General features: G+C 45.0%; 3 protein-coding genes and 1 long non-coding RNA gene across 4 annotated transcripts; 3 read left to right on the top strand and 1 right to left on the bottom strand.

Moving 5' to 3' along the window:
* The first annotated feature begins 33047 nt into the window (after window positions 1-33047).
* LOC136050562 (uncharacterized) lies at window positions 33048-36862 on the top strand. Its single transcript, XR_010622404.1, has 3 exons — window positions 33048-33347; window positions 33566-33623; window positions 36839-36862. It is a non-coding gene; the product is annotated as an uncharacterized LOC136050562 (long non-coding RNA).
* Window positions 36863-39746: 2884 nt separating this feature from the next.
* On the top strand, window positions 39747-78658 carry KIZ (kizuna centrosomal protein). The gene is made up of 11 exons (XM_065739499.1): window positions 39747-39881; window positions 41592-41654; window positions 44075-44231; window positions 47862-47954; window positions 52098-52584; window positions 53971-54106; window positions 57316-57541; window positions 59928-60087; window positions 68449-68545; window positions 76075-76118; window positions 78426-78658. Exons 1-11 carry the CDS (start codon window positions 39784-39786, stop codon window positions 78527-78529), a joined length of 1665 nt encoding a protein of 554 aa, XP_065595571.1. The 5' UTR covers window positions 39747-39783; the 3' UTR covers window positions 78530-78658.
* Window positions 78659-84151: 5493 nt separating this feature from the next.
* Window positions 84152-125589, top strand: XRN2 (5'-3' exoribonuclease 2). The gene is made up of 30 exons (XM_065739494.1): window positions 84152-84296; window positions 87385-87512; window positions 87594-87705; window positions 88527-88638; window positions 89723-89781; window positions 89860-89949; window positions 90763-90835; window positions 90926-90976; window positions 91290-91447; window positions 91758-91832; window positions 91926-92059; window positions 92145-92202; window positions 92295-92402; window positions 93383-93427; window positions 93936-94067; window positions 95567-95682; window positions 97150-97285; window positions 100745-100852; window positions 100928-101017; window positions 101506-101578; window positions 104726-104809; window positions 105571-105668; window positions 105763-105842; window positions 107510-107566; window positions 109667-109735; window positions 109839-109973; window positions 111274-111401; window positions 117349-117409; window positions 121773-121914; window positions 125504-125589. The coding sequence occupies exons 1-30, from the start codon at window positions 84222-84224 to the stop codon at window positions 125564-125566; spliced, it is 2850 nt and encodes a 949-aa protein (XP_065595566.1). The 5' UTR covers window positions 84152-84221; the 3' UTR covers window positions 125567-125589.
* A 2409-nt stretch (window positions 125590-127998) lies between these two features.
* On the bottom strand, window positions 127999-129099 carry NKX2-4 (NK2 homeobox 4). The gene is made up of 2 exons (XM_065739379.1): window positions 128736-129099; window positions 127999-128645 (listed from the first exon to the last, which is right to left on the bottom strand). The coding sequence occupies exons 1-2, from the start codon at window positions 129097-129099 to the stop codon at window positions 127999-128001; spliced, it is 1011 nt and encodes a 336-aa protein (XP_065595451.1).
* Window positions 129100-142147: the final 13048 nt, after the last annotated feature.

The following is a 142147-nucleotide window of genomic DNA, read 5'->3' as shown; positions in this document are numbered from 1 at the left end:
CACATCTAATTCACTTACCTATTCATCCCCTCCGTATGTGATGTGTGTGTCTCCAGCACGTATATTTATACAAATTCCTATTTGCCAGCTTCATAAAATACCCGCCAGGAGTGGGGCTGGGTGCGGGTGACCCAGATGCACGAGAGGAAATGTTTCATATCTCAAGGAGTGCCGTATGGGCACCCCGGCAGCCCCTCCCTCCCGCCTATCAGATGTAGGGCTTAATGGGCTTAAGAATTAGAGCAGCTGCTTGGTGCAGAATTTATTGACCGACTGTGCATAACAAGTGGAATTAAAACCATAATTGGCTGAGCTGCTCCCTGTCAGTTTGAGAATTTTTACTTTTCTCGGGGCTTGATGTTTTCATCAAGGCTCCTGGACTTTTCCCTCCCTCCCACCTCGTTTGGCTGCTCTTGGGTCGAAGACGTGACGAAGCGGAAAGCCTGCCCATCTCCTGGGGATGGGGCTGCCCCTTCAGCGCCAAACTGGAGGCAAAGGACGAGGTGAGGAGGAGGAAGCAGTGCTCACAGCACCTGCCATGCAGCTGCTGGGCCAACGGAGGTGGCCAGGAACTGGCTGCTGCTCAGGGCACCCCCCACCCCGTGAAGGCATGCCCTCTCAGTGGCACTTCGCCTTTTGCAAATGTCCCTTGTGTAGACTGCAGTATGCTGTCTCTTCCAGAATAAACTTCCTTTAGCTTCCTCCCATTGGTGAGGAAGAAATGAACAGGACTGAGGTAGAAAATGGACCCCTCCTGCAAGACTGAAGCAACCAGTTCTGCTCTGTGCTTCAAATCACAACGCTGCTAGAGCGCTGGAGATGCTTTTCCTTTTGATAAAGCTGACTGCCAAACACTTCCCTGGCGAAACCTCACCTGCGCCAACCTGCTTCCTTTTCCCATCTGGGAGCTAAAACTGAGTCTGAATTTCAGACTTCTACATCTAGAAGCCTTGATGTGGATTTCTTCTCAGGTAGTATGCAAATTATCTGCCTGTGCTTACCTGCCCAGCCCAGGGCATTCAACCTCTGTGACCTGCAGGGGACACAGACCTGTTGCACCCATAAATTCTTGCAGGCATGCACAGAAAACACAGCTCCTATGAGGCATTCAAAGCACTGGAGCCAGAGCTGCAACCAGTCAGCCCCTGAGCCCAGAGGACAGCAGGGGGACACACAGTCACATCCCCTGTCTGGGAAGCACCAGCAGCTGCTGGGTCTCTGCTGAGCTGCCTCAAGCTCACAGATCAGGGAGGCTTCTCCTTCTGCATCTCCTTTTCCAGGAGTGGGCACTGAAATCACCTCGCTTAAGGGCATGTCTCATTACCACATTAAGTCAACAACCACTCAAGTAGCCAAGGACTTTGATCAAAGCTAGATTTTGAAAGGAGGACAAAGTGGCAAACTTGATTTCCACTTATTTCCGGAGCCTGCTGAGTTGAGTGCAGGGCTTTCCTCTCTGTTGTGGAGTGTCAGCCTGGCTGCTGCTCCTGCATCCGAGCCCAGGCTGCCTTGGGCACCTTTCTGTACCCGATGTGGGGACGTGGGGAACAGTGAATGAGAGGTAAGGTGACGAAGAGCCCAGGGCTCCTGGGAGGCAGCCACACCTGATGAGAGTGTGCAGGGGACATACCTGGAGCAAGCGTTGCGTTGCTGGGAATTCAGGTGAGATGAGTCAAAAAGCAAACCCCAATTGCTGACTGTTTGGTGTTCAAGTTTTTAATTCACTACTGCAGCGTAAGGACCAAGTCAGCGGCCATCTGGTTTTTCCTGGCTGCTTGTAACCCATCTGCTGTTAAACGTGAAGAACAACGAGTTAGAAGTAGCTACCAGTGTAGGTCTGAAAGCAGATGTGTTGCAAGTTGCCAAAACATCTCTACATTTCTTAAAGGGAAATCTTTATCAATATTTCTGTCCCTTGTGGAGGCAAGACTGAGGGTTTTCACTGCAGCAGAGCTTGTGGTCACCCCTACATCCTTAGTCCTCTGCACCTACCAACACTGCAGTAAAAATAAAAGCAATCTACACTATCCTGGGTATCTGTTTCGTGACGACCATCTCAGAGCAACGAAAATAAAGGGTTAGAGAGTCTCTGCACTGTCCACAAAGAGAGTACTGCTGCTTTCATTAATTGCAAGTGCCTCCAACAATCCTCAGTGGTACCCGCAGCACGATGGGAAGCAGCAGGAGTCATCACAGCTTTGGTTCAGGTTTCCTCTTGCAGACTCATCTGTGGACATCTTTACCAAGGACTGGATGAAACCTATCTGATTCTGCATGCTTCCCAGAGAGAAAAAACAAGGGATGGACTAGGGCTGAGGTACACACCTCCTTAGCATTAAAAAACACTTCTGTTAATGTACAACTAACCCCTGGGAAATACGAAAGCAGAAGCTGAAACTTGTTTTTGCTCTGTCTGAAAGGCTATTGAAACCCCAAGTTTGACATGGGAAGTCATGGTGAAGGAGGAGCGGAGCATGGGAATTTGCATTCAAGAGGGAGGAAAATGAGGGATTTGGGCAGAGAATAACAGATAGGTGCTGTGAATTCTCATTAAAATAGGTTATAAAAGATACACTACGCGGCTGTGGTGACAGACCAACAAAGGTTTTTTTCCCTGCCATTGTTTATACTGCCACAGGATCCTCACAATAGAAGATAGTTTAGCCTTGTACTCCGTGGTTCATTATCTATTATTCTATTTATTAATGCATTCTTGGGTCTTAGTGATGTGATAAACCATCCGTGCTTTTCTTTTATGGTTTAATAGGATTCCTCCAACCCCCCCCCCCCCCCCCTCGCTGTTTACATAACCTCGCAATTCACCGTTATCTATTATTTATTTCCTACTTCACATGCACTCGAGGGGTGCTCAGCCCGCGTGGCCCGGCCGCGCCTTGCAGCGAATTAACACTCGTGATAATGACCATTTCCAACAAATCCCATCTGGAGCGATTTCGGATGGAGCAAGGGATGCGTGTGCTGGGGGCCGTGGGTTTGGGGGTGGTTGGCGATCCCGTCTGTGGTGTCATGGAGGATTGTGCCAGTGGCCCACCAGGCGAAGCTGGAGCACAAATAGCACCAACTTCCCAGTGTTAAGGCTGCAGGTCGGGGCTGGCCAGGGGCTGCAGGAGGCCGGGAGCCTCGGAGCCCCATGCCTGTCCCTATTAGCGGTGCCGGGGAGCAGGCCGAGGGACCTCATTTATGATTTCCTTCGTAATCCCTTCAAAATGAGTCGGTACCGGGATGTGATAAGTGGATTATGTGTTAGGCCCAAGTAAATCCAGACACAATTAGTGCTTTAATAAACCGGTTGTATGCATTACTAACAACTAAGTCATGGGGGAATTGGTGTATTTACAAACCCTAATTAGTAGTTTGTTACTGTGATTCCAAATTTAAACAAATCTGTAGCGTCACTGACCATCTGGGTGAGAAATCTCTGTTTTGAATTTAATTAGGAAATAGTTGTGACAGAAAATTGGTCCTTATTAGTTAGCTAACGATCAGCATTCCCCTAATTGATATGAAGAACTGTCTGTCAGCTCTGTGAGATGTTTAGACAAGAGCAGAGACGATCAAAAAAACATATCCCCTGACTTCAGGCTCGACAAGCCATCGACTTGGCACCCCTCTGCCATTTTAACAAGGGAAGTGCCCCAAATGTGGGAGGCTGGGAGCCTGTCCTGGTGTGCACGGGAGGGCTGCGGGTGCTCAAGGGCTGCAACGCAATCGAACGGGAATCATTTTCTGCAAACACAAGTGAGCTTCTCAACCTAACAATCCGAACGCAGATAGTTCCTTGAAAACACAGGCTGTGGTCCTTAATTAATTTTCGCTTCCTCCCTTTCTAGTTCTCCCCAGGACTCCAGGCATTAGGATTCCTGGTAAGCTTTGCAGATTAAAGGGAACACGCGCTAGAAATAATAAACAACCTGATCGCTGCTGTTGTAGCGTTACTTGATACTGAGAAACTCTTTATATATTGTAACGGACAATGAAGTTTCTGTAGGGGCCTTAAATCACTTAATGTTGAAAGGAATTCCCAGACGGCTTTATCAGTCACTGTGTAAAATTGTTAGAGATCTCCACCAGCTAATAAATTTGATTTGGGGTTTGTTTTGCTGGCATTTGCACAAACCCTCTGAGAACTATAGTTACTGTATTCTTATACAGTATTTGAATTCAGAATTGCAGTGCCCGTTCTGCTCTCCTCTGGGAGTGGAAATAAACTTTGCAATAGAATATGAATGCCGGTTGTTTTTCTTTTTAAGTCGGTGTGTTATTATTTGAGGAGATATAGTGTTTGACAAAACCATTTATTTTGTTTCAAATATTTTATTGACCCATAAAACTAGTTTACATCGCTGCCACATGTGGGGATTTGTGCCTGTTAATGTGGAGCAAAGGGAAGGGTGCCCTGGTCCCACTGCCCCATGGTGAGGTTGGCAGCTCCAGGCTACGAGGCCTTCACTCCCTGTCCTGAGCTGGGGATGCAGGGTTTATCATGAGTGCTGACTTCTCGTGGATACTTCCATTCTGAAGGGAGAAAGCCGGGGTTTTTATGTAGGAAACTCTCTCTCCCTCAGCCGATCTCATCAGCTGTGCTGTGAGCATCCCTGTGCACTGCTGTGCCGCAATCCCAAGTTGCCAGGGCTGCAGCCCCTGCCAGAATGGAAAGTTTCCTTTTTTATCATTTTTTTTCCTCCTCCCATCAGAGGGAACTGGGCTCACGTTCAAGAAGCCTTGCTTCAAGCCCGGTTTTGTTTTGCTCTTTGGCTTGGGCTCCCTCTCCTGCCCTGGCAAGGACTTAATCTCCCCAATTCAGTCTCTCATCTGCTAAATGGGGCCAACAGTGCCTCTTTTCTTCTTGCCTGCACCCACAGCAAGCCTGTGGATGCAGAGCCCTTGAGGGCTGCTGCTGTTCCTGGCCCTGGCCATGCCAGCTGTGAGCTACGAAGGGGCTGCTTTCTCTGGGCCAGCATCCCTGGTGCTGAGAGTGGCAACTGGCGTTGCTCTTGTATGCTTGCTAACCAGGCAGCACATCCTGTGCTGCTGCAGCTGAGACCCAGCAAAGTGATGGGCTCCTTCCCCCAAATTTGCCAGATTTTAGGTTTGGGCTTCTCCAATGCTGCTTTGACAAGGTGGCACACGGTGATGGCACTTCTCCATTCCCCAGATTCCAGTCCCTGCATCCCTTCATGTTTCCTGGTCAAGGTGCCACAGCTGGAACTGAGTTTCTGGGTGTTTTTTGGATATTTATTTTGTGTTGGATATTTGTCTGCAGAAAAATACCTGGGGTGCACCACTGTGAACAAACCAGGGTAGGCCACCTGGGCTTTTTCATTTCTAACCTTTTTTCCTTTTCTTTAGGATCATTCACCTGAATGTGAGGTTTGCAGCAGGCCCTGCCCCTTGCTGCAGCATCTCCCTGCCCGTTGTTGCATCGTGATTCTCAGCCGGGAGATGGATGCAGGCGCAGCTTTCCCGCGGCTCGTCATTAGTCCTGGCGCTGGAAAGGCTGAGCCGTTCCTCCCCTGTAAATTATGTGCCATTCCTCAAAAAAGTGGATGAAATAAATGGGGCTAGAGCATGTCTTTTTTGCTCTTAGCTTTCACGTATTGATTCGGACATATTTTCATGCCTGGAGTAATCAATTCTTCGGTAGATGGGCAGAATTAAATAATTTCAGGCAAGCCCTTCACACGGCTTGTCATTAATTTGCCTCGCGGCCGCAGCAGCCAATGCCAGGCACGAGGCACACAGCACCCCAGCTCTGCCCTGGGGATTTCCTGAAGGGACGGACACACTGCGTTTGCTTATCTGTGCAGAGTCACTTATTACCACTAATTGGGAGGGACAGTTCAAACGAGCATGGAGAAGCAGCCGTGGCGTGAGCGTGACATGGGTGCAAAGAAGGGGCCGCGGCATTGGACCCCGCGTACGCCCTGTGCGGAGTGGCCAGGGATGGGGCAGACAGACAGACGGACAGACAGGAGGGCTGGGCTGCTGGAAAGGCAGCAGCTGATGGAAGGGGTGGGCTGCTGGCCGGCTGCGTGGCGCTCCGGGATGTGATCCGCATTAATGCCCTGTGCTCGCCTGTTCTCTGAGGGCTGCTCGGGCTTCTGCGCAGGCAGAAATCACCCATGGGCTCTGAAAGAATTCCCCCCCCACCACAGACACAAGCGTGCCCAGTATTTCCCAGTTATCTTTACTTCCATGTGGTCTTCACCAAGCTTGTCCTCATTTACACATCGTTGCTTTCCCTAATAAAAGCCCTTTTGGATTATTCCAGGGAAAACCAAACATTTCCTGCAGCTGTGTGCAACAAATAGAATCGTGGCATCATGGAATAAACGAGTCATGGAATCACAGAATCACACAACAGCTTCCATCAGAAGGGATCTTAAGGCCCATCGAGCCCCAAAGCCCTCTTGCAGGCTGGGCTGCCAAGTATACAGGTGTATTTTCTGTTGCAGAAGCACCACATTGCACTTCTGTTTAGTTATTTGTTTCCCTTTTAGTTTCACTTGGGGGATATAGTCAAGGATAGGTGTTTTAGGAATGAGGGCAACGTGGGCTTTGTTTCTTGGCATGGGGCCGTGCTGCTGATGAGCTTTGGGATGAGGTTCTGGTATTCCAGCTCCAGTTTGACCTTTTAAAAATGTATATACAGGAAGATTTTCAAAGAGGACATCAAAAGGTCTGCTTTTCTTTAAATGAGTAATTGCTCAGCCTTTTGGGAAAGAAACCTACATGTCTCCTGTTTGTAATGCAGGAAGACAGAGATTATGTGCATCTGCAGCCTGATTTTAGACGTGCTCTACGGACGTATTGTACCCACACTGACACTGCAGAGGATAAACCTAAGGAAAGGATTCCAGTCTAAGAAGTTAGCAGCCCCTGCTGAAGTCACAGCACAAAACTCTGCATGTGTGGCTTGCATTTTAAGCCCTGCTCGAGAGGCATGGGAGCCAAAGCCGCCGGTCAAAGAACGCTGCAGTCAGGGCACCCAACAACAATTTTTTTTCTTTCGCCTGTGTGGTGAAGATGAATCGAGTTTGTTTTGCCATCTCCTCTGTTTCAGATTTCCTGTGTGATAGCAGAATGAGTTTGTTGTTCATTGATACCTTAATGTATAGGTTGTTGGGATTTTTTTCAAGGCGGAAGACAATGTCCCCTTGACGTCTGCATGAATGAGCTCATTTATCCCCCCAGCGCCCGGAAACCGTTCCTCCTGCCCCGACAGCTGCAGGCTCTGTTTGCACAGGGCCAGGGCCAGCCCCACTCCTCCCTGCCCCGCAGAGCCCCACGCACAGCATTGCACTGAGCAGCGGCCGTCGGCACGCCAAGGAGGGCTGCGCACTGTTTGGGTGAAGCGGTGTCAACTGCCAGCCAAGGCTTGGATTCCTTCCCCAGAATGGTGCTTCCATCATTTAATTCAATTATTTCAATTCTTCTCCTAGCGCCAGGACCCACTGCCAACTGCTGTTCAGCAGCAATTTAATTAATATATGTACTCTTAGAGCCCTTGCCCTCGTTGTAATGTACATAGGTTGCTCCGCAAGTAGTGCCTCCTATTTATTTCCATGGAAACTTATTATGCAAAAAGCATAATAACGCTGTTCAATAGAGCAAACTCTCAACTACAAAACACTATTTTTCAACACGGTACCATCATCACAGGTTGTGGAGTCTCCTCTGGAGACTTTCAAGACCTGTCTGAATGCCTACCTGGACTAGGGAGCCGCTTTAGCAGGGAGGTTGGACTCGAAGATCTCCAGAGGTCCTTTCCAACCCCTACAATTCTGTGATTCTGTGATCATTAGCTGTGAATTTTCACCTGCGGTGAACAAGAGCCTGCTTTCAGTGCTTGTAAAAGCCAGCACCAGTGGAGGTGACCCAGCGTTTGACAGCACTGTTGCTAGGAAAATGTTGCCCACATGGTCTAACTTTCACTGTCCCAATATTCACTGTTTTCACTCTATAAACATTCAGTGAGCACTGATGGATGTCAAAGGGTGAACTTTTTTCCATATTGAGAAACTCGGTTCCACACCTTCGGTTTATACACGCTTTGGTGTCAGATACCACTCTGTTAGACTGCCCTCTGCTGCCATCTGTCACACAGCAACACAATGTAATGGAATATTGATGGTGCTGCCATCCCACCAACATCTGCCTTTGATGCTGTATCATAAAATAGGAGGCATTACTTCTGGAGTATGCATCATAGCATTGGCTTGTGCCCATGTGAAGGATATCTCGGTTATTTTCCCTATGTTAGAGGGAAATTGACCTCAGTGCTGCAGCCCACAGCCACGTCCAGGCCGGCGGAGCCATGGGGCTCTGTATCTCAGTGCTCACTGTACTCTCTGCTCATCCAAAACCCCAGAGCAGTTTCATAAAATAAGCTTTTTATTTTGCAAATGTTTGTGGTTGCATTTCTTTTGGGTTGTCCTTCGCAGATGTGTAAACCTGGCAGGTCGTGATGTAGAAATGGAAAAGGAAGAACCCTTACCTGAAAGGCGGCGAGGCCCTGGCACTGCTGCCCAGAGAGCTGTGGGTGCCCCATCCCTGGAGGTGCCCGAGGTCAGGTTGGATGGGGCCCTGGGCAGCCTGAGCTTGCTGGGGACAGCGTTGGGGTGTGACAGATGCACGAGCCATAACTCTGTGCTTTCTAGGGCACGTGATGCACTCTGGAGCGTGACGCGATGCTCACGGACACCTCCCTGCATCGAGGTGGGACACGGCCACCAACGTGCTCAGTGGCCAACCTATTGGCGCTCGCTGGCCGTGCTGATCAGAAATAATTCATGGCTTAATAGAACTCCTCCATTAAAAGCTTTTGGGAATAATATAGGAAATGAATGGCTTACACAACCGGTCCTGAGCAGCAGGGGAGGGGCGTGGGGCTGGCTAACCCTCAGGCCTCCCCCGCGTCGTGCAGAAACACACCTAAAACCAAGGCTGGAAATTGGGTTTGATTTTTATTTAAAATTCAAATGTCTGATGTTCTTAAATTGAACAAATGATATTTAAAAAATATATATATCAGGCTCCAACATCTGCAGATTATGATTTGCATTTTGAAATTGGCTGCTTGAATTGAACAAGGATGAATACTGTCACTCTTCTTTTATTCGCTCAGTTTATTTAATGAAATGCTAGAGGTCAACCCTTTGTCCTTAAATTAGTTACTATAAAAATCTTTTTGTACTTTTCTGCTTGTTATGATGTCTTCTGAGCAGAAGAAAAGGTTGCCATTAATTATGTCTTTGTTGAATATGGATATCTATTCAGAGTTAGTTAAACAGTTTCAAACAAAATTAGCATTGAGCAACTCTAAGGCCAGCTTTAGGTTGGTTATCAAGAATTTTTTGCTAAGAGAATGCTCTTCTGCAAGTGTGCATTATCTAATATATTCAGCTTTCAGTTGCTAATTTTTTTTCCAGATGAAGATGGGCTTAATTGAGGTTGTGCTTTTAAGTTTGTAGAGCTCTTCAGCATCTCATACAAAAGCATCTAGAGGCTTTTCATTTGTCTTGAGTATGTTTTAGATGTACAAATATTATTTACTTTAAACTCTAAATCAAAAGGCGCGCCGTAACTATTTTAAATAAAACATTATTCTCCGCTGAAATGTATATAAATTCAAAGCGGGACTTTTTTTTTTTTTTTCTTCTTTTTTTTTTTTTTCATTATCGCTTCATAATTGATTTGAAAGAGCCACTATTAACAAATTTTAGGATAACACCGAACCGGCGGTTCAGTGAGCGCTCCGGAGCGGGCGTTTAGCGACGTAATTTACTCGTCAAGAGATAGAGGACGTGCGTGTGTTAACGTCGCGGTACGGCCCCGCTCTCACGCCTGGCTGCAAACGCCGAGCAGGGCTTAAAATGAAGCCGTGCTGGATGGGAGGATGCTCCAGAGCCGGCGGTGAAGCTGAGCTTGGGGATGCTTGCCCCAGCCCGTGGCCCATCGCCCGTTGCATCGGGGTGGCACCAGGCAGCACCCTCCCCCCCCACCGCCCTCGGAGAAGGGAGATAATTAGGAGAAGGAATTAGGAAATATAAACGCCGAGGATTAGTCCCGGAAATGCAAATGAATGGCGTGCTTGCTCCCAACGTGCTTTTCTCAAGCTTGTGCTTCAGAAAAGATTTTCCTCTCCTTTTTACCCCTTTTTCTTCTCTGTGCAGTGGTGCTGCATTTCCCGCAGCAGCAAATATTCCCGGAGACGAAACTGTAACCTTGTAAAGCTTTTAGGTATAATACATATATATATATTTTTTTTTTTCATTTTAAATACCAGCTCATAATGACATTGTGAAGTAGGGATCCCGAGTCAGCCTTATTATCATGGTGTCTCCTTGAGCTGAACCTCTGAGAAATGTGAAGGGGAGACCTTTAGGAGCGAACAAATCCTTTAGCTGCCTATAATTATTTATTAAAATAGGCTACTGGGATAAAGGATGTGGAGGGGGAGGGAGGAGCGGGATTCCTTTCTGTGTACATCCCCCATACAGGCAGGGTATGCACGCACAGCCAGCCACCAAGTAGAGTGGCTGCAGCCTCCCAGACGGGAATTTTATACATATCAAATGATGAGTGTGCAGAAAGAATAGAGAAAATGAGAGCAGGTGCTCAACCCGTGCCATTTGTTTTATTATTTTATTTCATATTATTTTATTTCATATTATTTTATTTCATAGCGCTTCGATTTGCTTCACTTTGTTTCGCCTTACCTCATTTGATTTTATTTTATCCTACTTTTTTCTTTTATTTTCTTCTGCGTTTTGTTTGACTCGATTTCACTCTGCTTCATTTGGTTTTATTTTGTTTTACTCTTTCATTTCCCTCTATTTTTGTATCGAAAAACAGCATGATGCTGCGCCCCAAGCACTCGGAGAGCACCCAGAGGGCTCAGTGTGGCTGCTGGACACTCCCATACAAAGACACTGGGAGCAGCGTGATGACTGACCTGTACACATGACTCCATGGGAAAAAGTAAAACAAAACAGAGAGGAGCAGTGTTTTCCCTATTGTGCAAACATCCCGCTCGATTTTCTGGTGTGAGCTGGAAAAAAAATAAAAATAGATTAAAAAAAAAAAAGAATAAAAAGAAAACCATCCTTTTTTTGTTTAGAGAATTGCATTATCCCTGCAGGTTTGTGTAATGAACCCCACGGAGGAGCCCAAGCTGCACGTGCGGGCACGGTGTGGTCGAGTGGAATGGCAGCAAGGCGACGTAACCCGCTCTCCACATCTTGAGCAACGTTATAAACTTAGCAGGCTATTAGAAAATCTTTGGGGTCAACTTTCCACTTGTGCCTTTCGCTCTCGAACAAGTACTTTTATGGTTCCCTCTAATATATAGGATTTATCTTCAGTTCTGTGAAGAGCTTTTAAATTTAATCCAGCGTTGAAGTAGTAATTTGTTGCTCCTGCTTTATAACAGGCTTTTCTTTTAACTTCCTCGGGATGCGGGCTCTTTGTGCGGGCTAATCTTTAACACACAATGTGAATCTGCGCCGGGGATCTCCGTTACGGACCTCAGATGTCCTTAAAATATGAGGAACGAAAGTTGCTAAGTATGTTCCGGTCGGAATGGTAAAATGAGAATTGTCTGCAAGTGACACTCCAGGGACAATGAGCCGAGCTGGCCGCCGTGCTGCTCCGGAGGAGTATTCTTCACTCCTCGTTAGCTCGGGGAACCGCACGCTGCGATTATTTGTGTTTCACGGGCACCGCGCTAAGGACTCGCGCAGGATTGGAGCCTTGTGAGGGTGCTGAGCTGTGGCTGCCTGCAGTGTAGGGAACCTGAAGCTTCCTTTGGTCTGAATGCGTTTTTTTCCTGCACGAAAGCATCGGGGGAAAAAAAAAAATGACGAGAGTGGGAAGGAACCTCTTCACCTGCTGCTTGTTTTCAACCCATTTGTCCAACATTTCTTAAGCCAAAGCGTCGCCGTTCTGCCTCTGGTTTTTGTTGAAAGTAGCACTCCGGGTCCTGAGCGACTGGTGAATGTTTTACTCCAGGTAGGCAGCACACAGTGGGGACATGTTGAGAGATAGTCTGAGCGTCTGAAACAGTGCACGGCGAAGAGGAAAGAGTCTGTCATAAATAAAGATACTGAAGCCACAGTATTAAACACAGGAAAAGCTCTGCCTCTCTTTATTAGGAGCATTTGTAAACCGAGCTGTTATTACCCAGACTTTCAGACTGTGGCAGCTCGGGCAAGAAATACGGGTGCATTTGCGTGTACGACACCCCTAGTTTACATTGTTATATCCAGGGGGAAAAATCAAGATGTTCCATGCACTGCGTGTGTTAGTTCCCAAGGCACGCTGCGGGCAGCACCTTGCCTCTGCCACACTGCAGTTACACCCCAGACCCACCAGCTCCATGCACCCACATGTTCTGGTGCGCTACGGGCGGGCAGTGCTCCGCTCTGCTCTCCTGCAGCCACCGCCACGCCGGAGTTAATTAATTACAGCCCCAACCGTACGCTTCCAAAAGAGCAAACCACAGCCTGGAAATATTTTTTAAGCCATAAAGTGGGGAACTTTCAGGTAGAGAGGCATCTACAGAGGTTTTATAGGAGTGATTTAGTGAATGTTGGAGCGTGTTTCGTGCGGCATTGTTTAGACTCAAGAAGGCATAAAATCTGTAACATCTATTTATCATGTAGCGATTTTAATGTAAACATTTGTCTATTTAGATGAAGTGTTTTCATTATTAAGCTAATTTCAACATGTTTCAGATAGACTGATGAGTTGGAAGCAGAGCACTTGCTGATGAGACACGAAATTCTGTCTCAGCTCAGCCTGCTGTCAGATACATCTTCATTAGTTTTTGTCATTCACCGATGGCAAATGCTCTATAAATGAGATGACGATCAGGTCCGCCTTGATAACTTGCCTTATCTCATTAGTTTTCACATCAAAGTTAATCAGCAATGTGAATTGTAATTGCTGGAAGAGACAATGCAATAGATCACTGGGCCTTTTTTTTCTGTATGGCATCTTGAAACATCAGCAGGCTGGTGTGAGTAGATAGGCTCAGAAAGAAAATGATGTGGAAAGCATAATAAGCAAGCTGCTCAGAATTAATGAGCTTACCCAATAAGAAAAGAATAACCAATCAATGTGAGTTGGGCAAATATAATTTAGGAATAATTGCTTGATTGGTTGTCTATAGTAGACTGATTTGACCACACACAAGGATTAAGAATTAAGATGTCAAGGCAAAAAATAATTTGGCTACTGAGGGCATGTAATTTTTGGTTTCCTTTCCTTTATGACTGAGCGAGATCGCCGTTTGATATGTTATTCCCCGAGAATGAAAACATTAGATAGACACGGGCTTCTTTTTGTTTCTTTCCCTTCACATTTCTTTTATAATACGAGCCCTTTCAAACCTCAGCGGGGATATTTCGGTACAGGACGTTCAAAACGAACGGAGTTTAAAAGAAAAAAGGAACCGGAATGTCTCCATTTGTAAGCGTCGCGTTGAAAGGGCTGCGAGCCGGAGGTGCCGTGCACAACACGTTTGCTTCTTGCAAAACGATGTGCTTGGGTGTTTGCAAAACACAGCAATTATTTGGTCCGAATCCGAAAAGCAATTCTTGCCGTAGGCATGCTTTTAATATAATTTTCCCTACAGCCATTCACCAATTAGCAAAGAACCCTTATATTCTTCTATCTAAACTATTGGGAAGGTTCAGCCAGAAGGTAAATTTGCTTTGATCTACATTACACCTAATTGAGTCGCCACCAATGTCTCTATCCCAACATCAAGAAATGTGAAAATGTTAGATTATTTCACTGGGGATTAAACCTAATTTTCGCGTGTTCTGCATTAACCTATTAGGCCGACTCATCTGCATTGCTAATATGGCTCAGGCAGCTGTCACCGCTAAAGAAAAACATGATCATGCAATCCTTGAATGAATGATTCCAGCTCTGATTAGTGGTAGTGAAGTTAGCTGAGCCCCAGCGATAAGGCAGGAAAATTCCCAGGTTGCCAATAGCTTTGAAAATTATCAGACTGTGGGCAGGAGCGCACCCCTGGCCACCAGCCCCTGGCCAGGCACCGGTGACATTATTTAGGGCTGCGTTTCGGTGCCTGCAGAAACGCGCCCACGCCTTCCGAGGGGCCAGCAGCTCGGGGATTAAAACCCTCGTGGCCAACCACCTGAAAACAGCCCCAAATTGGAAGGGAGACGTCTTCCCCCTCCCCTATTTTGCCATGGTTTAACAAGCATTCGGGGTGTCCGCGTGCCCCGAATCCCGGCCACGGCTCCGCTCTTTGTTCACCGCCTCGCTCGCTCCTTTCTGCTCGTCACATTTAAATAGTTAAAGGAGGGGAGAAGAAGAAACAACAATGACGCAGCCCCTTGAGATGTGAAAAATTTTGGAATGAGTTCGCCTGCTAGCAATAGAGTGAGGAGCCAATTTAATCCGATTAGTGCTTGCCGACAATAGATGCTCCTCACCCATTGTGGACAGAGGCTCTCGCTTTATTTGTTTCTATTAGCCAGGACTCCAAGATAGCGGAAAAGTGGAATTTTGCCCCTGTCACATCGCTCAGACAATCGACAGGAAAAAAAATTGAGGAAAATAGCCTAATGTGTCAATATTTATCTTCTGGCCCTAATTGTCTGCGGAGAGGACTTGTTGAGTGCGCAAAGTTTGCCGCGCCGGTTTATCTCCTCGCTCTTCATTCCCGCATTGTATGGATATAGTGGCAGCTACTCACAATGCAGTGATGTTTGAGGAGGGCAGGAGCTGCAGAGGCATAATAGAGGCATTTTAATGGGAAAAGGCTTGCATTTGTAGACCGAGCTGCAATACTTGATAGTAAAATGTAAAAAGGCTTTAAACTGATATATGCATTTATATAAATTTACCATTCATTTGCAAAGGCGTTTGCACAATCCGTGCTGAATTTGATAGCGAGTCGCTCTTTTTCAAACATGAGTGCATTCTCCTCTCTTTCAGCACCAAGCCCACTGTGGTGTCGATGGGATGTGGGTTGCATTGCTATGGAATAATCCATCAGGAAGAGGCGACGGTGCCCTGAGCAGACCCGTGCCACCCATCACAGTGCTTAACTGTGGGATGACGGTGGGCTTGAATGCTGCAAAAGTGTCGGACAGGGATCTCGCCCTTGTGTTCTAATCCCCTTAATGAAATCAACTCTTTGCTGGCTCCACATCTTGGTGCCGTGCCCCACTGGGGTGAGATATCCCTCAGCATTACCCCCAAGATTCTGCACGTGGGTACTCATCCCAGAATGGGTCATTTCCTGCTCTGTTACACTGATCTCAGGCATAGATCGAAGCGACCTAGGAGATGGCTGCTGGACCAGAGCAAGTGTCCGCATGCAGAATGTTCTGGAACGGGTCTTTCACTTTAAATTCACGCCCAGTCTTATTCCGGAATATTTTTCCCGTGTAGAGGAGCACTTAGCTGGGGTCTCCGCTTGCTGCCGCGCTGGTGATAAGATGGATTGGCTGATCTAATAGGTCTTTTCAATCTCTGATTTTGAAAGCTAAGATTGGGAAATTAATTTCAGAAAGGTCAAAACAGAGCAAGGCTATCCTGCCGCTGTGTGATGGATCCTATTTTTTTTAAATCTGTCTATTGAAGGAAAGGTTAGTTATTCAGCATCCTGAAAAAGAAAAAAGAAAAGGAAAAGAAAAAAAGAAAGAAAGGAATAAACCAAGCAGAGGGAATACAAGAAGTGTATAGATCTGCTGACCCACTCGCAATCTCCAGTTAATGAACTGGAGCGCTGAGAGCCCGCCGCATCGTGAGGTGCTGACCCCACCGCGCCGAAGGCCGAGTGCTGACACCATCTCCCCTTCTTGGCTGCCCGTGGGATGTAGAGTGGTGCTTCACATCCTTGCTTTTTGGGGAGTGGTGCTCCGAAACGCTGAGCCAACCCCAGCTTTAACCAGCAGGATTGAGATTTAGGCTGGCCAGAGCTGGCTGGTGGCTCTGTGCTGCTCTCACTCGAGGCTGGGAGAGGTTTGGGAAGTCATGTTGTATGCCAGTGGGAAGCTGGTCGTGTTTTTCTTGTTGAAATACATGCTCAACAAAACAAAGGGGGGGGGGGGGGGGGGAAGCAAACCAGGTGTTTCCCTTCTTTTTATCTCTCTCTTGCCATGTACAAGCCAAAGAGTGAAAGTAAAAATGCATTGCCCCAGGTTTTTGGAGACAGGAACTCTGGGAGTAATCATTTCTTAATTAAAAAGAGACTTGGGGATGAGGTGGGGATGGAGGATGCTTTTCTTTCTTGTTTCCACTCTTCTCCTAACATACAGAAATAAGGAAGCTCATGTGCGACAGCAGCAGGTATTAATAATAAAAGCCAATATGGAGTCATAGAATCATTAAGGTAGGAAAGGACCACTAGGATCAACCCACCCCCACCGTGCCCACTGACCATGTCCCTCAGTGCCACATCCCCACGGCTCTAGATCACGTCCAGGACAGTGACTCCCCCATCTGCCTGGGCAGCTGTGCCAGTCTTTGTGAGAAGTTTTTGCTGAGATCCAATCCAGTGTGGCCATCCCCCTTATCTTGATGCCATTCTCCTGCCCCAGAACCCTGCTTCTCTAGCAGCAGTGGGGCTTTAGGGCAGCTCACCAGCACTGCTTAATGCTTAACAGCAGGGACTGGCGGTGGAAGGAAGGTCTGCAAACCATACAGCAGCTTTCCCAGCACAGCTCCAGCTGCAGGAAATGATTGAGGGCCTCTGATTGCTGCTTGGCTCCCCAAGTAGGATCCCAGCCTGAACACCTCAGCACAGGAGTGTTAGTTAATACAATCAGCCTCTCGGGTTTGTTTAATTCAGTCTGAAATGCAGATGGGTCAATCTCACTTTTGAGTTCACTCTTTACAGACAAGTATCAAAAGCACATATATATATTTGGGGTTGTATCCATATGGTAGCAGGTTTAATATCCATTAGTAGGGCTCCCCGTGTCTTGATCTTGCATTTTCCTGTTGCTTGCTGCAATCTGTTATGCAAAAAACAATTAAGCAATACAGGGGAAAATAAACAAATACCTCCAGTTGAGGATTATGTTAACAAGTTCAGTAATAAACGACAATTATTAGTCAATATAAGCAGATGAGTTAATTCGTGTAACACACTAGGCAACGCTGGAGATAAAGTATAACTTGGGAAATTGGTTGCATATTTCATCCTGAACAGGAGATGTGGAGAAAAATGTCAGAACCAGCAAACACATCTGGCTCATTAACGTGGTATCTTTTTCCAGTAAAGAATCTCAAGCAGGTTTGAATGGACACCAGAGCATCCCCATAAATCAGCTTGAGCTCCGCGGGGCAGTTCTGTGACAGTTAACCTGTCCTTTACAGCACTCCTCTCCACTCATCCCAAATGCAATGGGGGCAATCTACCTGTAAGGGCATTCCCACAGCCCCAGGTGCCTCCTGCTTCCCGCAGCGTGAGACATCCCTGTGGCTTCCAGAGTGGGAGCGTGAGGCTGGGAGGAGAATGGTGGTGTGTGAATGTAGGGCTGTGCTTGGGGGCACGAGGGCTGGGAACGGAGCAAGGGTGTGCCTGGTGCAAAAGTAGGTTGAAACACAGAATTGATCTGGAAAACAGCATTGTTTTGAAGAGTTCTGATCCTTCTCCAGGAGGAGCAACCAGCCTGGTGTCCATTCTTTAGGTTGGCACATAGTGCCAGGCGGACACTGCTTTGCACCACAAATGCTATAAAAGGAACTCATCTCCATGCCATGGCTCAGACCAGCATCTCCCCAAATGAGGCCGGGGTGAGTGCTGGAACAGAGTCATAGAATCGCAGGAAGGTTTGATTGGAAGGGACCCGTAACTGCCCTGCACTGAACAGGGGCACCCACAGCTCCGTCAGTGCTCAGAGCCCCGTCCAGCCTGACCTCGGCTGTCTGAGAGGCACCGCCGCCTCTCTGAACAACCTGTGCCTCACTGCCCTTAGTGTTCAAAAACCTCAAACTCTGATCTGACAAAGAGTAAGCACTGCAGGTTGCAAGCAGGATGCTATTTCCCGTGTGAATCAGAGCTGTTGACTCTGCCAGCATGGGAAATTGAAGAGATAAGCAAGCAGAGTTCTCATGTGCTGAGATTTGTTCCTATAACTTCTTGGGGTGGTTTGCTCACTTCCTGTCTTTCCTCCCAGATTACTGCTGACCTTTACTTGTGAATGTATTTCACACCTCAGCTTAGACTCACAGAGGCATTTCAGGCTACATAGCTTCTCCATTCTTCATGTATTTATTTTTCTATGAGTTATCTGAGTCTTCTGTGTACAAAACCACCACTGGAAAGTGGCACATGTATAACAATACTGGCACGTAGGAAACCTGTACGGTGAAGGGAGCTCCTCTGCACTGCCAGAAAGGGAGAAGAGGAGGAGCAGGGCTGGTAGCATCCCTGGCTGCAGGGCTGCAGTACGTGGTGTGGGGCTGCAGCCCCGGGTGGATCCTGGAGGCGCCGGGGGAATAGCGCTAAACCCAATTTAAATAGGGAGCTGGGGGGAGAGCGGAACATTTATTAACATCTAATCCTGTTAAGATTTTCTACACCATATGTCTGAGCAACAGAACATGTGAAATGTGTACTAATTACTCCTGCTTGTGTCATGTGTGTATATTTTATATGCAGTCCCTGACCTTTTTGTTAATAACTTCACATTATATTCATTGACCTGAAACAAATTGAATTCAGTGGCACTCACTCAAGAATTGAATTACATAGTCTTCTTAATTGGTCTCTTATTTAAATGTGGAAAAGTAACAGTTTACCACCTGTAATTTTTTTTTTCTCTTTTCCTTAAGAAATTCCTCTGGAGCGTGCGCCTGCCCCACGGGGTCGTGTCGGTAGGGAATCACTGGGGAAAATGCAAACCTCGTGCATGGCATAGGGTGGGAATGAAGAAGGGGAAGCTGCATCCCCCTGCCTGCAGCACAGCTGCCTTCGGGGCCCGCATCACCTCCTGCATCCCATTGCAGACCTGCATCTCAACACAGTCCCACATCCCATCACCTCCTGCATCCCATTGCATTCCTGCATCCCATCACCTCCCACACCCATTTGCAGTCCCGCATCCCATTGCAGACCCCATGTGTGCAGCCCAGGGAAGTAGGGGCCATGGGAGATCTCCACTCGGCTTCATCTTCTGACACCGAGTTAATTGCCAAAGCTGCAAAGAAGAGACTTACTCCCGACTTACTATATTTAACTTAAAAATGCAAATGTTATTAGTGTCCTGATCATTGATAAGAGTGCCTTTGTGCCATGCTTTAACCTCCATTAGGGAGGATTATGAGAACGTCGCCACATTGGCATTTTATAAGTGTCACTATGACAGCACTTGCCGCACAAATGCCTGGCTGTCACACTGAGGTTTATCACCAGGTTTTTTCCTCCGAATGCAGACTAATAAGCCCAGAAATTACAATTGCCTCCCTGCCGAATCTGTGATAGGCGGAAATAATGATATCAGTGCCCTGCTAATCTCCTTGCCTCCGCGCTTGGCACCATCCTATTGAGTCACCTGTCATACGCCGCTTTGATGAGGCGAATTCAATCTCTCAGCTATAATGACAATGGAGCCATTTTAATGTTTGGAAATGATTATGTGAAGGTTTCTCTTTGCTCTGTCTTGGCAAGCAAACCGGGTCAGCGTTCAGCCCATGTCTCCCGCTGTCGCTAACAACTTGGAAGGAGTCGGGCTGTATTAAGTGAATATGCCAGGTTATTAGAAGCGAGACTTCCTAGGGGGGAGCCTCACTTTATTTCCTTTTCCACAGCTCAACCTGAGCCTGGGGGGGATCTCCGTGATGCCACCACATCTCCAACCCCAGTGGCTGGTGGTGGCTGGTGCCCATGTGAGACAATGCGTTGTGTGACAAGGGGAGCCTGGAGGAAGGGTGATGGAGTCTAAATACCTTAAAATAAATGACAATTTTATTTTTTTTTAAGCCAATTGGACCCTCCTGTCTGCTCACGTGTTGGGATGATGTATGGGAAAGTTTCCTGCTCTGCTGATATCACACATGTGGTTCCTAGCCATGTGTTTATTCAAGCTCATTTTCGGTAGTGAAACTGAATTTCTTTCCTTCTCCATTGGGTTTCCATCTAGGTTCAGTGCTCTCTGAAACCAGGCTCCCCCTAGACATGCAACGTGTGTATGAGCTGAAATGCTTTTCTTTCTTGGGATGTAAAAGGAGGAGCTGTAAGAAGAAAGGGGATGGACTCTTCAGCAGGGACTGTGTGACAGGGCAAGGGGAAATGATTTCAAACTAGAAGAGGGGAGATTTAGACAGGATATAAGGAAATGTTTTACACTAAGGGCAGCGAGGCACTGGCACAGGTTGCCCAGAGAGGCAGTGGTGCCCCATCCCTGCACTCAGCCAAGGTCAGGCTGGATGGGACTCTGAGCACTGATGGAGCTGTGGGTGTCCCTGCTCAGTGCAGGGGGTTGGACCAGATCACCTTGTGAGGTCTCTTCCAACTCAAACCATTCTATGATTCTATGTTGCAGAAAAACACATTTTTTGCTGGGATAAGGAGGCAGGAGGAGAAAGTGCTCCCGGGCTCCTCGATGCCCTCATCCCAGACAGTCCCAAAGCTCAGAGCCCCCCAGGTCATCCCCCCAAGGGACGGCACCGGGAGCCCCGCGGTGGCACCGCCGTGGGCCATCAATGCTTCTTAATGCGACATTAATTTTCTGGAATCTTGACCAACTCTTTGATAAGGGAGGAATAAAGAAGCAGAATTTCAGATGTCAAGCTTTTATTAATGAAAGTGTTCAAGGCCATCGCTGGATGGATATTACAGGCTGCTTTCACCACGCTCTTCAGTTTATGAAAAGCAATTGTTTAGCTGTATAGAGAGTATAGAGCAGAATCAAATTGACCTGCGTGATACAGAAAGTAGCACTGAGCCCATTTAACTAAGGGTCCTTTGAAAGAAATCTTTTTTATTATAGATGAGTGCTGAAATTATTTCAAGGAAGTGATTATCTGTCTAATAATTTTAAATGCATGAGCGGCTCCAACCTATAAAACGTGGGCAGAGCGCGGCGGTGTGCTTGGAGACGCGCGGCCGGGGCATCCCCACCGCCCAAATTCTGGGGATGCCCTCAGCAAAGCCACCACCTGCACAGTGGGGGTGATGCAGGGGGCAGTGCCGGGGCTCAGGGATGCCCCGCTGCTCACTGGGCAGCCCAGGATACAGGGACACGAGCCCACGCATGGGGACACGAGGCCCAGCGTGTCCCCTCATTAAGGCTGGCGGCCTAATTAGGGTGGCACCCCGCCGCAGCCGCCCCGTGGGGCCGCATCAAAGCCCGCATGGGGCACGCGTGGGGGCGGCGCGCGGGCAGCGCAATTACCCGAGTTAAGAAAACATCCCTGTAATTAGCCAGGCAACTCTAAGCACAAGGAATGGAAATTAGTCACAGTGCCATAAATTAGGCGGTGCATACATTACGTGCTGCCAGCACCCTGGGGGCCGCCTGCTCGCAAGGCTTTGGTGTGCAGCCCAATGCCTCTCCATCAGGCGCGCATCCCCAGGTGACTACGTGCCAGCAAAAGGAGTTTTTAGCTGCATTACAGATTTCCTTCACTAATTCTGCTGTGGGCAGAACTGGGATCTCTCAACTCTTTTTCTCACTTTTTCTGTTTTATTTTATTCCCTCCCCCCCCCCCCCAACAGTTCAGAGAGCAAAGCTGCTTCCCTCCCCCCTCCAGCTAATAATTAATTTTCAGCTTTTCAGTGTGCTTCAAGACCCTGCATTGTTTGCTTTAATTAGGAGCAGTAGTTAAGGAACTATTTTGAAATCCCTCCCCAGTTTTGAACTATTTCTTTACTGGGGGAAGGAACGGGGGGCACGGGGAGGGGGGGCAAGCAGGAAATTGAACCGTAGCAGCACATAACATTTGCATCAAAATAATACAGCCGGCAACAGAAAATCACAATCACATCACTCAGAAGGAAGGAACAGAATACAAATTAAAGGAATAATGTAAATTTTTTGCCATTAAGCTTCAATGACCATTTGAAATGGTGCAAGGCACAAAGGTTTTGATGAGCATCATCCAGTTTGATTATTCATACTTGTGCTTCTGCTTGAATTAAAATAGGAGTGCTAGAGCCTGTTAAAGCAAAATATTTGAATTGGTAGTGAACTCTCACCTTTACTTGCATCCATTTACTTTTCAAATGAATACCAGATAAGTTAGTGCATTTTATAATCGGCCTGTTTTCCAGCGAGTGCTGTCATTACATACCAATTTCTTTTAGAAGTGCTTCCTAAGAAACATTAAATACTCACAAACAAGGCTCCGGCCGTCGGCCCGCACAGAGCCAGGCCTTCACGCCCTCCCGCCCGCCGCGCACTGCCCGCCTCGTTAAGCCCAGCTCGTTACTGGCCCAGCACACAGCTGGAGAGCATTGCTTCCCATGTAAAAAGTGATGTATATGTATTTTTAAATTATGATGATGATTTATTTTATCCAATAGCATCACCTTCTCCAAAGACAGGTTTTCTCCTTCAAGGGAAAAATAAAGCTAAATCACCACATTCCGGTGTTGAGGTTTCAACACTCTCCCATGGGCTGGGGGTTGTGCCCAAAGATGAACCCAACCAGGGAGGGAAAAACCTTCTGGGCAGCCCCTGGGCTGGTGCCATCCAGCTTGTCAGGGGACACGTGCACCCTTCCAGGAGGACTGTTGGCATCTGTCGCTGGTGCTGACTGGTTCCTGCAGAAGCCACGAGTCCGACTTGCAGTCCTTCGGCTCGCTAAGGTCCTGCTACACTGCAGCAATATGTTCGGAAAATCCCCGTTATGAAAATGAGGGGGAAAAATCAATGCAGCTACACAGGCAAAACGAACAAAACTCTGTTCCGGCAATTTGAAGGCAATCCATCACAAGCTAACGAAGCCCAGGTGATTTAAATGATAAAGGACGCAGGATCAATGCGTGTCATTGTTTCTGCTGTTTTTTTCCAAGGTGATCTGGGTGAATGCCATGCTCTGGGAGTTAAGTTTGAGCCACTTTAAGAAATTCTTTTCTCCTGTATGGACAGGGAGTGGATGGCTGTGGACAGGGCGTAGATGTCCATGGATGGGGGTGGATGGCCATGGACAGGAGTGGATGGCCATAGACAGGAGTGGATGGCCACCGACTAGGAGTAGATGGCTATGGATGGAGCTGGATGGCCATGGATGGGAGTAGATGGCCATGGATGGGAGTAGATGGCCATGGACAGGGGTGGATGGCCATGGATGGGGATGGATGGCCATGAACAGGGTTGGAAGGCCATGATGCCCAATCAACCCACAGCCCTGCAGCCCCCATGCTGCACTGTGCTGCCCCTGGAGCTGGGAGTGCAACCCCCATCCCTGATGCTAGAGGGGCACTGGAATGATTGAAACCCCAGGGACCAGTTGAGAAGAGGATGTCTCACTGGCCTGCAGGGCCAGAGAGTGCCCCCAGGAGGGTTCCACTTTCTTCATCCCCTTATACTGATTTTTTCCCCCCGACCCCGGGTTTCCAGCTGCTTCTTCCCTTCCCAGTGCTTGAAAGCCCTGCTCTCTTTGCGGGGTCCCCCAGGTTGCCCGCTGCGTGCGTGTGGGCAATCACAGATTTACGGCGGTGCTGAGGCGCGGAGGGAGAACGGCGAGCACATTTCTGCCACAAACTGCTGCTTTCAGGGATCATTCCACTCGACTGGCCGCGAAGAAAACAGCTCTGATAGAAACTATTTTATAATAGTTGGGAACTTTATAACAATGCAGTACTAGCCGAGCTGATTTATTCTAATATGCCGTCGCAGGGAATTGTTATTCACCAAAGCAGAAAATGGAGCTGGCTTTTCAGAAGTGTTTAAAATCAAGCAGCTCTGAAGTCACTCGCCGATTACTTCAGTAATCTTTTGGCGGCCAGGCAATCACATTTCATTACGGGCGGCTCTACTCTGCAAAGCAAATATTGCCTACTGCTGAAACTGCACTGGCGTCACACGGCTTGTGCCCTTCCAGCGCTTGGTGCTTGCAGCAGGGTTGCAGGTGTGGGCACAGAGTACCTCCTGACATTCCCATAAATGCCAGGTGGAGCCACCGAGTGGTGTCTGTTGGAAGCAAGAAAGCAAACCCCCTGCTGCTGCCAGTTCTGACCTGCGTGCATGCAGCTAGAAGGGCTCTGTGGACTGCAGAGGAGCACTGGGAGCTCTGGAAGTGATGGGATCTTTGGGAGCGTTGGGAGCAATGGGAACACTGGGAGATTTGGGAGCAGTGGGAGAGGGAGAAGAAATGGGCACAAGAGGATCAGTGAGTGCACAGGGAGTGCTTGTAACAGCGGAAGCAGCAGGAGCACTGGGAGTAATGGGAGAAATCTGACAGGTAGGGATCTGCTCTGCTCTGACAGCGATGGGTTGATGATGAACTATATGAACTTAGTGGCCTTTCCCACCCGTAATGCTTCTATGACTGCAGGACAGTAGCTGGCCCCAGCCCCACTATGGGTATCTCCCATCACCACTCTGTGCCAGTGAGGAGAATTCTGCCATTACTGGGACCCCAGCTCACCCACACACTGGGAAGATGATACCACACTGGTTTTGATGCTCCGCTTTCCTGAGTACTTTGCCTGGCTGAAGTTGGTTCATGCAATAAACGGACATGTTGCAAAATATGACTCCTCTGAACTTCCTAACCTTACACGGAGGGGACAAATGCTGAGAGCAGTGGGTAAAATTCAATTAACTGAGATGACAGAAAATAATCTACTAAGCGCATACATCAGGCAATTGGGAGCTTTCATACCTTTCAAAAAGGAAATAACCTATTTCTTTCCTTGTTATCTAATGTCACAGGAGTTTATTCCTCCAGAAGCAGTTACAAATCTACCTAATGGGGCCTAAATGCTGTTGCCAGGCAATTAGAGGGTTTTATTGTGTCCCTAATTCTTTCATTTCCGTAGCTGGGGTTTGTCACCACCCAACGCTCTCAAGCTGCCCCTCATCAGCAAGCCCGTGTGGCTGCGTGCCCACATACGTGCATCCGTACGAGGACGTACATGCAATCTCCTTATCAGCTGCACAACCTTCATACATGGAGGGGTGCACTTAATTTCTTATCTTTTTTAATCAGGGAACTTTCCGTGGTGGGAATGTTTTGCTTCGCGCCCTTGGGTTGCGGCAGCCCGCTGATAAAAGCGCGTGGCGGACGGCGCTGTGCTGTTCATTTTCCTTTTGGTGCGCTCGCTGCAATGACTTATTTGGTGCCTGATCTATTCGTTATCCCATTTTCGTAAGCTGATTTTAAATAGGTTACTGCGCAAACTCCTTTTACAGCTTTTGATTATGAATGAGAGCAGGGACGCATGCGAGAGTATTATTTATATAAAATATATAAGCGGGAGGAATCTCCATAAATCACAAAATGCTATTATCCCAGGGGTTCGTGACAGCCATAGCTTTTTATATGGAAAAGCAGAATACATTAAGCAGCAGAGCTGTTCGGAAGGGACATCTCGAAAACCGTACGATTGCTCCATTTGTTCTATTTGTTTCGGTGCGCAGCGTTTAATATCCAAAGTCCGTTTTGTGCACATAAATCTTGAAATTAAGATTTAAGTACAAATTTATTGAAGGGAGCTACTGTAAGGGAGTTATGTTTTATGGCCCGAGGAATGCAGTCATAAACAACGTGAGCCTCGGAGGGGCAGGATTTAACCCAAGAAGGGGGGAAAACTGCAGAAAGCCATTTGAAATGCGATGACAACAGAGCTTCATGCATGGGAGAGTCCCACAGGGATGTCACCATGTCATAGGGAGGTCATTGTGCCAAAGTGATGTCACTATGTCATAGAGGTGTCACCATGCCTCAAAGATGTCACCATGCTGCCGGGATGCCACCACGTCGTGGGGATATCACCATACCGCAGGAGCATCACCGTGTCACAAGGATGTTACCATTGTGCCTCACTAGATCCATGACAGCAAAACCCAGCTTTGGCAGCCCTAACCAATAGCTGGCCCTAGCGGTTTGCCACATGGTTTAATTAAGTAAATTTACCTTTTGAAGACAAACTCATTGCAAGCCATTTAGATCCTGGTGTATGGCAACGTTTTTGAGGTTAGTAGTGCTTTTAACCACTGTCTAAAGTGCATACAGTGTTAATTAGCATATTTAGGATTAAGTAGATTTACCGTGCAGTAATCATTCTCTAATTCACTAAGAACTATCTCTGGTGGATAGTGGACATTAATGACAGTTGCAAGAGCTTAGATATTACATAATCACTAATTACATTCTGCACAATTAGCGGAGGCTCCTCTGTGTGAATCACTAATGGCTGGTGGGTGCCATCCACCCGTTGTGGCCGTAAAGGGACGCGGTACCACTGACTGCACAACGGGAAGATCTTCCTTTCGGGTTCACTGCCACCAAGGTTTGGGGGGAAATCTTTGGCCAGTTGAACCGTGGCGTTTGGGTCGGGTCTGGGTGGGAGGTGGGACTCAGCTCCGCGCATCTGTTGTGTGATTGAAATAAGGTGATGTGATTGAGCAGTCGCAGTTAAGTCATCGGAATTGCTTTGGACAAATGCTCAAGTGGAAAGCAGCATCGGGCCCCAGCACCTTGAGGAATTCGGTGTTTCAAAATAAGATTGCATGTGGTTTTAAAAGGCGTTGTCAGAGCAAAAGCAATTTAACCAAGGCAATGTATCCTGCGACCGCTCTTCTGCCTGCCAAGTGCTCTTCTCCGTGAGCGCATTGTGGGGACAGCAGATTACATCTTCTGAATATTTTTGTCTGTTGCTCGGTTCATTTTCATAATAACAACCCGCATCCTTCTCTATCCTTTCATGCTGAAGGGTTGCAAACTACTACATGAGCAGACCTGCTCCTGAAGAGCTGCCACCTCTGAGGGGAAAGCCAGAATTTTGGGGCACGGCGGGACAACAGCAGAGATGCGGGGAGACTGAGGGGATGGCAGCCCCAGGGCTGGGCATCGTGGGGTGCAGCTGTGCTGAGGTAACACCTAGTTCATGTTGGGTGTTAGGAGCAATTTCTTCTCCCAGAGAGGGGAGATGCAGTGGCACAGCTGCACAGGGAGCGCTGGGGTCACTATCTTTGGAGGTGTTGCAGAGCTGTGGGGATGTGGCACTGAGGGACGTGGGCAGTGGGTGGGCTGGGGATGGACTTGGTGATCTTAGTTGTCTTTTCCATCTTCATGATTCTGCGATTCCATGATTCAATTCAACGATTCTAATCAACGCATATCTCTGCTCACGTGCCCTCACAGCTAAGTGCTGATGAAAGCTGTGATCCCACGGGGATGGGACACTCCTGAGGCTCAGCTCTTCCAGGCAGCGACATGCAGGGGGACTCTCAAACAGATCGCAGCACTTCCAACGGCATTTCCCATGGCGGGGCTGGTGGGGCATTGCATCAGGGTGGAAAACGTTGCCTGGGAACCCTGCATTCTGCGCACTGGGATCAGGATGCTCATGCCCTGCACTAACCCCCCAGCCCACGGCAGGGGTCAGGCTCAGGCTGGGATCCCTGGAAGCCTCTCCCTCCATGGGGCCGGCGTTTTTCCCCATCTTGGCCCTGCGAGACAGGGCTGCGGGTGAACTTGGGTCTGGGCGCTGGGCAGGATTTGCATAAGTGCTGCCAGGGAAAGCAGGTGCTATTCCTTACATTAGCGGCAGAACATTTAAATCTTAATGACTGGCATTGTTGTCTAAAAGACGGTGTTTTTCCCGCTGAGAAACTGCATTAGATTGAAGAAACGGAGCTCATTTCCATTCACTCAGCAGTCTCTCTAGAAATGACATGCAGTGCTTGAAACTGTTTATTTCCAAATTCAGGCCTCCTCCGCATCAGTCATCAGCTTCAATTACCAGTTTTCCGGAGCCGAGCCATCAGGCAGTCTGACACGAGGGTCCAACCTAATTCCCACCTTCTCCAAAGTCAAGAGCATAATGTGCAGATGAAAAGGTGGAAAATAGCCTGGACTTCATTAGCATGCAGCGCCCGGCTGTTCATTTGCTTGCCGCGAATGGAAGTTCTGACACTCGGCGCCTTCTGCAATATGAGAAAAGTCCTCTTCAGAGTATGTGATGTCCTTACCCGCCAGGAAAGGTCATCAAAAAGGCAGGCTCTGACCTCGCTCCCTGCTCTTCATGACTAGTTTATTGATTCCAGGAACACCTCATTACATGCCGGATCAACATATTATTGCCATGTTCAGCGACTGAATTGTTTACAAGTGTCTTTATAACCAGCAAAAGCCTTCCGGATGATGCATGACTACACTCATTTGGATGTGACCTGCCAATTATGTGTTATCCGATATGTTGCTGTGTGGCTTGATCCCTGACCAGGCCCGCGGCCCTGCATCAGCGCAGTCCCATTTACTACTTCTTCCTAACCGCTCTTTGGGAAAGTGTCCATTAGCCTGTCAGTGTGTAAATTTGTTTTCTTTTTCTTTTTCCTTTTTTTTTTTTTTTTACCTCTGCGACGGGAAATCTGAGCATTATTGCTCTGTCATTTGCTATGCATGAGGTTCATCATCGGTTGGGGGAAGAGGTTTGTATTTTTTTTTATGGCACTGTCTGATAACCTGCACGATTTGCAGTCAGCGTGCACGGTGGGAGCGGGGCCGGTTCCCGAGCCCTGCCGTATTTTATTCGGCACGAGCAGCGCCCGGCCACTGATTTATTCACAGGAGGGAAGGCAGAAGCAGAGCCCCCTCCCCAGCCTCCCTCTTCCCTGGCTCCAAAGGTTCAATAACTTACAAATGTATTTTCCTCTTCTACATATTTTTCTGCAGATTGCGTGACTGTTTGCTGACTGTATGACACTGCGTTATTTATCCTCAACCCGCAGTGGGGTGACTGTGTGCAGTGCACAGACGTGAGAATTCCAGCAATAAATCACGGCGCACGACTACTATTTTAATCTCTCATTACAGACACTTCTATGGCTCAATAAAAAGGAAAAAAAGAGCGGAATAGCAACTCGATCGGAAAGTCCGTAAAGACGGATCGCTCCAAAAAGTGCCTTAAATGACTCCATTTGCTCTTCCCTGTCTTTAGTGGTGATTATCCTCCGTGTCTGGGAGTGCAGTGTGGAATGGGTGAGTTGGGAGAGAGGCAGCTTGCCTGTGGGATGTGGTCCTACAGTCCATAGCATCGCACTCATGGGATGCCCATGGGTTGTGGTCCTACAGCATCACGCTCATGGGATGTGACCCCACAGTGTTGTGCCCAAGCATCATGCCCATGGGATGTGGCCCCACAGCCTCGGGCCCGTGTGTTTCATGCTCCTGCAGTGCCCTGTGGCCTGGCTGGAACATGGCCTGACGTATGCACATGTAGCACTGTCTGCTCAAGGCTCTGCAAACATTAATTAAGTTGCCTAACACCCCCTGGCAAGTGCTAGCATTAAAATGCTCTTGCTGTGGCTAAGCTCAGAGCCCAAAGGAGCTTATGGTCTCCAAGGGAGAGCCAATGGCAGAAAGGACACAGGTCCTCAGCGCTCTGGCTCATTGCATCCTCCTGCTTTTAAAAAGCACTGTGCTGGGCACAGGGTCCATTAAAACTCATCGTGCTGCCACAAAGGCCAAGCCAAGAGACCCATGGGGAGCACCCAGCTGCTCCTGTTCAAGGCATGGTGGTGGTGACATGGGGACTGGGAGCAGCTGTCCGTGGCAGGAATGGAGTTTGCAGCCCTGGCCGCCAACAGTGCAGGGCTCTGCTCCTCTCTGAGCTCCCAGCTCTTGGCTCTGGTCCTTGGTGCTGGGGGAGCCTGGTCAAGCCCCATACTTAGACAGGGATGAAAGCAGTTATTTGGCAAATACGGGAAGAGGGTTGCAATGTTCCCTGGGTGCACCTCACCCCACACGACTTGCACCTAGAGCGTGGAACAGGCTTCCTGCACCCCAGGCTCTGCACCAAGGGATGTCTGTGAGCGTGTATGGATCAGTGCCACGTGCTCATTGACATGTGAGGACACTGAGCACGGCACTTGAGGGACATGGTTTGAGGGACCTGGTCAGTGAGCATGGTGGGGATGGCTTGATGGTTGGACTCGATGATCTTAGTGATCATTTCCAACCTCAGCGATTCTCTAACTCATGACTTCTTCCCACAGCAACTCAAAACTTAGCGTGGTTTTCAATGGCTTCAAGCACTTTTGCTGCAGGTGATACAGGAAATAGAAAAAGGAACGGCTCCGTGCATTCAATTTAGAGCTGCGAATGCAAGAGATGGAGCAGCAGTTTGAAACACAGCGCAGCTGCCCGGCTGGGCAGCCAATTTCTGTAAGAGACCAACTGTGGAGTGGGGCTGGATCCTGCAGGCTCTCTGTGCTGGCAATGAAGCAGCACGTTGCCACACACCGGAACAAATTGGCCCTTCCGTTCATCTTCATTATCCACACGGTTCCACTGGATCTGAGCTCGCTACAAGTGGATTCCCAATATCTATGTAAATCTCTCCCTTCCTTCCACGTATCCACTTGTGTTTATTAACATGTGCCAGGAGCAATGCTGAAAACACAAGCCATGCAGATGAGGAAATTAGCGGGGACCATCCGTGTCTGCACGCGGTTATTGTCCCGATGACGCAGCTGGGAGTGGAGTGCCAGGGTATTACCCCTGTAGTTATCAGTGTTGGTCGTGCATTAAATGTGTGCATTTAGAAATAAATCTGACAAGCCTGGTGCCGTGGGCCGACATCGGAGCTGGGCTGCTGCATCCATACAGGATGGAGGAAGAAAGGAGCTGCCTTGGCTCTCTAAGATAGAATTTCCACTGGAAATCAGTGGGGAAAATTGGACTGAACCGCAACGGGTGTTAAGAGGTACCCTTGGTTGCTCTCTCCTGGAAAAGCAAGCAGCTTCTATTTGTGTACGCTCTGAGTTACTGATAAAACTCAGTGCAGACTGAATGGGGATGAGAACCCCGAGGTGGCAGCAGGTCTCATCCCGTGGCAGCCCCACACAGGAGCATCGCCCCTGCAAAGCCCTGCCGCAGCCAGCCCTGCTCCTCTGCACAGCAAAAATCACCTGAAATGACGGGTTGGGGGGGGGGGGGAGAGGTTGGGGGAGGGCGGCCATGCTTTTATTAATTACTGGTAATGACTTATTTTACCTACTGTTACTGGTGGCTTTTTGGTGAAAGTAGCTGATCATGTGTAAAAGATAAGGAGGAGAAGCATCCTCCCAGGCAGCTAAATCACGGGAGCAAGGCTCCGGAGCTCCGTGCACACGTAGCAGACCTTGCCAAGTGTTTCAGAACTGAATAGTCATTGGGTTGGCAGATAATTCAGAAACTATTTGTATGAGCTGTTTATCAAATTATTAACTGCACAGATGTTGTTTGGTTGAAGAGCAGCTGAACCTTCTCTCTGCCAGCCGTGGAGACAAAGGTCTGCAGGAATAATTGGAGATGTGCATGGAATATTAAATTAATTTACTGCTCTTAATTCTTATGCAAATCCTGACCTCTGATAGAGCCTATCAATTACCCTGCATACAGGGAAAAGAAAGGAGAACAGTTTCTTTCTTTTCCCCCCTCTCCCTGCTTTCTCTCTCTTTTTTTTTTTTTTTTTTTTCTGTTTTATTTCTCTTCCTTTTTGAAAAGGAACTTGGGAAAGGAAATATTTGGGGAAGAAAAAAAAAAAACCCACAAAACAACTCCCCCCAAAAAAGCCATCAGTGGGAGAAGCCAAGCGCTGGGATGATTTAATTGAATCCCCTAGTTGTAGCAACGTCCTCGGGGAGCACAGAGCAGTTTCTGAAATAGAGGTGGGGGGAGCTGGGAGCAGACGCCGGCCCGAAATAGCTGCACACGTTGGCAATGGAAGGGGCTGGGACCGAGAGAGGCCTTCGGTTCGGTGGGAGACGCCGGGCAGGGTGGATTTGGGTGCCCGGGTTGGGCATCGCACCCCACGGGGGAGCCGCGTTGGAGCCGCCGTAATTAACGGCGAGGGAGAAAAGTCGATCCGTCGGTGAGTGCATTGTGAGATCCCAGGTAGAATGAAGGACGATTTAATTGGTCCTCGTTAACAAGAGCTATTTTTCTAAGATGGAGAAAAGGCCTCGTCTTCGGCACTTTTTTTCTTAATTGGGGTTGTGTACGCGCCGTTTAGTCAATGCTTAAAAAAGACTCCGCTCCTTATTCTTTCATCATATTTTCTAATACGGATAAATAAATAGGGCGAATAATGCGAACGGTCTCCCCCTCCCCAGCCCCCCCCACCCCCGACCTCTGAAAGACCTCAGCAGCGAAATGATGTTTCGAGCTCCTTTCGTCACATCCAATATGCGCTGCCTTTCAGTTCTCCGCAGCCCAAACAAAAGCCATACAACAATATCAATTAATCATGCAGCAGGCAAACAAGGAGATTTATTCCACTACAAATAGCCTCACAGAGAGACGCTGAATGGGCTTGATTAGCATGAGAAAAGAGGAGCAAAACTCCACAGTTCAACAGCTAAAGAGCAATTTGATGGGGCTGGGATCGGGAAATTACTTGATTAGCGGCTGCCGGAGGAGAAGGCGCTCGGGACGCGAGTCCCGGGGAACGGGAAGGGGGCTGCGGGGGGGGGGGGCAGGGCTGGCTGCCTTCGCCGTGGGCAGGGGAAGCCCGGCTTTCCTGCGGCCGCTTCGCCCCGAGGGGAGTCCAGCCGGGGTCTCCCGAAGCTTCCGTTTGATAAGAAGGATAATAAACTGGCTCTAAGGAAGGAAAAAATCCTAAGAGTAATACAGAAATCTCAACGGCTAGGCCCGTGCTGGCTCGCCTTCCCGGGTAGTTTCGTTTATCTCACATCTGATGAATGAGCGGTAACTGGGCGAGGGAGAGCGCCGGCTTAAAAAAAAAAAAAAATATATATATATATATATTAAAATATATATATATATATATATATATATATTTATGTGGGGGAAAGAAAAAAGAAAAAAAATAGGAGAAAATAAAAAGTAAAAAGTGTCATTAGAAAAGGAAGGAAGGAAGAACGGGCACAAAGCAATCGGGTTTAGCAATCCGAGCAGGAATTCCCTGGCCCGACGCTCTGCTCCCCGGTTTACTTAGGAAAGGGGTGGGGGGGGATAAAACAAAAAAAAAAAAAGAAAAAAAAAAAGGAGAAGAAGCCAGAGCCAAAGGAGTCGCTCTGCAATTTATTCCAATGGATGGCTTTTAAGAAGCTGGCAATTTGAGACGGCTGGGTGTTATTTAGTGCAATATGAAATCAAATGATCCTATTTCTCAAATAACAGTGTCCGTGAGGAGAAGAGAACGCTCTGAAAAGGTAATTGGCTCCTGATGATATCGCCATTACAGCCCGGTCCCGGCCTAACCGGGGGCTGCAGACACGGGAGACGGGGGGGGGGGAGGGGGGTGCTGGGGGTGATGCCCGGGGGGTCCCCAGCGTGAAAACCGCGAGGTTCTCACCCCCGCCAGGGTGGGATGCGGAGAGAGATTTGGGCAACATCCTAACTTTATTTTTTTGGCTACTGTTCGCCGAAGGAAACCTGCGGCTTCCCCAGGCAGCCGGACACGGCCCCGGCGCTGCTGCGGTGCCCAGGTAAGCAGCGGGAGGGGGGGGCGGGGGGTACTCGAGGAGAGCGGCCCCGGGGCTCCGTTCCCCCCATCCCAACCGTGTCCCCGCGGCAGGGCTGGTGGGAGACTTGGTGCGGGAACAACCGAGGAGCAGCAGCACGCTGCCTCGGGGAAACGGATTGAAAGGACATCGAGAGCATCCCTTTCGCCGGCTGCGTTCGCTGCCGCGCTGCCCGAAAGCTAAAAAGGAGCCCGAATGATATCACTGCGGGTGAAATGCCGGAGAAAAGAAATTTAAAAAAAAAAAAAAAAAAAGAGAGGGTGAGGGGGAGTAGAAGAGAAGGGGAAAAAATAAAAGGGGAAAAAAAAAAAAGCGGTGAGCACGGTTCCCGAGGAAGAGGAGGAGAGAAGCGAGCGGGACCTACCTGAGCCGCTGCCCCGGGCGCTGCCGAGCCCGCTCTGCCCGCGCCGAACCGCCGCAGCGCTGCAGCCCCCGCCCGCGGCTCTGGGGGGGTTTCTTTAGTTGGGCTTTTATTTTTTTCCCTCTTTTCGGTAATCACCATTACAACAGGCGGGATTAAAATACTCGCGGCTCTGTTACCCCGAGAGCCTTTAGGAGCGGAGGTGCGGGAGGCGGTTTGGCCGTCGCTCCCGAGAATTACCCTCGCGTCGATTTGCGGGTGGAGGATTTTTCTTTCTTTCTTTTTTTTGCTTTTGTTTGTTGTTGTTTTTTTTCCTTCCTTAGGTCGCTTGTTCGGGGCTGAGAAGGAGTTGTTCGGTTGTTTCTCTTCCCCTTATTTATTCGCTTTCCTTTTCTCTCTTCCTCTCTCTCTCTTTTTTAATATATGCTTAAAAAAAAAAAAAAAGCCCTTGCCCGGCTCAGCACGCTTTCCTCTTGCCCCCTGCTGCAGAAAGCAGCTGTGGGGTGCCGGTGGGGGTCCTGCGGTGCCGGGGAGACTGCCCGGGGCACTGCGAGATTCCCAGCTCCCTATCTCTCCTATGAATGGTCGCGCAATTGCTATTAAACCGTCGGGGTGTTGCCCTGAAGAGGTTATGAAGTTGCCTTGAACTTTCGTTTTGTTTTGTTTGATTCCATACTTCTTTTTGTTTAAAAAGAAATAAACTAACCCACAGTCCCTCTAGGAAAGCGTGTAGGTTCGTGAAACATTCGCTTTCCCTTTTAAGTCAGTTTCGGATATAACAATCGGGGATGCAGCGCTTAGGATGTGAGAAAAGGGGCTCGGGGTAAGGCAGCCGGCGGCTGTTGCACGTGAGTTTTGGGTTTATTTTTCTGCAAAAACAAACAAACGAAGAAGCCAAAAGAGGGAGCAGGGCTTATGTACTGAGGGAGAACAAAGGCTTGCTCGATGCAAAGTTTGCTGGACCGCTGCTGTTGGACATGAGTGTCCCTGTCAGCCACGGGTGCTGTGTGCATCGACCCCCAGGCAAAGCATGTTAGACTTTAAGCTTGTAAGTCAGCACAGCAAGGCAGACCCTTCCCATTCTCACATCCCACCTTGCTGACCCCATCTACTACTTAAAAGTAGAGCGCTCTGAAATTAGTACCAGCCCTGAACACAGCGTTGGAATATTTTCCGTCTGTTCTCAAGGGTTTTTTTGAGCTCCTCTGCTTCAGGTTCCTGCTGAGATTCTCTTACTGTTGCATGCCAAAACACGGAAGGCAGAGGGCAGGGCCCAGTGATGCTGAGCTCTGAGCAGACACAGTTTAATTAATTTGACAGTCTTGTGCTCGTTCTGCTGTTTGAATGAGTGAACGCTTTATATGTATGGATCATTTCATTCATCACGGGGATAATATTCTATACAGGAAGGAGGGGAAAGATAATAAATCACAGTGAAAAATACTGAGCCTTCTCAAAACTACATTTCAAAGGAAGAAATTAGAGAGATGGCATAGAGCTGTCACCCTAAGTGACACTCTAGGAATTCTTAGGGTCCACATGCTCAATTCCACACCTTGTTCAGAAGGGAAAACAGAACGGGGAGAGACAGTGACCACACCATCACTGGAATGCAGTTTGGATCTGAACGTCACCCTGGCACGAGGGAGCGTCCTTATTTTCCAAGCATGCAGCCGCTGCTCTTTGCTGATGCGCTCACTTTTTGTCTTCAAGTCGCCGATGACTCCCAACCGCTCATGCTGAAATACAAACGTCTTTTAAAAGGGTTTAAGTATTTTGGTTTACGGAGGTGAGGGGTCCCTGAGAGAGAGGCTGTGTTTGTAAACCCAGTGCAGAGAGCAGCACCTCGCTGCCCGGGGCAGTGGTGAGGAGCAGCGGCAGAACTTCACCTCCCTGGACCCAAACACCACCAAACTGCGAGCCTCGTCCAAGTGCCTCCCTTTGTTTCAAGCCCTTGTAGCTTGGAGCACTTGTTGAACCTGACGACAAGTGCATCAAAGTGGCTGGCAATTATGAAATAAACAAATATCATTTGAGGCATTTTGGAGCCGAATCCAGTAATACATAGATTAGCTTATTGATGTTGTTATCATGCCGAATATTATTCATACTTCTGATATTTCTGCTGTGCGGTAGCATTCCATACTCAGCACACATCGCATTATCTCACTATGCAAAAGGCTTCATTAATCACACCAGACAATGGGCCAGGCATTCTCCCTTTGAGCCTGGAGTTTTGGATCTTCAGTCTTTTTACCTTACCTAAATGCCTCATCCCTGCCAACAGAGAAAGCAGCTCTTCAGAACAGATCACTCTAAAACGTGGTGCTAAAAGGGAAACGTTATCGTGTTTGGTTGAAAGAATTTCTCACTTGTTTTATATCCTCCTCTCCATTTTTGAGGATTTGTGGAGAAAAAGTGGGACGGAGAGCGGGCAGGAGGGGAATGTGCTCGTAGTGCTGCTGTTTTCCAGAGAGAGGATCTGGGCGACAATACAGTACCAACTCATCTTGGTGCCAAGGAGCGGGCTCCGAAAGAGAGGTAGGCTGCTCCTGCTGATAGGAACACACTCCAGTGCAGTCTCCTTTCCTCCTGTAATGACCCAAAGGAGCATAAGATCTGCACAGAAAGACATCAGTTGGAGCAACAGAGGTCAAAGTAGTGGTTGCACAGGGCACTCCATGGTGTAAAGCAGGCAGATGATTTAAGGTAAGGCAGGACTCGAGCCCTTTGATGGCTTGTTTCTGAGAGGTCTGGCTCAAATTCAGCCTCGCATCTCACATCTCAGAAAACCTAAATTCAGTTCTTATTTCTCCAGGGACGGGGGAGCTCAGCACTGTCAATCTACTCGTCCCTCTTCAGACAACAGCAGCCACTTCAGTGGAGAATAGAAGCTGCTGGTTAATTCCTCACGTCTCCATCTCAAACAGCAGTGACTGTGAATCACTGGGAAAGCAGAGACCCCAAATCTCCCCGATACCCTCTCCAGACTCATGGCTTTGGAGCAGCCAGAGAAGAGTTGGGCGCACGGGATCCCTTCTGGTTCACTGACAACAACACGACTAGAGACTTTTCAATGACTTCAGCAGGCCCTGGATAAGGCCCTTACATTCTTAATACACATTATATGGCTCTAAACACTGTATTCTTGTTCTTAAGTTTAGTATTTAATCAGCTGTTATCGGTGGCTCCCGTGTTAACAAGTTCTTGCTGGAGGAACTCATTTCACCTGTCCAGCTGGCAGCAAACACTGTGCTCTTCAGTAAGACAATGTCTTTTCTATTTATGCCTCAGACGTGGGGAATAATAGGTTTCAAGGAACCGCAACGTTTAATATAAGCGTTTTATTACATTTAAATTTATTAAAATTTAAACATTAAATTCAACATGTTAATTACTGCTTCCGCGCACTGACACTGGCAGTCAGAAATGGATCCACACAACTGCTCTGCTGAGATATGTTTGCTGGTGTTATTTGCTCTTTGATTACTAATGTATTATTAGTGCTCTTCATTTGGGACTTGATTCATTAACAAAAAAGACGTATATGGGCATTATGCAAATTCTTGTATGCCTTTTACATCGCTACCGGGGCCTGTATTATAAATCTAATTGAAAAAAAAAAGGAAAAAGAAAAGGAAATATATTCAGTTCTGTCCCAGCTTGTAGGCAAGCTTTAGCCAAACGTACAGTTGCTTCAGAAATCAAGTCAGAGCACAGAGGAAAAAATCTCTTCTCAGAACATTGCTGGCTTTCCACAAATCCCGTTGCAGTGAAATCAAACAAAACCTCTGGGCTGCAGTGTTTTGACAGAACTGACAAAATGGTGGTGAAGGACTGAGATCCCACAGCCAGAGGATCGCTGCAGGGAGGTGCACCCTGCACCTTTCAGGGTGCTGCTAAATCTCCAGGGATGCTAAAAGCACACATGGCTTCCTTCCTAAATTAAAAATGATGGAAAAAGCCGTGAGATTAGTGCACATCAATCCCTTCATTTGAATTGAGAGATACCTTCATTTGGCAGCTATTGGGGAAAAAAAACATCATTTCATTCAAAGTGCATTTAATAAGACAGAACGAGACAGATTTCTTTGACAGTTTTACAGCTCTTATCAGATTACATTAAAATTAAATTAAAACAATCTAAAAGAAGTGTTAAGTACTAAAAGGAGAGCACAAACAAAACACTTCTCTTTGTAGGCTTTCAGGGACCGGGTACTGACGTTAGTTATCAGGGACGTGAGTAATAAGATTATTCTTCAGTCAATTATGAGCCCATAAGTGTCAGCACGGAGGATCACATCACGGACCTGGCTTGTAATGCCTCAGGGGACGTAAGCACACTCTGCACCCGCAGAGTAAAGGGACAAGGGGCATAAAATAGGACACACATTGGAGCCACAGCTCCTTGGGACCCCAGCCTCTCACGTTTGCTTGGTGTTGGGTCACAATTAAAATATCACTGGGGCTGGCACGGTCTGTGAGACAAACCGTGCGGTCCTACAGGTCCCACCTCATGGGCTGGGCCTCTGATTCCTTTCAGCTGAGACCTGGAAATCTTGGTTGGGGAATAACATTTTCCAGTGCGTAATTATAATATACGTTCATAGCTTCTGATGGCAATAGAAGGGTTTGAAAGTTTTGATATTATTTTAGCGAGCACAAATATTTTCAAAAGCAGTTTAGTCTTCCAGAACCAAGCCTGGTATGTCACAGGTACAGGCTTGACAAAGCCAAATTCTTTGCCTGTTTTGAAAAATAACAAAATTGTAGTATATGAAAGTGTTTTCTTGTTCAAATGCCATGTAGCATTTGACAGTTTTCTGCACTGACAATCAGCGATGCATTCAAAATATGTGTCAGGCTGACAGGGTGTTTCATTGCTGACATTTGTAAATAACAAGTTTTCAGTGTCTCACCTCAGTGTCAAAGGGGAGATTATTTATTTTGACGTAGATATTAGCAATACGAGCTCTTACTAGGAACAATTTAACTATGAAGCAACCATGAAAACCTTATTATTTCCAAGCAGTCAAGGAGCTGCTCCAGTTGGAGTGGAGAGGCCCCACACTGAGAAGCTGTGGCTGTGACAGGGTTGCTTCCACCCACACCTTGGGGATAAAAATATCCAGCTTTGGAAATTGAGGCAGGGCCAGGCCTACATTTTGTCTGTCATCTCTTGGGAAGATGTGAAATAGTGCTGTGGTGAGGTCTCAATAACATGTATTTACTTTCAACAGAAGAGTAAGAAAGAACAGTACGTCTTTTATTACGAGTGCATTTCATGTGAATTCAGTAGTAGAAGGCTCCCAACTCTGCAAATCATTTGCGTATGTGTTTTCTTGAGTAGACAAGCTCTCACACTAGCTCAAGCCTTCCGTAACTTATTGAACCGTTTATGGTGGATAGGCAAAGGTTAAGCCAGACATAGCATTTATGGCTATTCAGGTGACAGAACCGATTTGGGGGCCGTTGTTAACCACTGCTGCATCACTCCAGCGGGGTGTTCCGTTTGGTGGCCTGAGTTTGAGGCTGGGGGTGAACGCCCACGTAAAGGGTCACCAACTCCGCAACACCTCAGTGCCCCCAGCCCCCCCCGGGAGCGAAGCTCTCGGCGAGAAGGAAAGACCCCTCACGCCCAAGCCCGGCACGTCCCGCCGCTCTCCCCCCCCCCACACAGCGCGGCCTTCCGGGGCGGGGCGGGCGGGCGGCGCGGGGCAGGGCGGGAACCGTCGCGTTGGCCACGGCCGTAAACAGCGCGGCATGAGCCAGGCGGGCCGTGCCGCGGCCAGGCCGTGCCCCGCGCTCTCCCCGTCCCGCAGCCGGTGGCTCGGCGGCCTCCTGCGGTGCCTCCGCGACAGGTGAGCGGCGCGAGGGCGGGGCGAGGCCGCGAGCTGCCGGCCTTGGGTCTGGGTGCCGGGGGAGTGCTGGTGCTTCTCGCGTTGGTTGGTGGGCTCGGTTTGTCGTGTTACTTCTGCGGAGGGGTCCGAGGGCTTCACTGCTTTCTGTGTACTTACCCCAGCGGGGTGTCAGCACTGTAGCACTGTTACTCCCGCATTATGGATGCGGAGCTGAAGCACAAAGAGGCTGAGGCCTGGTGTCTCGAAAAACATTGGGGAATCTCAGTGCTGCTGGTTTAAATGGGAGGTGAGGGATCAGGTGATGCTCCGGATCGATGCCTGGTGAAATGCCAGAGATTAGGCAGAGCTTGTGGCTGATCTGGGAATTTAATTCTTTCAAATCCTAAGCTAACCCTCTTTTTCTCTAGACTGAAGAATCAGGGTTTGGAAACGAGCTGCTTGCATCCTTAAAAAGTTCACAAGTGTGGTATTTTTCCCATTGGACAAGAAACTGTCTAACTGACCATCTGCTTTATCCTTCTCTGAATAAAAGTCCTGGTCTGAGAGGTTTATTCTTCAGGTTAAAAAGTGACATGGTAATGGAGAGGCCACAGATAGCTTCACTCCTGCTGCTGACACCAAGAAACTACGTTGCCAGAATCATGGGCAAGCAGTAATGGCTTCCACTTCGTTGCCTGAACAGAGGAATGCATACCACGAGCCATTTCAGGCATTTATAATGCTGATACTTTAATGCTGAGGGGCTCTTATGTGGCAGTTTTTATATTTCTTTATCTTCCTTCTAGAGAAGATCTGAATTATATACTCAGGTGCTACCTGTGTATCTGCAGGACAGACTGGTGAGTGGGTTGCTGGCGAACCACGCTGGGAGAAGGGAAGAGATCTTTCATGAACTAGCAAGTGTGATGTGCTGCCTGTGGTATTGGAGAACGAGAAATAGGAGAGATGCCAATGGCATCTGCTGACTTTTACATCCATCAGGATATCGCAGTCTTCTTCATCGAGTCATGAAAATTACTTCTAGAAGTGTAAAAACAAGATCTTGAAATCTGCTTTTGCTTAGCTGTCCATCATGTAAAAGGAAATTGAAAGGATGAGATCCCAGATGAAGCGTGGCTTTTAAATTGCATACATGACATGAAAACGTAATCTTGCTTCAGACAGTGGCAGGATTAGATGGGTAAAATGGATGCCTTGATCTCACAGGCTATGGAGGAGGAAGGCTTTCCTTGCTTTCCTCTGTACAGGGCAGCTGAGAGGAGGTGTATGTGTGTGGCTGTGACATGGACTTGTTTGTAGGGAAATAGGAAAGCATGTGTAGCCAAGTGGTGCTTACAATCTTGTCTGTCTGTCCTTATCACTCCACGTGTACAGCCTTCCTAGCTAATATGAATTTGTGATCATTTAAAAAAGGAAAAGGAAAAAAAACTTTGATTGTTGCAGGGTTTATAATGTGAGTATACTGGAAGCCCTTGACCTGTCCACTGTTTATTTTTTGCTCATGGGGCGGTTTCTTGTCTTCGGAAATGGTCTGCATTTATTAAGTATATATTATTAAGCAATATTACTGCTGTTATTCTTTTCTCCTTCTGAAAACAGAGTTTTGTTCCTTAAGCAGCCCAATTCTCCCCATGGGTCTGTGCTCATGTGTGTTTTGTGAATTTAAATTATGAAATAATCTTGTCTTATATATGGTATGTTTTCTCCTAGTGAAACCAGAAGGCTGGAATTGGAAAGAAAACTGATTGAATACAAAAATTCTGATGCATACCTGTAAGCCTGCTTAAAAACTTTTCATTAGTTGTTTTATTTTAGTTTCAAAGATTATCGTGGAATGTTCGTAGGGTGTCAGTTATGGGACTTTTGTAACTAATTTTATATTGCACTCAAAATATTCACACATTGAAGTTCCTGGTGAAATAACTTATGGCAACATAACTACTGTTAATGCTGAACTGTTACTACCTTAAGAGCAACTGATGTGCAGGTTGGTGTTGTGCAGCATTTGACAAGTCACTGTAGTGTGAAATATAGAAAGTGTTTCCTTTCTAGTATTTCATGCCGTACAGTTATCATGTCACAGGATGCCTGAAAGTGTTAGGAAGTACTGTTCTAGGTTCTAACTTTGCTCCCTGGGTTGTTTCTGCGTTACTTATTTGATGCAAGTTACATGCTCAGACTATAATTAAAATAATAAAAAAAAAAAGCTTAAAAAGCCATTTATTATGCTGGCTGTGCATCTCGGCTAGTTATTCAGAAGCTGAAATGCATTATTTGGATACAGTAGTATATAATGTGCTGGATTATAAGCATTGCTGGTGATGGCCTTGATGTGAAAGACTAAATCATTAAAATTGCAAACGTGCCCCAAATTACCCATTCCACTTAATTTAGTGTGTTTGTTTCTCTTAGTAATTGTGTTCATCTCAAAGCTTCTCCCTTTTTCCCCCTCTTATTTATACGTGAACCATGAAATTCCTGTCCCAAGCAGATTAGATAGGAGGGTGGCAGTTTCTAGAACCGATAGCTCTTCAGAGAGCATATAAACATCAAATGATCCTAGCTCTCTTATTTCCTGTGTAGTTCTGTGGGGGTTATGAGCTTGAGGAGTATTGGAACATAAACCTATTTTAAAATGAAAATACTGTGAAAGGGGCATGTATTTTCTTTCAAACTGTGTATGAGAACCGTTGAGTCACAGCCTGAACCACTGATGGATCACCTGAGGTAGCACTGAGTCAGCTGCAGGAGCACAGGTGAAGGCAATGCACCTGTGTGACCAGAAGGGGTGGAGTCTGGCTCCATCTCTCCCAGACCCCATTTAAGGGCTGACCACCACTGGGGAAGGATCTCTTGTTGGAGATCCCTCCTTTGTGGAGTTTTGAGTGAGCCTCAACCATCTGCAAAAGGTTAGCCTTTATTTACTGTTTGTTTACCACCCAGATAAGCCTTACAAAATATACTATCCACTCCATTGTTTTCTGTGGATGCTTTTTTTTTGGGTTATTTGCTCTACAAACAGTGACTGTGGTGTCTACGTGGTGGGAAGTCTCCAAAGATGTTGGAGAAATGCATCTGGTATTCTAGAGAGGAGCAGAATTTCATGCATTCTTGTTTATAGTGTTGTGGGGTCTCTTGTCTTTTGTTGTTTTATTTCCCCAAATGAGTTTTGTGAAGCTCATAGAATTGGCTTTTTGATTTTAGCTCGCATGAAAGATAGGTACATGTAGTCATGGCTGAATCCCTCAGGGACTGCTCTTCTGGAAGAGGGCCTTTAGAATAAAACATCAAAATAATAAGAAAAAATAAGTCTGAGCAGGTGGGGCTACATAATGTCCTTTATTTTCAGAATATTTTTTTTATTTTAATCCAATGGATTTTGAACTGGAGTTTTTCCTCAAAATATTAGTATTTTTAGGGACATCCGGATTGCAAGCTCACAACCAGTTGAAGCTGGTCTGTAGGAAGATTTCTCCTGAAGGAGATGATCCTGGCTGCTTCTGGTTCACATTTTCCCTTTGCTGATGCTGATACTCATGCAGCTGCCATGTGGTCAGACAAGAAAGTAGGTCTGGCTGAAAGTGAATCTGTTTGCATGGGTGTTTGAGAAATGATCCAGATGGATTGTCACCTGGATTGCTCTTGGCCTAATTTGCTATGTGGGTTCAGAGCAGGTAGTTTCAGCATGACAAAAGGAAGGAAGGCTTTGCATTGAGGTGCCCCTTTTGGTGCAGTGTGGATGTATGTTGGCTTAAGGTTGGCAGCCTTAATTAACAGTTTAACTTGCAGTATGCATTCCTCTAAAAACTACTGTCATTTTAGACCTATAAATTGCATTAATTTCACAGAATCTCAGAACCGTAGGGGTTAGAAGGGACCTTTAGAGATCATTGAGTCCAACCCCTCTGCCAGAGCATGTTCTCTAGACCAGGTAGGCATCCAGGTAGGAAGAGATTATCTTTCTCCATTCATAATTCCAAGGAAACATAAAAATTTAAATATATATTTATCCTTTTGAACAGCAAAAGTTGCATTTAAACCTTAGATCATACAGCTTGTTGTATAACGTAGCTTTGGGCAGTCAGGCAGCTCTATGCCGGAGTTAGTATGTGTGTGTCTGAAGAAGAGTCATAATAGATGCATTGGTTTTAATTTCCTACTCTTTAAGTACAGTTGTTTTTTTTCCCCTGTAGAATGAAACTAAAGTACGTGAAGCTCAAAAATTACTTGGAAGAAGTGGACGAACGACAAAAAAGAGCTCTTCTACGAAATAAAACGTTATTAAAGGAATTCAACCAGCTTGAAGCTCACATGAAAGCTCTCAGTTCAGAGCTGATTGAGAAGGTGGAAGTAACTTTCTAGAAGACTTACTACTATAGTACTCACTATTACTACAGGGGCTGCTAAACTGGTTTTGTGGGTCTATTTTGCACATCAAGATGTTGGTCAAACTTCATCCGTATTTGAGAGTGCTCTAAGTGGCAGTGTTTGGGAATTATCATTAATGTTATCTGGGTTAGGACAGGAAAAGGACTTGAATTAGGAAATTTTCCTAAAGACTTTGGTAGAAAAGCCTAAGTAAAATATAATTTTGTTACTTACAAGGTCCTGATACGTTTTCTTGACGTTGTTTCAGGGCATGTTTCTAATCTTGCTGGTGTGGTTGTGCTAAGTAGCCACAGCTAGTTTTGCTCCTGCTTATCACACCCTTTCCATCAGCAGAGGTGTCACTGACTAACTCCTGTTAAAACAAATAGCTGTGTTTGAACCGTTTGGGCTAAAGTAGATCTATAATGAGTGGCTATTCGTTCTATTTACTAAACAGTTAAGTGGCAATAGTTGAACAGTGGCAAGAAAAACAGCTTCAAGCAAACTGTTGCATTGTTCAGGTCTTTTAACAGTCTTGTATGCGAACAGATTTGGTTCACTTGCTTTTAGAGCTGAAAAATGTTGAACTTTTTTTCCTGGATCGGTGAAGTAAAATTTAAGGCATGCTCAATCACTTTGTGTAATTGAAACAGTACTATTTGGTGTCCCTTTACTAAGGGTTAATGTGGGGTGTTGCAGGGTAATAGAGTTGGAAGTTATCTTAGATTTTAAAAAGTGGAAATGGTTTGCTTTTGGTGGATGGAGTCAGATTTCAGAGAGCTGAAAGAAAAAACATTTTACTGGGAAAGAAGTATTATTCTGTCTGCTTGCTAAGAGAAGTAGCCTTCTTTAAAAGTATCTGGCAGGGCTGTTTATACAGGTGTTTTTGTTCTTTATTCCAGGAAGTTTAAAAAGAAAAAAAGAGGAGAGGAGACAAGTTAGGTGAGGTGTTTTAAGACCCTATGTGATGCTGATGCAGTATTGTGTGGTTGTCTTTGATTCAGTTGTGATTACTTTTTCTTCTCTGAAGTGCACTTTGTATTAAAACTGGAACAGCCTTATTCCTGTACTGTTACACTCCTTTTCCCGTTCAGAGATCCACACAGCTTCATCTGAGATAGTCAAAACATTGACTATGATCCTTCTAAAAGGGGATGTTTAAAATATTCATATTCAGGTTGCACCAGTACATATTCCTTTAAATATTCCTTGAAACTTCTCTTAATATTTTTGGAAGTGCTATTAGAGCTTAACCTGAAGGGTAGAGGTGTAGAAGTAGCAGCATGCTTGATTTTTATTACTGTCTGGTTTGGCTTTCACTCATGCCTTGCAGCCAAGGGAAGACAGTCTGTATGTGATTCTTAGGGAAGTTCACTTAATAGATAAATGTGCAACTTGAAATGTGAGTCTGTTCTTTCTAGAAATCTTTAATTCTTTATTGATATTGATGTTAATGGAGTGTTTACTCCTCTTTGAATCCTTATAAGCTTTCACACATCAGTGTAGTTTGATAAATCCTATGAAGAGACTTTGTACAGTAGTTAAAAATGCATGTTTTTAAGTTAGTTGTCTCTGATTTCAGGAAACCTTGTTTTTCCTTAAATGGGATGACAATTTGGCTCATGTTAGTCATAGTGCAATATATTAACCCTGCTCTCCACTGTTCATCTTAAAAGAAATAGCCCCAATCTCTTTCTTTTTCCTCTTCATATAGAAGATTTTTATGGTTGTCATATTTTTTAATGCTTCTTCTGGAATGCCTTTAGAGAAGGAGTGATGAGAACTATTTGTGTTAATTAACACTCCTTTAAAACACCGTTGGGTTTGGGTTTAGGTTTCAGTTCAGGAGGCTGCTTTTGTGTTGTCATTGACCTCAGTGTTCAGAAGAGGTTGTGACTGTGATACTGCCCTTCCTGCTGCTGGAAGTAAGGAAACTCTGTTGCTCTCTCCCATGGTGCTGATTAATTTCCACTCTCCCAGACCAGTTGGGTAGCCATGTGCCGTGGCTGTGTACCACATTCCTAACTTCCTTGCACAGCTACATCCCAGACGGTGTCTGCTAAATTTTCTTTTTAAGCCTGTTAGATATGGTGACATTCACAGAGCAACTTTTCCTAGCTTCAGCTTAGTAATGTCCCTGGTGTGGGTTTGTGAGTCTTCTGTACTGCTTTTTTGTAAGGCTGGGAATATCTTGATGCTAGATTTCTTTCCATTTTTTCTCTTTTTGAGCAGCCCTAATGCCTACTAGTTTGTCTTTCCCTCTGCAGTAGGTTGTTGTAATGCGTTGGTGCGAGTCTCACTTGTGCCACGGGCTGATCTCTGTGCAGTGTTTTCATTCACTACTTCCACGTTGATGTTTCTGTGCCATCTATTTTATTTTTCCTGGCTTAGACTTCTTTTTTTTCTGAGCTATTGAACAAAACACAGATTACATACCTTCTGTGCTGCAGTTATGAAAAGCCCCCTCGTTGTGGATTATTCAAGAATTATGAAGCCTGTAATCATTTAATCTATTGTGGAAGCACACTGATAGAGATTACATTCTTTTTTTTTGTTAGAGAATGCTCTTTAGGAGTGCTTTACCATAACTGTTAGCTTGTTATGTACTGTAGCTTGGGAAGAAACAGCTTGGTTTTGAGAGATTTGGTGGTGTTTGGTTTTCTTTCCCCCGTCTGTATGCTTGCAGTTTGTTTTGGGAGTCTGTGTAAAACCATGTAAGCTCTTGGGAAATCCCAGGGGTTATCTTTGAGTTTCTTTTGAGCATCTTTAGTTCTTTTGTGATTAATTTCTGCTCCTTAAAAGTTAATGCTTCTGATTTTTATGGACAGCCCCTATTACCTGGGAAGTAAGGCTTGCTGAGTGCACAGTTGGAATGAAGTGTGAGGCTGGCTTAGTTAATTGTTCTGAAGATTTATCTTCGTGCGTATTACCTGATACAGAATAGGTATTGAAGTGCTTTCATTCAGTACCAGTGTAACTTGTTATTGGTGTTTACAATTACTAACAAACAGGATTAATTATAGGTGCTGTGTGTGCCTGGCTTTTAAGCAGTAGTCTTACTATGAATGCATTACATTTGGTCAATTAAACAGTGTAGTGGAGGTGAGGACGTTTTATGCAGTTGTTTGTTAGTAACACTAGAGCAAGTTGTCTTTCATGCTGGGCTGCTCTCTGCAGCATCTGCTATATATTTCTCCTTAATACAGCTCCACAAGTTGCAAGATCATGTACATGACACAAATTCTGAATTTCATTTAATTCCAAAGCAGTGGAGTAGTCTCGATAGAGCAGGAATAATTTGATGTACTCAATCAGAAGTTGGTTTTGTAATGTTTGAGCCAACAAGTTATTACTTTCTTGTAGACTTATAGATGAATGAGTAATTGGATACGATCTTCAGGAGTTATTTTTTTATTTACAAGCTGTCTCATTTGTTCAGGGGAGTGAAAAAATTAGGAGAAAAAGGTGTCTCTAGCTTCTTAAACACAGACCAAGTGAAAAAGGATGCCAGGACTTGATGTTTAGAAATACACAAATTGCAAAGCAGTGTCTGCTCATTTGTGCTTTGTTCTTTGGCCTTCGATTTAATATAATGGATTTGTCCACATTTAGATACAGTATGGAAGAGGAATTAAAAGCAGGCGATCGTTTCAAGAGGATGACTTGTGGACACAAGGTGATAAGGAAGAAGGATACCATGAACAGGTAATGTGGGAGTGGTGGGAGGGATAAAAATGTGTGTTATTCCTGTGATATTCCATCCACTGAGTGACTGTGTTAAGAGGCAGATGCTGCTAAGCAGTCTTTACGTGGGGATTTTGTGTTGTCAGCTGTAGTGTGAAATATTGTTTAGAGCCTGAGTGAAGTAGAGAGCCTGGATAGAAAGTGCAATTGTTTCAATCAGAGAGCTAGAATTTAAAAAGAAGGGAGAACTCTGAGTGTTTCTAGTTGTCTTTGTGTCATTTTTCTGTAATCTCTGTGCTGAACAATGTGAAAAAGGTATTTCCAAGCAGGAAGTGTTAATAATGAGCAAAATTAAAAAAAAAAAATCCACCTATTGATTCTCGTGGTGTATTTGTAATTTTGTGTTCTGACCTTTTCTCAGAAGAAGCAAAAAGAGATTGCCTATCTAAGTAACAGACAAAAAGACTGACAAGGAATACTTAAATATATTCTGCTATATATCTGCAGTAATGCAGGCTTCTAATCCCTCCTCCTATCTCCATATAAATGATACAGTTCAAGACCATAGCTGTTTTCTTCACTAAAAGCAGTAAAGCTCTTTTAGATGAAATGTCTAAAAACATCTTGTAATAACTTGGAGCATGCTGGCAAGAGTAGTCACTTGTGACTATGTGTGAAACCCCCTCAGCTAGTCGATATTGTAATAAGCAAAAATGGTAGCATCACTCCATTATTCAGAAAAGCCAACAGCATGCTTGTCCCTTAGGCTACAGCATTCATTAAGAAAAGCTTACTGGGCTGAAAGCTGGAAACAGATGATAACGGGATATGATTTTCATATTTAATGCATTCCTTGGAAGAGTATGTGTGCTGCAGATTGATAGAAGAATCAACTGCTACTTTACTAAAAGACTTTCTAGTTTGCCCTATAGCTACCGATGGAATCATTCAGCCAAGAAATTAACTTTTTCTCCTTTTACCTGCTTTATATATCTGCTAAGCAGGCTGCCTGGCTGCCAGTAAATGTTATTATGCAGTTAAATGTTTGGTATTTAAGACTCTTATCAGAAAAGAAACAGAGGCCACACTATTTTGTTTTTATAGTAGGAGGAAGGTTTTTGGTTTTCTTTCTTCAGTGCATTAGCAGTCGTTAATCTGAGTTTATAGGAAGTTTTCCCCATAGATTAAAAAGTTAAAAACCTTGAATTTAGAGCATTCTTTAAACTGCAATATACAAAGCAATGAACTTGAGCAACCTTGACCTATAAAGGCAGGCCTCCAGCAGTTTGTGAATTAGGTTTTTAATTCAGACATGTGAAAAGGTGAGCTTGGGTTTGAATCCTGGATTCTGCAATTAAAAGTGGAGATGCAATTTCCAACCTATAGGAAAGTTGTCTTCACATCAGTGCTGGAACATCAAGGGATCACAGTGCGCCTCAGATTTTGTCAATATTTTGGACAATGCAGAAACGTGGTTTGTATCCACTGAATTCCAGCAATCTTCTATGTGAACTCTTCCTTCCCTCTCTGCTTCTTGCTTCTTATCTCCATTCTTAAGTGTGGAGGTAACTTCAACTAGATAGCTCAACTTGTGAACAGGTGGTGATGCTTGGAGTCTCTGTGCAGCATGTGTTGTGTGTTGGGGACTAAGATGGACAGAAATAGAACCACTTTTCTAGAGAAGGTCGGGGTCTCTGTGCCCCTAAAGCACCAGTGTGAATAGCTTGCACTTCTCTGAGCTGTTGCATATACATGCTTCTGGATTCTGAATTTTGGGGGGAATCTTTAAGCTCAGAAATGATATTCCCAAACAATGATCATCTAGAAAACCGTGGTTCTCCTCGAGAAGGACTTGAGCACTGGTATTTTGAAGCCCTGTGTAATGGCAGCCCTCTGTTAGATATTCTAGGAGAGGTGCTGTATTGGAGGGGTCCTTGGCTGAAAGGTCAGTATAATCTGAGGCTCTGAAATCCTTGTGTTTTGAAGTCCAATTTCAGATTAGTAATGTTTCTCAGTCTGGTACCTCTTGGGAATACAGTGTCTTCTGAATGTCCTGTGCCCAACATTCAAGAATACCTGAGTGCCTGGGCATCCCTATGCCAGGGGTACAACCAGATGAATCCTGACACAAAGCACTGCTCTCTAACTCAGCTTCACTTGGCTTGTTGAAGTAGTCATAGCCAGACAGAGGCACTACCTTCTTACGCTTACTAATGGGAGGGTTTTTTTAATCATCTTTATTCTCTTCAAAGTACTTTAATAATAATAAAAAAGACTGTTAGTGGAGGAACAAGTGGGGAGCCTGCGTGTTCCCTCCACTCCACAGCCAAAAAAGAGTACTGTAAGTGTTCTTTGTGAGAGATTTCATTTAGCTCCCAGCTGGAGTGACATGAAACTGATAGTTTTGTTTGCTGTTTTAGGTGGGTCATCTACATGTTCTTCTTTTGGTGGTAGAAGCTGTACCTAGGCCAACTTTATCTGTTATGCAGCTGCTCCAAGGACACAAAGGCAGTGAAGAGTTGTTTATTCTCCCCCTGTAAACAAGAAAGAGCCTGCTGGAGATGTACTTCTGCTAAAGCTCTGTAAAGCACTTGTACCTGATTGAATTGCATTTGTTTTGGAACACTAAACTCCAGAGCTGCTAAATCCACACAATACCTGCTAGATGTGTTTCAAAGCAGCAAGTCCAAGCCCCCAGAAGTAATTAGGAGGAATCCAAGAGCAGCAGTGATAGAATAAGCTGTGAACTTGATCTCAGTAGCAAACCTTTACTTCTTAAAATAACTTCATGGCTTTTTGTTCTGCTTCTTGTTAGGTGGAATTTGAGCTTTTTAATGAAACGGACGCACACTAGACAAGATGCCTTTGTTTCCTTTAAGCTGGGCTTGGCAGCTGACTTTGTGTGGCAGGAGGAGGTCAGCCAACAAGAGAGCGGAGAGGGGTGTGGAGGTGACTGTAAATTGCTCTGCCGTGATTTGGAGCTGAAAAGCAACCTGTGCTTAGTATGAACAATGGCACTGTGGTAGCTAATTTTGGCTTTGCATAAACTGGCAGTGACCTTCTGGTAGTGGTGGCAATTCCTTGCATTTTATTTTTCTGGTTGAGTAAGCTTTCAAAGAGTAAAAAAAGCAAGTAGAGTGTTTATAGTGTTGGAACGTTTTTTATGCAAGTTGAGCAGAGTTGTTGGGTGGAAGTGTTATTGGAAATGTTTCTGCTTGGTGCTCGGAGTTGTCTCGTGGAAAATATGATTCCATCTACTTGTTAGCTCAGTTGTTCCTGTTTGGTGTAGAACTGAAGACAATGAATCAAGTTGTTTGGTTGTGTGAGGTTTCTTTGTTTTTTGCCTGCGTCTTGTTATGTTACCATGCAGTGAGCAGAGCTGGATATATACACAAATGATGGCAAATGGAGATTTCAGACTCTCTGGGGACCTTCCTTATCCTGTCCCCTTTTCAAGAAGATTAATCTCTGCTGTGTTGCATGCCCAAGAATTTTTCTGGTCAGGGCAGGGTGCTCCACCATGCAGACTGGTCCCTCTGCTGGGCAAGACACAAGTGGAGAAGTCAAATTCTACAGCATACTGAGTGGTGAAACTTGGGTTGGTCAAGGAGGGTGGCTCCTGATGGCCATGGCTGCATTCAGTGACCAGTGGGCTCTGCAGGATGACAAAGGACTAGGAGCAGTGTCAGAGGTGGGATCTGGGATTCAGCTCTGCAGCTGGCCCAACAGAAGGGTGCACAGAATGAAGTGCCAACTTGCTGGCAGCTGACACTATTCCTGCAGTGTGGGAGATGAAGCTTATCATCAAACGGTAGTATTAGCCATATTGAAGGATTATTTTTGGCAGATGCTTTCAGTGAGTTGTGTTTGGTTTCGGGTGTGACAGGGTAACCTGTACCAGACTCGGCTCTGTCTTTGCTGATCTCTAGTGGGAACAGTTGGCAAATTGGGCTGTAGCATTTTGAGGAAAGAGCCTTCACTACTTCCATTTACTTCAAAGCAAATGGATAAAGGAGTGTTCTCTAGGAAGCAAAGTATAGAAAAAAACATAAGCTGTGTGCGGTGTTTCCCTTCAGAAACTAGCATACAATCCTCAAAAAGCTTCATGTGCAGTGTGCTGCTACCTGTTTGATTCTTTAACCATCTTGCATCTGTGTCTTCCAGGTGCCAGAGGCTGCAAGGCAGGCAGGAATTCATGCCAAGACAGCTGTGTCCAGAAGATTGCACCACCCAGTGCCATTGTTCACGGGCAACTGTGCGTCTACGTGCAGTAAGCAGCAGGAGCCCCCTCAGCCTGCTGCCTGCCCCAGCACACTGACAGCCTTGCAGGGTGATGAATCACGCGGGCATCCCACACGAGCTGGCAGTGACCTGCAGCATGCCAGCATTCCTGATGAACGAGATGTCCCTGCGGGGGAGAAGATGCCCATCAAGGACAGCAGCTTGCACAGCAGTCTTCTGAATTTTACAGAGCACAAAAATCCCACTGAACTCTGCTCAACATTACCTTGTGGAGGAAGTGTGCAGAGCAGGGCCACTGACTTAGCAAGTGACACATCAGTGGAGGAGGTGGTGGCCCCTGAGCACCTGGTAGCAAGTGCAAAAAAAGTCTGCAAGCAGCCTGTCCTCATGGCTCCAGTTCCTGAGCCTGGTATGTAGAACCTCTGCCCCATTGTGTGTTTGGGATGAGTGTGCTGCAGCACATGTGCACAGAAGCTGGGTTTTTTTTCCTATAACTCTTAAGCTTTGGTTGAAGCACAGTAGAACTCTCATTTTTCTTTTTCACTTCTAAAAATGGGATTTGCAAATACAGACCAAGAATCAGCACTTCCACATAGGAGACTGGATTAACTATTATTTGTTCTGACTTGTTCCTTGCTTTCCTGAGGGATGTGGTGCTTGTCCTCCAGCTGGGATGCACATGTGTGGGAATGGAAGGCTGCACTTAAATGCTGCTTCCTACCATCTCACCTTTTCTTTTGCTATCACAGCGAAATGTGTTCTCTCCTGCTCTGCTTTGAAGTAAGCTAACAGAATTGTTATTGAAATCCCAGTGACAAAGGTTTTTCTCTAAGTAACTGTTTCTTCCTTTGTTTGTTTTTTTGTTAAGACCTAGAAGAAATATCTTCCCCTTCCCTGCCAGTTGATGTAGCAATTTAGAGCTTTTAAGTTTTCCAAGCTATGTAGGAAATACTAAAATTAGGAAAAGCTGAATAGGAAATAAGTAGCGACCCTAATGTAAAGAGACTTCTATCCTACAATGATCATAGTTCTCTTTATAGTCAGTAGCTACTATCTCCATCAGTTGATCTTCTGTGGATTTATTTTTTTTTCTTAATTTGTAGTTGTTACTGTTTTCCATTTCTTTATTCGTTCACAGATAATTTCTTTCCTTGTGTTTTCTTTCATCTGACACACTTCCATGTCCCCACTGTCCAGCTTTGTGTGAGGGCAGAAGGTCCTGGTGTATGCTGCCATTTGTCACAGCCCTCAAGAACTGAGGCCTTAGGGAACCCATGCCTGAGCTGAGCAGACATGCTGGGGGCTCTACATTAGCTGTGAATACTGTTTCATTCAAACCTGTGCAGAATTTTATGGAAAACTTCCCTCTATCTTTGATGTCACTCCCCCCAAAACATGGAAAGCTTTCTGAAGCTCTGTCCTGAAAAAGCTTTTTCAGGCTTGTCTGTTATATTGCTTCTCTTGTGGCAGTTTGGGGAGGTTTGAGGTGATTTTGATGTAGTGATTTTTTCCTGGCAGAGTTCATTTTGGCTGGTCCTGATCTCTGGTTGCAAATCCAAGCTTGGGAGCATGGCTGGGGTCTGCCTGAACTCCCCCTTGCGAGGGAAGTGCAGAAGGACATGGAATGGTCAGGAGGGGGCATGGAAGACCTGATGCAATCCCAGAGCAGAGAGATGCTCGCTCCCACCTGTGAGATTGGGAAGTGCTTGAAGTAGCTCATCCTGGCTTAACTCCATACAACTTAGTGATTCTGCTAATGCTTTGGGAGTCATTTTGTTGTTACTTGTTTTTACAGGACCCTGGTGTAACCTGAACACCCAGCAGGCAGTGAGCCAGGACAGCAGCAGCACCCACACAGCAGAGAACTCTTTGCAGCTACCCAGCTGCTGTGCAGCAGAGGATGAGCCCTTGGGCAGCTTGGTGCCTGATGGGTATGTCCTCACATCTGTTCTCCCTATATTTGTGCTCATATTGTCTTAGGTACTGATTTTGGTGCCCATCCCTATTGTAATAGATGCCAGTTGAGCAGCTGCTGATGGCCACCAATATACACTTGTGCAACTTTATCATTTCACGTTTGCATCAGGCTGCTTGCTATGGAAACATCATCTAATTTACATCTAAATAGCTTATACAGGTTTTTTTTTTGCGTGACACCTGTTAGTCATAACATTTTGTGAGGAAGTTGCACTTGTCTTTGCTGGAGGAGAGTCATAGCTGAGCAGTGGTAATTTAACTTTTGTTCTCTCCCTGTATGTGCTAGTGATGCCTAGCTGTTGAAGAGCTGACAAAAATACTGTGCAGTGCTTCTGAAGCCAGCTAAATTATAAGAAAGGTTTTACTGTTCGCTTTATCTCTGGAGCATGACTAAAGCCAGAATGGGGGTATCTCCTCTCACATCATGCTAAGCCAAATACCTATGTTTCTCAAGGCCGTGAAAGTGTGATCTCCACTGCTGTATCTGCAGAAGAGATAGAAATTTAAATTTGTTTCAATGGGAAACTGAAATGCAGATAAAGTTTCAGAAATGGCAGGCAAGAAAGATGTGGAGCAGTGATACTTAGCCTCTCCATTGCTGAGTTGGTAACAAGTTCTTTTAAACTCAATCGTTCTGATACACTTTAAATTCAGTGCGTGTGCCCAAGCCTTGCAAAGTAATTCATGAGCTGGAAGTCTTGAGGAGAAGTTTCTGAGTAATTAGTGTGTGGGCTTTGTTTGTATATACTACTGTGGAGGCAGTTTTGATGTTGTAGCTCACTCAACAACAAGCCAAATCTGTCTTGTAAATCAGGGAGTCCCAGGTTTTTGGAGAAAGTAACTTACTTCAGAGACATCATGTAACAAGGTCTTTTTTGAGGTTTAAGAAAAAGAAGTTGGCTTTTTTTTTCCCCTGATAAGTGTTTGTATGTTGTATTTTACCACAGGGCAAGTCTTTTTTTAACCTGAGTTTCAGCCTGCCTTTAGCAGCTGGAGAAGCACTAATCCTGATAACACTGTCAGGTTGCTAACCAAGGAGAGGCAATGCTGCAGGGAAAGGTCACTCCGTGCAGGCTGTGAGGCTCACTGACAGCTCCTGGTGGGGTGATGCCACTTTGCTATTCACAGTTATTAAAAATGGTGGCTGAGCCAGAGCCCGTTTGTGCTGCAGGGCATCTCCACACCCTGTGCTGCATCCACAGAGCTTGATGGGATGCTGGTCCTGCGGGGCTGCTTGCCTTTTGCCTCACCCCTCTGGTGGGCTCTGTCCTTTTGGCATTCCTCAGGGTACCCTGCCCTTTATTCCAGGGCTTAAAAAAGGAGGGGGAAAGGGTCTCTGAGAATTAGCGTGCGGGAAGATGATGACTATTTTAAGGCTGGTGTTGAAGGGGTGGAAAAAGGCAGAGCTTATGCCTGTGCTGCTTCAGCTGCATTGAAGAGGACTTAGCACAGATGGATTGTGCATTACAAAATGTAACACATAATTCAAGCTGTCAGCTTAATCAGACTGTTTCCAGGAAGCAACCTGTAAAAGAGAAGGACCTCTTGTTTGCTGACCTCTGATCCGTAGCCTGCTGCAGATTGTCATACATTTTGTTTTTCTTTATGCTGGTGTCCCTTCCTTCCCCTTCCCTTTTTATTATTGTATCCCTCTCGAGTGGCACCCTGGAAGGACCACACAGGGGGAGGGAAACAATAGAAAATGAGCCGGCCGCTGAAATACAGGTTTTGTAAGACTTTGGGGGAAGAAAAAGCACTGTTTAACTGTGTATGCGATCTCCCTGGTATTGTTTAGCTGATCAAATGTCTAGGAAACTCCACTCAGTGCAGAGCAGCTCTCCTTTAATTGTTGGCTATTCCCAAACAAACTGAGAGAGTAAAACTTCTGCTATATCTTAATGTGATCACAGTACAGCACAAAGAGCTTTTAGTTGGTAAAGTGAGGCTGGCTGCATAGATGTTGGGTTCTGCATGAAAACCTGGGTGTGCAGCCGGGCTGCTGGAGGCCTGGGCTGGAAACTGCTGCACAAAGCAAGCAGATCTACCCTTGCGAAGGCTTAGTCTGCTTTGCTTTGCTATTGAAGTCTGCACTTTGGTCGTTGTGGAGGTGCACATTCAGGAAAAGCTCTCTGAGGTCCTGCTCTGTCCCAGTACGGAGCACTCCTGCTCCCAGGGCTGTGGTTTTCCCTGCTGGGAATGGACCTGCAGAGCTCAGTGTCAGGTTGGATCCAGCTCCACTGTGCTGATGTCTTGAGCAGCTGATGGGGGAAATGCTGCAGGGAATGCAGGCATAAAGAAACTGGCATCTTAGGAGAACGCAAGATGCCTTTCCCAGGATCGTTTTCTTGTGTGATCTGTATAATACACATATGTATTAAAAAAACAAAGGCAAAATCCTGATCCTTCTGTTACCACTTGCAAGCGATTAAAACCTCCTTGTGTTTTACAGCATTGTTTCACTAACCATTTTTCTGATGCATTCGTGGTTTTTCAGCATATTCTGTTTGACTTTGAAAGATTCAATTTCCCAACAGCTGGAGAGAAAAGGCTGGGGATACAAGAGTTGCCTGGCTTCTCAGCTGGGAATAGGGAGTATGTGTAGAAAAGACTTCAGTCTCAAAAAACCAAGAGGTCTGTGGGTTGCGTTGTTGTTTTTTTTTCCATTCATTTGTTTCTCTAAATCAGGATTTGTAGTGAAGTTGCTGCTTAGGTGCTGCCAACAAACGCTTGTTCCTAAATTTATCGCTTTTTGCAGCCCTGCTCTGCATATGCAGTAAATTCTGATTTCCAAGAGGGAGAGCATCCACTTAGTGGCTAATAATGCTTTGCCAGGGTACAGAGTAACCGCCAGAAAAACAATATATTTGAGGCAAAAGAACAAAAACATCGCCAGCCTCCCCTGTCGTTAGCAAAAGCAGGACCAGGTTACCCTGGCTGTCACTCCACAGCACAGTTCTCCTAATAGCACAAGTTGGGAAGGGCTTTGTACTTCTGCTTAAAATTAAATGTCAGACTCCTTAAGCCAGGGTTCCCATAAGGACCTAATGGCTGGAGGATTTTGAGGAAGAACTGTAGAAAGGCCAACAAGTGGACTTGACCTCCATACCTATTCTGGCTGTCTCTCTGGGCTTTAAATAAACTCCTCACCTGCTTTATTTTGCAGCTCCTGCAGCCAGGATGTCAGCCTGAAGGAAGACCTGGAGTCCTCTGAGGCAGCTGTCCTCTGTCAGCTCCCCAGGGCCAAGTCAGGCCAGCAGTGGGATGTGGCCACGCTGCAGGCCTCAGTGAACAGCCACACCACCTTCCTGGAGGAGCACCTGCTCACTGAGGAGCTGGCCTCTGTGTTACACAGCGCAGTGGATTTGAGTCCGGAGGCACCAGGAAGCCAGGTCAGTGGGTTTTGAAGCTTCTGTGATGATGTGCCTTGAGGCTTTCTAGTGTGTTTGGTAAGCCATAGGATTATTATGGTTGGAGAAGACCACTAAGATCATCCAGTCTGACCCCCAACTCACTCCCACCATGCACACTGACCACATCCCTCAGTGCCGCATCCCCATGACTCTGGAACACTGCAGGGACAATGTCCCCACCAGTTCCCTGGGCAGCCTGTGCCACTGCATCACTGCTCTTTTGGAGAGGAGATGTTTCCTAATATCCAGTGTGACCCTCCCCTGGCACAATGTGAGGCCATCCCTTCTCATCCTATGGCTGCTCCCTAGGAGCAGAGGCTGACCACACACAGCTTCCTTTCGGGTTGTCAAGAGTGGACATGCACGCATACACCTGTGCATCTGTGTATATCTATATGTATGTACATGAACAACACCAAGAGACTAAATTGCATATGCAGTTAAAGTGAAGCAGGCCCTGTGCCTCTTAACGCTACCCTGTACCTGGATACTCAGGGAAAGTGAGCAAGTAGCACTCAGTAATCAGTCTTTGAGATGGTTAGGAAGTGGCTATGGAGAGAACCTAGATCTTCTGTGTGCCTGTAGGCTTTGCCTCAAGGAGCAAGCAGCCCATGAAGGTCCTTGCAGCATCTTTTCCTTCCATTGGGCCTGTTACTGATTTAAGAAACAAACACGTTTTGCCACGGTGCAAATTTATCACAAGGCTTATATCATTATATCATCTATCTTTCTCTGTGGCTTAATAGCTTTTTATCATGAATGATAGTGGTTTTTTTTCCTTTTTAAAGAAGTAGAATTATGTTTGGTATGCTACATATGCAGAGCATTTTACGAAGAGCAGGATGTGTGTCCTTTTCAAACTCTAACTGGGCATTTATAAACTACAGTTTTTGTTAGGGGTTTTCTTCTTTATGCATACACGAAGGGAATGAGAGAGTTCATTTCCAACGAAAGTGAGGCACTGAAGAACCAAGTAATCTTGAGATGTGTTCCCTTTAGAGGGAAAGAAAAACAAGTGCATACGCATCTAAATGTGTGTATATAAAATATGAAATAACACCAGAGTAAAAATATTTGCCGAACTTTTCCCTCTGGTTTTTAGTGAGACATGAGGAAAGCAGTCCAATCTTTTTTGAATGTTTTTCTTTTAATAACATTTAGTATTTATTTTCCAGCAGCAGATATTTTTCTATAGGTATTTAAATTCTTATACAAAGACTTGTTCTGAGTCAAAGCTCAGAAACGCCAGCTTTATGGGTGAATATATGCAGTAATGATCTGTGCAAGTATACGTTCAACATTTACTTTTCTGTGCAAGAGAATCTATTCATGTAAATGTAACCCCAGGTTGCATTTTCCACGTTGGCACTCCTGATTTCCAAGCATAGAACAGCAGCAGTACAAGTTGAGACTCAAAAGTTGCCATGATGTGCTCCCAAATAAAGATGGGATTAATGAGGAGGGGACAGATACAGGAAGGAAAACCTTTCTTATGAACCCCACGTGGTTTTGGAGTTGATGCCTCCCCAGTTATTCAGATGAGTGTAGCTAGATGAAGTTAAAATAGTTGGGATTATCTCTGAGATGCTGGGCTATGCTGCTGAAGGCTGGCTCATTTATAAAACAGAAGGTAAGAGTAAAAAGCTTGTAGATTTTAAATAATTGAGTCCATGCGTTGTGGCACAGGAGAAAAGCAAAAGAATGGTCTATAAGTAATGAAGACAAAAGAAAAGTGCTCCCCCAACCTTATAACTTGGCCATGTTTGCACTCAGTTCAGCTCTCTGTAAAAGCATCTGCTTCCCACTTAATTTTTTGGGGACATCAGAAATAATGTTTAATTAACAGAAATCAGGCTAGAGCTGCTGCAGGGCTCTGCATGCAGACAGGAGAGACTGAACTTGAGAAATACGCAGTGATAACACAGGTTAAAATCTGAGTGGAGTCTATCAGTAGCTGGTGTCAGATTGGATTTTCTAGCTTCAGATTCATTGACCTCGGTGGTGTTTTTTGTTGCAACTGTTGCTGATGTATGCTAGCTTGCCTTATTGCTATATGTGAAATGAAAAAGGAAAACTTTTTCTTTCAGTCTCTTGTGCTTACAGTGGATACACGAGACACAGAACGCAGTTTCCAGAAACCCTAGTGATTAAAAGAATAATTTGAGGTTTGTGTTACTTGAAGGCAAAATGCAGCTCCTGCGCTGGCACTGATTTAACTCAGAGGTTATTCAGCATCTAGTAGAAATACCCTGCAAGCAGATTACTCTGTGAAGTATAGATTAGCCTAAATGTACGTTGGAAACCATTGCCTCTCGAGACTCGGGATAATAGGGCTGTGGTTATTTTTATTTTTGTAATGCTGCAGGCTCCACCGCTGCTGAGAGAGGTCCTTGCAGAAGAGTGTGGAGATAGGTCATCTACTCAGAGTAATGAATCATCTTACAGCTTGCCATCGATCCCAAATGACGGCAGGGAAATGGAGCAGGCAAAACGTGTTCCGTGGCTCAACGGCATGGGAAAGCAAGGTAACAAGTGCTAAAAGCTCTGTGTGCGTGCTCTGAGGTGCCACCGTGCTCTGCTGTGAGGTATAAGTGTGTTTTCCATCAAAATCTGCCAGGGACTGTGTCAGTGCTACTGGGAATTAATATTTGTAATGAGCTTCCAGTGATTTCCTTAAACATCTGTGTTTCTGTCATTCTTGTTACTTCTTAAAATGAGGGCTACCTGTGGGGACTAGTTTTCTCCATTGAGATAGAAAATCAGACCTTGTGGCAGTTATTAAAACAGGTTCTATATGCATAGCTATACTTTTAAAATGTCTGCTGTTTAGAAATGGTGTGATATCTTAGCTGTTTATTTTAATGAAGCTGGAGCGCAGCACAGATTTTCTACAGTGGAAGGGCTGATGCTAAGAGAGGTGTGCATTCTTAAAAGGTGGATGTTTGTGAAAATCCAGTTAATTTCTTCAGATAAGGAAGTAATATGTTAGTGCTGTGTAGTAACCGGCGACGGGAACTTGCTCAGGCTGCTCTCAGAGCATCCCTCACATCAAAGCCCAGAATAGACAGGCAATTAGGTTGCAACGCTCTTCACACAGCACATGTAAACAAACTGATTTAGGCCCCCTAAATCCATGCCACTTTTATCCACGGAGGAGCCCGAGACTTTGATTTAAACTAATTTTCAGCAGTTGGTATGATCTATGCCGTGGCTGTCGGGCTGCTGGACAAGATCGCAGAGTTACTGTTGGCTGTTTGTTTCTGAAATCCCATTGGGTCTTAAATTATTTAAGACATTTGGTTAGCTTTTTCTTTTCTCTGGGAGCTACAGAGACACAGCAGCTCCGTATTCGAGTAAAGTTCACAGTAGGCGCCTCTTTCAAGAACGGTAATGGATAGTTTAGATCAATAAATAAGAGATAACAAAAGTGAGAAATTAAAGGGAGTAGGGCTTAAAAGAAAACAAACCAGTCTGATCACTGCCACTTTGAAATGGGTTTCATTATGGTGTGTTCACACACAGAAGTCACAAGCTGGTGTGAAGATGAGAGCCAGGAAGAAAGCGTGGTAGGAAAGATTCCCATTACAGGTAAAAGTAATGGCTGCATATTAACCTCAGATGCGGTATTCAACTTTATTATATAATCAAAACACGGCATTTTAGGGGCTTAGGTCCTCTAATAGTGAGTAAATTCAGCTCCTACATCCTGAGCGCAAAGATTAAACGCGAGATCATAAAGTATGCACTCATCTTAACGGAAACCATGATGGAAAATAGCAGTGCCTATTTAATTCCTTGTAATCATGTTACACGTTTAAAGCGCGTGAATATCCCGTCATTTAGCCCTTCAGGCCCCAGTATCCGTGTTACAAAGGTCAGCCTCCGTGGGGAAGATCCAGTAATTATATGGCAAACTACAGATGTTTCTGATTTGCTTCTTTTCTTTTCTCTCGTAATTGAACGTGTATCGTTAGAATAAGCGCGGGGAAAAATCCCGCTAGACGGGAAGCTGTGCTTTTTGCCTCTGTCACAAAAGCTGCCTGATAAAAACCTCGTTGCTCCAAATTTGGTGCTGTCGAGCCGTGCTCAGATCTCCCCACAGCAAACGCGTTGGGCTCGCTCAGGATCCTGCCCCGCCGCCACCGTTGGGTGCTGAAGTATCGATACCGCGTTAGTATTCAGGGCAGAGCTTTCCGCAATGAGTCTCAATTTGCTTTTGCCTGATTTTGCGACGTCGTGGGCTGCTTCCTTATAAATGCTCATGTTTGGCTGACTGTTTATTTATGCAGGTGTGTACTCCGACAGAAAGGTGCGAGGGCATCTGTTTATACAGCGCTCGCTGCTGCTTTTCTGCTGTTTTATGACTTAAAAATAGCCTGTCTTTCGGAGGGCAATTCATTTCTCTATGGAGGTTTTCCTCTGCTGCTTTTTGAGCCTAATTTGCAGCTGAAATATAAAAACGTGCTTCTTGTATCCCTGAATTATACTGCTGCAATAATATTACTCCGTTAGCCGCATAAAACTTCGAATATTTCTTTTTTCTCTGAGGCTTTGAGAGTAGGATGCTTCAGTTTTTCTTGCTGCTGTCCTTCAGTTGCACATGGCAATGTAATTGTAACACGTGAGCTGTGCTGATTATTATTATTTTTAGGCCAATTAAAAGCACACTTAAATGATTTTTGAGTAAGCATGCTTTATTTCAGGAAAACCCATATAAAATGTGGCAGTTGTGATTTTTGTCTGTAATTTATGAGGATTGTGGTTTAAGGTCTGTCATCTGCAGACATCCCCAGCAAGAGCGATGCGCCGAATGGTGGCTTCCTCTAGCCTATGCCATCATAGATTTATTTTATTTCTTGTTTTTGAAGGGAGAACACAGGCTTGACATAGGATGTGTGTAGCTGCCCAGGGTTCTGGCTTGCCTCTCCGTGCCAGATTCAGGACATAGCATGACTGTTTTGAGCCATGAAGCCCAGCAGCTTTTCCCTCCAGGCAGTTCCTGCTGGGATCCTGGCTCTTGGGCTGAGCTGCAGTTTGTCCGAAGCTGCACTGTGATGGACATCCCTCTCCCATAGCTTCTCATTGAATAGATGCACAAGTACCAATATTTGCTAATTGTAAAAAATGCTGAGAAGCTCTCCCTAGTCTGAAGGCTGCAAATGGTAACTTAAGTTAAAAATCCTTTCTTCTCTAATATGCTTTATTTGCTGCTTCTTTGCCGGTGTGTTTGCAGTGGCCAGCGCTCCCGTTGTCTCTAGGAATGGGGCTTTTCATATCTCACTTGAAAGCAAAGTTGCTTCTTTCAGCTGCGATTCATCTTCAGCCCATGATCTTCTCCAGGCTTCTTATTCTTTCCTGGCTCCTTGCTCTCCCCGCCTGTCACTCACTGCCGTGTGCTCACCATTACAAGCCCTGGAGCACTGAAATTGTTCAGAACCTGAAACAGACGCTGTATTTCTGCTCCTTGCCTTTGGGGCTCAAATGACTTGTTTGGTCTTTAGATGGACTGCTTTACGTGACCTTTTTGGTTATACAATTATTTTCCAAATGTGATGGATACCAACTGTATTTTTTTTTTCACAGTGCCTACTGCATTCTTGAAGGGTTTTAAGTTTGGATTTAAACATTAGAAGCACTGAGGTTTTGGTGGACTTCTTTGTGAATGCTGGGAGTCTTTCCTGATAGGAATTCATGGATGCTTTTATAGTACTTGTTTATTCTCTTTATTTCTATTATGGGGGGGGGGGGGGGTGGAGTGGAGAGGGAACAAAATAATTTATTTTAATATTCTGTAAATACTCTTACCTGTGGCAACAAAGATTTTCCAGACCTGCAATTAGCTCAGAGCACAGGATTGATCCAGCTTGCTCCGTTGTGGTTTCCTTCATAGAACCCCTTCTTAACCCCACAGAGCTGTGTTGTACTGATGGACTTCAGAGGGAGTTTCGTGCTGTGTAAGGTTCCCCTCAGCCTTAGGAGAGGCTGTTGATCTCACCCACGTTTTATAAACAGCAACCTCTCTGTTTCTGAAGTTATGTGAGGACAGGGGAGCCTGTGTAGATCATGCTGCTTCTCAGATGCCTGTTTTACATGTGTTCCTAAGATTTAAAAAAAAAAAAGTTGTCAGCCTTTACCTATTCCTGAGGTAGGCAAATAGTGGGAGATAAAAATGATAAGATCCCATTATTTTTTTTTGGTTATCTGCAAAGTGGTTTAAATGTCTCAAGAGTAGGGAACTGCAGGTTTTATTGAAGGGGTAGGTTCATTAAATCTTAAACAAAACCAGATTCTCTTCCTATCCTTCGTTCACGGCTTTGATGTAAGCTGTAAAGTATTTGAATTAAAATGGCATTACTTCTCTGCCCATCAGCCTTCACTTTCACGGATGTTATGTTCCATTTCCACTCCAAGTACAAAAATCTCTAATGTAGAAATAACGAGGAAAGTCCTCCTAGGAGGACTTTAGGTAGTAGCATTAAATAATAGTAGCATTAAATAATATATCTACTATATTTATATAGTATAGTCCTTCTCATGTATCACAGGGGAACATGGAAAGGCACCAAACCAATTGTTTTCCATTTTAGGTCACCTTTAATGAGCCAGTAGTCCTGCCAACATTTTTCCCACACATCTTTCCTGGTGCAGTTCTTTGAGCTGCAGTTGAAAGGGTCCCAACTTTCTACTTGGAGTGTGCTAGTAAAGAATTAAGTCTACCCAACATTTTGCTTCATTTGATATCAATCCATTACAAACTACTGTTGCAAAAAAAAAAAAAAATTAATCTTTACATAATTAATCACTGTTGGTTTGACAGAAGTACCTTGGCATAGTGTAAAATCGTATGTTTTGCTTAAATTAGTTAGGATTATGTTCTCCAGTAGGTGATGTCTTACATTGCTCAACTTGAATAAGTTTGGGAAAGACATCTAAGTCTTAAAGTTGTTGAATTGAGTGAAAAGCTTTGTTCAGTCTCCAAGTGGAGGCAGCAACTTCTGGAAGTGCTCTGACTGGGATGGCTTGCTCTGTCGGGATTCCCTGAGCCCTCTGGTCAGCTGGCATGTACCCTCTTGAGAGCACGGCATCATGTGTTGGTATATTGTATTTTATCCTTTCTTCATCCAGAGGAAACAAGGGGCAGTATTTGTTGGTATTTGACCTCCTTCTGGCTATTGGCCACTGTGGTTTCTGCTCGCTCTTCATTTGGAGATCTTTCTCATCTCTTTGCTCATCCTCCTATCACCTCCTTTTATCAGAAGAGTACATCCTTCTATCAGGTTCACAGGTAGCCTTTATCCTCTCCCTGTAAGCAAGTTTGCTGCTTTATCGCAGGGGAAATCAGTATGTGTGGAAGCTGTGTGTTAGGGATCACTCAAGCCTCTGGTCCCAAGGCAGAGGTTCACACAGTGGCTGTTTGTGTTCTGGCAGTGGCAAGGCAGCTGATATCCTGTGTTTAATCCCAGATGGCTCTTTGTGGATGATCAGCAAGTGCTGTAATTAGTGTTAATGTGGTGGAGGAGGCTGTTCAGATTTGAAGTTCCTCTGGGCAGGAGCTATTGTTAGTTCCCTATTTTCGTGCCACAGCTAGCAGCGTGGTAGCCTGGACCGAGCAGCACTTCTGAATGCAAATGCAATAAATATTGCCAAGGTAACTAAAACTACACAGCTTGCAGGCTCAGCTGATCCTGATAATATTCCTTTCAAGGCATTATTAACTTTGAAGTCCAGTGACAGCTGAAATACCCAAGCTGCTAACTATTTTATCATTGCTAAAAGTACACAGGAAAGGCAAAGTTCCTTTTTGTGGAATTCTCACTTGCACACGAAGGAGATGCAGATCCATGTCGGAGTTGAGCTTGCAAAGGCACTGGGCACATTTGTCCTCCAACTACTCCTGCTTACACAAGTGATTATGGGTTGTTATTTGGAATAACGACTAATTGCTGCTTGCAGCTTTTAATTGGCATTCCAGTTGCCCTTCTTCCTCTCCCAGTAGAGCAGTACCTACTGTTTGCTTACTTGCTTAGGTCACAGATTTGGAGCTTCCTCGCAAAATGCCTTGGTTACTTCTGTTTCCCCAGTTTGCATCTGGAAAACTAGCAACTTTGGGATTTGCTTGCACTGTTCTCATTTATGGACGTGCCAAGTCAAGCACTTGGGCATTGCTTGTAGTGACAGTACTTGATATCTATAGATATTCTGCTCCTCCTGGGACTCTCCCTGCAATTAAGGGCTTCAGGTGTAACAGAAGGGGATGCTGGTTTTGATGTTCCAAAAGTGCAAGCTTTTTTCTCAGGTGACACAGTTAGCAAGGTATGAATGTCATAAGTACACAACCAGGAGTTTTCTTCTCTCTTTATTTGCAGAGTTACATTGCATCACTTTTTTGTCACCAAGATGTTGGGCTGTACACTGATAAACACTGGAGCCTTGGCCATAGGGCAGCACATGGAGAAAACATCTTCCTGGTTCTGTGCTGGTACAGCATGTTCTGGGTCAAAGATCATCTCAGCTGTGCAGCAGAACAAAATAATAGTGGTTCATTATGCAACCATGGTGGTTTTTCCTGGAACTGGTGGCTAATGAAGAAAAGTACACCCACTTTGTTTGGAACAAAATTGTAAAAGCTGACATGAAAGCTGCTTTGACCCATATAGGCTGCACAATTAATGCAAAGTTGAAAACTGTGGAGTGTTTTTAATTAATAGTGGTATCTCAGTTCCTTCACTCCTTCTGTGTGGAAGGAAGAATACACTGGGGAAAAAGATGTGAGGAGAGCTGGGCATCTGTGGCAAAACAGCTTCCCTTCTCTTGCAGTATTGCTGGAACGATTGGATTAAGAACTTATTTTCATTATGAACATCCCAATTTAAGCTTAAAGGCTGTTTTGTCAAGCTTTTTCAGTTGTCTGTGCAGTAGGCACTGGCTGTCCATAGAGTAAATACTGGAAAAACACTGTTTTAAATATGGAGCTGGGGAGCTCCAAAATATATAGCTTGCTCTGAAAGTAATACCTCCTACTTATTTCCATGCAAACTACAGCAGCTATGGAGAGCACAATGGGGATGTTCCATAAAGCAGATTCACAGCTACACAACAGTTTTTCACCAGTCAGCACCATTAGCTGTGGAGGTGCAGAGATAAGGGAAGAGCTCAGCACATGCAGCAGTCACTGCACACTGGGTGCTTAAATCCCAGTGGATGCTTTATAGGTGTCACAACCCAGATGAAGTATCAAGCTCAGCTTTAAAGGTGAGCCAGTGGGCTTGTGAGGGATCCCCCATTGATGTGGGCACGTAAGCAGACTCATAGAGACTCAAGGGGTGATAATTGGTGATAAGTCTGACTTAACTAAGGCAGAAGTGGGGATTGATAGCCCAGTATTGTTTTATAATTGACAGATAGGGCAAAGGTAGGCTCCAGAGGGCCTCAAAGGTGAAGAATGAGTAGGTTGTGCTCCTGTTTGATGTAGGGGGAAACAGGGCCAGTGCAGGCATGTCTGAAGGGCCCTTTTAGGCTCTTGTGAGGGGGGCTGAGAAACAAGGGGCCTACCTCAGTTGTGGTAGCAGAGCTGGTGAGGAGATGCATTTGGGGGAGGGGGGGGGGGCTGATGAGCAAATATGGTGCAGACATCAAAGGGAAGAGCGGGATCTGTGTCCAGTAGGGACGGGAAGATTCAGGCTGAGGGCAAACAGGGGGGCTCAGTTGGGTGGTCCTCCTCACTGTGTCGAGCAGAGAGTGAGAAATCAGTGGCTGGATACTCCCTTACGATGAGTGGTTTCTCAGTACATGCCTACGTCACCCAGTCTTCAGCTTTGAGCTACTGCTGCCCTTGCATCCTGGAATTACTCCATGGTCAGGGCTTGTCTACAATTTTAGTCACATCTGTATAGATACATGTATATAAAGGTCTCACTGTGTCCCAATTGTAATTTATAGTGCAAAGTTGCCTTGTAAAGTGGGATTTGTACTTAAGCATCATGGTCTATGGAAATAAGCATGAAGATGGGCAATTGTACCATTCCAGTGGAAGAGTTTAATCTATTTACTTTCTTAAATCAATCTATACAGAATGGAAATGAGATGCGCAGAGCAGGGAGGAAATAAAGGGAAGCATGGAGAAAAGATCTGGAAATGTTTGACTGTAAAGTTGGCTATTATGTCATAAAAATTCTAAGATTTGTGTCTCCCAAATGCAGCTCTCTGTTTGGTTAAAAAATACTGATGTATTAAATAGTATTAAGAGATGTTAATATGCCCTAATGCATTTAAGGGGAAGGAGAATGAAAGTAATCCGTTTTCCTGATTAAGGTGAGTAAATTAGAACTTGGGGATTAAAAAAAAAAAAGCATAAATCCTTGAAGTTTTGCTTAAAGTTGCTGTGTGATGCAATACAGTTATTGAACCCAGTGTTTTGCCCTGTTTTAGAACAAAAGAACAAACATGCAAACGTTTCCCTGCTGACAGGAAATCATCATCAGCTAACTGAAGTGATAAGAGACTTGTTTTCTATGCATTTCTTTTACTCATTTTCACCTAACAGTGAGCAAAACATCCCAAGGTGCATGCCATAGCTGTGTTCTGGCCCAGGGCTGAGGGCTTGGCTGTCCATCTGTGCAGACAGCCTCAGCTGGGCCATGCCAGGAGCACCTGGCCCAAGCAGTGCTCTCTCTGTTCAGCTGCTGCCAATATTGCTGCGTGCTTTTCGAAGTACTGACTCTGAGTTGTACTGATAGATGTTGCAAGATGTGTAGCTGCTTTTTTTTCTTTAAGTTCACTCAGCGTGCAAAAACTACCATCAGAATTCACCCTCGCTGAGGACTGCAGCTGTGATGTCTTCAGATTAATTATTTGTAAGTTCATACTTTGTGTTTTTCACTTAGCAGGATGTGTTTCTGGAAATAGCAGTCCCGAAGCAAAAGAAAGCCAAGAACTGTGCTCCGAAATGAGTTCGTCCAGTGAAAGAAGTGGTGACCTCTCAAGGTAAAGTTATTAAAGGATTTAACATTTGAAATGTTTCAGTGGAATGAGAAATGCCTGCAGAATGTGACTGAATCTCTGATTATTTTTTTTTTTCTTTATCTGAGGGTAAGATTGTATTTATGTTTATTTAATAAAACAGTTTAAGCTCGGGTACACCTTAGAAAATATTTGCACCAAAGCCAAGTATTGTTTTGCAGCTGTTGTTTTCTCATTTCAAGACTCAATTGACATCTCAGTGAACCACAAATTAGCGTGTACAGCTGCTCTCAGTAGGGCTACTCAGAGGGCAGACAATAGAAGTTGTCAGGAAAAGGGCAGACAGAAAACATAAAGTCTTCAAGAAATAAAGTGATGGGTTTCTTCTGCATGTAGCTGAGATGTGAACTAGTTGTAACTGGATCATGCTTTTCACAGTCTGCAGACTGCTTGGTTTTGCCCATCTTAATTTTGATACTGGGGTTTTTACAGTGCGTCTGTCTTGCAGTTTGAAAAACTGAGTAAGTTTAAGTGACAGCCTTGTAGTTCTATAAAGGATGCTGTTTATTTTAACACAAAAAAAAAAAACTTTTTTTTTGAGTACCGCAGTACTTTGCTTTGGGTCCCTGAGCACTTGTGTTAGATATTTCCCATGTTCTCCATGGGCGTGTAGCAGTAATCAAACAGCAACAATCAAATTAGTGGTCAAGCAGCAGCAGAAAATAGGATATAGCACAGCCATCTCATGAAATATTGGCTTGGCTTTAGATTCTTATCTGCTCTTATTAGAACAGCCTTGCAAGTGGGCTCTGCTGTTGTGTAGCTCCTCAGCTGAAGACAGCCATTAATAGCACTCAGGAAAAGACTTTAAAGCATCCTGATACATTTTTAACTCATCCTACTGATAAGATGTTGATATCTCGCTGTAGTTGCTTTGTATGGTTATTGATGAGGCCGGTTTGGACTCAGACAGCCATTCTGATTTAGCAAGTTTTGTTCTGTGTTCTGCATTAAAACACAATTTTCCTGCAGTTCTTCAGTGCAGTTAATAAAGACAAGCTGTAATAATATACTGAAGGATGTTCATGCTTTTGTGTAGGATTAGCTCCCTGACTCAAACTCTCATTTCATTTTTTTTTCCCTCTTTTTCTTAATCTATTTTCTGGAATCCCAAATAACAATACCTAACGTTATGAAGTTTCAGGGTTTTCCTGTAGTTGAATTTTTAAATGCTAGTTGTAGTCAGAAGGCCAGCACAGCGGGCGGGGAAAGATAGAGCCCTGGGGAACTCGCTTAAAGTTTGTTCCCGAGGTGCCTGAGGCAGCAGACCTCCCTTTTAAACGTGAAGTTTCTGACTGCTCCTTGTTTTGGACCCTCGACGTGGCTGTGCACGGAGGCAGGAGCAGTAAGGAAGCGCCGCTTTGCTCTCAGGACGCGGTGAGATTTCTTGGCCGCTCGCATGTGAGCGCTCCACTTAGTGCAGTCACTCCTCGAGCTTTATTGCTTTTACAAGTGGTCTCGAAACCCACTACTTGAGAATAAACATAACTGTGTAGTACTGCTGTGGTACTTTTTATAAATTCTTCTTTGCTCTGTTTTGTCACTGAGCTGATGAGTGACCTCGCAGAAGACCCTGCTGGACCTAAATAAAAAAAAAAATGGCTTCCTCTGATGTCCTGGAGACAATAATTATGATGTGCCAGTTAAGCCCAAACTACAGCTGAGGGATTTTACTTTAAAGCGGAGGCTTGGGCGCAAAAATGCATTTATAGCTCTTTGTCTGGCACCTCATTATGTGTGGGCCTGATTCATTAAGTAATTGGTTTGCAGTTGTTTACATGAGTATTAAGGCCTTCTATTCAGCAGCCTTTGAGAGATACATTGTGCAAATGTTGCATGTTATGAATGCAGAATGAGGGGCAGGGGACCGGTCCTATTGGCTAAACACTGCACTCTGTTGAAAAGCAAGAGAAAGAGATTGGGTGCTGCTTTGCATAGCAATGACTTTCTTAATAAGCTTTACAGATTAATACACACAAGCTATAAAAGATGCAAAGAGATACTCTTAGCACATTTATACATGCTCATTTCACTATTATGGTACTGGAGATGGGAAGAATTGAGCTCTTTCATATTCGGTTTTTCAGTGCATGTCTTCAGTGCATGAGACTTAATAGAATCCGATGTTTATTGTATTATAAATCATGGGGAAGTAGGCAGATCTGCAACAGTTTATTATTAAAGATTCTTTCAATGTAAATCTTTTTCGGCCATTGTATTTCCTACAGCAAAATCATTTTGTGGTTGAGTGGGGATGAAAGGCATAATGTACGAAGGAGTGAGTCTTAATAGGAAGCTGCTCTCTGAGTAAAGACCACTTGTTCCCTTTTGTTCGGAGGTGCATGCCAGAGCTTCCTCTTCTCCCACAAATATTGTCTGCTTCTGCCTTAGGTATCGAACTAGTTTGGTGTTGTTCCACCCCCCTCCCGGATTAATTTACTTTATCGAGCTGCTGGTAGATGCAACTTTAGTCGGGAGAGTGAAGGTTTTTGCGAGAGGAAAGAGCACGTTAAATTATAAAACCGCTCAGGGGGAGAAGGTATCAGAAGTCAGGCCTGAGTCTCCCCGAAAGAGCGGGTAGAAGGCGATGTGTGTGGCATTGGGTCGCCCTGTAGCGATGGCTGCAGCCAGAGGAGGTCACTAGCTTTCAGATAATTCCGTGGTTCTGATGCAAGCCGTTTATTTTGCATTGTGACTTGTTTGCTCTGCCCAGCTTCCAAATAATCTGAAGATTAAAGCTGCGTTGTGGACCGGGAACCGAATGAGAAATGTAATTTGTCAGGACGTAAACATGGCGTAAAGTATTTTAAACTTTGATTAATCTGCGTTCTGGAAGTAATCCAGCCCGGTCTCTGGAGGCTGTTTTTTAGTCAAAAGCTGCCTGTGACAAACTCGGATTTAATGAGATGTAAATAAAAGTTTTCAGATCGTAATTCATCCTCTTAATTATTCTCGGAGGAGATGTTGAGCAGCGGCTGTGCCTGCTGGTCCGCCCGCCGCGCAGAGCCGCAGCTCGGCCATCAGGGGGCGCTCACACTTTGCTGAACTGGATGCTCTCGACTCATTTGGCATCTTCCACCTGTTATTGTTACTCCGATCGCTCTCGATCTTGACGGCGTTTAATGGACTTGTGAGGCAGAATGTTTTGGCTGGAGCTCTGACAAGAGATGCCAAAGCTTCGGGGTCAGGATTTTCCAGGCTGTGCACGAAGCAGGACAAGAAAATAACCATCGAGAGCAATGGAAGCCAGGGAACATGGTGTGGAGTGGGGTGCTGCAGCCAGCGTCCGCATCCTTAGAGCCACGTGTGCGTAGCTGAGTCCCTGCCTGGTGCTTGCATCCTTCTGCAGAACGTTGAATCCTCAAATCGCCTCTCGGAGAGGTCAGCTGTAATTCAGGTGTGTTTCCTGCAAGGAATCATATCTTGTTCCTTCAGGAACAGTGCTGCCATAGGAGCTGTGCTCCAGGGCAGTTAGCGAGGGCGGTATGTGAGGTCCTTGTGCTGTGATGGATTTTGGCCTGTTTTTCTAAGCAAGAACATATATATTTTTTTCTTCCACATGTTACACCTGAACAGGGAGCGACCTTAAATGTAACTTGGTGTCCATCTTCCTATCCCAGAATAGGAGCGATCGCATTCGCCGTGTAATTACTTAAATTCGGTGTTATCGTTCCCATTCTTCACAAGCGACAGCGTGATGATTTGTTGGCTTATTCCCACCTCTGCGACTTCAGTGCGTTTCTGTGATGCCCAATTTCTAGTAAACTATTGACAGAAAGCAGTAGTGCCATGAAACTTCTCCTGCAGCTCACAGCAAAGCACATTTATCACACAGGGGCACGCTGTGCTGAGACTGTCACATCAGAAGTGCAGGCCCCGAGTAGCCTGGCTTGATATTCCTGAAAGGCTTTTAAGATGCTTCCAGAAAACGATTTTTAAAGATAAATCCGCAGCTTTGCATCCTCACATGTCGCTGGGGAGAAGCTCCGTTGCTTCTTTCAGTGAGGGTTATTCAGCAGTGCCCTGTGAAATAGGGATGCTCTGTTTGTTTTCTGGTGCCTCAGCAATGTTTTCACGCAGGAGAGGAGCACACAGCCCTGAAACCTCTGGCAACATCAGCCAGTGTCGGTGTTCCTGAGCCCCCCACGCTCCTCTTTCTGTTTATCTTTCTGATCAAACTTGACATTTGGGTGGCTCAGTTTTTCTTGATGCCTGGGTGATGCTGGTTTGTTTCCTTTGCTATTTAGATAGTTTCTTGGGTGTGGGCTGTGTGTTTTTCCTCTTTTTTTTTCTTTGTTTTAAGGCGCTTGAGCATCCTTTTCATTTATTATTTGTTCGTTTCTCTTGCTACTAAAACACTGAAGTTCAACAAGTGCCTTAGCAAAAGGACACCCAGACCAGAGTAAACATTTTCTTTTGATTTTTCACTTGTGCCACGCTGTTGGGTTTTTTTTCCTCTTAATATTAATTTTCTTTACGGAGGGGAAGAAAATATGTTCTTGGAGCTTTTTCATTTCTTATTGTTGCAGAATCTTCAGCACAAAAAGCCTATTTCAGCAGAGTGAAGGAGAGATTAAAAGGCCCTTTGAAGTTCAACTGGTTTGGGTTTTTTCTTTGTTAGAGCCCGGGTTGAGTTTGGCATTATTTTAGGGAAAAAGCAAATGTGTAAATGGATATTGAAGGGTCACTACAGGGGATTAGTCAAGGCAGGGAAACTGGCCTTACTTCATTTATAGCCCTAAAATTTCTCCTTGGAGGTCTGTGTGGTTATTGTGTGCTTGGTATAGCAGACGATAACTTTCGCGATTGAATTTCCTGACTTCTCAATACGAGTGTGATGCGGTGTAGAGGTTTCCTTGCATCTTTCCAGCCGTGACTAACGCTTCAGACGTGATGCAAGGATTTTATTCCCTGTTACAAAGCTACCTTGCAGTATTTCCATTCTTGGTTTGACTGAGTTGCTATTTCTGCCCTGGCCTTTCTGGTTCCCTGGTTCTGTTTTTTTGCATCTCCTCTAGTGTTTCTCTGTATGCCACCAGCTTTCATGCCAGACCATTTCCTGGCATCTCCTTTATCTGTGGCACTAATGCTCTGCTCTCAACAAGGCCTGCCACGTATACCTTTGGGATATTTTGGTAGGGAATTCTGTTCTTGGGCATGGTAAGGACAAGGAACGCAGTGATGGCTTTTTGGTAGAACATGAACATGTGTCCTTGCCCCCTCTCCTATCAGCACTGGCCGTTTTCTTCATTGGAAGGAGGGAAAGCTTCAAGATCATCAGAATTGAAGAATCTCAGAGTGACTTGGGTAGGAAGGGACCTGAAATCCCATCCATCCCTGCTATAGGCAGAGTTCCCACCTGCTAGGTCAGGCTGCCCAGGGCCTCATCTTTTGGCCACGGTGGTCCTTGCCCACCATAACTCCCCAGTGAGGCCTTCAGGTGGAGCAGTGGGAAGGGCTCGGGGTTGCACAGGACTGTGGGTGCTCTTGCACTGCTCATCCTGTGGTCCTGATTGTGTATGGTGGTCCTCAGCCCAGCGGGAGCTTTGGATCCACCTGAACAGCCCTCATATGTCCCATCTCAGCCTGAACCAAGCGGAGCAGAGGGTCACTTGGAAGCTGAGTAATAAAGCCTTTCCACCTCCCTTCCCAACAGGGGAAGACGAAGCAGTAGGCAGTGTAAATGGTAGCTGTCAGCTGGGTGAGCTTGTTTTAATGAAATACTTGAAGGCAAAATGGTTCTTGTGCTGTCTGCCACGGAAGTCACCTCTCCATTTGCAGCTCAGCAACAAGTGGTTTCTCACTCTACACCCAGGGGAAAACGACATGGCTGATGGAGTTGCTTCCTCTTGAGCACAGGCTGTGAGCTGAGCCTGGGATATGTGGGGCACCTCCTGGGGAGTGCCGAGGGTCAGGAAATCTCAACATGATGAGCAAGAGCTCAGCGTGGTTGTTGTGTTTGAGGCTGGAGGACCTGACTTATGCAGCGTGTTCAGCAAACATTTGGAGTGAATGGATTTGAATTGGAAGTTGGAGTGCAGTGTGGGGTGGGATTGGACTGAATAAAACCAAAAGGGATTTGGATGGCATGCTGACGACTGCTAGATACACTTCGGGCTAACACTCTTGAGTTAATTATTTAAAGAATAGACTTCTAGTTATGTTTCTATGTAACTAGTACTGCTGTTTGTTACTGCTGCTTAAATGTCACTTTCGCATCTTAGTTGAACTTCAGCTATGTTTAATGTTCTGTGTATGGGAATCTGTGAATCCCTTTAAAAAAAGGGAGACCTGGGGCTAATGGCATTCACAGACTGTGGAAAATGCATATAACTGGTATGGACTTTCTCTTAAAAGGAAGAGTTGCTGTCACGTGGGTAGCTGTAATGTAATGAAACTTCCCCCTGCTTGAAGATCAGTTGTAATCACAAATTCTTACTGAATGTGGTGGTGTAACACAAGCGATGAATCACCTCTATCTTTTTGTATCTCCTTCACAAATGCCTTCATTGGTAGTAGTTAGAGTATTTTTAACTCCTCGCTTGGATTAATTACGTATTAGCTGCTGTGTCTCTGAATGAAATGCAGCAAATTGTGTGGAATTTTGACAGCTGATTGAGTTCTGACTGCAGCGACAGCTTCAAATTGCAGCTTGACATTTGCTTGCATTGGACTAGTTCACACAGTAATGTCACAAATATCTCCTATTTGATCTCCCTTATTAAAATCAGCTGAAGCTTTATTTTTAGAGCTCATTGCAGGATTGTTAATATAACAGTTAATTCTCCTACATCATTGCCCCTCTGTGATTATTTCACAGCACCAACACAATACACATGCTACACACAAAAGATCAAAATGATTCCAGCTTGTTTGAGAGATTCAAAAGGGCCTGTGATGCTCTAGACACAAGAGCAGTCATTTAACAGAACAGAATTGCAACTGCATATACATCAAGGTAGATCAAAGGCAGCTGGAAGATTGCACATTTACATAGGGACATGGGTGATGCTATGGGAACCCAGTGGCTGACTTGGAGTGCTCTGGCTGGACGGGAAATAAGGAAGTTCAGTGAGCATCAATGGGGGGTGCTTTTATTTTTGTTTGGATTTTTTTTCTTTACTTTCTTTGCATATCTGAAAGGCTGCAAAAGATAGATGAAGCTCTGATCCTTTGTCCCCTTAATTCACTACTGGTGTACATCAGCAGTGCTAGCAGCAACTGATTCCAGATCATGCTGCATGAACATCTGGACCAATGTCCCTGTTGCATGATAATTCCTCCACTTTTTATAAAACATAAAAGTGGGGGAAAATAAATAAAAAAACAAAAACAACCAAGGAGAGAGTAGTTACTGAAAAAAATAAAACAGTTACAGAAGTTAAATGATTTTCTTTTTTTTTAATCTTCTCACAGCTTAGAAAAGTGTCGATTTCATGTCTTTTAATGTTGTGACATTGTGCTGAGTGTTTAAAATCTTTCCCTGTTTGCAGGCCTGCAGTCCGGAAGGGAGCAATTACTGCTATAAAATCCAAAGGTAAGAAACAACTGTTAAGCTACTTGAAAACCTATGTCTTTCTAAAGGTAATTTAAATTGCAGAAAGCCTTTAAGTGCAGCATTATTGAGGAGATGGGGAAAATGTGTAACTTCCCTGTCTCAGCACAGGGGCAGACAAGTAGTTATTGACGGGAAGTTCTGGATCAGAGAGAATATGTTTCACAGTGCATAACTTTAAAAGAGTTGTGATCCTTGTGCTTGATGATTTACATCAATAAGGAGCAGGAGAATCACAGGATCACCAAGGTAGGAAGAGGCCTCCAGGATCATCCAGTCCAACTGTCCACATGCCACCAATGTTCCCCCACTAAACCATGTCTCTTCAGCCTAGTGAAGGGAAAAGCTGACTGTTATTTCAATATATTGAGTGCAGAACTGATGGGCAGCAGTGTGTTTGTTTGCAGTTACATAGGAGGGCACACAGCAGTGTCTGTACACATGTGTCTGAAACAATTTTGTTCCATGTGCAAGCTTTCTTTTAAATCAGTGTCTGGGCTCTGCATGTTTCTGTTCTCCCCTGCATTTGATTTTTCTTCTAGTTACCATAACTGCTGGTGTCTGAAGTCACCCATAGCTCTGTAAGGGAAGGCAGCACTGGGACCAGAAAGCTTTTTGCTGGGTGCTCAGCCTCGGGAGCTATGCAGTCCTGAGTGATACCAAGCTTATTTCAGAGTTATGGGACCTGAGCTGATTTCAGGATACCATTAACCATGGCTGCTTTGATGCCATTTGAAAGGCATCTGTCACATCTCCAGCCTGCTTAGCTCTCTGCTGGGGAGCTGTGTGTTTTTTGGAGCCTTTTGGCATGTTTGCTCTCCTCCCACACGTTCAGCATGGGAGCGAGCATGGGGTACAGCCTGCCCCGCTCTGCTGCTGATGGCAGACCTGCAGTCCAGGGGTCTGGGGATATAGGATGAAAGATGCAGCTGCTGCATTTGTAGATAAGGTATTTATATAGCTTGTGCCATCAAAAGCAGAAAATAGCGAACGGTGCTTCAGTCGAATCAGAGCTGGAATTTCTGTATGAGGTTTGACAGTTTGCCTCTCTCTCCTGCTGCCTGAATCTGTATTTCTGAGGCTCTTGCCTTATTTGGGGCATCAACTTTATTTTCAAAACTTTGGAGAAACAAGGAGCCTCTGAAAACCTTTAGGAACGGGCTGTGGCTTGACATTCTTGCTCATGGCCGCTTCCCACAACGGGCTGAGAGAGGGAAATACGTTACATGTCTGTGGACAACCTGCAGTGAGCTTACACAGGGGGTAGGATGTCCATGCCCCTGCCCTTCCTGTGCACTGCCCTGGGGAAGAAAGGAGAGTTAGTGCCTGTACATGTTGTTCCCACCCGTGCTTCTGTTTTCCCTGAGTCCATTAGCATGTGCTTGTTGCTGTCATGGGGGTGGTTTAACATTCAGACACTGCTGATGCAGAGCCCAGTGGTGTTGCTGGTCAGCAGCACTCCTCAGCAGCTCTTCTGTGGTGAAGCAACTATTTTTTCTGCAGATCAAAGCACAGCTTTTTGTTGCGGCTTTCTCTTTTTCTGATCAAGGGGAGAAGAAAAATTAACAGTTATTGCACGACTGAGCTGGCAGCTCTCACACCTGAATCATCTCATCAGGCCTCGTTGTGAAGAGCTCTGTGTACTTCCCTGTGTGTTTGCTGCTTTTTTTTTTTCCCCTTCTGTGGGTCAAAGGAATTTACATATCGAGGAATCTCTCAGGCACTTCAGATTTAAATGTGATTCTGTTTTTCGGTGAAATCACTTGCTAATTACCAGGTCCCTTTGTTAAAGCCGTCCAGTTCTTTGAAGTCATTTTTGTCTGTATATGGTCCTGTCACAGAGTGGTGTTTTTCCGTTCTTGACATCATTGCCATTTTTATGCCAACTCTGTGACGTCATGGTCATCCTGTGACTTCACTGTAGGGTCAAGTAGAGGGAGAAAGTGGAACATAATAGACAAAGCTGTAATTCAGGCAGCAGATGGTCAAGTAAATTGCTTGGAGTGGAAACATTCTGTCAAACTACCTTGAGGAACAATGAAGTCAGCCCTGTAAATGGCTCACTGTTCCTCCACAGCAGCTCAGTTAGGAGAGCCCAACTTGGTGAGAGCACAGTGCCAGAGATGCACACCTCTGCTGCTGGGGGTCCTCAGAACAGCCCTGGCACTGAGCTCCTCCTAAACCACAGTGTCTGGCTACCTCATAAGAGCTCCACAGTGCTAACACCTGTGCTGCAACACTAGCATGTAAAAGATGTTTATGATTCTCCCTTTTTTCCTTCACTCTCAGCTTTCTGGGGTGAATCTGACGATAGCAGCTCTGAGGTTGCAGATGTTCTGCGCCCACAAACTCACAGCCCAGAATCAGATGATTTTGATGACTTCTACGATTAAGGTTCCGCCGCTCGCTTTTGGGAAGCAAGTCAACAGCATCTCATCTTCTGCAACGCGAATGCTGCCTCCTCCAAAGTGCCCTTCATCAGCTGGTAGTCAAATTTAAATGCAGAATAAAAATGACCTGGTATTCTACGTGGCCTCCTTGCATGCATGTTTTCTCGTCGCTGCTAAGTGGTTTTCTTTTCTGAAGGAAATCCAAATGAAGGTGTGTCCTCAGACGTCCGTTTACTCAGGAAGGCTCTTTCCCAATTTCCTTCTGTTACCAGGGATTGGAGCAGACAGTGTGCAGGTCCCTGCTCACAGTGAGCACCTGCCCGGTGCCAGTGAGAAGGCAAGGGATGTGTCTGCGTACTGCATAATCCCACGTGACAGAGATGAACGGGTTGTCACAAACGAGGTGTCAGTCAGCAGCAATCGGGAAATTACATTTCTTGGGTTGAAAACTTGCCAGCTTGATGGAATTACACTTGCTCTGAGAGTGGTCCCGGCTAATGTAAGCATGAAATGTGGCCTTGGGTGATGCTGCTGCATGGTGACAGCTGTCCTTGGGGCAGCAATGCCATTGCTGTATGGGAGCTGTTGAATCACAGCCTGAACCACTGATGGATCACCTGAGGTGAGCACTGAGTCAGCTGCAGGAGCACAGGTGAAGGCAATGCACCTGTGTGACCAGAAGGGGTGGAGTCTGGCTCCACCTCTCCCAGACCCCATTTAAGGGCTGACCACCACTGGGGAAGGATCTCCTGTTGGAGATCATTTCTTTGGAGCTTCCTACTGCGAGCCTGGGAGGCGGGTGAGCATTTTCCTGTATTTTGATTGTCTCTTTCCCATCACAGTAATCTTTCTATTGCCATCTATAAAATATCTCAATACTACTTGGTATTGTTCATTCTATTAACCATTAACCATGCACATCATGCTGTGTACGTTTATCTTTCTCTGTGATTCAGACTGAGATGTAGAAGAGGCGTTGACAAATGGGGAGCCAAGTCCATTTGTGTTCCTGGTTGTGTACAGCCCAAATATATTTGGGGTGTATATTTCTTTGTGCTGCAGGAGAACCGTGCTCAGGATGTAGTGCTTAATGGCCATGTCACCAATGTGTCTGTTTTTCTGGAAGCTCTGTAGGCCATGAGCATGCTTAGTAGCAATGGTACGTCTGACCAGCTTGGCAGCTGCTCTTATTGCAGTACAAGTGCAAAAAAAACCCTCATATTCTCATATGTATTCTGATATTTTGGTTACAGAGCTAACTGGTTTTAAGAAAAGCAAGCAAGCATTGTGGGTATGCATACATCTGCTACTCAGGGCTGCCTGGCATGTTTGATCTTTATCATATTCTGCAGCAGATCAAGAAGAAGAAATGCATAAAATGTATGTTTCTAATTCAGCACATTTTGGAACAGAACAGAATTTACATGTGGCGATCCTCAGTGATGTTCTGCTTTTAGTTGCTTTGTAAAACCCACGCTGGCGTTGCTGTGTGGACATCACAATAATTGGATGACTCTAGGAGCTTCATGCATTTTTAATTTTCTTCTTTTAATTCCTTTCATCTGAAATTAAGTTCATTAAACATGAGATTTTCTTTCGAAAAGAGAAACCAGGGGACATATTAAAAAAAAAATCTGTTCATAATTATGATAAGTTCAAAAGCAAAAAACGGCACCCCAATTAAACTCTGCTGCAAAGCAGTGCTGCATCTTTGAATACAGCCACAAATCTTTGGGTTTAGTCCATCAAAACCAATTTTTAAATGGTAACAATATTCTATTTAATAAAAAGAACGTGTAGCCGGAGACGGGCTTTGAAGAAGGCTTGAAAATGAGAAGGAAGGGTTAGCGTGGACGTCTGTTGACTTGTTTCATCTTCCAGGTTCCCAGTTTGACACTGGGCATGGTGCAGTGTTGATTATTCCAACAACTGGAAAGTGAGCTGCTGCTAAGGATAGAGTGCACATTTGGGGTCGTTGCAGTGTGAGGCAGTTGGACTGTGCAGCCAGAGGATCCCAGCAGCATTATGGATTTGCCTGGGTCGGAGTAGCTGCTCTGTTTCCGTGCTCTGTTTTTCTGGTAGACTATGAGATAGTTTTAGGAGCTTCTCAGTAGTCAGAAGCATGTTGGAACCTTCTTTTCCTTCTTGATCTGCAGTCTCAATGTCACCCAGGAGACTTGCTGCACTACAAGTGTATGACCCTGCCATGCTAAGTCCAGTGCCTGGTTTGCTGCTCCTCCGTGCTTTGTTCTGCTCATCCTTCAGCTGCAGTAATTCATTCCTGAGGGCCTTGCCCATCTGTTAAATGTAAGCTCAGGCTGTGTCACACCACAGCCGGACCACTGCTATGTGATTTCCAGTGAACATCAGACCAAAGTTCATCTGGAAGAAATCTCCGCAAGCTGCTGTGCGAAGTAACGCTGCATCAAATCTGCAGTGCCTTTGAAGTTTTAAGCCCTTTCTGAGTGATTCTGGGTTCTTGATGTCAGCCCACTTTAAATCTCCTTGCACGATACAAGGCACCCATCACTAGTCTCTGGTGCTTTTCATTCCCTCAGTCCAGCTCAGCCTTAGACATGCAGCTAATGACAGATGACAGATGGCTTTGGGAGTTTCTGCTAAGGCAATATCTCTCTTCTGGTATTTAAGCGATAGCCGAGTTCCCCCAGAGCATTTTTTTTATTATACTTTTATTGTGCACAGACTCATTAGATGCAAAACGTTCTGCCAGTCAACTTTATTCTGCTCCTTGACAGCTGTCATGCCAGCAGCCTGAAGATGATGACAGGTGATGCTGATGGACAGTAGGACTGTAATCAATACAGCCTGAACAGATTCAAATCAGCATGCCACTCATCCACTGAAAATGCTGTAACAAGAAGTCCTCACGTGTTCCCGCTGTGTATTTGCAGTGACTTAGAGCTGCATCCTTTTTTGCACGTGCCACCCACACAGCTAGACTGAGCTGAGGCCAACCATCAGCGAAAGCAAATTACCAGAGGGATATTAGGCACTGACAGAAAAATAAAATAAAATGCTGCGTGAGTGCTGCCGTCCAGTGGGGGGAAATAGTTTGTGTGGGTATTGAGCCAATGTGCAGGGTGAGAATGAGTTTGTGGTGAGCTTCCTAGTTGTAAGGAACCCACGGGGATCTTCATGTCCAACTCTGTGCCCAATACAGCCATGTTCTGGTTGTCATGGGACATCGTTGGGGTCACACTGCTGTGGCTTTGTAACGTCACGAGCCACTGCTATAAATATGGGGACCCTGACAGTGGATTGTCAGTCTCTAACAGACTCACATCTTGGTGCAGACTTCTGGCACAAGAAGCAGTGATTTAGAGAGCCTTCCCCCCTTTCCACCATGGATCCTTCTCCACCCAGGAAGCACAGGGTCAGGGGAGCAGCAGCAAACCTCAGCCAGTGGATGTTGACCCATCCAAGGACGATGTTGAGCCCATGGAGGTGGATCTGGCTCCGTAGGAAGAACCAATGGAGGTGGATCCACCTCCATCAGAGCCAGACAAGCACTATAACACCATGCTTGCCTGGAGATGCACCAGAGGCTCTCCATTTCCATCTCAGTGCTGCAGTGTCACCATCCACTCCTGCTCTCTGCAGCCTCCAGGTGGTGTCAGAGAAGCTACAGTAACAGTTGTTCCTCTAGAGAAGCAAAGACTGGTTTGGACACAACAAGGGCTGAAATTCAGCACAAAAATCCATTCCAATTGCCCCATTAGGACTTTTTGTCAAGACAAGACAATAAACAACTCACAAGGACAGTACTCAACTCTGCATACACTAGATACCATAAGTCTCGAACAATTTAGTTCATATTCAAATAGACCCCTTGATGCTTCAGGTAAGAATAGACCCCTTTGTGTAGACATGGGGAGGCACCAAGGAGCGGTCTAGTCATGTAGATGTCAAAGAGTGATCGCTGCACCCCAACATCAGTACCATCTATAGGCAAACTGAAGGACCCCTGGCAAGAACCTCTCCATTTACAGCTGCGGGAGCAACGTTAGATGTAATATTCGGACAATTCTGGGGATAGGAGGGAACTTTGGGAAAACTCTATGAAGATTTGTACATTAAATGTATATAAAGAGGGTGATGTAGCTCCGAGGTGTGTATGCCTTGTGGAGAGATCCCCATGGTTCCAGCAGACCAGCATTGGCTTTTCTAAGTATCACTTTGGAGAGTCTTCTTGCTTATGTTTTTTTTTCTGTGAGATTTACCAAAAAGAGTCATTCTCACACACAGCTTTTGAAAGCTAAAAGTTAAAAGAGAACAACCCCAGATTTCCTACAAGAAGAGTTGTCTCTTCGCAGCCAGGAGCAGCTGGTGGGTGCCCAATTATGAAGAGCATCATCCCCTCAAATCTTTACAGAAAATGAGAGCTATGTCCCAACTGAAATATCATCTTTATGTGATGCTCCTGTTCGTCCCATGCTGCCTGCAGCTTGATTTTGCTTGAGGATATTTGCAAGATTGATTTGTTTTCATCCACCAAGAAGAATGTAGATTAACTTCTCAAGGAAATGTTTGTTGCAGTATTGCGTTTTTTTTTTTTCTTTTCTTTTTTCAAAGCTTGTTTACACAAGTAATTATGAGATAAGATGATCATATTTCATTTGCATTTGTCTGGATTTTTTTTTTTTTTTTGTACTATCAGGAAAAAGCAACTGATTGCTCCTCCATACAAAGTGTTCGTACTAAGTTTGTCTTACTATACTCCAAATTCCAGCAGGAGGAGCGATACAATAGGAAACTTCAATCAAGATATGCTTTGTAAGGAGCAGATAAAGGACTAGCTGATACAACAGATGCAGTGCCAGTAGAAAGTTGATGGGGAAATTTATTCCGGTCACAGATTTTATAAGAGAAGTGACAACGGAAAACGGCTTACCAACAGCCAAGTGAGGCTCAGAGCTATGGGAAATACAATATTGGGTTAATGTGTCCTACAGCCAATTAGTGGGGCTCCTCTCCCCTCCCCAGATGACAAGCACTGCTGAAGTTTGTTGGTTTTGTTAATGAGTGCTGGGCTCCTTCCTCACCTCCTCGCCCACCTCACTGCCCTCTGAGGAAGTCAACGTGCAAGGGACGGGGCACAGCACAGCACAAGACTTTCCCCGTGTTAATCCTTTTTAAGGTTCAAATGGGATTAAATCTTTGGATATCACCACGCAGCTAACTTAATATTATTTGCTTGGAGTGACGTGACAGGGTTTCTTCGTGCTCCCTGCAACGGCCTGAAAGGAGGCTGTGTGAGGTGGGGCCGGCCTCTGCTCCCAGGGAACAGCCATAGGATGAGAGGGACGGCCTCACGTTGTGCCAGGGGAGGGTCACGTTGGGTGTTAGGAGCAATTCCTTATCCCAAAGAGTGGTGATGCAGTGGCACAGCTGTACAGGGAGAGCTGGGGTCACCGTCCCTGGAGGTGCTGAAGAAGTATGGCACTGAGGGACAGAACTGGATCACCCCAGGGCATCTCCCTTGCAGCTGCCGGAGCCCTGTGAGAACCATCACCCGCCATGCCCAATCCGCCGTGCGCATGCGCGGCGTGGTCCCCCGCCCCAAAGATGGCGGCCGGGCCCCCATGCTGCCCCGCGCCGTTTCCCGGCCCCGGAAGCGCTGCGCACCGCCTCGCTTAGTGACGTTCGTTGTCGTTCAACGTGGCCCAGTGCCGCCATGGGAGTACCAGCCTTCTTTCGCTGGCTCAGCCGCAAGTACCCCTCCATCATCGTCAACTGCGTGGAGGAGAAGGTGAAGCGGGCCGAGCCGGGGCCGCCCGGTTCCGCGTGCGTGTGCGCTCGGGCCTGGGGCCGGCGGGGCGGGGGGGAACGGCCTCGCGTTGTGCCGGGGCAGGCTCGGCTTGGGCGTTAGGAGCGGTTCCTTGTCCCAGAGAGGGACCAGGGACATCCGCTCCCTTAGTGAAGATCATGCGGAGATGTTGATTACAGCCGTCACTCGGTGACCACGAATTAAGTTCAGTTGTTCCGCTCTAAAGCGGTGTCCTTCCGAATAAATGAGTGCAAGCGGTTGTGACCGTGTACGTGGGTTGTTTTGCAGTCTTGTGTTGGCTGCAAGTGGATGTTCACAGGACTTGGAAGGGACCTCCAGAGATCAGCAAGTCCGCCCCCCCCCCCCCCCCCCCCCCGCCAAAGCAGCTCCCCAGCCCGGGTTGCATTTAGTCTTATAAACTTGTCTGATCTTTCCTTGATAATAACGCTTTAAGTTCTGTGTACCTAACAGCATTCGCAATTTAAACAGCACATTTTCGAGCTCTAACAGTGAAGCTTTCTGTAAAAGCAGAAGACTTCTGTCGTGTTAGTTAACGTTTACGTAGATCTTTATTGAATCCAGATTGCTGTCATGTTCAAATCTACCTGCAGAAGTCTTTTGAGTGTGTGATTCTGTGTCCGTTCAGCAACCGAAGCTGTAACAGCAAAAGTTGTTAAAAGAGAAGGAAAAATATAACAAATTCTGTGGAGTCAGATAGGCTGACCATAACAGTGGCATCAACCCGGACATCCTCACATGTGTTGTGTTGTTCTGACTTAGGAGTGCATTGTATTTATGGCGAGGGCAGCACCTGAATAAATCACATTTGATTGCAGTTGTTGATATCCGTGTGTGGTTATAGACCTGAAAGCTGGCTGGGACAGCAGTGAGAAGCTGAGGTTTTTCTTACCGTGGAGGAGTTTAAATTTCTCTCACAATGTAATCAGTTCTGTGTGTATCTTAGGATTGCTTATAAATCTTTCTAATCAGGAGTTTTGTATCTCTGCATAGCTCGTCGCTTTGAGATGTGACGGAGTTGATCCTTGTTCTCATACCTTGCTGGATTATTTCTTTCTCTTAAATCTGATTAATCTTTTTCTTAAGCCAGGCGGGAAGAATAAAAGGAAGATCTCGAAGATAACGCAAAATCCAGGAGAGAATGTTCTTAATCAAATTCATACAAATTAATAGTGCTGCAACTAAAGTATCGTACTTGAAGATCTGTTTTCAATGGGTTCAAAAGCAGCTGTAGATTAGAAGCGAGCGGTTCAGTTCTATCACAAGAGATATCACTCCCAGATACTTAAACCTTTTACAAGACGGTTGCATTAAAAAGCTGGGAGGTTTATGAGCGGGTAATGGCAAAGCTGCTGACACAGCAGTATGCAGATGGAAACTAAATGGCTTTCGTAGTCATCTGAGGGAGACGGAGCTTATTTTGCTTTACCTTCAAGACAGGGAATAAGATCTGTGGAGAGGACAGTTTTATTTTCCATATCACATAGTTGTAAGCCTTTGATGGCACCGTTAGCTTTGGCAAGAGGTTTGATGAGAGATCAAGTAGAACACAAGACAAGCTGCTTGTCCTGTTATCTGATGTAAACCGGAATGTGTGCCCTGCTTTTAAAATCAGGGGTTTAGTTGCCCGGAGGAGCTTGATAAAAATCATAAGCTGCAGAATAGAGTTTGCACCTAGCAATTAGTACCTGCTAAAACCAAGGGTGTTCTCTTGTATTCTAGGAAGTGAAGTAACGTGCTCCTTTTCTTACGAGTTATGAAGGAGTAGCATCACATTCCTTGCCAAGCTGTCCCAGAGCAACTCCTCTCTGCAACTTTGTGACGTGTTGTAACTCCTTCCAATCATAAAGTCTTTAAAATGAATTTGGCTGCCTCTTGATCTCTTCTAGCATGGATGTTACATTTACTTCCTGGCTATTCACTGAAGTTTTTCTCTGTGCTTCTGGGTTTGTCACTGTTCTAGCTTATAATCAATCACGCTGAAGAGCTCTGAGAACATCAGCGCTTAGAGCAATTGTAATTCAGCACTGAGTTTACCATCCACGCTGTGACCTGAGCTTCATGTCTGGTTAGGTTGAGGCCTTCAGGAAGGGAGTTGTTAGAGTTACAAGTCTGACTATTTCAGAGGTAGAAAGTAGGGCCTGGGATTGGTCAGGTGCATCCACAGTCAGAGTCAGGAGCTGAAGAGTTCAGGGGTGTCAGCGCTTTGGTAGCCGAGAAAAGTAATAAATTTATGCTCCAAATGACAGCTTTTTGTCTGGTGGGATCTGAAAGGATCTCTTTCCTCTGTAGGGTGGAATCTGGAACCTGGGCTGGGAGCTGCTTTGGCAGGGGATTGGACTCGATGATCTCTGAAGGTCCCTTCCAACCCCTACAGTTCTGTGACTGCTGCTTCCTTCTTCCTGTAGTTTATCTGCGGGGTTTAAATAGTGGATTGCAGAGAGAAAAGTGACACGAGTTTGTTGAGATGTGCCCATCTTGAAAGTTGTTTTAAAAAACAAGCATTTAAAGTGCAGATATTTTTGACGTTTCTTTCTTGTCGTGTCCAAATCGCCACGTCACGTTACACACTTTGAAATTTCTTCCCTGCATTTTGAGGGAGCCTGTCTGCTCCTGGCAGTAGGATGGACAGTTTTTCTGAAATACACATAGTGTGGAAATCTCTTGGAACAAAATTTATAGTATTTGCTGATCAGCAGGAGCAAACTGGCTCTGCTTTAAGTCATCGTAACGCCTTCGAGTAATGTTAGTTTTATAAAGGCCTTAAAACAAAGCTGTGTTTGTAGTGTAAAAATGAAACTCCAGGTAATTCTGTCTGGAGTTTCCTGCTATCTTTTTCTAATGCCCTTGGTGTGGTTATTTTGCCCTGAGGGGCATGGCTTAGTGGGCATGGTGGTGATGGGTTGATGTTTGGACTGGATTGCCTTAGGGGCCTTTTCCAGCCTTAATGATTCTGTGATTTCCTGTGAGTCTGTACATTAATACTGTGCAGATTAGTTGTCTTACTTGCATGATTTGAGTACTGAAGTGATTGTTCCAACTGCTTTTGCAGGCCAAAGAATGCAATGGCATCAAGGCTCCAGTTGATACAAGCAAACCAAACCCTAATGAGGTGGAGTTTGATAATCTGTACTTGGATATGAATGGTATCATTCACCCTTGTACACATCCAGAAGACAAGTAAGGCAGTTTCCTTTAATTCCTATAAATAGGACTCATTTGGAGCATTTCACATTTAAAATTTAATGTTCTGTGTTGTAGGCCAGCACCTAAAAATGAGGATGAGATGATGGTTGCCATTTTTGAGTACATTGACAGGATCTTCAACATTGTAAGACCAAGACGACTTCTCTACATGGCTATAGATGGAGTAGTAAGTATTGATTGAATTTAATTCATAGTAATGGCTCTTCGTAAAACTAGGTTTGATGCCCTCCACCCTCATAAGGTCTTTTGAGGAATAGTTTTCTAAAATGAAAAATGTACAGGTTAAATATGCAGTTAATGAAATAGGGTGTATTCAGATCTATTAATGAATTTTATCCACAGGATTTAATCAGCTGGCTGATGAAGTCTCTTGCAGTCTGAACTTTGCTTTTGCAAAGCAGGAAACTTCCATAAGACAGTAAAGCTCTGAAATTATTTCACATGTTCCTTTATGCAGCAGACCAGAAAACTGTTTAAGCAGGTGCACTTAAAGTGAGCTGTGACTTGATCACGCCATGAGATGTTTCACATTCTAGCTTTAAGCAGACATTGTCCCACCAGCACATCAATTAGCCTAATGAAAGACACCACACTTCATTAAAAACTTCACTTTACTGAATGTATTTGTATCCACATTGTGTGGTTTCACTGAGGCACACCGAAGTCCCTTGACAGGCTTCTGTCTTAGCTAAGTTGTGGCTGTCTTTCTAGCCTTATCAGCCTCTCCAAGGTAAGATGAATTCAAGTAATGCTGCTGGGCTGCCTTTGCTGAGAGGCTTATGAAATCTTTTCTGAAGTTTGTCCAACTCTACGCAGCTAGACTGATCAGAATCCCAGGTTTGGTTACAGTAATACCTTGTGTTAGGTGGTTGTATAGTCACAAACACAGTTTTAAAAAGCTTGTCTGGAGAGCCAGAAACAACCACCAGAGGGAAAATAATTGTATAGATGCAATAACTGACCCAAGCATTATGTTACCTGTTCTAGGCTCCACGTGCAAAAATGAATCAGCAGCGGTCAAGAAGATTCAGAGCATCTAAGGAGGGCATGGAAGCTGCTGAAGAGAAGCAAAAAATAAGACAGGAAATTCTGGCAAAAGGTAAAGCTGTGACTACCTGACATTGTTTTTCAAGCACCTTCTGTTTTCAGTGTATCAGTAAGGGTTAGAAAAGGGACACTGTACTCTCTGAATATCTCTCTGTGAATTATAGGAGAAGGAGGGTTCTTCTCCAGGATAAGAACCAAGATAAAATGTCACTTTTGATTTCTGTCTTCTTGCCTGAAATGGATTTGTGTTGAGTACTTTCAATTCCTTTAGGAAGAAAGTGAACAGAAGAACAGGGCTAAATGTGGTAGTGGGAAGCTAAGCAAAACTCTTACAGAAAGGAATGAATATTTTTGGGGCCTAACAAAAAGTTAGGTGAGACCTAGCAGTAGAGGTCATGTGAAGGTGTTGCTGTGTAGTAATAATGAATGAACTGCAAGGAAGAGCAGGTACTTAGATTGGAAACTTTACACTTGGGAGCAGCGCAGTGTCAGTGTGGTTTGAGAGTGCCCTCACTCAAGTCATATTATTGTCAGTGTTTGTAGCTGAAGGATGCTGGTTGTGCTGGAGAAATTAGTTCAGGTGACTGTAGGAGGAAGTAATGTGGCCTTCCAAGTGAAAGCATAGCCTTGTTAGAGGTTAAAAACAGAGGACATGCTTTTTTTGACTTTCTGTAGCATTTCTAGGCTATGAAGACCCTTTTTATGAAGCTCAGAGATAAGAGAGAAGTTGGTGTAACCTTGTTTGGGAGCTCAAGTGAATTAACTAGTGGCAACATAGGGGAGAATATACAAGAAAAATATTTCCTAACTCCTAAATATTTCCTATTTCCTAAATATTTCCTAAATATTTCCTAATGTTTTATCTCTATTAGCAAGCTTAATTTCTTTGGGACTTTTAGTTTTTGTCAAAACAAATAGTGAAGTCACTGCTATGAAGTAACGATGTTTGTAAGAATACTAGTACTTAATTTCCAGAGGAAAGAGATGTAGTGGTGAGACTTGTTTTGTTTTTGAAACAAAGTAATCTTTTACTAAATGTTAATTACTCAGGGCAGCAATCAGGGTTTTTGCCATGCAAAAAATGTTTTTAATGTTCCCTTCTGGTTTACTTCTGTTAAGTGTCTTTATTGCTCTAGGTGGCATTCTTCCTCCGGAGGAAGTGAAGGAAAGATTTGACAGCAACTGTATTACCCCAGTAAGTGATCTTGCACTTAAGCAGCAATTGTCACTATCTGGATGATGGCTTAATTTATTTTCTTCTGACACTTTCTAGGGAACAGAGTTTATGGACAATCTTGCCAAATGTCTCCGCTATTACATCGCTGACCGTTTGAACAGTGACCCAGGGTGGAAAAATTTGACAGTAAGTTTCACAGTTGGATACTTCAGGAACATTAAGGTGATCTATTAGGCTACGTTGGGATGTGACTGAAGAGGGTAAATTCAACAGATTTGTCTCATCTTCTCACACAGTTATTAATGCTGGACCAACTTGCTCATTCTGCTGGACTTTGGCGGTGTATTTCGTCCTAATAACTCAATCTAAAAGCACCATTTATTTTGATTTCTTTTAAGAGCAATGAAAAGATCTGATATTGAAAGCTGCAGCTTGATACAATAGGAGACGGGGTTTTAGGATTACTTTATTATCTTAGGAGAAAAGAGTCATGATGCACTGTACGTGTGTTCTTTTCACTCTTTATTTTTAACTTGATTGTTGTCTCAGACTGCATTTTTTTCTATCATTCTAATGATGTACAGTAGGTGTCAGTCAATAAAAATTATTCATAGCAGCTTTCATCCCTTTCTGGACTTTGAGATTCTCTTCTGCTGTTACTCAGCCACTCCACCCCTATCAAGTTCTGTTTCTGACAACCCTGTGTTTCAGTTACCCATTTAATTTACCAGGAAGCTAACAATATAATATCAGTGGTATTTTAATCAATATATCAGCTTCATCCTGAAGTCAGAGAGAAATTGAGGTCTTCTTAGAGGACCCAAACTCTTAAATAATTGATTTTTGAGTCATAATGTGGTAGTTGACACTACAAATTAGGATTTCATGTACTGAACCTGACTTAAGCATACTTGAACTGCCCACTGTTAACATATTTTTGTGGGTGTTTTTTAAGGATGGCAACATTAAACTGATCACCTTACGTGTAAATCTTCACAGGTAATTTTGTCTGATGCAAGTGCTCCTGGCGAAGGTGAACATAAAATCATGGATTACATTAGAAGACAAAGAGGTATACTTGCAACAAAACACAGTATTGCACCTTATTTCTAACCTGTTTCACGTTTATTGAACCAAAGTTGTGTAATTTTCTTTCACACAGCTCAACCAAACCATGACCCGAACACACATCATTGCCTGTGTGGGGCTGATGGTGAGTTCTGTGCTGACAGTGTATCTCGTGGTAAACTTTCTTCTGCTGTTTTTTGATTGAGTTGAGCTCTAGTGTTTGATATTTAGTTTGCATTTGTATAAGTAATCTGGTGCATGTGTTAGTTTTTGATGCTATGTAATATCTGGGGAGTGGTTTTAACACTGTGGCTGAAGGGCTGACTCTCACTTGATTGTACTATCTGGGTTCTTCGTGGGTTAACCCATATTTGCATTCACACTTGCTTAAAGTAGAATGTCCCTGGAAAATGCTTAATATTTATCTTTCATTCTGTTTCATTCTTCTCTTTCGGTAGCTGATCTGATTATGCTTGGATTAGCTACACATGAACCACATTTCACCATAATTCGAGAAGAGTTTAAACCAAATAAACCCAAGCCATGTGCCCTTTGTAACCAGATGGGTCACGAGGTTAAAGATTGTCAAGGTTTGCCCAGAGAAAAACAAGGCAAGGTAAGAATTGTGATATTTCTTAAAAATTCTTTGCAGTGTGAACTGATTTGTGTCTTATTGCTGTTGATTTTGTCTGAAGCAAAATTATGTCATCTAAATTATGCTACTGGAATTGCCTGGCTTTCCAGTAAGGAAAAGAGGAGAATCAGTAACTTAGGACACACGAAGTAATAAAATGCATGCTTGGCATAAGAACTTGAGAACCAGTGCTTGTGTGTCAATTAGCTCCTTTGCAAGTATGCTTTAAAATTGAGCAGGATGTACTTTAAAGTAAGCTTGGATATAATTCACTTATTTCCTTCTGTTTTAGCATGATCAGTTTGCAGACAGTCTTCCTGCCTCTGAACAAGAATTTATTTTCATCCGCTTATGTGTTTTACGAGAGGTATGTGGAAGCAGTGATTCATACATAGGGGACTTAGTAATGTCGTTAAACTCTGTTCACAAAGGTTCTTGGTGTCTTTTGTGTGCGTTGCAGTATTTAGAAAGAGAACTCACTATGGCCAGTTTACCTTTCACTTTTGATTTTGAAAGAAGCGTTGATGACTGGGTCTTTATGTGCTTCTTTGTTGGAAATGACTTTCTTCCTCATCTGCCATCTTTGGAGATCAGGTACATGAGAATATACTTCCCTGAAGGTATACCTACTTGTAGCTTTAAATGCCAAGTCTCATGCTTCTGTTTGTTTGCTTTGTAGGGAGGGAGCGATTGATCGCTTGGTTAACATATATAAAAACGTGGTGCACAAAACTGGGGTAATATTTTTTTGTTCCATTTTATTAAAGCATCTGGCTGTTTGCTGCAAAAATAGATTGGCTTTTGAACCACGTTCTTTTGTATTTTACAGGGCTATCTCACAGAAAGTGGTTTTGTCAACCTGCAGCGCGTCCAGATGATCATGTTAGCTGTTGGGGAAGTTGAAGACAGTATTTTCAAAAAGCGAAAAGATGATGATGTAATTTCCACTTTGTATTTTTGGAGTTCTGTTTTCATCACTTGTGTTACTGTGATGCTGCTTAACAGAATATGAGAAAAAATCCTTTGTGTTTTGTTAATGTCTCTAGTGGCTTCCTCCATATTTGAAAATTAGTGAAGTGCTTCCATTTGATTTGCTTTTCCTGGAGTGCAGAGCATTTTGCTTCTGGTTGCTGTCTCAAGTAGCAACAAAAGAAGAACTGTATGCAAGTTCTGCCACTTTTAAACATGGATTTTTTTTCTGTACAGGGATGGAATACTAAAGTATGAGTTCAGAGTGCATTCTTGCCTTTCAGTTCCTCCTGCAATTTGAAATTTGTCCAGGAATTGTTCTTTTGGTCTATCTCGGCAGTCTGCTCATGCAGTTCTTGGCAGACAGACTGTGGTTTGTTCATCAAGGATGGGGGATGAAACACTTGTGAATGAAGGAAGAAATCTGTATTTACTATTCAGTCAGAAAGTGCCAGTGCTGCCAGAATGTTTGATTTCTAATTGCATCAGCCTATGCTTCTCTTGAAGTTGAAATACTAATTTGTGCAAGCTCTCAGTATCCTGTGGCCAAGATCTTTCCTTGTGCCCTGACTTTTTCCTTTGCTAGGACTTTGTCTCTTGCCTTTTTGGCAGATGCTCCACACCAGTCAAGGAGCTTAGGCATGCGTTGTTACTTAGTCCTTTGACACTGATGTCACCTTAAACTGAAGTTGTTGTTAAGCTTATTGGGTGATTTGAGTCCTAACCAAAATTAAAGGCCTTTGAATAAGCAGCAACTCTTCTCTTTAGGTTTTCAGGGTAAGGTAGAAATTTCTAGCCAACTTGCATTGTATCCGTAAATCCAAGAACTGATCTAAGTCTTATTCAGAGCATTACTCAAAAAACTTACAGTCTTTTGATTGTTTGAGGATTATAACAAAATGTTTCCAAGAAATCTGTGTGACATTTTCTTCTTTATGTATTACCTAGGATAACTTTAAAAGACGGCAAAAAGAAAAAAAGAAAAGGATGAAGGTAAATTCATTTCTTTCACAATGCAAAAACTAGCAATAATTAAAATGTGCTATACTTCAATGAATGTGTTAGCTGAAGCTGTGGTTGTAATCATGGCATTTTCTAGGCTGTGTGTAAACTATTTTAGAGGGTTTTTTTTTTTTTCGTGGCTTTTTGTAAACTGGAGTTTTGATTGAAGGAATTGCACAAAGAAAAACACCCCAAACTATGGTTATCACACAGTTCTGTGTGGAAGCTAGCCAGTGTTGTCAAATGTTTCCTAAATGTGTTAGAGAAGCATTAACTGTTCTTGGAAAGGGTCTGCCCTTTCTAATCTGCATAACCTGAATTCTTTAAAATCTGATATCTGATTAAGATTGTTAAACATAACTAATCTAAGATGAACTACGAGAGGGTGAACGATGCTTGTTCTACATAAGGAGCTAATCTGAAAACTGTGGGAGCATCACCACATTGCTGTGGAGATTACATTTCTTTTTCAGCATACCTTCATGTGTTTGTTTTCTAGAGAGATCATCCTGCTTTTATTCCTGGTGGACAGTTTTCCCCTCAGGCTCTGGGAAATCGATCCAGTCCTCAGGCAGTCAGTAACCCCAGGCAAACTGCCTTTGAAATGAGAATGCACGACAGACAGAACTCGGTAAGTAGATGTTTAAAAGTATTTACAAATAAAATGGGCAGTAATCACATCCTGTAGACTTGTTTGGTGGTTATTTTTCTGTGGGGACTTCTTGTCACTCAGTATTGAGAACTGGGGGAATAACCTGAGAGCTGGGGCATAGCTTGATTATGCTGAAACTGTTCCTTCAACTAAATTCTCATGCTTGAGAGAATGTATATGAAATACATGTAGAATGTGTGCATTTTGTGAATTTCTTTCACTGAAGAGTGTGTGTATGTATGAGTTGTTCAGAACAGGATGTCAGAAGGGCTATGTATATGAAGAATAATGCAAATTGCCATTAACGAGGTGTGCACAATGGCACCATTCCACACCACTTTTCCCCATGCTGTACATCTCTGTTGTATGCCAGTAAGCTCTCACAGCCTCTCTAGTTAAATTCTCAGTACCTTTTCTAGCAGAAGTGTTATGCAAAACTTGTAGCCTTTAAAAATGATCTGGAACACAGGTCATTATTGAAGAGCATGTGTATTTTTCTTTTGGAAAGTAATGATTTTTTTTATACCCATCTGTTTGGGGAAATGTTTTTAAATATCCTCCAGCTTTGCTTCTCACTGGGAGGAAGTGAAACTCTGATCAAATTTTTAGAAAGGTATTAGAAAGTAATGAATAACTGGAAGTAAGCTCAGTGTTGTGCTAACGGTGTCAGTTGCTACTTGAAATATTAACTGTTGCTAACTTTCCATCTGTTCATAAATTTTCCTTACAACACTGAATGTATATCTGATTTAGGATTCTTTTCATCACAGAGACTGTTTTTTTTTTGTTTGTTTGTTTTTAAGTCTGAATAAATATAATCTGCTTTATTTAAAGTGTGGTTTCTGCTAGTCTTCCATTTTAATCTTGAAACTCCTGCAAGTGGGCTAAGTTAATCAATTACTTTATGCAGTCTGTGTACTTGCTGAGGTTTCATTTATAAGGACTACTTTTATTTTATTGCAATTATTTGTCTTAGCTTTGTAGAGGTGAAAAGGGTCGATCTTTTCTTGACTGCAATATTAAAAGACATGCATCTGAAAGGAGTTTAAGGGATCAGCCATGAGGAAACAGTGTCTCTGCTGGTTTTCTATTACAAGCAGCATTTGTATGGTGCTCTGCATACTCATTTTTCACTGTCAGTATAAAATGAAGTCATAATGTAAGCTGTAGGACTGAAGACAACAGTTGTATTCCAGAATTGGAATACATCAAAATGGCATGTCTTATTGTTTTCAACTATCTTGTTCACTGCATCTTTTTCATTCTCAAATACAATGAAATCAGTGCCTTTGGAGTTCTTCTTTTCTTTTGCTGCTTGACTTAATAGTTTAAGAACTGTATAACTGTTGCTTTGAGTTTTTGGAGGTCTAGAATGAGTGTGATTTTGCTTTATCACATAACTTAGTTTTAACTTGAATTTAAAACTTCTAATAAATCTTTTCTTTCCCTCTATTCATCTCTATTAATTATGACCCTAGACAACGGTGTCCCCAAATACCAGTCTCAATTCTGATGGCTCCCCATCCCCAGCACGAGGAATTAAGCGAAAATATGAAGACAGTGACAGTGAACCTGAGCCAGAGGATAATATCAGGTGAAGCCATTTTATGTAGTACTTTGTTAGCAAATTGCTGAAATAAATGGCATTAATTAGACTGCATCTAGCTTAGCACAGCAGTGCCTTCAGATGCTTTCCTATGATCTTTTTATCCACCAGTAATTAATGTGGAGGGTTAGAATATTCAGTAAATTCCAGTGAGATGTGTAAGCTATAGCTGTTAAATCTAAGTATCTAGATTAGTATGCGTGCAGGTTTTCATCCTGCAAGCCACTACTCCCTGTGAGACCACGCGCTAGATTGGCTAGACATCCACTGTTCAGCTTTGATGATGTGAGCTGAATGCCACTGCTCTGCAGTTGAATTTTTGAGCTATTTAACCCATAAAATTCGCTTACAGTGTTATTTTGACCGTCAGGGAAGGAAGTCGTGGTAGGAAGCCTGTCTTTAGCCACGCTGAATTTCTTAAATGATGTTCCCCAGGTGATTAAAGGGTAGGAATTTGATAAGAATTAACTGCAAGTGAATTAACCAGTGAGGATTTATCGAAGGTTTAAATCAAGCCATTACCCCTGAGTTAAAGGTTGAAGACCTTATAATTTTTGTTAAAGTTGCTAGGGAAGGCTTTTGGGGCTTGTGTGAGTACCCAGCTGTGGGCGAACTCTGAAAATCAGCTGCTGGGACTGTAGGTGGTTTTAACTCTGCCCAGGCATCAGTGCAGGTGGCCCTAGTCCTTGCTCACCTGGCTGTCTGCCTTACACTCCTGAAAACCTGCCTTGTTTTTTCCACCTTGTCAGCAGTTTGAATTGTGGCTGAACTAGCTCAGGTCAAGTATAAAAAATATCCTTTTACAAGTCAGCTAGTTCCAAACAAGGGTTGGGATTATTTTAGTTGTAGATCAGTTTTAAGCAGCCTTTATCTACCTTAAAGACCTCATGTGTATAACGTGAGCTTGACTTGTGTAAGCTTGAGTTGACCTCACAGGTGAACCTACGTGCTTTAGGTATGTATGGAATTTAAACAGGTTGCAACCTTTATAACCATTATATTGCATAGGAGCTGAGGGATTCAAATGTCCATCTGTTCAGTTGAGCAGGTGGCTGTTTTCCCTGCCCCATCCCTTGACAGACATAAGGGGGAGCTATGTGAAGTAAGGATAAACTGTGTCTGTGGTTGTGTTTTTTGACTCGATGTCCCTGCCTGGCACAAAAGGTTGAAAATCCTTGTATTAGAAGGAACTCATCTAATGTGAGTCAGCAAGTGCTGGCTTCCAGAGTTTCAGATAATTCTGCTGGTAACCACAGCTTGTCTCGACAGCAATAGGAAACCAATTGATTATTATTAATAAAAATAATAACAGTTGGGCTGTTTTTAGTAGGAGTGGAATTCCCCCTAGTATAGAAAAGTGGGACAGAAGTAGCAAGTTACTTGCTTTGAATTTTAATGCAGAGATGTAAAGAGGCATACAGTATTAACATGTATTGACATCTGTTTATCGTGCAGGTTATGGGAATCTGGGTGGAAGCAACGCTACTATAAAAACAAGTTTGATGTTGATGCATCTGATGAGAAATTCCGTCGTAAAGTTGTGCAGTCCTATGTTGAAGGGCTTTGCTGGGTTCTCAGATATTATTATCAGGTACTTATTTTCTTCCCTGAAACTTCAGTATTCTTTTGTCTGCATCCTGCCTCTTCTCAGAAAATAATAACTTTCCATTTCTTAGTATTGAAAAGCATTGCTTTTCTGGAGATGTAAGTAGCCATTCTGTTTGACACTTCAGATTTGAATGCAGTTTGTCCCTCGCACACAGTAGCAGCTTGTTACTTTATTAAGAACTGGTGTGTATTTCCCCTTCGGTGCAGTGGCTGGTGAAAAGGCAAATGGCAGTGAGAAAATAAAGCACAAAGCCTGTGAAATGCTAGCAAGAATTCGGAAGGAACAGCCTTGCTGGTCTGCACCGTAGATTGTAATGATGTTCCATGAAGTGCACTGTGATTGAAGTAATCTGTATCTGATTTAAATCTTTTGATAATTGAGATGTCAGGTTGGCCTTTGTGGCACTGCTGGTTATTAACTAGTTTCGTGCTCTGAAGGTAAAGTTATATTTTGTGCGTGAGCTGCGAATAGAATCTGCTTGGGCAGATGAAGTTTATCTTTCTCAGCTTGGCTTTGTATCTCCAATACTTTGCCCGTGCACTCTTCATAGGAAGCTCACACCTGTCTGACTTAAATCACAGGCAGGGCAGATATCTTACATGCATGCTTATTCTAATGTGCTTTTTTTATTACTCCTTGGGATGACAAAAAAAAAACACCATCCTCCACTTGATTATATTAACTTATTAGAGTTATGGTGGATGAGGACTTGCAGCTTAAGGCTAGCAAGTCTGTTGCAGCTCATCTGCAGGAGAGTTGAACTTAGCTCTGCACATCCCACCTCCTGCAGAGGAAAAACATCACCTGGAGTTAATGGCCACGTTGGAAATTCTACCTTGGCAATTCCCACAGTCCTGCACACAGTTAAGGTCTGTTGGAAGCTTACTGTGTTCCTGTTAATTGTGGCAAGTTGTGTTCCTAGAGCTCTGTATGTGTCAGTGTCTCTCTGAGCTTTGTAAATAAGTCTTCAGAATAGCTATAGACGTATCCTGGAAAACTGTCAGTGCTGCCTTCAATATGGCAGTGGGACAGAACCCCAGCAAAAGTCAGTCTAGCTTATAGACGAATTAGATGTTACTGAGAGAATACTTGTAAGGGGTCTGAAATGTTTGTGTTCATTTGAAGGCTGTAACATTAAGGCTATTTTATTCAAAGAAGTGAGTGTGGGATGTACATTCATTGCTCTTATGAGCGTGCTGTAGCCTTGTACTAATGGTGTGGAGTTTTTATAACTATTCAAACCTCAGTTGCATTTGCACTGCTGAGGTGTTTGTGGCTTTAAATTATAAGAGCTGATGGACTGATTTATAACTGAACTTCAAGCCGAATGTGCAGGTCCCTCTGCAGTGTTGCCTAGTTTAGCATGTAAAACCAGCTTGGCTAATGAGATGCATATATGAGATAGCTCATTGTCCTTTAGAGTTTGTAGACTGAGGTGACTGATACGTACAGGAGCAGTAGATGATTACAGTTGCAGAGAAAATAAATCAGTGAGGTTGATAACTTGAGGCTTCAGGCAGGACCACAGTGCTCTCAAGGAAATTGAGGAGTGCAAATAAGATCTCAAGGAAAAGTGTCTGCATAGAAAGTATTTCTGGTTTAGTAAGGTTCCAAATCAAAGCTTGGTGGACAAACACAAATGGTTAGGGCTTTTCTTTGCTAGGGTGCTTTGTGTCCAGAGTACTTGTAAAAAAAAAAAAAAAAAAACAAAAAACCAAAAAACCAAACAAATCTCTCTCTAGACCTGATCAAAAATGATATTGCAGACCTAAAGTACTGCAGCAGTGAAATATTTGCACATGCTGCTGTTGTCTGTACTCAAATAACAGAGGTGTTATCGTGTAGGGAAGGTACTACAAGCTGCTGTACATGAGGAGTCTGTTGTGTTAGAACAGCAGTCAGATGACTTTCTGCCCATACACCTGCCAGGCTGACTGCTGGACTAAGGATTTCAGGTTAGGTTTGCTTCTTTGCATTGTGGCCAATAGAAAAAAATAAAATAAAATCCTTCCAGTAACCAATCACTGCTCACTGTCCATAAAGCAGGAAGAATGCTGTATGTTTTTCTACTCCTATAAAAAGCTAATGATGGAGAAGGTGTCATGCCAGTAGGAACATCTGTTTGGGAGGCAAAAAAATAACCCCAGTCCACCTGGCTCCTGACATATACTGAAACTGTCTGAAGAATTGCATCTGATAATGAAAGTCTCTGTAGCTTTATACCAAAAATATCACTGGAGGAGCCTCGTTGACATTTACTTATTCAGCACTGGAAGTCTAAACAGTAGGCTTTTGTTTCAAGTGGTGCTGCTAAGAAAAATAGCTGAGGAGGTGAAAACTTGACTTAGACCTTGTAGAGACACATTTCCTTTAAAGTGCATTGTGTACCGATGTTTGAATTGACTTTCTTTTCTTCTTTTTGAGTATTATTTTGCCACTTTCAAGTGAATGCATTTTATATTTCCCAGTGTTCAAGGTGGAATAGTAAGAAGGTAAAACAAAATGTTACCTGACATGCTCGTGTCTGTGCTTTTACAGAGTACAAAAGTAATTAATTAAAGCAATGCCTTTTCAGGCTGCAACAAACACCGTTCAGATACACACGTGACGTGGATTGCTTTGTATTAGGGTTTTCTGGTCCCTCTCATTCTCAGCTAACAGTGGGATTTAGCTTGGAAAAACAGTGCTGCAAATTGCATGCTGCCAGAAGAATACTACTACTACTCCTGCAGGGACCTCTGTTATGACTTTGACTTGTGCAGTCATACTACTACGGAGAACTTGTGAATTCCTCCTCTGTGCTGCCATGCTCTGAGATGTGCCAGAAACTCTCTACATGAGTTCAAAATGTCTGGTTGCCATAAGCTGATGTACTTAGCCCCAGGGCCTGGTTAACTGTGGATAGACCGCAACCTCCTGATGGTGGCGAGACGTTTTTCTGTTAGGTTTTATTGGACTGTGTGTGTGTGTGTGTGTGTGTTCCAGCTCAAGGGGGAGGAAATAAGCATGAGGTATGTTGCAGTGTCCTGAAGTTAAGGTTAAGATTGTGCTGTAAGGAATTTTGTGTTGTTATGGTGCTAGGTCTGTCTCTTTGGCTGTCTCCCTTAGTGACTCAGACATAGCAAATAGCAGGAGTACTCTGGCAGAGAAGTCTGTGTGCTGTTCTGTGCTGCCGAGGAAATGCCCGAGGTCTCCATTCACTATCCAGTGAACTCACTCGCTCTAATCTGGCTATGAAAAATTAAATCCCAACCTGAAGTCCAGAGTACCTTTAGAGGCAAGAGCTCTTTCTTTTCTAATCCTGGGGACTTCTCTTTTTCCCGGTTGATGCTGGGCTAAGTTTTGTCAACTTTAGTTACTGGGCTGTTTGATTTACTTAATTTATTTTTCTTTTACACTTCTGATTTGTCTGATTTTACTTCTCTTGTTTTGGTGTCCTAGGGCTGTGCCTCCTGGAACTGGTATTACCCTTTCCACTACGCTCCGTTTGCTTCTGACTTTGAGGGTATTGCAGACATGCCCTCAGATTTTGAAAAGGGCTCAAAACCGGTAGGGCTTACTCGTTTATTTATGATTTAACTGCTCACTAGAAATGTCCTACATCTGCTGGTTTACTTTTGACAGTTCAAGCCTCTTGAGCAACTGATGGGAGTATTTCCAGCTGCAAGTGGAAACTTTCTGCCTCCGACCTGGAGGAAGCTCATGACAGATCCGGTGAGAATCATTGGTTTGTTCTTTGTGAGGTTTTGCTGTCTTGCAGATTTGTGTGATCATGGCTTGCTGCTTTCGACTTCAGGCAGAAAAAGGAGCAGAGAACAGAAGGGAATGTTTTTGGCGGATCGTAGAGATGAGACATCCTTACGAGTGATCTGTTGGAATCAGATTTTTCAGCAAGGAAGAGCTATTTGTGACATTTTTAATGCTTTAGTGACGTTCGCTTTCTGTAAGAAACTGTGAAACTCATCTGGGGAGCAGAGACCACTTGTCAGGAGTTCTTCTATCCTACTTTATTTCTTGTTCTGATAGTCTAGGTAAAGGGAATGCCCTACCTAACTTATTTAAACAGTGCTTAGTCAAGGATGTTTCTCTTAGTCAAAGTTCTTTGCATCCTCCTTAGAAGAGTGTGAGCTAACACAAAGCATATGTAGGTGAGGTTCTTGGTCAATTGGTATTAATGATTTTGTCATTATTCTCAAATACAGGAATCAAGCATAATTGACTTCTACCCTGAAGACTTTGCTATTGATCTGAATGGGAAGAAGTACGCTTGGCAAGGTAAAACTTGAGGTTTCTTCTTTTGAACCACAGTATGTTGACCTGTAAAAACAGGAAGAAAATGGGAAATGATGCTAGGGAGGTAATGGCACACAGAGTAACAAGGTTAACTTGTATTACCTGGTGTGGGGGAGAAGTATTTTGCAGCAGCTGTATTTTTAAGAGGAAATTTCCTCGAGTAACAAATATGATTCAGAAACTGATTTAGGATTGGCAATGATTAGTAGTAGTTTCAGCAGCCTTTCTAGATTTGTTAATTTGTCCTGAGCTAGATTAATCCCTTTTCTATTCTCATTAGCCTTACTATGTTATTGTCTCTTGTCTTTGTGCTTAACTAATGGATCTTACTCTGTTCAATCAGTGGCTCATTAGTACCTAGTGAAAAATGCTGAGAAACACAGAAATACTTGAATGTGTACGAAGAATGAGGAAATGGATACAGTGTTTAATAGACTCTTTTCCTTTAGAGAATATTAGTTTTAATGAGCTGCCAAATTTCCTATCTGGTATTCAGCCAGCAGTGTAACAGCTCTATTAGATGTATAAATAATGATTTGGGTACAAATTGAAACTCATGAAATTCCATCTGAGCATAATAAAACACTTTTTTTTTTCCTTTGAGAGCAGTCAAACGCTGGCACATCCTAACCTAGAGGAGTTGTAGATTCTGTCCTCAGAGATGCTTCAAATCTAACTGGACGTAGTCTTGGACAACCTGTGACTGTGCTTGAGCAGGGGTGTGGACAAGATTGTCTCCAAGGGTTCCTGCCAACATCTTGTGATGGTGTGGTTCCTTCCCTAAATCATCTAGCCCATACTTCGAAATAGCCAGCTAGACACACCAGTGATTTACTCCTGGTAGTGATCCAAAATCAAAGCAAATAGACCTGAGTCTTATGAGATATGTTGCTTAGCATGTTTTTGCTCCGTGACTCGAAGGTCTTTCTTTACCCCCTGTGGTTAGTTCTGGCAGCTGTCCTTACTCCTTTTGTCTGGTTACCAAATTTACAGTTTAAAGCAGCAGTGTTTTAAGTAGCTTCCATGTGCTTTCAGCAGTCTGTAACATTACTTCTGATTCATTTAATGCATCATTGCATTATAAATCCTTTGTTTAGGAATAACATCCAGAATTCTCATGTTTAAGAGATGGTTGTGAAACGAGATATAATTTCCAAGCTAGAAATGTCTTTGTAAAAGTGGCTAGTATACCTTTTGTTGTTGATAGAACATCTGTAGATCTTCATATTAGAGATGTAATTGTGCTCCTGAAGGTTCACCATTGGTCTTTTTGTAATTCCATGGGTTTATGATTTAGTAGTTTAGTAGGTAGGGATGGTGATAGGAGGATGGTTGGACTAGATGATCCTGTAGGTCCTTTCCAACCTAATGTACCTATGAACCTATGAATCCTACATTCATATTTCGCTGTCATTCTGCTGCTGTGTAATGAAGATTAGAGTAGTTGGCTTTGCAGGGTAAGCTATCAGCGCTTCCCTTCACAGGTAGTCCCAGTTGAAATTTGAACGTGACTGTGATCTTGTGCTGTCTTTGATACAGCAGGAGTCAGTCAGTGTGGAAATTAGCCTCCTGTGCTTGCACAGCAAGAACAGTGCAGCTTTCTTGCTTCTGGTAGACAGCTGCAGACTGTACAGCTCTGGTCCCAGCTAAATAATATTCTGAGACACTGTCAGTCTTCACACTGACATATTTAAAACTTAATCTAATGACAAATGGGTCTGAGATCTGCCTGCTGCTAGAACAGGTGCAGATGCAAATAGGAAACTGAATATCGTCAGTACAAAGCCCATCAGTAGAAGCAAGCTGTTGTCATGGTCAGATAAAGCTCTACTGTTTGTGGTAAGGGAAATGAAGGTAAAAGCTAGAATAATAACTCTAGATTAAAACCTTTAATAAAGGTGATAGAAGTAAATCTTTTAAAGAATTTCCACAGTAAACTTCTTAGTGCTTTTTAGAGTTGATAATTGAAGAAAAATACTGGAGCACACAAGGGATTACTGTTCTCCAGTTTTATCAAATATCATTAAGAGTGGGCTCAGAAATGTTGTGAGATGTACTGCTTAGTGAGGAATTTTGCTCCTGAGAGAAACCTCCACGTTACTTGGGAGTGAAACTAATAGCTAACATGAATAGTCCCTAATGGATAATATAATCTGTATCACCACATGTCTGAACATAGTGATTTCTTCTGTTGTTATCTCTTAATAAATTGAATAAAGTAGAATTGAATTCTGTTGGGAGAGTATCTTTAGCAAATGAGATAAATAATGACTGTCTTAATGACCTCATCTTATTCCTAAATGAAGCAGATACGGGTAGTGGATGCTGCTTCCAAGTCTCTCTCTCCCCAGACTGTGAGAATAGAGGAGAATAGAGGAGTGCTCAGACATACACACTCTTTTTCATCCTGTTCTACTTTTCCTCCTTTCCTCAGCAGCCTGCAGGGTCACAGACTCTGAATTTATTTTCTTTTTTACCATACTGATGGAACAGTGAGGTAAAGAATTTATTATAGCCATTGACAAACACCTGTTTATCATTCCTCAAACCATAGCTGCTCAGAACACATCAGTTCAGACTCATCTTTTCTCCGTTCTTTACAACGATGTCTTCGGAAGTTGAAATGCTTGTGCTGCCTCGTTCAAGCTTTCAAGTCATGGTTTTGAGAACGTTGCTTTAAAGCACTAGTAGTTGGCAGAATGGTCGAGCACACAGAGTGTCATACAGCATAAGTAGACTGGGTGATCTCAAACACAGCAAAAGTTAAAACCTGTGACAGCCGTGTTTTCCCAGACCTCCATGCTACTGCTACTTTTTCCTTTCCTCTCTGAGTGAGAGTACTGTAGTTAATTGACCATAATTTAGCTTGTTTTGGTATGGAGAGCAGCATCCAACGTTTGTTCATCTGAGCAGTGTGTGTAGCAAAGATAACTTGTAGTAGGATAGTACAAGTAAAATGCTTGGCTGATGCTTTGAGTTTTTCTACTAGAAGAGGACAGTGGTTTTTTTTTATTTTTTGTGTTGTCCTTCTGGGTAGATTCATTTTTTTACATGGTTTTCTCCTGGGTTGCCTCAAAGCAGTGACTGTTTTTCACACTTGCTGAAATTGAATGATTTGATTTTTTGTAGGTGTTGCATTGTTGCCATTCGTTGACGAGCGACGCCTTAGAGCTGCCTTGGAAGAAGTCTATCCTGACCTCACTCCTGAAGAAAGTAAGGATTATATTACTTTGTTGTGACTGCAGTATTATTCATCAGAACTTGATTTTACTGTGGTTTCAATAGCTTTAAGTATTAAATGAGCAGGAACTGAATTATGCCAAGCTATATCCACTTCTCTGTGGATAGTGTTGGTAATTAAAATGATTCTTGATGGATTTTTAACTTTTGCTTTTATTTTAATGAAGTAGACTTTGCATATGATCTAGCCTGGAAATTAGGTGGTAACTTAGTCACGTCAGAATCTTCTACCAGCATACATTGTGGAAGTAATTGGTAGATGGATGTGTTGGAATCAAAGAACCAACTTGTATTTCAAAATCAGAGTTGGTTATCAGTCTGACTCTGTCCAGTTATAGTATATGAAGCTTTGTGTTCAATCTGTATAAGCAAAATTGTGCTTTACTTTCAGCATTGTACAAAATATACCTGGTTAGCCAGTTCTTGTAGGTAAAGCAATCGTGGGAGATTTCTTTTCAACCTAGTCCTTGCCATCACTTTGTTCTGAATTCAAGATTCTTCCCACCAAGCACAGAATTTCCATTCTTATACTGTCTACTGCTGGTCTTTGTGACCAGGGGCATCCTATTCTGGGTGGAGATACTGAAAACTTGCAGAGCCGTCTCGTAAACAACCCTGAAGCTTTCCTCTGGAGGAGCACTGGTGGAGAAAGCAATGGTATAGTGTGCTGGTATGCTGTATTCCTTCCTTCTTTCTTCTGAACTGTTACCTGTTTTCTTCATGATTTTTTCTAGACAGAAGAAACAGCCTTGGTGGTGATGTTCTTTTTGTTGGAAAACACCACCCACTTTGTGACTTCATTGTAGAACAGTACAAGTCCAATAATACAGAGGTAGGTTATATTTGTTCTTATGGGATTGTGCAGGTGATGAGGGCTGGAGTCCTTATTGTGCGCTTCATCTGGCCTGTTGTTTTGTTTTTTGTAGCCAGTGGATATGCCCCCAGAATTGTGCTATGGAATCCAGGGAAAGCTTACACTGAATGAGAATGCTGTTCTTCCTGATAAGTGAGTATAACTTCTAGCACTTTCAGCATCAGTTGACTGATGGGTAACTTAAAGGGTACTTTCTTCAGTTAAGCCTGCATTTAAACTGAAAAACAACAACAACAACAAAACAATGAGAAACCTAAAATCCCTGATAGGATGATGTATCTAGGTTGAAGCCAAGTGTGCTTTCTGCTAGGATTCACAGTAGGTGTGTATTATGATCAGTATATTACTCGAAGGCAAGAACACTCATTGTACAAACCTACTGTAGGTAAACCAGGACTATATACTAAAAGCAGCAGTGAAAGTAGTAGCCTTCCTCAGTATTACCATGTTGCTTTGGTCTTTTGCTTTTGTATGAATTCTGATTTTAGAGGCCGATGTGACTTCCAGTAGGGCGTGCTGTTCAAAGTAAAAAAAGCTGTTTCCTACATGCTGATCTTAATTGTATTAAAGAAAAATCCAGATAGGGATGTGCTTTGCTGTTTTCTGTGTAGGCTGTAGTACTAAATTCAGGAATATACCTTAACCAACTACATGTAGGGAAATAAGCTTTTCTTTTTTTTTTCCTCTTTCAAGATAATGCATTTAGTTTGAGAAATCATCAGTGTCATCTTTGCTTTGTTGGATATGCATTCATTAATCTAACTTGGCTTTGAGGTATAAGCAGGTGTTCTGTAACTCATTTCTATTAAATGCACAAATACTCTGATTTTGTTGGACAGATAATGTATCCTAGATCATACTCTCTAATATACAGTTCTCTATTCTTCTCATGGCTTGTGAAGAATATGAGCAAGTCAGTGCCCTTCTTAGAGGGAATAGTAATGCAGAAAGAAGAAAACTGTCTCATTGCTCTCCTTGTCTAGGGCATGAGAAATGTGTGGGGTTTTGTTTGTTTTAGGAATTTTTTAGGAATTTTGCTTGCTAGGAATTCTGAAGCTAGGGAAGCATTTATATCCCTCTTCAAAATGTGTCTAGCTCTCTGAATTTCATCCAGATCTTCTTAGCAAAGCACGTGTACAGTTTGACCCGTGTGCCCATGTGTGTGTGACAGTTGTGCATGGTAATATGAACCAAGGGATCCAGCTTCTGACTGATAAGGTTAATTTTCTCTATTGTATTGTTTGTCTACTCAGCATGAAGATATAAGTTCTCTAGAGGGAAGAAGGAAGGGGTTAAGAAGCAGCTGCATCCTAGCCTATTAAATCTCAGTTAGGAAGGAAACTATTCAAGTGCTTCATAAAACTGCTAAAGATATTTATTTCTTCAGAGCCTTTTTTGCCTGAGGAAGCCAGTTTGTGTCCATGTGTGTCTGTGTGTGTGTTGCTCTGCTCTTCTCATGCCCTCTCTGAACCTGTTGACTTATAATCTTCAGTGATGTGGAGAGGTTTCTGAGATGCAGAACAGCTTTAACTCTTGGACAGTGGAAAATGTGCAAATCCAGTATTAGACCTTAGAGAGAGTGCACATGAATGGTCAGCTGCACAAGTAACGTTATTAAGAAATAAGAATTCAGTAATTCCACTGCTTATACAGCAATTTGATGTAGAGAAAAGACTAGCTAATTTTCAAGTCTTTTATTTGTCATAGGCTTGACAGTACTGTGAGTGGCAGTTACAGAGAAAGTGGAGCTGAAACTGAAGAAACATTACATGTTTTAACAGAGCCTTTTCTCTCACCAGGACAGTGGAGTCTCCTGTTCCAATGCTGCGTGATCTTACACAAAATTCTGCAGTCAGGTAAGTAAATTGTGGGTTTAAATACATTGATGTGTGGATTGCAGCAAGAAAACTCAGCTTAATCTGTTTTGTAGTTTTGAATTTGCAGAAGAATCCATCTCAAGAAAAAAATGAAACTTATTTTAGGCTTTTTTTTTTCCCAGTAAAAATTGAATTCGAAATATAACATTAGTCATGTTTGGGTCATGATGGTTAAGCAAAGTATGTGATGGCATGCCCGTTGCAGGGATAGCTGCAGTGGTTGCTTCCTTTTTCTCTCCCAGAATAGCTGGGTTCCTCGCCCTGTAGGAGGGAGCTCTCTCTCCATAAGCTGTTTCCACTGCTAGGATTTTTTTTGTTGTTGAGTACCTTTTCTCTTCTGGAAACTGGTTGTCTTCAGCTTCCTGTCTCAGAAGTTTTGGTTACCAGAGGGGTTCTCTCATGTGGACCTTTTCCACATTGTTCTTAGGGCAAACCCACCTGGTAGCATATTTCAGCCCTGCAAGTGTTGGTTATTCTCTGTGAGACACGTACCTGTCAGTCCCTTTAAAAGTCAGCTTCTAGCATGTTAGATCAAAAGCTTCACCCAAACAGTGATTTTTGGTTGTTTGGTTGGTTTTTTTTTTCCTTTTTGTCCTTCTAATTGCAGAATATATAGGAGCAGTTCTATCTTTGCCTGACTGCAGTGTTTGGGAGGGTACTAGGAAACTTCATGATGAATAAAAATAATGTAGCGTTTTTACGAGGATAAATCCTGTGGTCACAAATGATTTGAATGACTCTTGTACTCGACAGCAAATTTCTGTATTATACCTAGTGTGTTATGTCTTTCTCACTTAATTTGGCACAGTCGAGTAGGTATTTAATACTTGAGCCTGTACCTTCTCATGTCTTGTGCCACGAAAGATACTTGAGACACTGAAAATCACTTGTGATCTGCTTTAATAACTTTCTTTTTCCCCAAGAGAGGTGTAACTTGGTTCAACTAGTGCAACTACTCAGAGGCTATAAGAAATGTTAAACTGTGGATTGTCAGGATGTTGTTGAAAGGATGTTCTGAAATGAGAACATCACAGTGATGAGTAGCCAGTAGTTTCTCGCTTTCCATCTGCAACTATCAGGAGGTTTGAATTATTTTATGCTTTTGTCTATTCCTCTGTTGCAAAGATTTTTCTTCCTGTGTTTTGAGATGGTGTGAGTAGTCACGGTTCTACTCTTCAGTTCTTTTGATTCTGATTGAATTTTCCAAGAGACCATTGTTCTCTTTCCTTGGAGTCAAATTCATTCTCTCTTTCAGAGGAAAAATAGGTTTATTTCATCTGGAAGAGTGAGATTAGTGATTTGCTTCTGTCTTTCTTGGCATCCCTAGCTTTCTTCTTTATTAAAAGGTTGGAGGTGAGAGAACAGGAAACAAGCAAGCTGGTCCTGTGTACTTCAGAATTCTTCCTGGCAGCTGGTGGAGTGTGGATACTTAAACCAGGAGACGAGTTGGGCAGATTTACCAAAACCAAACCCAAACTGCTATAGAATGCATTCTACCAGCATAAAATAGTTTTTCAGCCATAGTTTGTTCTTAGTTTGGGTAATGCTAGACAGCTCAAAATAGAGGTTCTTTGAGATGTCACTGAAAAAAAAACCTATCTCACTGGTGGAACTGCATACAAGTACAAGGCTGCCTTTGGGAATAAAAAGTCCCTGCTCCAGGAAATTCCACCTCCATGTTTTATATGTTTTTGAGTAGACTGCATAGCAATCTGATATCTTTCCCATCCTTGCTATGGTATCCTTTGACCTTAATCAAGTACAAGTGCTTTTACTAGAAGATTTGTACTCACAGGTCTGCAAAAGATACTTTCATTACCATACATAGCATTAACTGTTTTCTAAACATTAAATTTTCTTTTGAATGGAATACTGATAGTGGAGGAAAAACATCACCCCATAGAAAACAACAGAGATCCAACTCTATGTAGTCAACACACCCAGCACTGTGCAGTTGAAGTCATGGGCTCTTGAATCTTGTCTTTTCTGTTGTGCGTGTCAGTGTTAATTGACCAGCAAGTAATTTTTCATCTTGCTTTTCTTAATTTTCAACACTCTTCTCAAATTATTTTCTTGCAGTATCTCTTTCAAAGATCCACAGTTTGATGAAGACTTCATTTTCAAGGCTACGATGTTACCTGGTGCAAAGTAAGTATCTGTTGTGAGATTTCAAACAGTTGAATTTTCTTTCATTAATCTGAACATTTGCTCCAATAACTATGGAACTGTTGTTTTTTTTTTTTATATTCAGGAAACCTCCTCCAGTTCTGAAGCCAGGAGACTGGGAAAAGACCAACAATGATGGCAGGCCTTGGAGACCACAGCTGGGTTTTAATCGAGACAGAAAGCCAGTCCACTTGGACCAGTCAGCATTTAGAACTTTAGGGTAAGCCTGGCAGTACTGCTGACTATACTCCTTCATTTCCCCTTTTAAAAACAAACATAAAACCCAAACAAACATCAAGGTGTTGGGAAAAAAAAAAAAGCTAGATTAAGATGCTGGTATTCCATACTGGAAACTTTGGTGTGTATTTGTTTTCAGTTTTAATAACAATCATACGCAATAATTCTGCAGTAATACCTTGGATAGTTGTTTATATTGGGGTTGTTTTCTTCTACAAGATATTTCTTATTAGCTTTCCTGGTTGGTTTTTTTTTTTCCTTTTTTCAACTTGTTTGGTGATACTCCATTGAAGTACAGAAGATACAATGAGGATATTGCACAGGAGTGGTAGTTAATACTATTACAAAGCCAGGAATGTCTTTCATGCTTTTAAAAATGAGGGGTTTTAAAACCTTTAAAGCACTTGTGTTATACCCTACAATCCATTTGATTGTCATTTTTCAAGGCGTTTTCACAGTCAGTTTTTATTAGTTCTCCGTAAGTCAAGATAACTTTCATTCTGTGCTCTGAAGCATTATTGTACTGCACCTAAAACAGAATGAGCTGGGGCTGTGTATTACAGATAAAATGAAATGTTGTTCCCTTACTGGGAAATATAGGGAGCCATGTCTGTGAGAGAATGTTTTAAAGTAGATTGTAATACTATCAAATAAAATTAAACTCTGTGAATTATTTTTTTCTTTTATTTTTCCCCACCTTATGATTCTAGTATAGCTGTAGAGAAGCTGGAAGAAGGAAAAAGTAACAGCCTTTCTTATGTTCATGCATTAGAAAGCATAATCTGTTCTACTACTGTATTTGTGAACCATCTTCCACATCATAGTTCTGAGGGGTGAAAAGAAGTTACATTCCTGATTACATGTGTCTTACTAAATTCTTTTCAGGGTGTCAGACTCGAGGATCATTAAAGACTTAACGGGAATGTAATTCTGCACAAGAAAAAACACCCTAGGCCTGGCAAACATTACCTTCAGCGTTAACACTTCACTTGTACTGAAATCTTACCTAGTTTGGAGAAAATGTTATTTTTTTTTCCTCCTGTATTGAGATTTGTTATAAGATCTTGAGTGTTTTTGCTAGCACCCGCTCACAAAGCATATGCTTTGTTTGTGGTGTGCCTGGGACCCCTATATGTAAGTGAGTCTCCACATCATGTCACCACATCTCCACTGATGCACTGGGAAGAGCTGGGTATTTAATGGACTAGGTAGCAGCTTTGCTGTAAGGTGGTGTTTGTGAAAACATCCTGTTCTTTCTCCTCTTCATTTCTTACCCATAATAGCCATGCAATGCCAAGGGAAAGAGGGATGCCAGGAATATATGCCAGTGCAGTACCTCTTGGAGCTTACGGGAACCCGTACACCCGGCCACTTATGAGTGGACAGCAGCAGATTCCTAAATTGCTGTCAAGTAAGTGAGTTCAGCTTTATGCATTTCTGAATTCGAAAAATATGAGTTGAGTTTTGGTCTGTTGTGCTATTACAAGTAACAGGTAGATTCAGGAATTCATCTTCATCCTGCAGGAGGTGTGTTTTGTCTGTTTTGATGTTCTTCAGACAGCAGTGGGAGTTCAAGCAACAAATTTTTCTACACTCTTCATATTTCAGATAGTTGTACTCAGACATGGTAGATTTGGTGCCCTTGTCCAATGAGGTGCTGAATTTTAAACACTTTTCACATCAGTGAATGGGAAGTGTTGAATGTTGCTTCATTTGATGTTTTGTTACAGAGATCCTACCAAGAAGCAAATGCTTTCTCCTCCTTCTGCCTGATCACCACCTGCTTTTTTGCAGAAGCAATTTGTTTTTCCTATGAATTAGCACCAGTTATGAACACTGCTTTAATTATCTATTGTTTACTTTTCTTTAAGCTTGTTGGAGTGATGCAACACAGTGTTGGGTTCACTGGGAAAATCCTGGTATTATGAAAAGCTTTGTTGTTTAGTCACAACTGGCCGTGGATGGTTTACTTCTGTGGAATAGTAGCACAGTACTGAAAAATAGGAAAGTACACTAGGAGAAGTGTTCTTGAAAACCTTTTCTTCCCTTGTCGGTTAATTGGCATCAAATTGGGGGTGGGGGAAACTGTTGTTTGAGTTAAATCACAAAATTATTCTCATTTGGCATAGTTAAATGTCAAGTCACAATTTGATGCGAGCATGACTCTTCTCCAAACATCTGCCTTGTGTGAGTTCTGCTTTTGAAGAGTCCACAACTACTACAATGCTTTTTGTGTGTTTGAAAATCAGAAAGCAAAGTGATTAACCTTGGGTTGCTCTTCTCTACTACTTTCCACTACAAATACACTGAAATAGTTTGAATCCTAAAATGCAAGTATGTACCTGTAAGCAGCAAATACCTTAAATATGGTGCCTGGTATTCAAATTGCATTTTGTCCAATAAGGTTTCTGGGGTCTGTTATTGGCTGAATTTCAGCATCACCAGCATCAGTGGACTTAGAAGTTTGATGGCTTGTGTTTGGAGAGAAGAACTGTGGTGTCTCGCAGAGTTTGCTTCTGTCATGAGTGGACTTCCCAGTCCATTTTGAAGGTTTTTGGTTCTGTCCTCTCCTATGTACTAGTCTTATTTTGGGCCATCTGCCTCAGTTACTTGGAAAAGTTGTTCGTCTTCTCTCTTCATCTGTGATCAGGAGCTGCATTTCTGTAATGGTGGGATTGAAACAGGAGGAAACGTCACTAAACTGCCTAAAAAGGTGCTTTAAAAACATAAAAGTTATGATTATGTAGCTGAATTCTTAGGATATTACATTTCTGCAAATGTTTGAGGTTTCAACAGTGAGAGTTCAAACTCCAGCATCTTGTCACATGCAGGAAACCTGATTGCTGCATTGTGAAGCTTTCATGCTTCTTATGGCTGACCTGTATTTCTTGGCTGTGTAGGGAACAGCAAATAATATCGTTGGCCATTCTGAGTTAAACTTACTGTCCAGGTCCAAAGTGGATGAACTGTGCTTGAGTGGGGCATGCAGAAACTTTCCTGTATGAGGAACTGGATTGGCTGGAGGCACAGCTTGAGTATGAGTCTGGAGCTGTGAGTTTTGTCTAAAAGAAAACAAGTGGATTTTTGGAGTAAGCAAATGTATGATCTTTAAAGAAGCGGGGAGAGGGACTGCCAGACTGTCATCATACTTTTGTATTTCTCTCCAAGGAGAGAGAAATGTGTGGTTTTGTGGGGAGGTGAAGTATTCACGAGTCCATAGGTCCCTCCCATACTGTTGTTCATGTCTTCTGAAACTTGAATCTTGATGCTTTCTGAAACAGTTATTTCAGAGCAGTTTTGTGAGCCTTACATACATGGAGCTTATCTTGCCAATTAGGTTCTTATAAAAGCTCTCATCCTTGTGGCATCTGAGCACCTTGTGTTGTGTAGGAAACACTCCAAATGCAAATATGCCCCAGTGCCATCGTTCATTCAAATTGAGGAGGCTTGAATCCACTGATCACTATGGAATCCCAGCACATCTGTTGCTCTTGGAAATTGTCTGAGGGCTTTCTTTCACACATCTCATTCTCTCCTCATCTCCTCCTGCCCCTTCCTCATCCTCAAATTGCTTCAGGCACCCCTGCATCCCCATTTCTGTGGGTATGCCTGACAAATCTAAAAGCGAGGTGGGGTTTTTTTCCTTCCCTGTTGTGCCTTTTCCTTAGAGCTTCGTTTTCTATCGGGCAGGGATCGATTTATTCTGTTTGAGCATTAAAAGGTTGCCAGGTCAACCTGCTGGTCCTTCCAGCTCTGTCGAGGTGCGTTGCCTCCTGTGCTGGCATCTGGCTGGTGGGTCAGGACCTGTCAGTGCACCGTGTGTCCCAGCTTCTCTTTTACCAAGTTAAGAATAGGATCTGCTTAAACCATTTAAAGGCACTTGTGAAAATATCTTTAGTTATTGTAGCTTGTGCTGAGATCAGACTTTCTAATGAAGTCCTTCATGCTGAAGGATGTTTCTGCAGTTGGGACTGCACTCCTGCACTGTTACACATCATGGATTGCAGAGTGTTGAGGTGCCAACGCGTCCTGCTCTCCCTATCCCCTGCTTTAGTAGGTGGCTGTCATTTTTTGAACAGGCACACGTGGTCAGTGTGCTTGCTCTGGTGGAAACTTGCTGTCAGAAAATTAGGTAAGGCTTACTTGGCACGGATTTCACCCTGGCAGCATTGTGTCCAGAAGTACCAAAAGGTATTCCTAGATCAGAGGGCACATCTGTTTCCTTGTCTTTACAGCCACACCTTTCAGTTCAGGCTCAGAACCACTGTCAAAGGGTGGGTGTCTTCAACTAGAAAGTCAAACAATGAGGAGTTGAGGTGTAAGCAGGATTTTCTCACTGGGGCAGGTTGCCTCGTGTCCAAATGATGTTCATCAGCTACATCTTTGTGAGAGCATGAAAGGTAGAATGTGAGAGAGCACCTGTATGTTACATAGCTGGATTGGGAAGCTTTCTGAAAACGCACATTCACTCATTCCAGATAAACTAGAACTGATGTGGTTGTAACACCCACTTCTTATGGGATTGATGCAAAGCAACTTTTCATTTTACATATAACGTTTTTATGTGTATGATGAAGAAAAATTAGAGGCTTGAAGGGCAGTGCAGTCAAGCAAAGTGCCACCTCTCCTTCAAGGACCTGCTGTGGGTGTTCCTGACTGCTGTTCTCTGATTTGACTTTGATGTGCCAATTTTCAGCTGATGAATAATTGTCTGTGCTGATAACTTGGGGAGTCAAGTGCGGAATGGTAGCACTCTATGAATGGCATATTTGGTTTCTGCAACACAAAGTATCTGATTTATGACTTTCATTTCAGTCAGTAAACTTGTCGATTAGCTGCATTTGAAAAGTGATTTTGATTAGTGCAATCAGTAAACAGAAAAATCTTATCTTTGATTGCCACGCTGATTAGATAAATTGTTACTTGAGGAGCTGCTGAGGAAGGCGGTTTATTTGGCCTTATAGCTTTAGGAAATGCCTGCGTTTTGAAGACTAAATAAAATATTAATTGTTGTTTCTCTGCCAGTTCTGTCACGTTTTGGAGTGTAATTTAGTGCTCTGAGCTTTTTCCCCTTCAAAGACTGCTCTCTGCCAGAGCCATACAAGTGAACAGTAATAAGGTGGCCTTACATGGTCTTTATTGTGGTTTCATTAAATTCTTTGCAGCTCTAGGGAACTGCTGGATGAAGATGTGCTTACAGCAGGGTAGTTAAGCCTCTTTCAGATGGAAAAGAAGCAGTTAAAAATGAAATAATTTTAACTAGCCTTTATTTAAGGATCTGTACGAATGGGAAACTCCGTGCCAGGGCAAGACTGGTGCCTTCTTTCTGGAGTTTTCTTCCAGCAATCAACAAGAGAGCTGAGCCACCTCCTGTCACTTCTGTGTTGACTAGTGCTTCGCAGTGTGACAAAGGCATCTGTGCAAAATAAGCTATAGCTTGAAAACTGCATGCTTTACCAAGGTATGGAGAATGAAAGTATTGGGTCTGCAGGTCTGGTAAACCTGAGCTGTGCAAGGGCCAAAGCCCAGCAGTCATGGGGGTGGCTGTATGTAAAGAACTAGATGTGCTAGCTACAAGTAGAGGATTTTTAATTGCCAACATTGTTAGCAGAGTTGTGAATTTTTCTGTGGTGTGGTGCTGATATTATTTGAGCTTGGAAATCATTAGAAATGAAAAATCTCGCCAGGATGTTTTCTGTTTGAAATGGGAGACCCTCTCGGGCTTTAACAAATTTACAGTAACACGTAACAAAATTTTAGCTTGGATTTTAAATAAAAGTCAGTAATTTCATCTCCACTTTGGCATCAGATGAGGGTTGTAACTTAATTGCCCTCTCTTACCCCCTCCTTTCTCTCCCCCCTTAAAGCAGCATTGCAGTTCTGGGGTATTCTTGCATTACACTGATTTTTCTATTCAGAAGCAAACATTGTCACATGCATCGTGTTTGTCTCGCCTGCTCGTGCTTGTGAAAACCCTTGCAGTTCTGACAGGCTTAATCAGTGTAAGCCTGTCACACATCCATCTTTTTGGTCCTTGTGGTGCTTTATGTATTGAGATAACCACTTATGCCTGATCATGAGCATCAGTTGGTAACAATATGCACCTGTGTCTGTGCGTGTGTGTATATACACATACATATGATACATTTTATGAATTCATTACGCTTATATATAAAATGTATGTACCACTGAGCAGGTGTCTGTGTTCCTTGGCCAAGGAGGATTAGCTGTGGCTGGAGCTGGCCGGACACAAACGATGGAGCTGCTGGGCATCACAATTGATTTCCACTGTGTGTTATCTTCAGTAGGGCCTGCCCACACTGTGTGCTGAGCTCTCAAGTGCTGCCATGAAAGCTTTCTGTTCAGGTCAGGCCATTAAAGCACGCAGACAATCCAGCCAGAGTTAGGAGAGAGGCACAGATCTCCCTCTATCTATTTTTCCCTGTTTCTTTCAAACGATTGCAGGGCTTTAGTGTACTTGAATATTGGCGGTTTAACAGGGTCTTACTGTCCCATCACAGCATATCCATTAGTCAGCTTCTGGAACCAGCTGTTAAAATTAGGTCACACTTAAACACCATTGAAAAGAATCAAAGGTGTCACTGAAACTGAAGCTTTTGGTTGCTACACAATTTGAGTGTTGTGACCTGACCGGGGAGCTATTGATGAGCTGTTTCTTTCATCCTGTTTACTGACCAGTTTATTTAGAAGAACAACAACCATTTAATTGCGTGTCCTGTTAAAGCAATGTTGTTACTGCTACGTCTTTGTAAAGAGGTGGTTTGGGTAGAAGAAACAATTGAGAAGTGGGTGGTCCTCTTCATTCCGGTTTCTTATAACTGCAGGGCTAGGTCTTTGGCCAAAAGATTTAACTCAATCTAATTATATGATCCGAGAGACAATTAATAGATTTAATTAATGGACTCGTAAATGTCTCATCTATATGCACTTCTACGGTCTTGAAATCCTAGGTTCACATTTATTTACATGTATACGTTTCACATAATGTAGCATCAACCGTGCAGTGGGAAATACTGAAGTTTTCAGTTTTACAATGACAGACTTGGTTTTGCATTTTGAAACGTTAGACACCTGTGAAGTGTTGGGGCATCAACTGATTAAAATTAATTCCAATAACATAATGCTTTTGGGACGTATTTTAAGAGGTTGCCTTTTATCAGCGTTGAGCTTGTCGTGGGCCGACGTCAAGGAGAGCCATCAAAACCAGCAGCAGTAACCAAAGAAGGCTTAGTGACGTGTATTTTGTGGTCTTATCTAGTTTAACAACAAGTGAAGCAGTATAGAAATCAGAGTGTGGTTCTTGCAAGTGCATTGACTCTTCTTGTTTTACCCCATAGATCTTAGGCCCCAGGAGTCTTGGCGAGGCCCTACGCCCTTATTTCAGCAAGCACCACAAAGGTAAGGCAGGTGGCACCGGTGGTTTGTAAAACATGGTTAAGAGTATGTACTTGTTTCTGTTTGGCTTTCATGACGTTTTTACCTCTCTGTTTTGAACTGCATTGCTTAAATTCATTCAAATCATGTTGCACGACCGTTGTGGGTTTTTTTGTTTTTTTTTTAGTTAATTAATGTCCATGATTTATTTATATTTTGTGAGCATTCATCCTTTAAAAGGTTTGAGTGCTTTGTATTAAAAAAAAGAAGGCAAAAACACTTTCCATTAAAACTCAGGCTTCAAAATTAACTTTACTGTTGGTGCTTTGGTACCGTTCTTGGTTCTTTGGCCTTTATCTTATTGAAGCTTTTGAGATACTATGAAATTGAACACAGAGAGCTTAAAACTGCATTAGATTTCGGACAGGCTAAACAAATTTCTTTTTAGGAGGGCTGTGGAGCTTAATGAGGCATAACTAATGGCGTTCCACTTTTATCATTTCTGTGCCGCAACCAGAGCATTAGTACAGACTGGCCATTGATTCTTGCTACAAACCTCTTGAAGTCCTAATCAGCTTCTTTGGTACAAGTTTTTCAGGCCTGACAAGCCTATTGTAGGGCAGTGTCACTGTAGGTCAGTAGTTATTAGTTGCCACTGAAAACAGTTTCTTTAACTACTTAAGACTGAACTGAATTAAATGCAGAAGGGACTCAGAGGAGGATTATGGAATCTGCAGTCCAATAAGTGCCATCGAATGGAAGGAATGTGACATGGTTTGATAATAAGGGATGTTTTACATGCGTTCCCTCATTGATAGCTTGCATGCCCTTAAGTCAGGCAGACTTCACAAACTTCAGCGTACCTGTGAAAGCTATGAATAATTACATCTGTTTATATTTATGGAGGAATGGGGGTATACGTAAGGCCCTTGAAATTTCTGCTCCTATTAGGCAGAACTTTCCTTTTTTGTCACCCTCCCATGTATTTGTTTGCAAATATTAACCATTGAAACTATCATCTTTGGGTGAATTTACCGAGCTCTCTGCAGTCACGCTTTCCATGGCAACCGATTTGATCCCTGTGGAAGTTCAGCTCCCTCGTCCTGTGCTGTGACAATGGGAAATATCACATTATAATCCAGTGTCACACTACAAACTTTAGTATCACTTTGTCCACAACAGTCGCTATTCCTGCACCTTAATTGAATATGCTTTGTATAGTGTCATTCTGTGAAGTATTGCCACAGTTCTGTAACTTGCAATTGGTTTTTTATTCACGTTGCTACGCTTTTGTCATCGGGCTGCTTATTTTTGGAAAGTAGAAGCATTTCTCAGTTTGCACAGAAATAATTCCTTTCAGACATTAATTGTTTTGTTTGCCACTTGAAATGCATCCACCATAGTGGACTGTCTGTATTTAGAATCCTAGCATAGGATTGCTGCATGTGATTCTTGCTAGTGCATTTAGAAATGAGCACACACCGTCCAGGTGCAGCGGTTTTGCAGATGAATGTTGCTTGGGAAATGTAATTCTTGCTGTTCTAGCAAGTCTATTTACAAGGCTTTTCCCTTGTTTTCCCTTCTTGTCTTGTATTTTGTTTGACCAAGGAAGTCACTTACTTGCCAGCCGCAGCACCAAGGATGGTTAATTCTGCCTTGGTTTTGAAATGTGCATTTCATTTGAAAAAGGGAGGTGCTCAAAGAGCTGCCTTGGGCTGGCACAAAGATAGGTACGTGTGGTGTACCTTAAAAAATGCTCAAACCTACTGAACCAATCACCTTCTCCCCAAGAGGTTTTCATCTCCCCAGTTAATCCTGGATGTGGCCAGACCACCAGCAAGCTGTGGGTGCCACAAAGCTGCTGTTGCACGTCCCGCTGGCCCCAGGGCCGTTTCTGCGTGCTGCTGCTTCAGGTGCTCCAAAAGCAAAAGCTGCAAGGAATTTCTGCTCTCTGCCACTTGGACTCCCTGGAAGAAAACAGCAGAGGGAGAGGCCAGCCCCTGCTCCAGCCTTTTCAGATGAAGTGGGTTCGCAGGAGGCTTCGATATCCTTGATCAAGCAAAGGATAAGCGAGGAGCCTGTCCCTGACAGTAAAGCTTTGAGCCTTTGTGCTGTTCCTGGGATAGAGTAGTGCAGCTGGCTCTTGTTTCATAGGCCACTGGGAGGGGGTGGAAATCAGTAATGTAAAGCTTTTTCCTCATAATCCAGATGATCTCGTCTCCAGCGTAAGATTTCTTCTTTTGCCATAAAGCTTCCTGATGCTGTGTGTTGGCCAGTCGGTACACATGTGTTAGTTTAGTTCTCAGTCAGCACAGCTCTGGGTGCTGCATTTGAATAACTGCCAATGGGAATTCATGTGATATTCCACATGGCACACATCTTTTTGTTACCCCTGGGGCATAGCTTTGCTATCTCCACCCTCAGGGTTACTTAAGTCACCCATTAATGCAACCATTGGAAGGACCTGAAGTCGATTGCCGTGAGCGGTATGTTTGCTGAGTTGTTTGCCAGTTGATAACCTAAAAAGTTGATTCATTAAAAATAGATAGCTCGGTGAATTAAGAGCAGCAGAAAAGGTTTCAACTGTTTCTGTAGCTTGAAAATGCACTACAGCATATCTTTTCCTACCAGGTTCATCCCCTGGAACACGTGATAGTTATAACTGATTATTATCAGTTTCACACCTTAAGAGGGACTCAAAACCGAGGCACTACATGTCCTGATAAACATCACTGTATAAACACACAACACTTAAACTCTGCAAAAGGCATGTTTATGTCAGGTGAAATGCGTTTTGAACTTTTCCTTCCCAGGCATTTAACAAAAGTTTTGAGCTGTAATCCTCAGGGCCGAGGGGATTTCTCACAAGGACACTGGCAGAGCTGTAGAAACTGAATGACTGGTGAGATCTAGAGCTGGGGTTATGTAGGTAATCCTGTGGATTTTTCCATAAGGCTGAGCAGTATGATCTTCCTGAAAAGCCTGCTGTCTTCTAAGAATAATAACAAAGTTAGTATTCACAGCCCTCAGTCAAAAGGAATGTCCTTCGTGTGATACTGATTTTGAGTGTTTAGTTTAGAAAGTGTAATGTGCTATTAACTCAGAAGATGATATTGCTCTTCCTGCTGAATGCTTCAGATAACATTGTGCATTTCTAAGCATCTCTGAAGCTAAAAATAAAGCTGCCTATTGCCATTCGGCTTTCGTGCAAGTTCTTTTTTAGTACATTTACTGCACATCATGTTTACCTGTTGCGTATTTATCGGATAAGACCGATCATTGTGTAAGCAGGTACTGTTTGTTTCATTCTGGGAGATGATAGGAGTTTTTAATGCCAATTCAAACTTCTGCCTCCGCTCCAGTAGGTGAAATTGAGACAGTACCTCAGTTGAGAAGTGCAGCAGGTAAACGTGAAATGCAGCACTCGTGCTCACTGTGCTCCTTATTTCTATCTCTGTGTTCAACTGACTCTCTTGAATGTGGGTTGTGAATTAATAGTCTCAGCTAGCCAATGTTTTCCCATTACAACTTATTATACTGCAAAACACAACTGCTGTGAATTCTGTGAGGAGTCGTACCCTCCCCAGTGCTTTAAAGACTATATCATGACTGTATCGTTTTTCAAAATATTTTTAATCAAACAATGATTGGATGCATTATACCTGTTGCTTTATAATTGTGATGTTAGAATAGGTACTTGAAGGCAATTAAAACATTTCTTGCTGTTAGTAATCTAGGATGGCAAACCGGGTTATAATGGATGTTGAATTTGCGTTCCCATATAAACTGTACACCAAATGTCAGTCAGTCCATGCCAATTAGTGCTTATGTTGCTAGGTCACCGTGGTCAATTGAAAACGGCATCAATAGAACTTGAAAAGGTTTCTTCCCGATCAGACCTTCTGACATATTGAGCAGAATAATGGATGGGAAAAAGCAGCCAAGGCCCCTACCCTAGATTCAGAATACTCGCAGTAAGAATTCATTTGCAACCTGCAATTAACTAGAAAGAATGGACTCCCAGAAGGAGTCTGGACATTTAGAAAAGAAAGCCTCATTCTCCTGTACTGCACATGTTTGCTCTTGGGATGGTGCGTTACGTTAGCTAACTTGGTGATATCTGGGTTTTAATCGGCGTTCGGGGTCGCTGCGGACAGGTTGGCAAGTTTGCCCCTAGAATAAGAGCTGGACTGAATCCTTTCAAGGAATCGTTTGCAGTTTCCCATTTGTGTGAGTCTGCTGCTGTTGGCACTGTGTGGTTCTGTAGCTTTCAAGTGTGGGGATGGAAGCAGTGAGCAAATGGTAGCACGTATCACACTACAGCACAGCAGCGTGCGTTTGGTAGCACAAATCTCTTGAGGTCATCTTTTCTTCTTCTCTGTTCCAGAAGTGCTGGGGCCGCCCCGCTGCTCGCCTGGAACCGTATGCTGCCAGCCCAAAACCAGTACCCACCGGGCCAGTACCAGGGGCTGGGAGGGCCCATGAATTACCCACAGAGACCTGAGGATCGGATGGACCGGGGAAGGCAGGTATGGAAACGCTGCGTGCCTCCTCAGTGCGTGGCTGCAGGGGGTGGGCCTTACTCAGCTGCTCTTAGCCCCGTGGTTGTGCCACCAGTGACAAACAAGCCTCCCTCCCCTGCCCGGCCCCTGCGTGTGTGCTTGTGGCACGAGGCCCATGCCATCACTGTGCAGCCACTGCTTTTCATTAAAATCAGATCAAGTGTCTTACCAAGTCACACACCTCTTGCAGCTTGAGAAAATAGAATCTGAAGGCAAGCATCTCAACCAGAGCCTTCCCCTCCCATAAGAATCTATTTGGAGATAGAAGGATGTCTCCTCACTGTGTTAGACGTGTAGCTTCTTACAGCTTCTTTTTTTGCCCCCTCAAACTGGCTTTATTTAACCATCAGACTCTGGTAGTCAGAATAATCAACATCTGTATCTGGAAATAAGTTTGTTTAGCTAAACAGAAACAAGCAAACACGGTAGGAAAACTACATCCAGAATTGTAGGTGGTTTTATCATTTCTTCATGAAAATGCAACTGAGCACAAAGACCTGAGAGCAGCAGGTTGCTGTGCTTATGTGACGTTTCTGTGTGTGTATTCCCAGTAAGATCTCTTAAGTCTGAACGTTCTCTTAACGCTAGGAGCTTGGGCATTTGCAGTGCTATTTACTACTTCAATATGAACATCTGGAATATATTTTAAACTTCACGTTCTGGAGCTACTTTTGTAAATTGAACTGTTACTCAGTTGTGGGAAGGCTGCTGGCCAGTAGTGGAGAAAGAGAAAGGAAGGTAGTCAGCTGCTTGGTAACTGCTTCCCAGTCCTTTACGTGGCAAGCTAGGCACAAACATTTGAAATTTGCATTCCACTGGGACCTGGTTCTTCCCTACCTCCTATAAATGTACTCCAGACAAGTCACTCTTTGGTATTTGCTCTCAGTTTTCCTTGTGACCATCCCAGCCCTGTGCTGTGCAGTACAACACACTGTCAGATTTAATGTTTGATTCCTAGGGCTGTTCCCCTCGTGCTTCCAGTCGTGATTTTTCTCTTAGGTCTGAATTCTGTTCTGCAGCGTGTTGGATAACATCCAGTCTCCTCTGCTTACGCAGCAGGAGCTGCAAGCACAATCCATTTAACACGTAACGTCACGTAATGTACTTGAAAGTCTTACATTTTTTGCCACTTCTGGTTCTTTGTCCACTTGATATTTTTCTTTTCTGTTCTGACTGGGAGACTCAGGTAGCAGAATCCATCGCAACCACTTTGAACCATGACATTGTTCGCTCTCAGTTTTCTAAAGCAGTTAATACAATAAAGACACGTACTGTTACAAATCCAGTTTGTAACAGAAGAGCCTTTGGCCTTTGCTGGGGAAGCTTTTTGCAGAGTGCCATGTGCTCCTGTCACTGGTTCAGCTTGTCAGGACCGAAGCCCAGCAGAAACAGCCTGCGAGCCACTAATGCTGTTCTCAGCATTGTCCCAGGGCTGCAGGATTACATCTTGCTGCTGAAAAGATCTATAGCCATCGAGCAGCCTGCCCCACTGCTCCCAGCTCTTCAACTCGTGTTTGGCTGAACCCTTGTTAGCAGCGCTGAGATCTCCCTTCTTTCCACGCTGCCCCCCTGTTCCCCCCTCCCCCAGTCTCCTACCCTGAAGCATTTTTAGTGCAGAGGAGGCTTTTCAGACTGGAGTAAGAACCGTCTCCAGCTCGTCCAGCTGTAGTGTTTAGTATTGCAGCAGGAAATGAGGAGAGGCAAGTACACCGTGCACCCTGGCTTTGAGTATGCTGAGGAGGCATGGCCAGTGCTAATCCTTCCAGCACGGTTTCGACTGCATGGATCCCCATCACATCAGTCTTAGTGGGGAAATAGTGTTGTAGCTAGGAACTGAATCCTGGCAGCGTTACCCAACGCTTCTAAGTGTGTTTGAAATCTGAATGGGGAGGTAGGTGGGTATTGTTGTGAAAGAAGTCAGTGCTGAAACTATTTCCAGCCGTAAACCTTCCCAAATAACAGCTGCTGTTAGTGGACAGGAATTGTTTCAGGGCAGTGTGGGGGTGCAGGGAGAACGAAGGGGTCAGTGCTTGTTCAGGAGGTTGGATCCGAGATGCCCTTATTTATTTATTTTTTTACATTATTTTTGAATGAACTTTCCAATGTAATTATTTCCTTGGGGCTGATGGCAATGAGGTAAAATTAGCCTCTACCTGAAAAGGTTTAGGATGCACAACCAGTAATTGAATCTAGCATTGCTGCCTGCACATTTCAAAGCTTTAAAGCCCTGAAAAGGGATTCAAGTGGAAGCAGCGACACGTAGCAGCATAAATAATCATCTTTGGTCCCTTTCACCTCGGAATTCTTTTTTTTCCAGCATCCAGAACACGGCGTGAAGAGGTTAATACACACACTGCTGCAAAGTGCTTACAAAATTAATGCAGCTGCCACGGGTAGGGGCTGCTGGGGGTAGTGTGCATTTGGTGCACCCTGGAGCTGGTGCAGGGAAATAAGGCACAGATGTGGTCGTGTCGTGGAGGAGTCTGACATCCTCATTTTAGGCCGTCCTAATATGTAACTGAACGCCGAGATAAATGCCTTATGTAGCTGTGATGAGTCCTCCTAAACTGCACTGGGTCACACACACAGGCAGAGCTCTCTGCTCTTTGTGCAACTGGAAGGATTTCTTGGGGCTCAGAGGCAACTTGAGGTCGATTTTTTTTAATCGTTGAGGTTTTTTATACTGATTAAAAACTAAGATCTCCATCAGAGTGTGGAAACAACACATTCTGCGCATCCCTCTTCAGATCCTACTTAAAAAAACAGGGTGGGAAAGCAGATGTCTTGTGTTGAAGTCTTTTTACTTGCTTGCCACAAGCACCCTGGAGCCAAGCCCTCTGTCTTTTCAGCTCCAGCAGTATCGGTGTGCCCTGCTAAGGGTGGATTTCTCTTTTAAGGAACAAAATGAAGCCTCTTCTTCACCCCCTGGTCCCCCTTCCCTCCCCCAGGAAAGGCCAGCAACCACCCCATAGCTGCCAGCAGAATGAGCTTTCTGTGCTGTGCAGCACATCAGGATTTTAAATCGTTAGAAATGCTTCAAGGACACTTGAACCTTTTATTTATTTTTTAATCATTTTTTTTTTCCCCAGTAGCAGACAGAGAGCTTGATCTCTGAGGCAAAAATGTCTCATCTGTGGTGAGCATCAGTGTGAGGCTTTGGGATATTTCACCACCAAGTGCTGAAAAATGCTTCTGTAACAAAACCAAACGTTTTCTGGGTTGTTTTTCTTTTTTTTTTGTCTCCCAATGCCCCTCGGTAACAACGTCTGCCTCGCTTCAGCTTCCCCTAGCTTTACAGCTGAAAAAGAAGTGGTTTTATTTCCTATTCAGCAGCATGGCTTCTGCCGGGGCACAGATGCTGAGCAGATCTGCCCTCATTGAGCAGAGGCTGAAGCTGTGTTTGCAGGAGAGCATCTGGGAGCTGTGCTCCCCGCGCCGCGGTACTGTGCTGAGGACGCATTGTTTCACTGCTGTAGGGCGCCTGGAGCCCCGCTAACTTGTTTGCTGTGCTGTTAATCCAAAAAATAAATGCTTGCTTTTGTTTGTTTGCTTGCAGGCATACGGCCCCGGGAGGCCCTACCTGCTGCCCCCACCCTCGGGAAGATACAGCTGGAATTAGCTCCGCTCTCCTGAGTGTGGAAAACATCCGAGTTCTGGTTGTGTTATCAACGAGGGGAGAGAGACGGAGAAAGAAATGAAATCATTCAGCACCCTCCTTGTAGTTTTTAAACTCTGCTTGTTTTCGATGTGTACGTTTCTTACCGAACCGATTATGTTTTGTCACTGCGAAACTCGAATCACTTACAGATCCGTGAACTCACGGCCGGGCTGGGAGCGAGCGCCGCTTTGTCCTCGTGGCCTGTCCGTGCGAGCTCCAGCCATCCTCTGCTTCACCCACAGGAGCCTGAAAACAGACACGGAGTTGTAAAGAATGCAATAGAAATCAGATAATAGAAATCAGATTTCACAAACTCGGGGAGGGACGCAGCAGGAGCAGCCCGCAGCGCGGGGCTGAAGGACCTGTCCAGCTCTGATGCTCTTTGGATTTCTCACAGGGGTTGGGGTGGGGGGAGGGGGGTACCCAAGAGATTTTTGGACTTTGAGGCAGAACGTTTCCACTCCTCCAGCTTGTGCCTGTTTCTGACGTAGTTTTTGTAACATGAACAAGCACGGAAGGTCTGTCTGTCTGTTTTTGATATGTAATTTAAAATAGCTGCCCTGCCTGGAGTTTCCATTCATTTTTAGTACTCTTTCTAGGGGTTTTCCATGTGAGTGTACCAAATCGGTAAATATTTTTATTTGCTTTATAAAGTGGCTTTTGAAATTCCGAGCACTGATGCGTGTGCTTTATTTCTCCAACTACTGATTTAAATTGCAGCAGCATTCACTCCACACGGCCTCTGCCACAGCCTTGCAAAGCCTCAACCAAAAATCTGAGCACCTTTCTGCTACCACAGAGCATCCAGGTAAGAGCAGCACTGTTACAGCTGCTTGTGCTCCCCTTGCTCGTGCTATGCTTCATCTCTGAACACACAGATTTGCACACACGCTGCTCTGGCTGTCTCCTGGCACCTTTAAGTGCCAGCAGTGAGGCAGAAGCCCCGAACCCTGGGCCCTCGGAGGGTGAAACCCGGGTTTATTATTTGGTTTATTATTTTCAAGTGATTGAGGGGGGTGTAAATCCGTTGTAATGCACTGAGTTGCTGTCCTACCTGGAGCTGGGAAATGCTATCGCTGCTCCCTGCTGCCCTTCTGCTTCTTCTGTAGGAATAGTTTGGTCTCCAAAAGTGATTCTCTGAACAGAACAAAACCAGCACGTATGAATTTGCATGCAGGTGTGGCCGTGGCACTGAGACCGGTGGAAGGAGCTGCTCCTTACCCTGCTCATGGTGCTCCTGGGCTGGAACCCGGGAGAACGCCTTTGTCCCTCACTCATTTCTGGGCTTAGGGGGAGAAAGCTTAGGGTGAAGGGGAGCTTAACTGGGAGCCGCATCCCCCTGCCCAGCTCTCTGCCTCCTGCCTGGCAGCCACGCTTCCCAAAGTCGGCGTTCCCCCTCAGAGCCGGGCAGAGAGTGCTGGGGATGACTACGTGTGCAGAGTACCCCGGAGTCAGAAGTCTTTTCCCACCCCAAAACCTTTCCAACAGCAGAACCGACCCCAGGCAGCATCACGGAACGAAATCCCGGCGCTGCTCCGCGGGAGGGAAGCGGCGGCCGCGGGGATGAGAGCAGGAAGGAGGCAGAGAGAGTTCAGAACAACGTTTGCCTTTATTAAAAGGAAAAAAAAAAAAGGAAAAAAGGAAAAAAGGAAAAGAAGAAGGAAAATTAAATAAATAAATTAAAAAGAAATAGAGAAAGGAAATAGGAAGAAAAAAAAATAAAAGCCGTAAGATTGGAAAATGAAAATAAAAAAGCGGGAAAAAGGGGGGAAAAAAAGGGGGGGGAAAGGAAAAAAAATAAACGGAAGTGGGAAGAAAAAGAAAGAAGAAAATGGGGGAAAGAAAAACCAAACAAACAAAAAAGGAAGCGGACCGCACACCGCGCCCCGCCGCGCTCCCCGCCCGCCCGCCGTCCCGCAGCCCCGACGCGGCCCTGCGGGGGCTGCCGCTGCCGTCGGGGGGGCTTTCTGTCCATGCGCGAGCATTAATTTCGTAAGCCGTAATTCGGAATAACGAGTGCGACTGCTCTTTTCCCCCCTGGAATGTGAGCGTCGAGGCTGACGAGCTCCTCCGGAAAAGTCTCCGCGTCCTCTCGGCGCTGCCGGCGCTCCCCGTCCTGCGGAAGGCAGCGGCCGCTCCCCGCCCGCACCGCTCGCCGCCTCCTCGACCTCCAGTTACACAACTCAATTTCCCTCCAATCAAACAATAATGAAATCGCACTTCGGGGGGGACCCTTCGAAAATTAATTCTGCCGGGCTACGTCGCGCTTCACAAGGTTTATTGTTCGCGCTCAGCGGGGCCGCCAAGGTACGCGCACGGCGGCTCTCGGGCTCCGCGGGACGGCGGGGCCGGGCCGGGAGCGGACCCCCCCCCACGCCGCCCGCCCCGTCGGATTACCACGTCCTGCCGTAGAGCAGGTTGGGGCTGACCATGCCGCCGTTGTAATCGACGCCGGCCGAGTCCATGGGGGCCAGGGGGGCCACCTGGCCGTGCAGCGGCGGCGGGCTGGGCGCCAGCTCCTCCAGGTCCGCCGCCTGCCCCAGCGAGCCGGGGTGCGGGTGGGCGGCGGGCAGCGAGCCCCCGGGGCCGCTGGGGGCCGCGGGCTGCCCGGGGGCCGGGGTGCCGCTGCCCGGCGGCGGGCAGGGCTTGCCGTCCTTCACCAGCACGGGCACGGCGACGCGGCGGGGCGAGGGCTGCTGGCAGAGGCCGCCCGAGCCGTCGGGGTGCAGCTGCTGGGCGGCCGCCTTGTCCTTGGCCTGCCGCTTCATCTTGTAGCGGTGGTTCTGGAACCAGATCTTCACCTGGGTGGGCGTGAGGTGGATGAGGCTGGCCAGGTGCTCCCGCTCCGGCGCCGACAGGTACTTCTGCTGCTTGAAGCGCCGCTCCAGCTCGTAGACCTGCGCCTGCGAGAAGAGCACCCTCCTCTTCCTCCGCGGGGCCGCGTGCAGCGGCACGATGCCCTTGGCTCCCTCGCCGAGACCGCTCAGGCCGCCCATCCCGGCCACGTTCATCCCCGCCGCCGGGCCCACGAACCTGGAGACTGAGCGGGACGCGCGGCTCAGAGCCGGGGCCGCCCCGTCGGAGCGCGGCCGCCTCCTCCCGCCTCCCGCCGCCCCTCGCCCGCACTTACTGCCGGTGTAGCGCGGGTCTCCGCCGGCCCCGTACCAACCGCCGCCCGCCGCCGCGCCGCTCCTCATGCCGTCGGGGTAGGCGGGCAGCTCGCCCACGTTGCCCAGCCCGCCGCCGCAGTAACCCCCGACGGCGCCGTGCGGGAACTGGGAGACGCCGTGCGGCATGTGGTAGGCGGCCGCCCCGGCGGGGCCCGCCACGACGTGCTGCGGGACGGCGGCGGCGGCGCCCGGTACCGCGGGCTGCCGGTAGGGCCCCAGCCCGGCCGCCCCGTCCATGCCGCCGAACTTCTTGTAGCTCTCCTCCATGGGACTGAGGATGTCGGTGACGGAGAAGGGCGTCGTGTGTTTGGGGCTCAGCGACATGGCGGGGCGGGCCGGGCCCTCCGCTCCCGCCGCCACCGGCGAGCCGTGCGCTGGCGGCTACCAGCCCCTGGGCGCTCGTAGCTCGCCGTTTCTTTTAGCCCGGCGCCAGCTTTACGCCAGACACCGAGGGGCGGAGCGACGGCCCGGAGGGGGACAGCGGCGGCGGGCGGCCCCGTCCCCTCCCCGCCGCCGGGCAGCGCCCCCGCCTCCCGCCGCCGCCCGGACCCGGCCCCCTCCTCCCGGCATTGTCCCGCGGCCGCCGTCGGGCTCTTAAGCCCGGCCGCCCCGGGGCACGGCCGCAGCAGCTCCTCCGCGGCCCTCGCCCGTAAGTACCCGCGACCCGACGGCGCGGCCCCGACGGAGAGCGTCTCTCCCGAAAGCCGCGCCGCTCCCGGCGTGGGCGCGGCGGGGACGGGGCCCGGTGGTCGCCGCTCCGTGGGGTCAGGGCCTGTCCGGTGGGGGGGTTGGAAGGGCGGTGGGCGGTCGGGGATTTGGGATTTCGTTCGCTTGTTTGGCGACGACGAAATGCCCCCTCGGGGCTGCCTGCCGCTGCCGGCGGGCTGGGGATGCGGAGCCGTCGGGGGTGATGCGGCCGCGCTCCGCTCCCCGCTCCGGGCAGCCCGACGGGGCGGCCGTGTCCGCGAGTCGGGGATTTGCTCTCGGCGTGTCCCCGTGCCGTCACCGCCCCTTCCCTGGCTAAGGACGGGCCGCGGGGCACAACGCAGCCGTACACGGCCTTTCGACGTGCACCCATGTGGCCGGTGCAGGATGGCCCGATGCTGCGGGCTTCTCCGACACTGCAGGATGGCCTGGGGGCTGCGGGACCCTTCCCTTTTCTTCCCTTCACGTTCCTTTTATGCTTCCCCATCTCTTCGTTATTCTTTTCCCTTTCCCTTCCTCTTCCCCTGTCCTTTTCCTTTCTCCTTTCCCCATTCTTTTTCCTTTTCACTTTCCCTATTCTTTTGCCTTTCCCTTCTCCTTCCCTTTTCCCTTCTCATCCCACCCCATCTGCTTCCTACATCCCGTCTCCCCTGTGGACCCCTCCTTTTCCTGTTCCCTCACCCTCAAAGCCCCCCAGTACTTAAAGCAGACACAGAGATGTGTGTGCATTACTGCTCTTGCTAGCTCATCCATCCCAAACTCTTTATCCCCACCAAGTTTACCTACAAAAGTTACAAGTTTTCCAGGCTTTGAACAGAATTTCTTTATAATTTATTTCTTCTTCTCGTCCATTTCCACCTTCTTCACATCCCCAACCCCACTGCCCAAGTGTGGAGGGGACTGGTGACCCACAGAGCTAAACCCACTGCCCTAAGGATGTCCCATAGGGCCCTGCCCTAAGTATGCCTGACCAGGGCAGCCTGGGGATGAGCTCAGCCAGGAGAAGCGCAGCCCATACATTGGTCCCCGCATTTCCCACCAGGAGCGCCCTGGAATTCTTCACGCATTGATAGCATGATCTTTATATCTGTATAGGTCAACCCCACAGCATCACAGTGATCTCTTCCATCATTTCCTAAGCTGCCCATCTCGACTTTGCTGAAAGCGTGTTGGCAACGGGCGGTGTGAAACAGCAGGTCTGGGCTGGAATGCGTTATCGAGGTGCTTTATCCGTTTGCTGCTTTACTCTTGGGCAGCAACCCAACACGTGCCTTTGTTTCCTCACTCGAGTGAGTCCAAGTTGCATTTCTTTAGAATACGTGTGACTGAGGCTCATGAAAATCTAATCGATAAGGCACATTTTCACACCGAGAAGAGACCGACCAACAACCCTTAAAGTCATCCACAGAATGCTTGTTTTCTAACTCAATTTGCTCCATCCCTGCAAGTGAGAAGCAGAACCAGACCGTGCCCTTCTGTAGTCTGGGATGACCCAGCTGCACAATTCTGGCCGAGCAATTCCGAAGGGACATCTAAAAAGGCATGAGAAAGGAAAGTGCAGAGAGGCAGGCAGCGACGGAGGAGAGCCCACCGAGAAGTCCGACGATTGGGTTTTAATTTGGGGGTGATTTCCATCTGCCAAGTGCAGGTGCTATTTCTACTGCCTATCATATTTTCCTACTTACTATCAGAGGTGCTGTTTCTATATCTATCATATTTTACTACTCACTATCAGAGCTCGGTTCCTCTGTCTGACGGTAATGGCATATTTTGGCGCTCATTTCCACCGATGAGTTGCTCCTGCTATTTTAGACGGCGCCTGTTACGGCGGAGATGCTGACCTTGGCGCGACACAATTGACACAAATCTCGAGGCTGATTTTGGGGGGGCCACGTCTCAGTGACCCTGTATAAATGCTAATCTATTTCCGTGGCTGCTCGTCGACCGGCGGCAGTTTCCTCCACATCGTCGGCAGCAGCCGCCCATTGCCGAGCTGACAGCGCTGCGGTCGGGCTGATGGCAGATTGCTTCCATTCGCCCCTTACCAATAATTTGCAGAGATTAAAAAGGGCTCGGGGATGGAGGCTTAAAGCATTGCTTTCTGAAGACGGCGTTCGATTGAAAAAGGAGCCCGGGGTTTCCAGGGCGCTCTTAACATCATTTCCCTATGAACCCCAGGTGTAAGCGTGGCCCAGCGGCCCATTCAGGGGGAAGGAGTGGTGTCTGCACATCTCCTGCCGCAGGTGTTGCTCCCGCTGCCCACCCCACTGTGGCCAGGAGGAATCAGGCCCTTGGAATTAATTACGGGCAGCAGTTAACGGGCTGGGTGCCTGCTTCCCGCGGTGGAGACGGTGTTGCATTTTTGGGGTTATTTTTGATTATATAAGGAGATAAAGTCAGCAGCAGAGTTGTACAGTGGGGTACTGGTCCCACCACCCTGCCCTACACCCCCTCCTCCTCACCTCGTGCTGCCTGTCTTTACTTGATGGCAATTACCACTCGATAATTACTTTCTGCAATACTTTCCCTTGTGACTATAGGTGTTGCACGTGTCCCTGCTTGGAAACAAAAGCCGAACTTATTGGGCTTTTCAGATCCTTCCCCGAGAGCTGTGCATGCTCGGCAGAGCGTTCTGTCGGGGTGCTGCTTTCGGGGCAGTTTGCAGTGCGTTTTGCAGCTGCAGGGCCTTCCCTGTGCCTGCACATCTTCGTGGTGGGCTGCGTGCCCACCTCAGCTTGCACACCTCTTGCTCCGCGTGGCAGTGACCCGCTCCTGGATCCATCTGCTAAGCCGCATCATCTGTTCGTTTGGAGGGCGGCCGCTAAAAAGAAAAACCTTTCCGATTTTCTGCCGCATCGCTGGGAAGGATGCTGGACAGCTCCGAAGCCCGCGGGATGCACGCTGCGGGTTGGCAGGGGGTGCGAGCACGGAGGCGAGTTGCTGATCTCATTAAGGTGGGTTGCCCTGGTTCCAGATGGAGCTGATTCTGTGCTCAGCGGAGTCCCTCGGGACCAGGCTGGACGCTGTCAGCTCAGCATCCCCGTGTGCGTGGCTGCTGGCTCAGCACCTGCTGGCTGACTTTCCCACCTGCTTGATTTAATACCGTGGAATCATGAAGGTGGAAAAGACCGCTGTGTTCATCCAGTCCAACCCCAGCCCATCCCATGCGCCCACTGACCATGACCCTCAGTGCCACATCCTCTCTGCAGCACCTCCGGGGATGGTGATCCCAGCACTCTCTGGGCATCTGTACCACAGCATCACTGCCCTTTGGGAGAAGAAATGTTTCCTGATTTCCTGGTAACCCCCTTATGGTTCATTTACTTGCAGTCATCATTGCCTTTTTCAGTATAGCGAAGTTGGTCTGCAAGCACAGAGCTGGCTGCAAACAAAACTACGGATTTAGCATTTAGCATCACGTGGGCTCTCTTTGGAAAAGAAAAAAAAAAAGGGAGGGGGGGGAAACCTTGATACTCATTTGACAACATGCCTTGGTTTCTTTTGTTGGCATCCTCAAGTCAGCGTGCGGTCAAGGTGACTCCTTGGGTTAGGGGTAGATGCAGCAGGAGGATATGACAGAGGGTTGACTTCCTGAAGGATCCTCTCCATTACCTTTGAAGTCGGAATAATTTTCCCTGCACAATTAGAAGTAACCATAGTTACAGGGAGCCCTCGCTCCGGGAGGCTGAGCCGAGCAGGGGGCATCCAGGAGGGGAGAGGAGGAGCTCCATGGGAGCAAGGCTCGCGCACGCCCCGTGCTGGGCATGCGATGCTTGGGCTCTTGGCTGGAGATGTCGGGCGCACATCTGGGGTCAGTCCAGGGTCCCAGCCGTGCTCACAGCACTTGCACAAGACAGGTTTGTGCCACAAGCACGTGCTGGTGTAGAGGTCCCATTGCCTGAATATTTATAGCACCTTTGCCGTGTTCATTCTAGCATTAAACTGCTAATTAATTATGACATTTGTACTACTTCATTTTTCGCCGTGGATCCGCAGAACCTGGCAGGCAGTTAATTAGCTCTCTCTATGCAAAGGATACCAAGAAAAAATAATTGCTTGAGGAATCATCGTGGCGTTACTCTCGGAAAGGTCTTACCTACAAGCTGGCTTAAAGCTTGCTGGATTTGCACTTTGCGAGGTGCCTCTGTCAAAGGCCAGTCCTTAGGAAGAGCGATTTGAAGGGAAAGGTTATGCAGGAGATGCAGCTCGGAGGGTGTTATTTAGTGCTTGTGAGTCCAAGGGAAATCAATTATCTAAACAACCCCCATTCTGGAATGGCTTGCTTTATTCTTTTTTAAATATGTACTCATCTTTGTCTTGATATTGATGCATACAGCTGACAAAGCTGAGCCACTGATGGAGATCCGTCCCCTGCTGGTGCTGCGTGGGAATGGGGGAGGATTTCAACCTAGAATGGAGATTCTGGTTTAGAATATATATATATTAAAAAAATAGGGATTTTATGTCCTTGCTGCATTTAGGGAAGGGATTTGGTTGGGGGCTTGACAGCACCTTGGGGACCCCGTGACATGCTAAGGGCAGCGAGGCACTGGCACAGGCTGCCCAGAGAGGCAGTGGTGCCCCATCCCTGCACACAGCCAAGGTCAGGACGGACAGGGCTCTGAGCACTGACGGAGCTGTGGGTGTTCCTGTTCAGTGCAGGGGGTTGGACCAGATGCCCGTTAGGGATCCTTCCTGTGTGATTCTGTGGTTCCATGAGGTGCTCACTGTGGTCCCCACGGTGCTGTCCCAGTGGTGCCACCAGCATGCCGAGCATTGCTCTTCCTCCCCACCTCCTGCCTTCTCCAGCAAGGTCTGTGGTACCGCAGGCTCCGTGGGATAATGAGTGTGCACCAAAATAACCAGGAAAAATGGGATAATGGAAATGGTAGAGGCGCCTGCGGGGATGAACAGGCGTTTCCTTAAGCAGATTGAAGGCTACAGTGGGTTTGCTTGCCCTCAGCGCTTCCTTTGAGAAACTTGTTTTATGAGCAGATAGTTATGTGCTGAGGTTACAGAAGGAGCATTACAGTAATGGAGTTGACATCTATATAATGGAGTTGACATTTTATTGAAAAGGAGAAAGAAAAAACCTTAACAGGGTTCCCCTGCCTCCCCCTTCCTTTATTTCCTTATTTTTGCTGTCATCAATTGCAGTAAGGCACACAAACTTAGAACAGCCGCCACTGCTGGCAATTTAATAAAATTTCATACAACAGCGGTGCTTCAGGAATGCTAGTGGGACAAATCAGCCTGCTGCAAACTTGAACTTTGCTGAGAAATCAAGGCGATAGCTTGTTCAACAGCAAATAACAACGGGTTTGAACCAGTTCTTGGCACGCACTCGTGTTATTAACTATTACGCACAGTCTCGGCTCCCGGATTGTGTTGGATGGTTTCAGCACGAAGTTCGGAGCGGGGATCCTGGAGGACAGCACCGTGTCTCTAGATGAGTAAATAGATGTGCTTTGCTCTGTTGTGGCCTCTGGTTCTGCTTCACACGGCTTTGCATTGAATTGGGACTGGGGCGTGAAGGAAATGATCTGCATGGCGGATTCATTAGGGAAGATTGGAATGAGAGGGACAAGCGAGGTGCCAGCCGAACTAAGGGGGGGAGGACAGAAGCATCTTCAGGCTCCGAGCTCACAAGGAGTATCAGCTCAGACCTCCACCTCCGAGAGTGTGCGTTGGGATTCTGCTGTAATGGAGCCAAGTGCTGTCTCCATTATTACTAACTGGTGTAAACGTCATATTTTCCCAAGTCTGCAGCTGCTGGGTTCCTCAGCTCTTCCTTTCATTTTTCTGTCTTGGAGGAGTTGCTGAGCCTTCTGTCCATTCTGCTGTGGTTGGAAGTGGTGGCAATAAAAAAAAAAGCAACTGAGTTAGGAAGGTCTGTTGTCTTTCACTCATGCTTACGAAGGCTGTGGGAGCATCCTCCCTGCCTGCCCTCTTTCTGGACAGAACAAAGGAAAGAAACCATTTAAGGAAAATGAAAACTCTTGGCTCTAGAAATGCTTTTCTGAAGCAGTATTTTTTAATTAACAAAAGCTACAAGTCCCCCTCTGTCCTCCAACTTAAATAACACGTCTTTCTTCTTTGGATAGCTTGGGTTACTACAGCCCATTGACATTTGTATTTCTAATGTAATAATCAAATGCTAAAACACAGATTACACTTGGATCAACACATCCAGTTCTTAAACCCTGAAAGTAATTATCTTTTCTCATGTACGACAAAATGAAAATACTGTCTAGGAACTGCCGGTGCCTTCATCAGACGTGTGCCCAGGATGGGATGGATCCTGCCCTGGAGGCAGTGGTTCCTGGTGTAGCATGGTCCCAGGTCACTGTGGCACACCAGATTGGTCAACTCCTGTGCCTGAACAATTTCATGGGAGTGGTGGGACAGATATGGATTCTCTCTCCCATCTCAGTTGTGATCACTCGGATGCACCAGGTAAGGAGTTGGGCTGAAGAGGAGGATCAGGGGAGACCTCATCACACTCTGCAATGACCTAAAAGGAGGATGTGTGAGGTGGTAACAGTGATAGGACGAGAGGGGATGGCCTCACGTTGTGCCAGGGGAGGGTCACATTGGGTGTTAGGAGCAATTCCTTCTGATAAAGAGCAGTGATGCAGTGGCACAGCTGCGCAGGGAGTGCTGGGGTCACCCTGGGGGTGTTGCAGAGCTGTGGGGATGTGGCACTGAGAGACATGGTCAGTGGGCACATGGGGTGGGCTGGGGTTGGACTGGATGAAGATAGTGATCTTTTCCAGCCTTAATAGTTCATTGAGTCTATGGTTCTATGTGTTGTAATGCTTGCCCAGACCTGAGCAGTTCTAATCCTTGCTGAGATGCTCTCTCAGTTATTAAGGTCTGCTGTGTTCCAGACAGTGTGCTGTTTATCTCACAGCTATGAAGGCTACAACACTGGAAACCATATAAGAATTTGAATCCCTGCTGGCATTCTGCACTAGGTAGTTACAGTGCAGTACAAGTTTTCAAATGTGACAGTACCCAGGTTTCTAGACACTGAGTTTAATTTCCTTTAGTGCTGTAAAGCTGGACATTGGAACCCCCATCCTCATTTTCACATGGACTCATAAGGGATTAAACCATGCATCCTCTTCAGAACCTACATTGATTTTGTCCAGTGATGTCAGAGCAGTATTGGCACAACCCACTGGGGTGTATTATTAGCACATAATTCCTGCTTTTAAACTGTAGCCAGATTCCTTTTGGCCAGTGCAGCCAGTGGGATGGGGAAGGGGCTCCTGTCCTATAAGAGATGCCCAGAGAGCTGTGGGTGCCCCATCCCCCCCCGGAGGTGCCCAAGGCCAGATTGGATGGGCCCTGGGCAGCCTGAGCTGGTGGGGGTCAGCCACCCATGATGATAGTTGGATCTAGGGGGGGGTTGAGGGGGTTTGAGGTCACTTGCAACCCAACCATTCTGTGATCAGGAGCGTGGTGTAGATGGAGAATGGCCCATCTCTGCTCAGAGCCCTCACAGAACAGGAGGGGATCTGAGCCCACTGAGGTGCTTCAGAAAGCAATTGATGTGGGGAAACGGTGTGAGTTGATAAAGAAGTCGATAACGGCACGTGTCTGAAGTGGAACTTAAGCTAACTGCTGAAAATACTTTGAAAAGCACTGACCACAATTAAGCACTTAATCAGGAGAGAGATGCAATTTTCTGAGGCTCAGAGTACAAAAATTGTGAGCACAGATCCAGAGATATGAAGGAAAATGTCTCTTTGGCAATTAAGATCCATTCTACTCAAAGGCTGAAAATGGTATCATTGAATTACTTTTGTTGCACGGTTGATACACTGAATTATCTAAAATGTAAACCATTGTGCCTCAAATGCCACTCAAGAAGTAGAACAGCTTCTCCTGCTCAGCTGTTACCCAGCTCTGCGGATTGTCTCCTGATGCTATCTGCTTTCCCTTCTTTAAAATAACACTTTCAATGTAGTTTTTTTCTTTCCCTCCCTGTAGCACGATGCTGGCTGGAAGGAGCTGTGCAGGAGCACTGCGGAGAAGAGACCTCCCAGGAATGTTTCTGCGTGGAAAGCCAACACGTTTGCCTTGCAGGACTGCAGGAAGGAGGGATGCTGACTTGGTGAAGCACCCATTGCAGTGGGTGCTGACCTCTGGGGGCCGAGGTGTTGAGTCTACAGCTCACACAGTGGGACCCTTATCCACATTGAGGCCACCAAGAGCTATTGCAGCCGTGGAATCGTCCTGAATAAATGCAGATGAAACTATCACACGACAGCTTTCTTTGTGTGGGAACTTAAGGAGCTGGGAGAAGGAGGGTGGGGAATGGAGAAGATGCTCAAAGAGCGTGTTTGGAAAGAGCTGGTAAGGTGATGGAAGCAATAGCAGGTCTGGTTACTCTACTCCAGTGTTATTTCCCAAAGCCTCGTGCTGCAGTGTGGTGTTACACGAACACAGCCCATAGAGGAGTTAAGGGCAGCTTTTATCCTCTGATGACTAGCGTGCTGCAGCCAGATGGAACGGTATAAATCTCTCCTTACACACAACGAAGCCAAAACAAATATTACGCGGTGATTAAGTGGCAACCCAAACAGAAGCAGGCGTCCTGTGGGCCGAAACAGGAAATCTTGGGTTACAAAACTCAAGATACGTTAATTTAATTTGATTATATATTTGATGGCTATCTTAAGTGGCCCATGAATAATTGATGAAAATTAGGAAAGCTGCTGTTTGCCTTTAAAATCAAGCTGTAGAGGGTAGGAACTGAATCTTTTAATTGCTGTTTGCATGGGTCACGTGGGAGATCCCCGCAGCCAACAGCAGGAGGAGGAAGGGCGAAGGTTTGCACTCCTCTGGGGCTGAGGTGGAACCTCCTGATACCAGTATCTAAAGGGGAGGTCTAAGAAAGAAGGGGACAGACTCTTTAGCAGAGTCCGCTGTGATAGGACAAGGGGAAATGGTTTCAAACTAAGAGGGGAGATTTAGATGGGACAGAAAGAAAACACTTCTTATGGTAATGGTAGGACGTTCTGCCATAGAGGTGGTGGTGCCCCATCCCTGCAGTCAACCAAGGTCAGGCTGGATGGGGCTCTGAGCGCTGATGGAGCTGTGGGTATCCCTGTTCACTGCAGGGGTTTGGCCTGGGTGGCCTTTAGGGGTCCCTTCCAGCTGAAAACATTCTGCGATTCTGTGATTCTATGAAATCTGATGGGTGTCACTTTCTGCACCAACATGGTGTGGCCAGAAGCTGACCAGAGGGCAATGGTGGGACCGAGTTTCTCATGCTTTGCCATCACCTCTTGTGCTGTCATGGAGAACCAGGTGCTCCTCACTTCCAAAGCCTTAGTCTCAAATGCATGCAAAGACTCATTTGAATCGTTAAGGTTGGAAAGACCACTAAGATCATCCAGTCCAACTGTCAGTGCATGCCTATGCTCTGCACCATGTCCTTCAGTGCCACGTCTCCATGGTTTAGGAACACCCCCAGGGATGGTGACCCCAGCACTCCCTGGGCAGCTGTGCCACTGAATCACTGCTCTTTATCAGAAGGAACTGTTCCCAACACCCAACCTGAACCTCCCCTAGCACAACATGAGGCCATCCCCTCTCATCCTAACGGTTATCTCTTGTCCTTGCTTCAGTTTCGAAACCTTACCAAAGCCTTTCTCAATGAACGTAGCTAAATGGGGACCAGGTGGCTGGTGGCATCCATCCCACAGCCTACAGGCTCCATCTGACAGAGGCTGCTTGGCAGACAATGAGTCCTGGCTGCTGTATGTGGTGTCTGAAGGGGAAAAAGTGGATCCAGCTCAGTGTAAAGCTCAGAGACGCAACTGGGGTCAGGGCATGTTACCCAAGGAATTGGAGGCAGTGTGCCATGTTGTGTTTTTTTTCCAGAGGGCTGAAATGGAAGGGGTTACCTGGCAGTGACTTCTTGCTATTGTGTGAGGCAGAAACAAGATAAAGGTACATCGGGGGAGATGGGCAAACAGTCATTCTTAAAGTAAGATAAACAACAAACTTTTATTTGACTGGGCCTTTGAAGGAGCACAATAACCGGAGGCACAGAATGCATTATTTACCTCAGGAAGCGATCATGAATTATACAGAAAGTTGTCTGAGAGCCCCAGGGAGCTGTGACCTGTGGGGATTTGTGAAGGAGGGAGTGCATCGGTGGCAGCTTGCTCCACGCTGCAGCAAGTGTCACACCCCACGGGCTCTAATGGAGGAGCTGACCTCCACTGGGAACCAGGAGGGAACAGCAAGGAGGTGGAGAACAAAAGCCTATCCTTAGCATACTTTAAAGTCCTTAACCTAGATACAAAGCGTGCCTGTAAATGAAAAGGCAGCCCTCAGATTTTAGCTTAAGCCAAACAAAATGGACTGGTTATGGAAAAATAGTTTCCTCTTGTTGGCTACCGAGCTTCAGTTTTACATTTGAGATGAAGAGAGGGGTAGAGTTTAACAGCGATTACTCCGAGCTTCCCATTCAAACATTCGCATTATGGTTTTAGCCAAGTGGAAAGTCTAGATCAATTTAGGGTTTTGTTGTTGTTGTTGTTGTTGTTTGTAATAACAGCTGATGACAAATTAAGCCATATGGCTTAGAACATGCCACTTGATTTATTCCTCCACAGATGCTGGGATGCCTAGAAAAATCCCAGTTCCTCCAGTATCCAATATTTTGGCTTTAATTTCCATGTCTTTCAAAGACGGAAGCCTTCCTTAATACAGTTTATCAGAGTCTTCCCCTGGGCTTGGGACCAGCAGGAGATGGATCGTGTCAGTGTGGATGGAGCTTGATGCTTGTGTGCTTCTTGGCAAAACATTTGTCCAGAGGTGATATATCACTGCCACATTAATTTTCTTCTCTAAACCCCACCTGAAAATTTTTGCTGACAGTGAAGGCAATAAGGTCATGATTTTGTGAACGTGTTCAAGTTGGCAATCCCTGTCTTGCTACTAATTTGTTCCACAGTGAGTTTGGACAGACCAGATCTTGACTAAGTTCCTGCCAAGTTAGACCAAGTTAGGCTGAATCAGGTTATACCACAATGCAGGCTGCAAACACAAAAATGCTTTGTTCAAGGAGAATGGAAAAGGGGGAAAGGGAAATCCTAAGTGTTCTGGACTGCCAAAGGGCAAAATTGCTTTCAGTGTTGGAGCTCCATCTGGCATCTGTGGGGCAAAGGGTCTGTGAGGGAAGGTGAGATGGATGGCTGCGAACACAAATACATCCTTCTCCCCTCTGTTTCCTCAGTTCATTGGGCTCTGAGGATGCCTTTCCCATCTCCCACCTGGGAGCATGCACTTGGCATTGCAGGGCAAGGTGACAGCGCTGGCCACGTCCCCAGTCCTTGGTGTTTTATACTGTATAAATGGATCTTCAGGGGTAGCCTGTGGGCTGATCCATACCCAGTCCCATCAAGGAGACCATAGAATCCCTTTGACCTAAGTTCTCACCACTCTCACTGACTTATGTGAATGTACCTAGAGAAAATACAAGATGCTTTTCTGCATTTTTAATTGAAACCACACATTTCAGGCTGATTCATGCTACATTTCCTCAAGTGAGCATATTTCAGCTTGCGTTGAGGTTGCATTGTGGCTGAGGAAGGAAGCAGTCTTGGATTGCACTTTATGGACTGCCGGAGCGATTATGGATGTGGAAATCAAAGGAGACGAAGAGAAGAAAAGGGAATTCTCCATGGTGTAGCAGAGCATTGGGACTGTGCTGTGCTGAGCCTCGGATAAATGGTGGAAGAGCTGAGGCCATATTTCTGAAAAGTATCCTAAGATTCCATAATTTGAACTGATCTTGGGCAACAAAGCATGCTTTCTGGTTGGTTGGTTAGTTGGCTGTTTAGCTGGCTGGTTGATTGGATCTTTTGGCTGGTTTGCTGGTAGTATGGCCAGTTGGTTGTTGGTCGCCTGGTTTGTTTGGTTGGTTGGTTGACTGGTTTGGCTGGTTGCATGGCTGGGTAGTTGGTTGGTTGGATGGTTGCTTAATTGGTTAGCTGGTTGGCTGACTGGCTGGCTCATTGGTTGGTTAGTTGGCTAGTTTGGTTGGTGGGTGGGTTGATTGGCTGGTTTGGTTGGTGGGTTGGCAGGTTTGGTTGTTTAGCTGTCTAGTTGGTTGACTGGTTTGGTTTGCTGGTTTAGTTGGTTGGTTGGCTGGCTGGTATGGTCATTTGGTGGGCTGGCTGGTTTGGTTGTGTGGTTGTTTGGTTGACTGGTTCGTTTCATTTGCTTTGATGGAGTTGGTGGCCTTCAGGCTTTTGTGGGGCATGTTCAACTGGAGAGTGGGACAAAATCCTGATTAAGGAAATAGCTGAGAAGAACCTTGATAGGGAAAGGGTTTTTATTATTATTATTATTATTTACATATTTATTTGACAGTCATAGACAACAGATGATTTTTTTTCTGCATATTTCACGTAATCAAAGAAGGATTTGGTGCTGTTGGATGCCTGAATTCTTTGTTTTATCGTTTCTTAGGGTTACAGTCTGGTATATGGTTGCTTTGTATTTTTGCCACTATAATGAATAAAATCAGAACACCCATACCATGGTTTAACTGACTGTTTTGACTTTTTTTGTCTTCCCTAAATAGTTGAAGTAGTTCAGCCTGATTGACCAGACCATGCCATGGTGGTGATAATACGAC

The sequence above is a fragment of the Cyrtonyx montezumae genome, unplaced genomic scaffold, assembly GCF_038088225.1.
Source record: "Cyrtonyx montezumae isolate F1298 unplaced genomic scaffold, pur_monq_1.0 scaffold_24, whole genome shotgun sequence".
NCBI lineage: Eukaryota > Metazoa > Chordata > Aves > Galliformes > Odontophoridae > Cyrtonyx > Cyrtonyx montezumae.
Note: the sequence above shows the minus strand (reverse complement) of the source record. Positions and strands in the feature narration are given on the sequence as shown.

What these genes read in the sequence shown, in the direction of transcription:
- KIZ (XM_065739499.1), top strand. Translation starts at nt 39,784, where the DNA reads ATGAGCCAGGCGGGCCGTGCCGCGGCCAGGCCGTGCCCCGCGCTCTCC. An exon ending in GGCAGCTTGGTGCCTGATGG is followed by an intron (nt 54,107 to 57,315) that starts GTATGTCCTCAC and finishes TTTATTTTGCAG; the next exon opens with CTCCTGCAGCCAGGATGTCA. An exon ending in CGGAGGCACCAGGAAGCCAG is followed by an intron (nt 57,542 to 59,927) that starts GTCAGTGGGTTT and finishes GTAATGCTGCAG; the next exon opens with GCTCCACCGCTGCTGAGAGA.
- XRN2 (XM_065739494.1), top strand. Translation starts at nt 84,222, where the DNA reads ATGGGAGTACCAGCCTTCTTTCGCTGGCTCAGCCGCAAGTACCCCTCC. An exon ending in ACAGCAACTGTATTACCCCA is followed by an intron (nt 89,782 to 89,859) that starts GTAAGTGATCTT and finishes GACACTTTCTAG; the next exon opens with GGAACAGAGTTTATGGACAA. An exon ending in TTACATTAGAAGACAAAGAG is followed by an intron (nt 90,836 to 90,925) that starts GTATACTTGCAA and finishes TCTTTCACACAG; the next exon opens with CTCAACCAAACCATGACCCG.
- NKX2-4 (XM_065739379.1), bottom strand. Translation starts at nt 129,099, where the DNA reads ATGTCGCTGAGCCCCAAACACACGACGCCCTTCTCCGTCACCGACATC. An exon ending in AGACCCGCGCTACACCGGCA is followed by an intron (nt 128,646 to 128,735) that starts GTAAGTGCGGGC and finishes CGTCCCGCTCAG; the next exon opens with TCTCCAGGTTCGTGGGCCCG.